At 35.4% G+C, this 144179-nt stretch overlaps 1 protein-coding gene and 1 pseudogene across 2 annotated transcripts; both read left to right on the top strand.

The window, feature by feature from the left end:
• The first annotated feature begins 3282 nt into the window (after positions 1–3282).
• AP1S3 (adaptor related protein complex 1 subunit sigma 3) lies at positions 3283–120588 on the top strand. 2 transcript variants are annotated; one of them, XM_051983454.1, is made up of 7 exons: positions 3283–4199; positions 14431–14609; positions 15904–16056; positions 102903–103081; positions 104808–104916; positions 113808–113945; positions 118782–120588. In XM_051983454.1, exons 3-7 carry the CDS (start codon positions 16000–16002, stop codon positions 118815–118817), a joined length of 519 nt encoding a protein of 172 aa, XP_051839414.1. In that variant the 5' UTR covers positions 3283–4199; positions 14431–14609; positions 15904–15999; the 3' UTR covers positions 118818–120588. The 2 variants fall into 2 exon arrangements, with proteins under 2 accessions (XP_051839414.1, XP_051839415.1); XM_051983455.1 differs by lacking the exons at positions 3283–4199; positions 14431–14609; positions 15904–16056 and adding an exon at positions 28667–30779.
• On the top strand, positions 91960–92095 carry LOC127558582 (uncharacterized; annotated as a pseudogene).
• Positions 120589–144179: the final 23591 nt, after the last annotated feature.

Consider the following 144179-nt stretch of genomic DNA (forward strand, 5'->3'; position numbering starts at 1 on the left):
TATTTTGTATATGGATGTCATATAAATTGTGTTTATATACATGTGTGTATATCTAAATTTATATTTGTGTTTGTGTGTGTGTATGTCTGTACCATGCTTTATTTACGTGATATTTGATTCTCAACAACTTGATGAAGGCATTCTAGTATTATCCCTGTTTTACAGATTGAAATCGGGCCGTTTGGTTGAGCTGTCAGCCCATTGTCACAGCTAATTAATAATCAAACCATGTCACATCTAACTCCAAATACAGCACTTTCCACTGCATCATGTTAACATACGGCAACTTAGTTTCCAGGATGGTTTCCCCACGTGGAAGCTGCCCTAGACTATATTCCATAACTTAAGAGAGCCTTCCCTTTCCCGCTTGACTTTCTTTTGCCAATGCAATTAGAACTTTATAATTTTCAAAGTTAAATTGAATCCTGTAATAGATGAATTTTTTTCTTCATGAGTTAAGTTGGCTAGAAACATGCCACCAAGTGTAATCTCAAGACAGATCTATTTATTGATAGATATTGATCTATGGACAAAGGAAATTCGGGGCTTGTTCCCAAAGTCAGTCCTGAGTTGTAAGTTTTTAATCCTTGATTCTGCTTGACAACAGGTGTTGTAGCTTAAGGCAAGTTGCTTACCACCTCTTAACTTCTGTTTCTTTATCAATTAAAATGGAGTTAGCCCTTGTACTGCTTGTCTCTCAGAGACTGTTTGGGAGAAGCTAAACCACCGAACTCTGCTTCTTGGAACCATTTGTCCGATCCTAATGTTCAGCCTGCCTTTCCATTCTCATCTTCACCTCTGGCATATATTGTCCCACTGCCTCTTTGTATATTCTCCACTCCTCCTTTCTATTGAAAACTGTAATGGAATCATCTTTTCCCTGCCTCTAGGAACCGTCTGCCCCATTATCCCACTCTCCATCTTTGTGACTTCACAGTGGCTTGAGCTCTGGCCCATATGTATTATTTGTACATATTAAAAAATCTGCACTGGGTATTTCCATAGATTGGACCCTGTTATCATATAACTTTGAATAGTATGAACTTAAATGGATCTAGTACCCTCGATCCATTATTCAAACTAATCAAGACCTCTTTGAAGGCAGGGACTCATGAATTGCTTCAACTCCCCTTTTGGGTCTTCTGTTTCTTATCCTTCACACTCTTCATAATTCTGTGTTGGCAATATGCTGCAGTCTACTTATACCCACCTTGTACCTCTCCATTGCTTTTTTGTGAGTCTTTTCATTTGATGATTTGAAGATTATGGTTTTCTGCAGCCCTATAGCATCACCAGAAGAATACTGATTTCAAAGGATAAAGTTATTTCTAAGAAAAGCTGGAAGGTCATTATGAGTTCTGTGAAATTTCTCAAAGGCATTCCAGCTCATTCATTAGCCTTCTCTTGCCTGCTTCTGGCCCCAGCTTATTGTTTATTCAGAGATTCTTCCTAAGGTCAATATACTAAAAAGACAACACTTTTTGTTGTCCATCCAGCCACCGTTGCTGCCTAGCCTTAATCACGGAATGGGCGTGACCTCAGTCAAATTGAGACCTGTTGAAGACCTTAGCATAAAAAGCCAAGTCTCTCACTGCATCCGGGGCCATGTCATCCTGATCTGTATCTGGCCACTGGATCCAGAGGGCTCTGGAGGGGAAGGTGAGGCAGGGGACCTTACCCAGCCTCCCTCACTGAAATCCAATTCACTTGATTGTCATGACTTCATCTCCTTAATGTCATGGTCCTTTTCAAGAATGAAGGATAAACAATAACAAACATGGTCTAAAACTGACATCCTTATAAAAAAAAGTATTAATAACTTACTTTTCCTAATATGTCTCTCCTCCCTCTCCCTTTGAGAGCCATCACTTAAAAGATTTTTTTTTTAAAAGGTGGAGTTTGTAAAAACAAACCAGTGCATCGACCAGACAACAATATAAGTAGTGTTCCATATCCATAGTTCCCTACCTCTGCAAGTAAAAGAAATGACCCTTATGCTCACTGAAAAAAAAATTAACAATGTAAAAGTATGGTGGATTTGGAATTTGAGTATCTGGTTTCTGCCACTTACTAGCTTTGCAATCTTATTTAACCTCTCTGTTTCCCAGTTTTTCTATTTATAAAACAGAGCTGGATCAGAAGGCCTCTAAGGTCCCTTCCAGCTTTAAATCAATGATGTCTCATTTAAATCAAAGGTCTCTCTTTTTTGGGTTCAGGCTTGGGCATTATTTCACATCATTGAATTTTCATTTGTCTTTGTTTCCATTCACATGGTTTTAGTCTTTGTATACATTGTTTTCCTGGTTCTGCTACTATGTCAGTTCCTGTAAATTCTCTTTATCACTTTCATCATTTCTGCCATTTCAGGAACATTCTATTCTCTTTATGTCAGTGGTCATTTACATTGTTTCTAGTTCTTTGCTTTTACAAAACGTGGTGTTATATAAATGTTTTGGTTTCTATGGGGCCTTACAATAGATATTTCTAATTTGATTTTTTCCTGTATGAATAATTAGGGAACTCTTCTAAATGAATATGGCTCCCACATAGGAAGCTTTGCAGTGTTCCAGCACTTGATCCAGTCAGCACAACGTCACATACAAACAGGAATGTTTAAAGGACCTCACCATCTAAAGGGAATCCACAATTGGACATCTTCCAATTCAGTAGCAAGAACCTTTGGCCAATTTACATCTGTTTCCATTTTATGCATCATAGAACATCAGTAATCAAAGGCCCCTGAACAAAGCTCTTTGTTACATTTTTTGACAACTCTTTTATAATTTTCATATCTACACAGGGGAAGCTTTGTTGAAGGAAAGTGACATTTTGTTCTACAGAGTCACATGCTTTAAAAAAAATTTACCAAAGAACAAGTGAATCAAATTTTCTGCACTTTTATCCCTTGTGTGACTATATAATATCTTTTGTGAAAGCCTGACTGACCCTTCTTATAGTTTTATCACTGATACCTTGCATGTGTGTTACATCAGTGTCAGGAAATTTTAATAGAAGCTGGAAAGTAGGAATATTGTATGTACATAGACACAGTGCATATACAATATATGTAATTGCATATATATGCATATACATGTGCTTGTAGTATATATATATATATGTAGATGCATGTATGTATTTTAATGTATATGTACACATGTATTTCAATGTACATTTATACCTACTTTTATATAACAACTGTATACACACACACACATATACACACATACATATATAAACACCATATACGTGTAAATATGTTTTATTGTTGAGTTATTTTAGTCATGAGAAACTATAACTCCATTTGGGTTTTTCTTGGCAAACTTACTAGAATAGTTTGTCATTTTCTTCTCCAGCTCATTTTATAGATGAGGAAACAGGCAGAGAAGGTCATACAACTAGTAAGTGTCTGAGGTCAGGTTTTAATTCAACTTCCTGACTCCAGACCTGGCACTCTTTCTACTATGTTGCCTAGTTGCCCATATGCATATGTGCATACAGATGTATATACATATGCACACACATAGCATTAAACCTAGAATTGGGAAGACTCATTCAAATCATACCTTGGAGACTTAATCTATTTGATTCCAGATTTCATCTGTCTTAGCCTCAGTTCCTTTATCTGCAACATAGGGATGATAACACTTAATTTCATAGGGTTGTCATGTAATAGAATATATGTAATGCTCTTTGCAAATCTTAAAGCTGTATATAAATGGTATAAATAAAGGTAGAATTATGCTATATCTGAAAATTCTTTCAAATTGTTTCTGTCTCCTCTCTTTCTCCCTCCATTTCTCCCTCTCTCTCTGTCTCTCCCCCTCCCTCGCTTCCTCCCTCTTTCTGTCTCCCTTTATCTGCTTCTCTCTGTCTCTCTTCCTCCCCTGTCTCTTTCTTTTTCTCTGTCTCTCTCTGTCTCTTTCTTTTACTGTCTTTCTTTTTAAAACTCTAAATTGCTAAACCTTTACTTTTCTCACAGGTACTATTTTTAGTAGAGATCTAGAGATGGACCAAAAGTCTTGTCATCTAAGGACTGGCTTGGCTAAGTTTGTGAAGGCCCAGTACCACAGGGTTGACTATCAAGTGATGGATTGTTTTTTTCAGTCACAATGCAGCAGAAATGCATTCTGGTCCAGAGAACTGAGCATCCATCCATCCATTCATCCATTCATCCATCCATGGATCCTTGGAGAATAGAAGTAAGTTTACCTTCTGTCCTCTGAATACTTTGCATATTATGGAACCTCCAAATCAGACTCTGGTACTACATTTAAAAAGGAAACATTGTCTAGAAGACTATTTCACATTAATAACTAAGTAAAAGAAATGATTTCTTCTCTCTAGGAACTTACATGTTAAATTTGTTATGCTCCTCTAGGCTATATTCTCTCTGATTGAATGGAATCAACTGAAAATTCTCATAAAATATAAACAGCCTGGCTTTGACTATGGTTCCTACTGCTTCATAGAGTTTCAGTTTTTTCTTAGTGCAGATAAAGTATTCTGCCCGTCTGTCTTTTAGGAAATGGACACAGAAATGTTTTCTTAGACCTAAGGTTCCAACCACTTTGGAGATATTGGACTTGAGATTCCTACAGGCCATCTGGATAGAGATGTCATTTGGTAATATGAGACTTGAAGCCTGTGGGCTTCAGCATAGAATCTGAGAATCATCTGCATTGAGATGATGATTAAACCCATGGAAATAGATGAGGTTGCCGTTAGAGTGTAGGAAAAGAAGAGAAGGAGCCCCTTCCCCTCAGAGTATTGCTAGGGAAGGAGATAGATGCAGATGAAGCCTAAGAAAATTCATTTAAGTGGATCCAGACTGGGAGAAGGCAGTTAAGACAGTCCTGGGTTGGAGAAGGGAACAGAGCAGGATCAAACACCAGACTTGAGTCAAAAACTAAATGAAACTAGATGGAGACTGAGGCTGAAGGTCAGAGAAGAAAAATAAAAGTTGCTGTGAAGTGAGATATCCATTGTAGATTAGGGAATGTGAATTGTAACAGACCTGGGTGGTGAAGTTCCATAATGTTCTCCTAGCATATTCAGAAGGCAGAAGGTAGAAATAACACGGGATTGGGGTTCAGCGAGGTGTGAATCAACAGGATTCTAGATTAGAGTTTACTATGGACTTATGCCCTCAGTCATCTCAAAGTCTACCTGAAGAACTTTGATATAGATTGTAGGACATGGAAGTCATTGCCACGAGATCGTCCATCATGGCAGCCTGAACCAAAGAAGGCACTGTGACCTCTGAGCACAACAGAAATGGGATAGCTCCAAAGAAACCTGAGGTGCACACATTGAGAGCTCCCTCCCTCCCAGCCAGTAATAGGGGTTATTGGTGCCCAACATGTGGCCACAGTTGCCATTTCACAGTTTCTCTTCTACCTTAATTCTAAAGCATGTAGTTGGACACGCTGTAGGTTAGCACCAAAGCCATGATGTCATCTCCATCCTTTTCCAGCACAAAGGACAGCTATCAACAACAAATAAAGGCTAGACAACCCACTTGTTGGGAATGCTTTAGGAGTCACTTATTGGTTTGTTGCAGGTCAGATTGGATGGGGGGGCACAGAAGAGGAGTGGTCTTTTCCAATTTTGTGACGTGAAATACTTTGCCAACTGACAAATATTTTAACTTTAGAGTGAACATTTTATGAAGCATCAGCAGAATTTTAACTTTTGTCCCGTCTTTTTGTTATTGACTGAAAATTTGTGCCTAGTCAGAGAATGACTTTTCTGTGTGAAGTTGGAAGACTTAGAGAGGTGGTTAAATGGCTCTGAGTTTCTTTTCAGATGTAAATAAATCATCTCTAAGATCTGCCCTTACCTCCTATATGGACTTTTGTTCTTCTTTCCTGTTTATGTGAAAGAAGAGTAGTACTGGTGAAACCAGATTTTTTTTTAAGAAGTGAGGGGGATGCTTTGGGCTTGGATGACTCCCTTGCCTGCTAGAAAAGAAGGGAAGTAATTAGTTAGTGAAGGAACCTAAATGGGAGCTAAAATAAGACCTAGCTTACATTTTTATAAACACCAAGGATATTTATTTTGTAAGAGTTCTTAAAACTCTTTCCTCTGATATTTTTAACTGCTTTTTTTTTTAATTTAATTTTATTTAATAATAACTTTGTATTGACAGAATCCATGCCAGGGTAATTTTTTACAACATTATCCCTTGCACTTGCTTATGTTTCGTTTTTTTCCCTCCCTCCTTCCACCCCCCCCCCCCAAGATGGCAAGCAGTCCTATATATTTTAACTGCTTTTTTTTTGGTGGTCATTAGTTGGGAAATACCCTTAGGGAACCTCAGAGGGTTTGCAGACATGCTTTAGAATTAAAGTAGAAGAGAAACTGTGAAATGACATTCACCTTCTGAGAAAGAAACTGGGTGAAATAATGAGTAATAGCAGCTAGAAGATAAGTCAATTGGTAAGTCAATACCTGGGGTCTACAGAAAGGGAAAAAGAATTATTTGACCTGAACAGGCCCCTGTCTGATAATTTATTCATGAGATAGCCCAACATATCAAAAGAACCTTTTAAACTTTGCAAATGCATTTTATTTTAGATATTTTCTAAGAAAAATAGATAATCTCCTATCAGATTTCCCCAAAATGTAATCCCAAGTGTGCCAGAATCTCAGATTTGGAAAAGATCCCCAAGGATCATTATATCTGAATGAGAACCTCCTCTAAAACATTCCTAAGAGTGGCCATCCAGTCTTTCCATGAGAGACCCCATTACCCAGTGGAGTAGCCCATTACATTTTGAATAGCCCTACTTTTTATGCTATTCCAGCCCATAAAATAATTTTGTGGAATTGGGAAGCACTAACAATTGTGTGTAAGGGACAATCACAAAAGGCCTCATATAGGACAGGGCACTTATTTTGAGCTTTGAAGGGAGTGAGGGAATCTTGGAGGGGAAAGTTACAAAAGTAGAGAGGAAGGAGATAGAAAGTTACTCATGTGAAAGAGCAAATAGGGGAATTTTGCTGGAGTGAAGACTTGAGAAGAAATTGTATGAAATCAGGCTTGAAAGACAGAATGGAACCAAAGGGCAAAGACCTTTTAATGCCAGAGTGATGAGGTTAGTGTAAGTGCAGAGAGTTGTGAGAATCCCCTCTGATTGACCCAGGTCCAATGTGAAAGAATTCACGAACCCGAAAAGTCTGACTGGCAAAAGGGCATTGAGTCGTGGTAGGCAGCTGTGCCAAGAGGAGAGGTCCCTTGGCAAAGCATAATTCCTACTTCAGATTTCTGCAAGGCTTTGATCTCCAGCTAAAGGACACCACTTAAGTTTGAGCTAAGTAGGGAGTAGTCCTGGGCTAGTCTTAATGAAACCACTTAACGGCCCTGAAGGGTGGGTCTCTGTCAGAGGAGAGTTTCAGAGCTCACCCCAAAAGTCAAGGAGGACAGTTTCAGGATTCATCCCTGTCAAAAGTATTTTATCCCAAGGGCAACTGAATAACAATTCAACACTTTGTCCCCCCACTATAATTTATCTTGAGCTGGTGAGTGGTTTCATTCCATCAGACTCGAGATTCAGAGACTTGGCTCAGGAAACATGAACAAGTAGAATGAAATAATGGTTTTAGGCTTATAGGACTAGAACTGGAAAGAACATAGGAAATTCTTAATAATGGTACCACTGCTTAGAATGGTAAAAGTAAGTGACTGCAAGCATATATAGTCTACTTAACTGATTGCAATTAGATCTAAATGTTTTGTTTTTCCTCTGCCTTTGGTTTTCATTCTATGAAAAAAAAAAAAAAGGATTCTGGCCAGAAGTTATTCAAAATGAACACAAGAGGGCTACAATACCGTACTTTGGTTGAATAAAATACAAAGCTTTTGCTCAAAAGTTCAATAATACCATCAGTAAGAATTTCCTATTTTCTATAAATAGGTAGGTTTAGTTGCAAGGAATCCAAAGGAAAGGAGAATATCCACAAGATACATAAAATCCTACTCTGTTCAGTAGATCTAGTTCTCAGAGACTAGATCAGAACTTGAAAGACCGATGTATCCACAGTGAGGGGACCCTGAAAAAATGTTACTAGCAAATGTCTAGGTAATGATAAAAATATATACTTTTGTCTGAAGCAAGGATGCCAAATTGTGAAGTTAATATTTAGGCCTTAAGTTTGTCGGTATTTTAGGTTTTGGTGATTTAAAATAGCACCTATTTGAATGACTATAACATGACAAAATGTTATTCCATGAAAGAACAACTTTGAATAAAAGTATCCAGTATTTCTCATGGAAATGGGAGCCACAAAGTTCCAGTTGATCAGCAGCTGCCCAAGATATAGGTTACAGCAATTAAAAGAAGATACAAGGAGATGACTGATCTGGAGAATGAAGAACTAGGGTCCTGTCAATGAATTATTTAGTCATAGTATCTAATGAGATTTTGATGCTATTTAAATAGTTTATTGCAAAACTCCTTCAATGTATTCCCTCCTTCAGTATATTCATGATAAAAGACACAATGGATGTGATACTTCAGGATGAGATAATTTACTGCTGGGATTTTCTTTTTATTTGTACTGCTGGGTCACTGCTTACTTATTAGAGAAAGAAGAGTATCACCTTCCTGTATTCTGGCTTGCTTTGAATCTGTGACTTTCCAGGTGAATAGATTCAGGAATTTACTTGTTGCTTCTTTGGGAAATATGTAAGTTGGAATATAACTAGTCTTAAATCAGGCAGTATTCATCTGTCAGAGGCAAAGAATTCAGGGCTTTATTCACAGAGTTCTTGCACTAGATTTCTGCATGTCTCCAAACATACTTCCTCCTTCCAATTTATCTCTATTTTGTTTCAGCAGAGTATTGGTCATAGCATGCACTCAGCTGCATTTCTGACTTTTTTTCCAATGATATTTTATTATTTTACACCTTTAATAAGATACTTATATGAGGTATAAATATCAAAGAGTTAACTTTTAACTTTTTTCTTTTTAAGTAATTTGTTGCAATAATATCTTCCATTTTAACAGTTATAGTCAAGCTACATTGCAGAATAAATATCGACCACCTTTCTGTCAAGATTTACAAGGCATGTTTTGTCATTAGTCTTCTGAAGTCATAAGTAGACATTGCATTGCTCAGAATTCTGAAGTCTTTTAATATTGTTTTCCTTTATATTCCTGTAGTCAGCCTGTAAATTGTTTCCCTAGTTCTACTTACTGCATGTTGCATCCATTCAGAAGCATCTCTCCAAGTGTCTCTGAATTTTTTATATTCCATAGTTTATAACACAACACACATTCTATTCCATTCGTGTACCATAAGTATCAAACTCCCAAAATGACAGATACCTACTTTTCTTCCTATTTGCTGCTACAAAAAATGATGTTATAAACATTTTTTGCATATATTAGATCTTTCTCGTCATCTCTAAACTCTTTGGGATTTATACCTCATATAAGTATCTTAGTAAAGATGTACAGATTATTAACAGTTTTTAAAATACATACTATATATATATATAAAATTCCATATTGTTTTCCAAAATGGTTGGATCAATCCATAGCTCCATTGACTATGTATTCATTTGCTTGAGGTAGCTGATGGCATGGTGGCCTGTAGGCAGAAAGGCCTGACTTCACATCTGCTCTCAGATACACTATCTCTGTGGCCTCTGTTTATCTCAGTTTCCTCATTTGTAAAACAGGGATGATAATAACAGCACCTATTTTGGAGGGTTGTTGTGAGGATCAAATCAGATATTTGTAAAAGCATTTCTCACAGTGCCTAATACTATATAGATTGGACATTTCCCATCCCATAGTGCTTCTACCACCCCCTGCCAGTGAGCCCTCCCTTGTAACATTTAAGCAAAACCAACGAGCACAATGATCCCATCTGATAGAACATACCACATTCCACCTCCATAGGCCTCCACATCCCTACTAAGAAAAAGGAGTGATATATGTTTCATTGTCAGTTGTATGGGACCAAGATTATTTAATAAAATTCATCAGAGTCTGATTGCTTTTTAGGGTTGCCTATATTATGACATTCTGTATTTTGTTCTCTTGGTTCTGTTTTTTTTTTTTTCCATTTTGCATTATTCATGAAACTTCACTTTTTAATTTTAATTTTTTTTTTTTTTTTTTTTTGCTGAGGCAATTGGGCTTAAGTGACTTGCCCACGGTCACACAGATAGGAAGTATTAAGTGTCTGAGGCCAAATTTGAACTCAGGTTCTTCTGACTTAGGGGCTGGTGCTCTAGCCATTGCATCAACTAGCTGCCCCATTCACATTCCTTATACATGTATCATAATTTCTTAAAGTATGCTAATATTCCATTATGTTTGTATATCTCAATTTAGTCAACAGTTTCCCAGTAAACAAGTACCATTTTCCTCCCTTTTTTTTCTTTATGTTTTTTTTTTTTTTTTTTTTCGGAGGTGGGGGGATTACAACAAGAGCATCACTATAAATACACAGTTTCTTATAAAATGACAGTAAGACTTTTAGGACATCCCTCATTATTTCATATACAGATGTTTTACTTCCTTGCACTCTTTAGATCACTGGGTCAAAGGATATGCACAAGTTAGTGACTTCTCATCAGCTACATTTCTGAGATTTAACTTTTTGAGTTCTTCCTCTCCATTGCTCCTCAGCGAATTGTCCTCATGGAGCTAAATTGAACCTTAGACTAGTGAGGGCTGAAATCCTGTAGAGTGTCTTAATGAAATGAATACCCAGAGCTTCTATGCCATTGACTTTCAGTGTTGTCAATTTGGAAAAATATAGAACACTGGAACATAAATGAAAATGCAAAGAATGGAGCAAAGCTTAGAAAGATAAAGTTTGGAGAAAAGACCATTGTAATGGGAAGCATGATTAAAGAGGAGTGAGATGGAGCATACATAAAATAATAGAGAAAGTGGCTTAGAAAAATGGATCAAGAGAAAGGTTAAGTGTAAAAAACAAAATCAAAAACAAAAAACTTCCAAATAGTCCATTGCTTTAAATCCTTGGCTACCATGCAATCAATCAAAATCTTGTTAAATTATAAAGAATGGAAAATAATTTCTTTTAAAGATAAAATTAATTGTTAAGAACTCATAACTAATATTCTTTTTCAAATGCTGCCTCATAATGGAAAAATAATAAGCCTATAACTAGGTATTTATAATGTCAAAATTTGCTGAGTATAGAATTTAGAAATGAAGGGAAAAAATCTGTCTCTTTAATCAGAGTTGGGGGCTAGGATAGGGAGAAAGATTGACTTATAAAGCCTAATGAACCCAGATTTAATAGTAAGACTGTGAATTAATGAAATAATATGAAGTTAAGGTGGGCAAGTAGGTAGCACAATGGATAGTGTTGGGCCTGAAGTCAATCTGGCCTCAAACACTTACTAGCTATGTGACCCTGGGCAAGTCCTTTAAGCCTGCTTGCTTCAGGTCTTGTATGTAAAATGAGCTCGAGAAGCAAATGGCATATCAGTCTAACATCTTTGCCAAGAATCCTCCTCCCCCTTAATCCCTCTCAAAAGCAGTCATGAGTTGGACATGACTGAAAAATGATCAAGCAACTGAATGCAATTAAAGTACTTTGAAATGATCTAATTAAAGGTATCATTCTAGCTTCTAGTTTATTATTATTATTACTCAGTTCTTATCCCCTAAAACGAACTTATTTGAATTTCACATGAAAGAAGAGTTTGAGTTTACTATTTCTGAATTTAAACGATGTAGCCACAAAGCTTTGCTAACAATAGGCTACTGTGCCATTCCATATGGCATATTAGCTTACTCTCTATTTTTGTCATATTTTTTAATAGAAGATGTTTAAACATGATTAGAAAAGGGTATCCTGGTATTTAACAGAGAGTCTTAGCACAGTGCCTAGCACATTTGGTTAATTGATTTTCTGTTGAGTGACTTGCTTAAAACTTACCTGTAGAATTAGCTCCAAAAACTCAGAAGTGACACTCTACATAGAAGCAAATCTACATAATTCATTTTCCTTTTTCCCATTCTCTACTCCAACTTTTTTCTTCAAAACAAATGTGGGCCAAGTTCTAGGCAAGGGTGAGCTGTTACTTAGGGAGCAGTTGCAGGATGTGCATGAAGAACACTTCAATATTTTGATGAATTTCTCATCTCACTGATGTGAGTATTCTCATCAATAGTACAGATAACCATCCATTTCTTCTCATTCTGTGGGATTTTTTGTCTTTGTTCTCTCCTCAAGCTTCTAAAGGGTATTTAACCAGGGTTAGGGGTGCCTTTCTCTAGATCCATTGACATTTTGTGAATACCTTGCAACAGGTAAACTGTCTCTCTCTTGCATTTCTGACTGGCCCACCTCCTCTTCCTCATTATCTTTCTCTCTCTGTTAATATCTTTTGTCCTCACAATTCAGTTTTTGGCAATAGGTTGCTCACCATGTGACTTTTCAGTTTCTTTTGGGTGACCCACAATTCTGATTCCTCTGAGACTATAGTATTATGTGGTTCAAAGTTCTATAACATGGGATTTGGTTTCAGGGAGAAATTCAAAGTCACCAAAAGATTTAATAGTAAAGTCTATGTAGTTTCCATAATCCAATCCAACTTGATTAATTCCTCCTATTCAATTCTGAGACCCATTTAGGGTCCATTTGCAGGCTTAAACCACAATTATACATATTAGAGTATCATAGGGCATTTTCTCTTCATAGAATCAACCCTTCAGTGCTCTCAAGATTTACTCATCTCCAGTATGGACTGCCTCTAAGTATAGTGGGTCTTGCCGAGGGGCTCCCATTTTTATTTCATTAGTACCATTTCTACTTGTTCATATAACACATCAAATAATGAGATATTAAGAGTACAAATCTGGAAGTTCTTTTATTGAAAAAGACAGTTTATTATAGAAATCCTGACATTTCATTTTTTCTCATATTTGTTATCTTTTAGATTTCATTCTTTAATTTCTTGAGATTACAGATTTAGAGCTGGGAGGAGTCATTAGAAGTCATCTAGACTAATTGAATTTTATGGATGAATAAACTGAGGACCAAGAAAGTAGACTGACAAATCCAAGGTCAAATGATTTGGTTTAATTGGATAACACACCAAGCTTTTTGTAGGTTTGTTTTTCTAAACCAGTCATCATCATTTTATGAGGCAATACTGCTTGCAATCTTCTAGCACTCTCCCTCGTGGCTGCCATATTTCTTTACCTGGCAAGGAGATAGATACTATTGGGCTGAGGTGACTTCTTATTATTGGGATGATTTTATATGATTTGACATCTTTTCCTTCATCTCCTTCCTACTTCTTGCCATCAGTAACTTGTTTAATTAGGTCATACTGAACTCTTTTGATTGATAACATGGCATAACTTCTAATTTCCCTTTTCTTTTTTGATCTTTGTCCTAACAAGTTGATGCCTATTTGTACAGAGTTAGTATATTTAAAGATGACTCTCACTTCAATAACTTGTCGTTTCTTGATGTCATTCATAGAGTTAACTTCATTTTTATGTGATGTAATTCAGTGCTTGCCATTTCTGAAGATTGAAAAAAAATATTCATTAAATTGAAGTATCTATCTAGCCTATAAGCCACTGGTCTCTCTTTTTTTTTTTTTAAATCCAGAATCATATTTTTTGTCTCTTACCTGTGCATCAAAATCACAGAGTGTCAAAAATATGCTGATTTAATTTGGAAGATATTATTGAGCTCTTTGTAGAATTTCTCTTCTTCCTCATTTCTCCGAAAATGAATATTAATATATATTGATTTTTGTTGTTTTTTGTTTGATCTTTTTACTTATGCCTATACTTAATGCTGCAAAGGAAGATGACCAAGTACCCAGTTAAATGTTTCATTTTGCCTTTAGACACAGAAGGGAACTAATTCTTTTCTTATTACTCTAAGGAGAATCTCTGAGCTATCCTTCTTTTTAGTTACAAATTCCTTATATTTCTTGGTTTCATTTAAATTGAGAAAAATAGATAGATAGATAGATAGATAGATAGAGCGAGAGAGAGAGGTAGGAAGAAAGGGAGGTTTCAATTTGTCCAATACTTTGTGGACTTGGGGTCACTCAGCAAGGATCTCATATTTAGAGTATTGTTATTACTATTATTATAATATTATATATTATTATGATTATAATGATAATAATACCTGTGCTATAAAGTAATTTATTTGTAGTATCTTATTTGAACCTCACAACAATCTAGGAGGGTTGTTATTATCTGTCTGCAGATGAGGAAATTAAGGTTAAGTGACTGCCCTTGGCCACAAAGCTGGAATGTGTTGGGGTGAAATGTGAACCAGGCCTTTCTTATTCTAAGTCCAGCATTCCATACATTTAATGTTTTAACTATGGTTAAATTATTATTCATAGATGGTCTAAAAACTGTGATTCTTAGTATCCTCTATGCTCTTTTCTACTTGCTGCAGAATTAAAATGTGGGACTGAGGACCATTTCCTTCCTTTCTTTATTTGATGCTTTGTTAAAGATGAAAAAAAAAAAAAATCCATCACCAAATTGCGGTTCTCCTGGCAACAACATTCTCCAGACTCTGGAATTAATTTTGAATCGTCTCAGGCAGTAACTAGCTGTGTAACTAACTATTGGGTAAGTTTCTTTCTTTCTACGTTTTCTTATCTAAAAAATGGGGATATAATCCCTACCTCCCCTTTATCTTTGATGTTTCACTGTGAAGGGGAGATGGCGAAGAACTTTTCTTTTTTCTTTTTTTTCTTTTTATTATTATAGCTTTTTATGTACAAACCATATACATGAGTAATTTTTCAGCATTGACCCTTGCACTCACTTCTGTTCCAACTTTTCCCCTCCTTCTTCCCCACCCCTTCCCCTAGATGGCAGGCAGTCCCATATATGTTAAATATGTTAAAGTATATGTTAAATACAATATATGTATACATATTTATACAATTATCTTGCTGCACAAGAAAGATCGGATTTAGAAAGAAGGTAAAAATAACCTGAGAAGAAAAAACAACAATGCAAGCAAACTATAACAGAAAGAGTGGAAATGTTACGTTGTGGTTCACACTCATTTCCCAGTGTTCTTTCTCTGGGTGTAGCTGGTTCTGTTCATTACAAATCCATTGGAACTGATTGGCCAAGAACTTTTCAAAGCCACTGTTTCTGGTGCTACCAAGGACTTTGGGTACAATCCTGGCAAAGTTTGCAAAGTGCTTTCCATGTTATTTCTTTGGATCCCAGCAAGATGAAATTCATTTGACCGCTACTTCCAAATGCTTGCATTTTTAATTCTAGAAATTGTGGCTCTTGACGGCATGTAAATATTGAGGCAGCTAAGTGGCTTAGTGGATAGAGCTTGGGGCCTCTAGTTGGACCCAATTGAATTACTGAACATCGTCAAAAGTATTGTAAAGTCCAATGAAAAAAAGCATTGACTCTGGAGTTCGAAGAGCTATGTTCTAATCCTACCTCAGAGGCTTAGTGCCTGTGTGTCTGTTAAGGCACTTAGTTAATCTCTTCAGGTCTTAACTTCCTGCTCTATAAAATGGGGGTGGAGGGAGAGGGGCAAGTGCAGCCCTAGCCACTGAGGTCCTTTCCAGTTCTAGATCTAGTTTCCTATGAGCACAAATTGCATATATTACTATAAAAACTCAGAGCCTCCTTAGGACAATCATAGGCAAATAAACTCCAAGATCTGAAGGTGTTCACATGCTTTGTTCTGATTCTCTACTTATTTGAATAGCTGACTAATATACTCACTTAACATTAGGAGGTTCAGGTCTTCCCCTAGGAGACTGCCAGCTCCTCAGGAGTCCCTACTGCTAACAGTCAGGTCCTCTGGTCCGTTTCCTTTAGCAAGTTACTCTCCTGAGATTTCTGCTCCAGGGACTCTTCTTAATCTCACTTGTTTGTTCTTTAGGGGCAGAAACCTGGCTCCCATTCAAGCTCCAGAATCTTTGCTGCCAGGATAAAGGACCTAAAAAAAAAAAGCTTAGTTAAAGGAAGTAAATTTCTGATGACACTAAGCTGGGGAAGAATTTTTCAAGGTTCTGTTTTGAGTTGCAAGGTCCTGGTGAGTAAAAAGCTATGAAAGTGATATTCATCATAGTGATAGTTATCATAGCCTGGCTGTGCTGGAGAAGGTGTGCAGAAAATCAGAGAAGTTAGCAGAATAGTCAGGGAGATAAGCTGATACAGGAAAGCATTCAGCAGCAGGGGAATTTTTAGAATGCGTGGTTTTGAGCAACGTGAGTTGTTGGGAAAATGGCAGTCGTGAAAAACTGCTGTGTGGCAATTAAAGATGGAGTGATTCCTTGTGAGAAAAGATGAAGTGGATGGGAAAGTTGGTCTAGGAGATGAAGTTAAAAACAATAACAACAGAACTGCAACAAATCAGAGAACAATTTGAATGTAAATGGGAATATGGGGAGGCACTGTCTGATTTATGACTAACCTGATAGCCAGCATACATTATCAATAGTACATTCTTCAAATGAAGCTATATCTTAAAGTCAGAACATGCTGTTGCAAGAACCCAAACCCCAGAAACTGGTTATTAACTTTGTCCTGCTGTATTTCCATATTCATTTCTCAAATATTTTCCTGACATATCTTAAATTGAAAACTAGAACTGGGTTTTACCAGCTGGAATTTAACAATGTGTTTGCTAGTGGAGCAACATTCAAAACTACCTACATCCCAGACCAGACTGAGTCTGTTACTTGTCAAGTACAATCATATTTTCTCATTGTCAACATAATTGCTGGCCTGTGTGGGGTATAGCTAATACTATTCTTTCCCTTCCCTTTTCCCTTTTTTCCCTTTTCCCTTTCCTTCCCTTTTTCTTTTCTCTTCCCATTTCCCTTTCCTTTCTTTTTTCCTTCCCTTCTTTTCCCTTCCCTTTTCCCTTCTCTTTCCCCCCTTCCCTTTCTTTTTCCTTTCCCTTCTCTTTTCTTTTCCCTTCCCTTCCCTTCCTTTTTCTCTTCTTTTCCTTTTCCCCTTCCCTTCCCTTTTCTCTTCCTTTCCCTTCCCTTCCCTTCCTTTTCCCCTCCCCTTCCCTTCTCTTTTCACTCCTTCTTTCCTTCCTTCCTTCCTTCCTGAAATGCAGATAATCATCAGCAATTTTTATTTATGTTATTTTCTGAATGATATGCAACAAGGGTTGTTCTTGCCAAACTTGACTTATCTCTAGTTTCTAGTTAATTTGTAACCAGACCTTTATTATTGGTAGTTTTTTGTCTTTTTTTTTTTTTTAATTTGAGAATCATTGACCTGAAAGATACTTTTTCTTTGCTTCTTGATGCAAAATCTTATTTACTGAAGCTAAGAGACCTAACTGCCAACCAGACTCCAGCCTGAAGGCTTCACCAGCCTGCTGGGTTGGTTTTGCACATTCCTCTAAAACCATTTTTATTTACCTTTACCAGTCTTTCGTTTCCTTTCTCAAAGACAGTGTACAGTTGAAGTGTGGTACACAAACTCTTAATGCTATTAATTCAGTTACCAGTTCAGTTGTTTTTTCAGTCATGTCTAACTCTTCCTGACCCCATTTGGGGTTTTCTTGGAAGTAGTTTGTTATTTCCTTCTCTAGGTCATTTTATAGATGAGGGACAAACAAAGTTAAATATTTGTCCAGTAAGAATCCAGGTACTTACATACAGCTAGTAAGTGTCTGAGGCCAAATTTGAACTCGTGAAGATGAATCATCTTCATTCCAAGCCCAGTGCTTAATTTACTCAGTTACCTAACTGCCCTAATACTATTAATCAGTTTCTATCATATTAGGGCATGAAGGTCTTGGAATCTCACTGTGTCTGAAGCAAGGATAAAAGCCTCCTGACTGAAAAGTTGGTATTTTGTGTGTGGTTTTGCCAAAGGATAAATTTTGCCAGCAACTTGACACTGCACTTACCATGTCTGTAAAACATTATTCTGGAGATTTATTTAATATCCTTTAAATCTTTACAAAGTAAAATTGGTAATATTTGGGAATATCTTTCAATATTCTTCAAGTATTTTAATTAGAAAGGGAATAATAAGTTCATCTAAAGTGATAAGTAGAGAGATGGAGTCAAAATGGTAGAGTGATAGAAAGCCATGTATTTGAGCTCCTGTTCACAAACTTTTCCAGATAGACTTAGAAAATGTATTAGTCCAAATTCTGTTGGAGAAATTCAGAAGAAAGTCAGTGAATTCTTTCTTTGACTCATATCTACATAGGGAGACAGGAAGATCTACCGACACTGGAAACTGAGTCCAGACAAAAACAAGCCGGTATGGAGAACATTCTAGCACTCAAAAAGAGGCTGAACATCAGGAAAAACAAGAAATTCCATTCCCAACTTGGTGCATCCTTATGCCCATGCTTGGATGGATGTCAACAGTTTTATTGCCTGCATTATTTAGTTCTGGGTCATTGATCTAGAGCATTCGGAAGGATACCCTGAATAGTGAATCAAGAAAAGGGGAAGTTCAGAAGCAAGCAGAGGCACTTTAGTTTAGACTCCAGGCGCAGAGCAGGATGACCCAGTCTGAGGAAGAAAAATCAGTTCAAAGGGGAAACTATAATTATGTCAATGCTGAATCAGCAAAACTTCCTAGTGGGCTGATAGGGGTTGAGTCCAGCAGCATTCTCTTATTGCTCTGATTGAAGCCTAAGTCAGGAACTTGTAGAACTCAGATGAGAGGAGTTAGGAATCAGACTTTATTTTGGATCAGGCCATTTAGGGGAACACTGAAATTGTGCAGATCCTCAGCCTGTCCCTAAGATCCTGGTACATAACACAGTGCTTGCTACTCCAAGTAAGTAGCAATAAGACCACTCCACGCCCTAATATCAAATCCAAAATATGAATTTGGAAGAATAAGCAAAATACCCAAATAAACAAAAATCTATGATAAAGAGCTATTATGACAGTAGAAAACTAGAAAGAAGACAGAAACCCTAAAGAAACCTCAGAGAAAAAAACACAGCTGGGATACAAACTTAACTAGAATTTCTCAAGGAGATGAATTAAGCATTTAAAATACTTTTTGTAAATGAAATAAGAGTGCTTGAAGAAAAGAATTTGAAAAAAAAATATTGAGCTATAGAAGAAAGAATTGGAAAGGGAATTTATAGCTTGGCATAAAAATAAGTTAGAATGGAGCAAACAGAAGCCAATAATGTCTTTTGAGACAAGAAGAAATAAGATGAAATCAAAAGGCAGAAAAAACAGTAGAAAAATTGAAGATATCTCATAGCAAAAAAACTTCTCTGGAAAACAGCTCATGGAAAAAAAAATTTAGGAATCACTGGACTTTTTATTTTGGGGGGGAGGCATTTGGGGTTAAATAACTTGCCTGGGCTCATACAGCTATCAAGTGTTAAGTGTTTGAGGCTGGATTTGGACTCCAGGACCAGTTCTCTTTCCAGTGTGCCATCTAATTGCCCCTAATCATTGGCCATTTTAAACACCAAGACCAAAAAAAGAAAAAAAGAACCTAGACCTTCTCTCTCTCTCTCTTTTTTATATATAGCTTTTTATTTACAAGTTATATGCATGGGTAATTTTACAGCATTGACAATTGCCAAACCTTTTGTTCCAATTTTTCCCCTCCTTCCTCCCACCCCCTCCCCCAGATGGCAGGTTGACCAATAGATGTTAAATATGTTAAAGTACAAATTAAATACAAATTAAGTATACATGTCCAAACAGTTATTTTGTCAAGCAATTTTCAAAGAAAACTCCCTAGATCTCTTAGAAATAGAGAGCGAAACAGAAATAGAAAGAATTCACTCACTGATCAGCCTCCTGAAAGAAATCTATAAGGAAAATTCTTTAGATTACCATATTTGAAATTCTGAACTTTCAGGTTAAAGAAAAAAAAAATCCTGCAAACATCCAGAAAGTATTTAAGTATCAAAATATCATAGTCAGGATCACACCTAACTTAATAGATATCATTGTAAAGGCGCAGACAACGTGGAATATGCTATTCCAGAAAACAGAGAATACAGTTCTATGGGATTTATCGTCAATAATAATTTACTCAACAAAACTGAATATGATGCCACAAAGGAAAAAAAATGGACCTTTCATGAAAGAGGACTTCCAGGCATTCCTGATGAAAAGAAAAGAGCAACAGAGAAACTCTGAAGTTAAAACAGTTAACAGAAGCATGAAAACTGCATATCCATCATGTCAAAAGAAGAAGAGAAAGATAAGCATTAAATATCACACTTTTATGGAACAGTGGAGCATGAATTATTTTGTTATCTAATTAGATAGCAAAACACTGTTTTTACTATGAAATTATGTCATATTTTTGCTAAATGAATACAATATACATAAATATTACTCATCACGATATTCTTAACTCACAGGAGAGCGACAGTCAGAAAATTTTTAAAAATATAAAACAGTATCTCATCACAGCAGGATTTCTTGACAAAAATAAAAAACAAAATGAAAATGAGGCTGCAACCAAAATATATTTCTGAGCAGCTCATTTGTTAGCCAAGCAAAGAAACCTGTTTACCAATGGTGAATTAATTAAATCTTATTTGATTGCAGTAGCTGAAGAAATGGGTCCAAAGAAAATAAACTTAATAAGACAGCCTTTAGGCTCAATTAAAATCATATGCTCATGGTCTGATATAATCAGTTGGCACTATTTGTCTTTGAGAAAAGATTTTAAAAGATGACACGTAAACTTTTATTATTTTTACTTATTCATTGTTTTATTTATTTTTATTATTACAAAATCAGATTTGATTTTGATGACAGGAAACCTTAATTTTTCTCTCAGTAATATCTTGTATATCCATCATGTCAAAAGAAGAAGAGAAAGGTAGGCATTAAATGTCACACTTTTATGGAACAGTGGAGCATGAATTATTTTGTTATCCATGTAAACATAGATTTCAACATTCATTTTTGCAAAATTTTGTATTCCATATTTATTCTTCCTTCTTCTCTTACCTCTCCCCTCTTCAAGAAAGCAAAAAGTCTAATATAGGAAACATAACTTTGAATCTCAATAAAATGATGTTACCTCCATTCCTTGAAACAATATTTCTTCTCATTAGTAGACCTGTTACAAAAAATGTATTCTATTATTATCAGTATAGTTTGAATTTCATCAGTTAAAGAATTTGTGGAGGGGAAATCATCAGAGACACAAGATAATCAGGAAGTCATGACAATTCTTATCTCACCTCTATTCTAGTCAAGACCTGCTCCAGGAAAAGGATTATGATGAATCTAAACCAAGTTAGTCTAAACCACAAATGACTAATCTTTCCTAGCTTTTGTTAGGGCTGTGTGTGTGCATCAACTTTTTTCAGAGTAAATTCTTCCTTCATTATAAAATGAGTAGTTTGGGGTGGATGATCCCCAAAATGCTTTGGAGCTCTAATTTATGATCTTCTTTCCCCTTTATACTTTGAGTAAAGTATTGAGCACTGAGTTACTTTAGCGTTTGCTCCTGTTGATTTTTTACTCAAAAGCCCTTAACTACTCCTAATTGTTTTCAGCAATGGTTCTCAAATTTTAGGTCACATGATTCCTGTACATTCTTTAAAGTATTGAAGACTTTTTCTGTCCAAAGAATTCTTGTTCAGCTGGGTTCTAACAATCAAGATGTACCATATTGGAAATTTAGCATCTAATATTTTTTTTTGAAAAGAGTTTGACCTCGTGGAACCCCTGAAAAGATCTTAGGGATCCCCAGGAATTCCCCGATAACACTTAGAAAATGACTAGTTAACAGAATGAAACAGAAATTCCTTCACCCAGAAGTCAGTGTTTCATAATTGCCACATTTCTCTAACAAATTACAGTTAAATCAGATGATTGACCATTCTGTGAACTTATTATATTTTCCCATCTTCATGACTTTATTCAACCAATCATCAAGCTTTAGTAAGGACTTGCTTTAATGAGATGTATGTGTTTAAGGGGAAAAGATGAGTTCTGTTTTGGGTATGTTGAGTTGGAGATGCTTATCCAGTCTGAAATGTCTAATGCCCAGTTAGTGATATAGGACTGTAGGTTAGGAAAAAGATTGGGGCTCAAAGTATGGAACTAGGAATTATCTGTCAACAGTTGAGACTCTAGTGGCATAGTGGGTAGAGCTGGACTTAACTCTATACCTGCTCTGCCTCAGAGAATTGCTTGGAGTTTTGAGAAGTTTGGTTTCTTGCTCCTGAGTCACATAGCTGATATGCTCAGTGATAGACTTGAATTCAGGTCTCCATGACATTCAGGTTGGCTTTATCCATTATAGTCCATCTTATTTTTCAGGATGGGGGAAAAATTACATCTTCATTAACCTATAACTGAAATGCAGCATTTTTTTTTAAATATATTTTTTTAATTGTGAAAAGGGTTATATAGATTTCACAAATTTGACAGAGGGACCATAACCCAAAAAAGATCAAGAGCCCTTCCATTACATCATGATGCCTCTCTCTTTTCAATTGATTATGGATAATATTATGGACAATCCATGTAACATTTTTTAATCCCGCTAGCTAAATAGGCTATGTATGCCTTTAAGTGAGAAATTCAAAATTCTAAATTTTGTGAATTTATTTTTATATTTATGTGTATAAGAACATAATATAACCCTTCTCTCTCCTTCTCTCTCTCTCTCTCTCTCTCTCTCTCTCTCTCTCTCACACACACACACACACACACACACACACACACACACACACAATGAGATTGCAGTTAAACAATAGAGATTTAAAATCTTTGCAGTTCTTCCTGGTTTTCTTTCAAGAGAATCACCTTAGATTTCCTTATTGCTTTCATAATTTATTTTTCTCCTTATGGCCCTTGTCCACTTGATCCCACCATCCCTGCCTTTCCTATGATAGCTCACTCTCTGCTGTGGTGACATTTCCATGAAATGGACTAAGGAATAAAACCAGACTTGGCCAACCAAATAAAAACAAGCTTCACTCTGAGCAAAAACTGGAAATATGTGTGGATGTACTCTCTCTCGTCCATAGGCTCAGGAAACAAAATATGGAACTAAGATAAAGAATATATTTGGCTCCAGAGAACCAGACAAGGTTTTGGGTTTGTGAAAGAAATAATAAGGGATTTAGCTTCTAGACTGTTTCAGTTCTTAAATCCTACTTAGTTCACTAACAGTTTAATGTAGCCATTCCAATTTAGCTAGGCTGTTGGCTTCTTGGACATTTTAGAGTATAATCAGGAAATATTTATGAAACCCTGTATAGAAAAAGGATATATCTTGTATTTTGGGGTTCTTAAAACTCATAGGAACTCTAAATATTATTTTGCAGGTTTTAAAAGTGTATATACTTTTAGTCTGGGATTGACTATAGCATATTTACAAAAGTATTTCCATGCCCTATCACCTCCAACCACATTTCTAGGCTAAGTACTAGTGAGGATAAGGTACCCATTGAACAAAACCATAAAGGAGAAAATTATTTTATTAGGAGTACTTCCTTGCATATGCCCTTCTGTCTTCCACTTCTTGTGACTACTCTGTGATTTCTCCTTCACTATGGAAAGGTGAAAATAGCTAATAAGGTTTAATATATTAAGCATAGAGTTTAATCTTATGGAAGGAACCTAGAAAATGATTTCATTCAACCCCTTCATTTTAGAGAGAAAGAAACTAAGACCAGGAAAAGGTAACTGAGTCCAAAGTCACAGAGGTAGTAAATAATAAACCCAGGATTTGAATTTAGGTCTTCTGACTCTCCCTTCCTTTCCCACTCTAACATGCTATCAAGGTGTAATTGAAATTTCAGGCACTATTCAACAAATTTTAGTAACTGCCCTGCAGAAAGGGAGGATGGATATTGTAATGTTCAGTACCTATGAATTTTCCACTTATGGAAGAGAGTATCTTCCTATATCTCTTTGGGGCTTTGCTTATTCTTTGTACTTTTTCAACATTCACTTTGATTTTTTTTTTTTTTTGGTAGTTCTTGTTCTTTTCTTTTTAGTCATTATGTATATTGTTTCCTGGCTCTTTTTACTTCACTATAGCAGATCATATAGGTCTCTCCATGCTTCTCTGTATTCATTATATTTGTTGTTTCTTGTAGCATAATATTTCATTATATTCATGTACCACAGTTTACTTGGCCATCTTCCAGTCAATGGACATCTAGTCTCCTCCTCAGTCCCCCAGTTCTTTGTTATTACACATTATAATAAATAAATATCATGAATATAAGGATACTATACATATTTTGGTTATATGAGGACTTTCTTCTTATCAATGACCTCTTAGGGTATAAGCCTAGTAGTGGAATCTCTAGGTCAAAGGGCATTTTAATCACTAACAAATTTCCTCATTTCTTTTTAGGGCACTGACTAGGAGAGACTCCTAGTGAGTCTCTTATTGACTTCATATTAAATTAGTTGCCAGTTCTTGGTGATTGTACTTCTTCAACATCTCTCATCTTACTCCTTCTTTCTACTTATAGTAAGTCAGGACTTCTTTTTATATAAACTATTATATAATCAACTAACTGGTTATTCAAACTGATTTCTCTATGGGCAAGTCATGGCTCTTAAACCTAACTGTGAATTCTTCCTATATTGGGAGTCTTTTGCAGAAGTACAGACAGAGGATACGGACCCAAGATAAGCTGAGTGTGAGAGTGGATTTTACAATTTCAGAGAGAATAGTCTGAGAAAGAGAAGCTCCTCCAGACCTTTTGCAGTATCATGTCAGAAAAAATTCTGGGTGTTGTAATATTGGTTCAAAATTATTCACATTCAAAAATGTCTGATTTTCACAGCTGAAGCTGTTGACCATTGTGCTTTTTAAGATGTACAAAAAGTAGATGAATGTTAAACTTTCCTTTATTTTTCCCACCTTTAGAAAGCAAAGAATTACTTCCCAATATTCTCCGTATTGTTAAGTGGTTTCATCTTTTTGACATTTTTCATATAAAACCACACACTGTCATTTATACTTTTGTGATTCACATCTACGTTTTTAATTGCTCACAGAGGGAGTTCAATGGAAGGAACTAGTGAATGGCTGCTAGTACACAACTTTAAATAAGATAGATGTTTGAAACTCAGGCTAAAATATCTAGGGTTTTAGCTTAGTGTGGAGCCTTTCAATTGCAAAGTGAAAGAATTTGATTTTAGCCTCATAACTCTGGATATATTTCTCCTTAGCTGAATTTACTGGATCAAGTCTTATGTCCCTTAAGTTGGTAGACAGCACAGTCCGATAAGAAGTGTGCTGGAGAACCAATCTGTATATACTCCTGTCTATATTCCCTCCATGTAATTCTTGTGAAGGGTGTTGACAGAACTGTAGCTCTTCACAGCTGGAGGGCAGAGGTGTGGTCTGGAGAAAATTCAATCTGTCCACATTCTTAAAGTAGGGGGCCAGAACAGTAAGTGCCTCCTTATGCTTTCCACTTATGTATCCAAATCTTGCCAGATAATGCCATCTACCTACTGATAACAGTCTCTTCCCTCTCTAATCCAACCTCCACATAGCTGCCATAATCTCTCTAAAATCATTTTTCTAGTATGTAAAATCTCCCATAATTTGGCTTTAACCCCAATTTTTTCTGACTTAATTCACATGCTTTCTTTTCACACACTCTTTCCAAATCAGCCTTTGTATGTTGACACAAGATATCCCTCATGTCTGAAAAATAAACCCATTTCACATCTGCAGAATTCTTATTTTCTTTCAAGGTTCTGGAGCCACCTTGTCCAGGAAGTCTTTCCAGAGCCTCCCTATTTTAGTTCTCACTCCTCTCATCAATTAGCTCCAAATTAACATTTTTAATTTTTTTGTACATGTTATAGCCCCAAGCAAAAGGCAAGTTTTTCTGAGGGCAAAAATGGTTTTATATTAGTCTTTGTAACTTTGTAGTCTCAGTCTTTTATACATAGTATCTCTCTACTTCATATGTGTTTGTTGAACTGAACTTGAATAGATGACACTGAATTAAGGTTTAAGGGTAAGAGGAGAAATAATATGTAATTTCAGTTGCAGAAATACCAATTTTCAACCCTGTTCATATCTGGAAATGTCAGTGAGTAAACATTGAATCATATTGTCCAGCACTAGCTAATGGCAACCCGTTTGTAACAGACTTTTTCCTACTTTTGAAACTGAATTGAGACACAGGGACAAAGAAAGAAAAAATCTTATCATTGGATAGATTCCTTATTTATTTAACACAGCCAGTAAATCCGTGGAGTAGGAGCTGGAATTAATTTTATTTTCTGTAAGAAATATTACATAAACACAGTAACAGTAATATTACTGTTCTTCAGACTTGCAGATCTGTGCCCTAGGTCAACATTACATGTGGGGAAAATGTCTGCAACTTAGGAAAATATTTTGAAGTAAAGAGACTTTTAAGACTTCTTCCTCACTCCATTTCAGTGGGAATGTAAGCCCTTCTTTCCTTTAAAACTCAATTTGAGTTTCTTCAAGAAGCCTTTCCTGGTCCCTCAAACTGCTACGTGGCTTGAGTTTAGTAAAGGAATGTTTTCCCCAAACTACATTTAATTTAGTTTATGCATGTGTATCCATACACACACATATACATGTTCTGTATCTACTTATATGTTGCGTGTTGGACCCAAGTTCCTTGAGGTCAGGGACTATTTTTGCTTTTATATTTGCATCTACAGTCCTTAGTATGGTGCCTGGTCTCATAATAGGCACTTAACAAATGCTAGTGTTAGGTCGATACAACAATCCTCACATAATTCCTTGTAAATTTAGGAGAAAATGAGAAACCAAAATGATCCAAGGAATTGCAGACTCTTATGTGTGTCCTCCACCAAAGTCCTACTCTGATGCCTCAGAGTTGGAGGGAGCTAAAATTCTTTCGTTCTCAGCTTTGACCCTGTCTCTACCAAGCCTCAGCCCTCGGCAAATCACTTAACCCTGTTTGCCTCAATTTCTTAATCTATAAAATGAGCCGAAGGATTACCAGAAGGAAATGGTAAACCGCTCTAGTATCTTTGCCAAGAAAACACAGACAGGTCACGAAAAGTCAGACATAATGAAAAACAGCTGAATGACTTTGGACTATATGTTTGCTGTCTGAATTCCTGCCCAAATGCAGAGAAAGAGATTTAGTACTAGATCATTCTCAGGATGATGAAATTTTCATCATAGCAATCTTTGAAGGGATTTTATTGAGTTAAGGGGTCTAAAGCTGAGGATCAAATAAGATAACGTTTTTTAATAAAGCTTTTTATTTTCAAAACATATCCACAGATAATTTGACAATATTGACCTTTGCATAGCCTTGTATTTCAGATTTTCTCCTTCCCTCTCTCCCCTCTCCTAGATGGCAATCAATCCAGTATATCTTAAACATGTTAAAATATATGTTAAATCCAATATGTATAAACATATTTATACAATTCTCTTGCTGCACAAGAAAAATCATATCAAAAAAAGAAAGTAAATGAGTAAGAAAAAAAATGCAAGTGAATAACAGCAAAAAGAGTGAGAATGTTATGTTGTGATCCACATTCAGTTCCCACAGTTCTCTCTCTGGGTGTAGATGGCTCTCTATATTGCAAGATCACTGGAACTGGCATCCACCATAAGATAACATTTTTAAAGTGCTTAGTACATAGTAGGTGATTAATTAATGCTGTTCCTTTCCTCATCTTCCCTGGAATATTAGGGGATTTTGTTAGATCATAGAAGGAGATTCCATTCAGATAAATTTAATCTTGAAGTACTGAAATATATTTGTTAAAACTTCTGGCCAGCAGTTGGATTAAACTATATGGAAATTTAGCAACAACAGTAATTATTCCTTAATTTTAAAAATCAGTATTATTGGAGGGAGTGTCCCTTTGAGAACTTAGTTACCAAAATTAGATTATGCCTATATTCTCTCGATTACAGACCTAGGGATCTGTGAATTTTTTAAAACAATAACTTAGAAACTATATTTCAAAATAATTGGTTTCCTTTGTAATCCTATGTATTTTATTTTATACATTTGCAAACCTTATTCTGAAAGGGGCTATATAGCCTTCACCAAAGGATCCTCACTAAAAAAGGTTAGCATGTTCTGAGCTATTAAAAGTATCCAAGGGAAACAAAATAAATGTGGGCACAATGGATCACTTTAAGCCTCCAGTTTTAGTTAAGTCTTGGCTATCTTTAAATATACAAATTGAGATCTGTTGATCAATTCATGCAGCCAGACACATCAAACACCCCCACATTTTTTGATTATTCAGAGATAAATCTTTTCCTTTTATCAGCTTCTCTCTGCAATATGTGACAGTTTTATTCTCTTTAGCAGGTCTCAGCAAGAGCTGAGAGAGCTCAGTGTCAAGGCTGTCAACTAAATGGCACTGAGGCCTGGCATTATCTCTATTTTTTGTATATGTGTGTGTGTTTGTGTGTGTGTGTGTGTTTCTTTTTACCTGTTGGAAACACAGATTATGCATTTTCCCTGTTACCCTTAAGTAAGTGAGGATTTCAGAAAAGTTTCTGAAGCCACTTTCATGACCTGTTTTAATTTGTGAAAGACCCTTGCAAATGTTAATTAATTATATTTTAAAAGAATAAAAGTAATGAAACATTTGTATATTTATATAGCAAAGTGTTTTTGGAAGAGCCTTCCTGTTTATTACTTTACTAGCTCTGAAGAGCCTTATAGCAACTGTGTGGGAGGCAGAAATGGTATTATTATCCTTAAGTAAGTCACCTGCCCATGCTTACACAATAGATAAACCGAAAATACAAGGGAGGCACCTTCATGGACCTTAATTTCAAGTTCTGCAAAGTGAGTGGATTAGACTAGATTCAGGAATTCTTTACCTAGGGTCCGTTGACCCCCAAAGCGTTTATAAACTTAGATAGGAAAAATTACATATTTATTTTCACTAACCTTTTAACTGAAATTTAGCATTTCCTTACATTATTTAAAAAAATGATTCATAGAAGGTTTCACTAGGCTGTGAAAGGGGTTAACACAAAAAAGTTAAGAATCCCTAAGAACATTACTATTTAGACCGATGAGACACTGAGACTTTCTAGTTGTGCTGCCCTGAATAAGACACAACTTTTTTCTGACTTAGTTTCCTTAGTTGTCAAGTATGGATAATATTCATAGCAGCACCCAACTCCCACTGTTGTGGGAATAAAATGAGATGATAAAAGTGTCCCAAAAGTCTTTGTGAAGTTTTAAATTTTATTAGCTCACCCTTCACTTTTGTAAATTGCTCTGCAAACCTTAAAGTAGCATATGCTAGCCCCAGTCCACTTTATTCCCAGCTCTGTGTGGGTGCCAAATTTGAAGTCACAGATACTGGGTTCCAATCTTATCACTTCTGTGACTTTAGGCAGGTCACTTAGCGTCTGCATTTTGGATGGTTCCTTTGTCCTATGACTTTAGTCTTTCATAATTCTTCCTCATCACTTCTCTACACCCAGGGACATCCTTCCATTCAGCTTTTTTCGGATTTTCAAACTCAGGCTGGCTTCAAGGTACTCACTGGGGAAATGAGGACAGGCAGGAATGTTTGGGGAAACCACCACATTTAATCTGGGCTGATAATCTATTTTTAAAATGAGCCGTAGAGCAAAATGACTTACAAATGTAAACAGTCATTCCATGTAATATCCTTGTTGTGAGTAGGCTGCAGTGTATTTGCGATGGCCTCATCTAACAAGTAGCATAACAGAAATCCTAGATGACATCTACTTTATTGCCTGGAGAAGGTGAGCCGGTCACGTGAGAGCTGGGGAATAACAAGATGGTGTTTTGCTAATCCCAGAAATATTCAAGGAGAGCTCTCTAGGACCCTCCTAAAGTCACTTCCATACCACCTTGGTGCAAAGCTTCGAATCATTCCCCACTCCAGTCTATCCCACGCTCAGCTGTCTAAGTGAATTTTATAAAGTATGATCTGACCAAGTTACCTTAATTTCAGTAAATTCCTGTGGTCCCTATTTAAATTGAAAACACTGTTTGACCTTTGAAGCCCTGCGCATCTAGGCTTCTTCCGACCTTCCCAGCCTCCTAAAGCTTTATTCCCCCTCACTTCCCCCCCTCTACCCCCCACCATCTTTGATCCAGACACAAAGACCTTATTTGCTTTCTCTAATACACACTCCATCCCATTCCCTCGCCTTTTCACTGGATTACACCTCCCACCCACACCCCCGCAAGCGGTCCCAGCGCTTTTCCTCCTCCTGGCTTCCCAGTCCTCCCACTGACCTACTTCTAGAGGTCTTTCCCCGTCTCCCCCGTCTTTTGGTCTTTCTTTTTGAAACTCCAGTGCACAGCACAGGGCCCGACACATAGTAAATGCTGGTTGATTGCTTCCCAGATGCAGGAGATCCCCCTTCGACCTCTCGGCCTTGGTACCCAGGAGGCCAAGAGCGTTCTCTCCTTACTCCACCCACCTGTTAGATTCCGCCCCAATCTGCAGTCCCAAGGGCTGGGCCGGCAGGTGCACCCCCCGCCTTCCCCCACTTCCAGCTTCGGATAGCCCAGGAACCTGAGTAGGGGGAACCTGCAGGGGCTGGGGCGTGGAGGTGGGGATGTTAGAGTGGGAGGAGGAGGAGAAAAAGGAGGCGGAGGAAGGGAAGAGGTAGCGCGGGGAGGAGTTTGCTAACTTTCAGTTTAAGGGCATTGTGGGAAACAACTATGGTCTGAGACGGCTTCACCTGTCACCTCGGCAGCTTGCTGCTCCTGGAGGGGCGGCGGCCGTCGGCGCGTCCGGCTTCTGGTCCGTCCTGTCCGGCAGCCCCGCAGGGAGGTGGGCGGCAGCTTTGGCCCCTGCCAACATGGTAAGGGACCGGGAGGCTCTGCCCGAGGGAAGGGGTGCGAGGAACGGAGCGGAGCGCGGCGGGAAGTGCCGCCTCCCTCCCCAGGCACCTGCTGCCTGCAGCCGGGGGACAGCGAGCGCAGCGCGGGGGGCGCGTCCAGGCGAGCGCGAGCGTCGGGCCCCTGCTCCGCGCACCTGCCGGGGGACTACCGGGCGGGGAGGCAGCTTGCGCTCCTGGGGTCCCTGGGGACTGGCGGGCGGGCGCGTGCGTTTCCCCCGGGCGGCCTCCCAGGGAGACCAGCCCCAGAAGGGAGTTTGGGAGCAGGGCCTGGCTACAAAAGTTGTGGGTTCCTCCGGAAGGGGGCTGAAAGTGGTGAGAAGGAGCCCAGAGGGTAAAGCAAAGAACACTACGCTTGGCGGCTACCGGTTCAAATTCTCCCTGACCCTTCCTACTTTGGTGACATTGCTAGTTATCAACTTCCTTGGACGGAGTTTCTCTATTTGTAATTTCAAAGTTGGACCGCATGGGTTCTGAGATTCCTTCCAGCTCTAGTTCTAGAATCTTACCCTGTGGAGAAAGGAAATTTGAGTGGGATGTCTGCCTAGCAACAGACTCACTTTCTCCATCTCTCCGTAAGCTTCCTGAAGAAGTAGTGAAGGTAGCGTGCCAAAGGAAGCCTGTTGAATTAAAATAGAAGTTGGGTAGGGGTGAATCTTGCTGGTAGAGGATATGGAAAGAATGTAAAGGCTCCCGGATTTTGCCAAAGAGACAACTGATTATAGATAAGGAAGATTTATCTGCCCCAAAGAAAATCACTTACTAGCTCAAGGCTTCATTATTTCTGGGCTCTATTCTGCTTTAGTAGCACAAACTTTGGGGTTTGAATTTGCTTTACCCCTGAGCCTTAGAATGTACATAATGAAGACTTTCCCCGTCTCCTGCTTAAATTTTCTTTGGAATTTGTGGTGAGGCGTTCTTTCCCTTTAGAGCTCGACTTTGAATTTTTGTTTATGTAAAGATGAACTTAATGCTGATTAGAAAAATAGATCAGCACCACTGAAGATCACCTGTCTTATTTGGTGTCCGTCTGAAATTGAAGATTAAAAGAGGATACTGAGTTCTAATTTGGCCTCTAAACACTCTCCACAGCTTTGTGACCCCAGGCAAGGCACTTTATCCCTGCCCTGTAAATATTAGGTGGTTCTGGAGATAAGTACTGTTCCGAAGTCTGGAAGTCCCGAGCTGAAATCCGGCCTATGATACTTACTAGCTCTGTGAGCCTGAGAACTCATTTAACCATTGTCTCAATCCACTGGAAAAAAGAAATGGCAAACCCTTCCACTATCTTTGCTAAGAAAACCCCATGCCCAATATTCCATGTTGTGGCCCACAAAGATTTGGATCCTCCTAAACAATAAAAGAAATAGGCCAAAAGTTGCCCAAGAAAGCCATCTGTTGCTAAAAAGGTCCTTCAATCCTAGGGAAATTATCCTAGTGGGCTGATGCCCTTTTATTCTCCTCTTTTTCCTGATTGTCTATTCCTGACTCAAAATTTTCAATTCCATCCCATTCCTTTTCTCTCTCATTTGGAGCATGTCAAACTGTTCTTTACATAGTTTCACATTTTTAAACAAAAGTTTGATCATTTGACTTCATGAACTCAGATTTCTAATGACTTGAATAGCTTGCAAACCTTAGTTATGTATATCTGGGTTCTGTAGATTGCAGCAAATTTGAAGCAAGCTTGAGCATTTCTGTAATTTTCAATGATAGGTTTTATTTGGACAGTCCCCCTAGTTTTGGGTTTTCCTGTCAAGTGCTTCAAGCCTTCCTGTAGATTTGCTTTTGATAGGTTGTTGAGGTGAAAACAAATCTTAGGGGTCATCTAATTCCTCATTTTACAGATGGGGAAACTGAAGCTTATGGAGATAAAGGTAATAAGTAGCAGAGCAGAAATTTGCACACAAACCTTCTGAATCCAAATATCTGACTCTCTTCACTACCACACTTTTCCCTAAGGAAACCCACAAGCTTTGGAAGCTAAGGTTTGACAGGTTTGGGCAATATTTTGTTGTTGCTCAGATGGTGTTCAACTCTTTTTGACTGCATTTGGGGTTTTCTTGGCAAAGATACTGGAATAGTTTGCCATTTCATTCTCCAGTTTATTTTACAGATGAGGAATTGAGGCAAATAGGTATAAGTGACTTGCCCAGGATTATCCTGCCATTAAATGTTCAAAGGCCAGAGTTGAACTTAAAAAAAAAAAAAAAAAAAAAAAAAAAAAAAAAAAAAAAAAAGATGAGTCTTCTAACTCCAGGCCTGATACTCTACACTGTGCCCTTAACACTTTTTAGCTGAGTGTATATTCAGTAAGTGCTTCTGAAAAATTTGAGGGAAAAATTAATTTAAAAAAAAATCATTGTATATAAACACAGAGAAATCAACTGGGAGTCCTTTTTAAAGTGAATACTTAAATCCTTTGGGTTTGGAAATTTAGTTTTCATATTGTATATGATTTATGGAAAGTAAGGTACCTGTGTGCTAAAAAGGAGAGGAAATTGTTTCTTTTAAGGCATTTAAAGTTTGAATCTAATGAAATATAAACCCTCATATTTAAACATGAGCACATTTATTTATAAGAGTCTTCCTGCACTGCTCTCTGGGTAATTTGTGGCTGTATTTCCCACCTTGATAATAATTCAGTTTTATTTCAAATATGTTTCTGAGGTAGGAAAATTACCACCTTCCATGAAAATGCAGTTATAGTTACCAGGAGAAAGCAGGACTCTCAGTCTGTTGATATTCTCTCTCTTCAATTTATTTTCAAAATCTTAACCATAATCTACATTACCAAAATGTTCAAGGTAGTTATTTTTACTTTTTTAGGGAAATGTGAAGTTTGATTGTAGTATATGGAATACTGAAGTGTTATTCTTCAAATGATTTTTTCATGTACAGATAACCTTGAATTATTCTGTCTGGCTGCCTTTTGAGTGTACCTGGAATGCTAATATATAGTAGTACCTATGTGGGACCATTTCTCTGAAATTTTCTTTAATGTTTATCAGCAAATATTTTCTGGCTTTCATTCATGGGATCCTGGAAGGTTAGTGGTCTAGTACTCTGTGATTTTATCCTCAGTCCAAATTTGGAGATCATGGTTTAAATTCAAGGTCAAGGCAGTATTAATCTAGTAAGTAGTTCCTTCTTTCTCTGATGTCAGGCAGGTACTGGCTGTTTGCCAGTAAACTCAGTGTGATACTGAAGCTGGGAGGCAGGGAAGGGAGCTGACCTCTGCTCTTGGTAGTATTCTACTGCCACTGACTTATGACAAGAGGGGAAGTCTGGTCTTTGGCATTCCTTTCCCACTAGTCTAAAAACATCAACACAGGAATGATTTGTGTACACCCTTCATTTTGATGTTATCAGATTACTATGTTCATTTCCATGTACAGAGCTGTGCAATGTTAACAATTTGTAATTTGTATGTGGTGTCTTAGTAACAGCTGGGCGCATTCTTGAGGGAATTCCTAGGAAATGTTCTAAAAATTGAATATTTGCCCAATTGTATTTGTGATGATCATTTTTGACTGACCACATAGAATGTTTTATTGAGAAATAAGTGGGAAAAAATGAACCTGATTACCTGTACCTTCCCATCAACAAATAAGAGAAATTCTTAGAATGTTACCAAGGACAGTATCTTTTGACATATTCCCATGTGCCAGTGTTTAAATTAAAAAAAAAAAGTGTTCCTACTATAGCAACAGGTTATCCCCAGAGACTCCCTAAACTTCCTTATAGGTTACATTTTCTCTTGGGCTAGGGTGTGTCTGGAAGGTTATGTGTGATATTCCTTTTGATGTTTTATTTCAAACCTCCTCTAGGATTTGTCTTTATGTCATAGTTATTCTTACTTTTCTAACCCCCTACCCATCTTCCATTAGGGGGAAGTAAAACAATTGAACAAAAATCATCCGATGTAGAATGTTGAAAGATTCTACATTGGATGATTTTTTAAATATAATGTATTATTACAATATAATTGTTATGCCGTGTATACATATCTATGTGAAATATTCTGTAATCTATCTACTTCTCTATCATGAGGGAGAAAGTGTAATTCTTTCTTTTTCAGGTTTTTGGTTTTTCCATTACTCTGAATTAACTTCTTTTTGGTGATATATTTCATTATTGTCAACCTGTTTATTGTTCTCTTGGTTCTGTTTCCTTAACTCTGTATTAGTTTATTGGATTTGCCTTATATTTTTCTAAATCCTTTACATTCATCATTAGTGCACAGTAGAAATATGTTTTTAAATTAGTTTTTTTTTTAGTGCTTCTTTAGTCAGTGGATACTCATGCTAGCTTTTGCCTATCAGAAAATGTTGCTTTGAATATTTTGGTGTATATATTAGATCTTTATTTCTGTCTTTGGTCTCATTGGGGTATGTATGGCCTGCTGTGTGATTATTGGGTCAAAAGATATGAATGATTTAGTTACTTTTATTGCAAAATAGAAAGTTGAAATTCAGATTGGTTTGCTGCTGCATCCACAAACTGTAAGTCTGTGCTTATCTTCCCATCGTCTTTTCAACAATGTCCATTTTCCTCTTTATTTTAATTTACAATGTTCTTTGTTTTTATGACTTGGAACTTTTTTTTCTTGATCTTTTATAATTGCAATTCATCCTTTGCATTTCTTTTTACCATTTATCTATTGAAGGCTGGCACTTGATGTTGTGCATTTGAATCAATTTCCTATGTATTTTAGATCAGTAGTTTTTAAGATATGGCCCAGGGACCCATGAGAGCCCTCAAGACCTTTTCATAGGGTCCACAAAGTCAAGTCAAAACTATTTTCATAATAAATAATGCTAAGATTCTTTGCCTATTAAAATACTCTTTTCCAATTCCTTGGATATGTGGATAGAATCAGGAAGATCTGAGTTCAAATTCAGCCTCAGATACTATTTGTTTCAGTTTCCTTATCTGTAAAAATGATTTGGAGAATGACAAACTACTCCAGCTTCTTTGCCCAAGAAAACCCCAAATGAGCTCATGAAGAATTGGGCACTACTGAAACAATTGAACAGCAACAATCTCTGTGAGGTCAGTTTTAAACCAAAATAACATTACAATAGATGAAATGCAAAAGTAGACATGAGAATCCATTTGTCTTCCATTAAGCTAGATATTTGTGGGATATGTAAAATTGTACCTCTGTTCTCATTAATTTTTTTGTTTTGGAATAATATAGTTATTTTTTAAAATAAAAAATAAAAAATTAGTTTATAATGAGTTTATTAATTTAAATAAATATTTAAAAAATTATTAGCTGTATTTCTTTTTTCTTTTTTTCTTTTCCTTTGTTTTCTTTTTTTGCTGAGGCAATTGGAGTTAAGTCACTTGTATAAAGTCACACAGCTAGGAAGTGTCAAGTGTCTGAGGCCAGATTTGAAATCAGGTATTCATGACTTCAAGGCTGGTGCTCTATCCACTGAACCCCCAGCTGCCCCTGTATTTCTAATATTATAAATAATGACAGACATCACCAAAAGAAAGAAAAGCTCCTTGAAGGGTCTCAACAAATTTTAGGAGAACAAAGGGATCCTGAGGCCAAAAATTTCCAAACCACTGTTTTAGATGTGAAACTTTTCAGTGATGTTAGTACTTTCCCTACTCTTTGGTTTTGCAGTAAAATCTCCTTTCATTTAGTTTATTCATGCAAAATCTTTTAGTTTATATATTCTAATTGTTTTATTCTTCTATTATCTATCCCCTATTAGATTTTTTCCCCTTAGCAATAATTGTAAAAGTTTTTGACATAATTTTCCATGATCCCTCATGGTTGACAGTATCAAAGGCTTTGGTCAGATCTACAAATGTGAACAAATCTCTGTTCTTCTGGCATTTCTCCCAGAGTTGTAGGGCAGCAAGCATTATATCGGTTTCACCCTTTCAGAAGCCATACTGGCTCTCAGGTAGATGAACATCTTCCAGGTGAAGGGTCAACCTATTAAGGAGGACTCTGGCCAGAATCTTGCCAAAAATGATTGAGAGAGACCCCACTGTGATTGTCACAGGACAATCTATTTCCTTTACCTTTATAGAGATCACAGTGGAGATATTCTTGAACTCCAGGGGGATAACCTCCTCTTACAATATAACCCAGGAAATTTCAGTCAGCTTTTGTATGAGCACTTCCCTCCCCCACTTTCCCTTGTAAATCTCAGCTGGAATAGAGTCAGTACCAGGTGCTTTGCTGCATGAAAAGGAGCCTAATGGCATTCTTTAGTTGGAACTTTAGCTATCAAGGGTTTGACTTTAACCTGATGTAAATGGTCAGTGGCTTCAGCATTCATTGATGTTGGGTCTGTTGCCTTGAAAATGAGGTTGACGTACCTATCTGGGGGTTTGGGAGGATCCAAAGGAAAACATGGGAGAGAAGAGATTAACTTCCAGACTGAAGGTCTACAAAGCTGTTGTGCTGACCTTGTTGTATCCCTGTGAAACCTGGACAGTCTAACAGTGCCGTGCTAGGAAACGGAATCACTTCTGTTTGAATTGTCTTAGGAAGATTTTGAAGATCACTTGGCAGGATAAGGGACTGGATACTGAGTTCCTTTCTAAAACTAAAGCATTGCCAAGCATTCAAACTCTATTGCAGAGAGCACAACTCTGATGGGCTGGTCACACTGAATGTTTGAATGCCAAATGTACAGTTGTCAAAAAGTCTATTTTATGGAGAATCCACACAGAGCAAACACAAGGTGGCCAGAAAAAGTGATACAAGGATACTCTTAGGTCTTTCCTATGAATTTTGAATTGATTGTGTGACATGAGAGACACTGGCACAGGACTACTCAGCATGATGTGCTCTCATCGGAGAAGGAACTGAGCTCTGAGCAAAGCAGAATTAAAATAGCTTATCAATTTGTGAGCTGTGCACATTTAAAGAATCCACCCTAAGTGTTCATATCACCTACTTGTGCCCAACCTATAGTAGAGCATTCAAGCTCCTATAGGTCTGATCAGCCACAGCCTGACACACTCTAATTCAACTCTAACATAATGATGTCATTTTAGTCCTCTGAAGTTATGAAAGTTACCTTAAATTTTCTTTTTCTAATTAAAAAAAAAAGTCTTGGCCTTTTACTCTTCAGGTTCAATGACTTTCTGTTGCCTTGAATATGAAATTTGCATTCTTCACCTTAATATTTATTTTTTAATAAAGCTTTTTATTTTCAAAACATATGCATGGATAATTTGATAACATTTACCCTTGCATAGCCTTGTGTTTCAGATTTTCTTCTCCTTCCCCCACCTCCTCCCCTAGATGGCAAGCAATCCAGTATATGTTAAACATGTTAAAATATATGTTAAATCCAATATATAGAAACATATACAATTCTCTTGCTGCACGAAAAAAATCAGATCAAAAAAAGAAAGTAAATGAGTAAGAAAAAAAATGCAAGTGAACAACAGCAAAAAGAATGAGAATGGTATATTGTGATCCACATTCATTTTTTTTTGCCATACTAATTTCCAATTTTTCCAGCAATTTTTGTCAAATAATGCGTTCTTATCCCAAAAATTGGAGTCTTTGGGTTTGTCAAACACTATTTTATTAAAGTTATTGGCTGTTTTGTCCTTTGAACCTAACCTATTCCATTGATCAACTAGTCTATTTTTTAGCCAATACCAGATGGTTTTAGTAACTGCTGCTTTGTAATATTATATTATAATATAATATTTTGTTAGATCTGGTACAGCTAGGCTACCTTCATTTGATTTTTTTTTTTTTTCATTAATTCCCTTGAAATTCTTGACCTTTTGTTTTTCCATAAGAACTTTGTTGTTATTTTTTCTAGGTCATCAAAGTAGTTTTTTGGGAGTCTGATTGGTATAGCGCTAAATAAATAGATTAGTTTAGGTAGTATTGTCATCTTTATTATATTTGCTTGCCCAATCCAAGAGCATTTAATATTTTTCCAGTTGGTTAGATGAGACTTAATTTGTGTGGAAAGTGGTTTGTAGTTTTGCTCATAAAGTTTCTGATTTTCCCTTGGCAGATAGATTCCTAAATATTTTATACAATCAGTAATTACTTTAAATGGAATTTCTTTTTGTAACTCTAACTGTTGGGTTTTGTTAGTGATATATAAAAATGCTGATGACTTATGTGGGTTTATTTTGTATCCTGCAACTTTGCTGAAGGTGTGGATTGTTTCTAATAACTTTTTAGTAGAGTCTCTGGGGTTCTCTAAGTATACCATCATATCATCAGTTAAGAGTGATAATTTGGTTTCCTCATTGCCTATTTTTATTCCTTTAATCTCTTTCTCAACTCTTATTGCCAAAGCTAGCATTTCTAATACAATACTAAAAAGTAACGATGATAGTGGGCAAGCTTGTTTCAATCCTGATCTTATTGGGAATGGTTGCAATTTGTCCCCATTACATATGATGCTTACTGCTGGTTTTAAATAGATGCTCCTGATTATTTTAAGGAAAAGTCCCTTTATTCCTATACTCTCAAAAGGTTTTAATAGGAATGGATGTTGGATTTTATCAAATGCTTTTTCTGCATCTATTGAGATGATCATATGGTTTTTGCTAATTTGATTATTAATATGGCCAATTATACTGATAGTTTTCCTAATATTGAACCAGCCCTGCATTCCTGGTATAAATTCTACTTGATCGTGGTGTATTATCCTGGGGATAATTTTCTGTAGTCTTTTTGCTAATATCTTATTTAAGATTTTAGCATCAATATTCATTAGGGAGATTGGTCTATAATTTTCTTTCTCTGTTTTCAGCCTACCTGGTTTAGGTATCAGTACCATGTCTGTGTCATAAAAGGAATTTGGTAGGACTCCTTCATTCCCTATTTTTTCAAATAGTTTATAAAGCATTGGGGCTAATTGTTCTTTGAATGTTTAGTAGAATTCACATGTAAATCCATCTGGTCCCGGGGATTTATTTTAGGGAGTTGATTAATAGCTTGTTCTATTTCTTTTTCTGAAATGGGACTATTTAAGCAATTTACTTCCTCCTCTGATAGTCTGGGAAGCCTATATTTTTGGAGATAGTCATTCATTTCGCTTAGGTTATCAAATTTATTGGCATAAAGTTGGGCAAAGTAACCCCTTATTATTTCTTTAATTTCCTCTTCATCAGTGGAAAGTTCTCCCTTTTCATTTTTAAGACTACTAATTTGATTTCCCTCTCTCCTTTTTCTAATCAGATTTACCAAAGGTTTATCAATTTTATTGGTTTTTTCACAAAACCAACTCTTAGTTTTATTTATTAGTTCAATAGTTTTTTTACTTTCTATATTATTAATTTCTCCTTTTAATTTTAGAATTTCAAGTTTAGTAATTGATTGGGGGTTTTTAATTTGGTCTTTTTCTAGCTTTTTAAGTTGCAGGCCCAATTCATTAATTTTCTCTTTTTCCATTTTATTCAAGTAAGCCTCTAAGGATATAAAATTTCCCCTTATTACTGCTTTGGCTGCATCCCATAAATTTTGATATGATGATCATTGTTGTCATTATCTTGAGTGAAATTATTAATTGTGTCTATAATTTGCTGTTTCACCCAATCATTCTTTAAGATGAGATTATTTAGTTTCCAATTACTTTTTGGTCTATTTACCCCTAACTTTTTGTTGAATGTAGTTTTAATTGCATCGTGATCTGACAAGAAAGCATTTACTATTTCTGCCTTCTTGCATTTAATTTTGAGGTCTTTATGTCCTAATATATGGTCAATTTTTGTAGGTTCCATGAACTGCTGAGAAGAAAGTATATTCCTTTTTGTCACCATTAAGTTTTCTCCAGAGATCTATTATACCTAATTTTTCTAATATTCTATTTACCTCTTTAATTTCTTTTCTTATTTGTTTTGTGATTTGATTTATCTAAATCTGAGAGTGCAAGATTGAGATCTCCCACTATTATAGTTTTGCTGTCTATTTCTTCTCGCAACTCTCTTAACTTCTTCTTCTTCTTCTTTTTTTTTTTTTAAATAACTTTTTATTGATAGAACCCATGTCAGGGTAATTTTTTACAGCATTATTCCTTGTACTCACTTCTGTTCCGATTTTTCCCCTCCCTCCCTCCACCCCTTCCCCCGGATGGCAAGAGTCCTTTACATGTTGAATAGGTTACAGTATATCCTAGACACAATATATGTGTGTGGAACCGAACATTTTTCTTGTTGCACAGGGAGAATTGGATTCAGAAGGTAGAAATAACCCGGGAAGAAAAACAAAAATGCAAGCAGTTTATATTCATTTCCCAGTGTTCTTTCTTTGGGTGTAGCTGCTTCTGTCCATCCTTGATCAATTGAAACTGAATTAGCTCTCTTTAACAAAGAGATCCACTTCCATCAGAATACATCCTCAAACAGAATCGTTGTTGAGGTATATAATGATCTCCTGGTTCTGCTCATTTCACTTAGCATCAGTTCATGTAAGTCTCGCCAGTCCTCTCTGTATTCATCCTGCTGGTCATTCCTTACAGAACAATAATATTCCATAACATTCATATACCACAATTTACTCAACCATTCTCCAATTGATGGGCATCCTTTCATTTTCCAGCTTCTAGCCACTACAAACAGGGCTGCCACAAACATTTTGACACATACAGGTCCCTTTCCCTTCTTTAGTATCTCTTTGGGGTATAAGCCCAGTAGAAACACTGCTGGATCAAAGGGTATGCACAGTTTGATAACTTTTTGAGCATAGTTCCAAATTGCTCTCCAGAATGGTTGGATTCATTCACAACTCCAGCAACAATGCATCAGTGTCCCTGTTTTCCCACATCCCCTCCAACATTTCACATTATTTTTCCCTGTTGCTCTAGCCAATCTGACAGGTGTGTAGTGGTATCTCAGAGTTGTCTTAATTTGCATTTCTCTGATTAGTAATGATTTGGAGCATATTTTCATGTCTACAAATAGTTTCAATTTCTTCATCTGAGAATTGTCTGTCAACTTCTCCTTTAGGAAGTTAGATGCTATACCATTTGGTGCATATATGTTTAATACTGATATTGCTTCATTGTCTATAGTACCCTTTAGCAAGATATAGTTGCCTTCCTTGTCTCTTTTAATTAGATCAATCTTTGCTTTTGCTTGATCTGAGATAAGGATGGCTACCCCTGCTTTTTTGACTTCGCCTGAAGCATAATAGATTCTGCTCCAGCCTTTTACCTTTACTCTGTATGTATCTTCCTGTTTTAAATGTGTTTCCTGTAAACAACAGATTGTAGGGTTCTGACTTTTGATCCAGTCTCATTTAAAAAAAAAATTTTAAATAACTTTTTTATTGACGGAATACATGCCAGGGTAATTTTTTTACAGCATTATCCCTTGCACTCCTGTTCCAATTTTTCCCCTCCCTCCCCCAGATGGCAAGCAGTCCTTTACATGTTAAATAGGTTACAGTATATCCTAGATACAATATATGTGTGCAGAACTGAACAGATCTCTTGTTGCACAGGGAGAATTGGATTCAGAATTGGATAAATAACCCAGGAAGAAAAACAAAAATGCAAGCAGTTGATATTCATTTCCCAGTGTTCTTTCTCTGGGTGTAGCTGCTTCTATCCATCTTTGATCAATTAAGGCTCTCTTTATCAAAGAGATCCACTTCCATCAGAATACATCCTCATACAGTATCATTATTGAAGTATATAATGATCTCCTGGTCCTGCTCATTTCACTTAGCATCAGTTCATGTAAGTCTCTCCAAATCTCTCTGTATTCATCCTGCTGGTCATTCCTTACAGAACAATAATATTCCATAACATTCATATACCACAGTTTACTCAACCATTCTCCAACTGATGGGCATCCATTCATTTTCCAGTTTCTGGCCACTACAAACAGGGCTGCCACAAACATTTTGACACATACAGGTCCCTTTCCCTTCTTTAGTATCTCTTTGGGGTATAAGCCCAGTAGTAACACTGCTGGATCAGAAGGTATGCACAGTTTGATAACTTTTTGAGCATAGTTCCAAATTGCTCTTCAGAATGGCTGGATGTGTTCACAATTCCACCAACAATGCCTCAGTGTCCCTGTTTTCCCACATCCCCTCCAACACTGTGATCCACATTCAGTTCCCACAGCCCCTCTCTGGGTGTAGATAGCTCTCTTCATCACAAGATCACTGGAGCATCAATCATCTCATTGTTGGAAAGAGTCATGCTCATCAGAATTGATCGTTGTATAATATTGATGTTGCCATGTACCACCTTAATATTTATCTCTAACACCTGATTGAATCATATCTATACCTAACTTATTTAATGTACTGTAACTTCTCTTCCCCTAGCACTGCACTGCCAACTTCTTTCTGTACAAGGTGGTACAGTGGATAGAGAGCTGGAAAACCTGAGTTCAAATACAGCTTCAGTGATGTATTAGCTGTGAGACCTTGAGCAAGCCACTTAACCTGTTTGCCTCAGTTTCCACAACTATAAAATGGGGATAATAAGAAAACCTGTCTCACAGGTTGTAGTAAGTATTAAATGAGATAATCTTTGTAAAAACACTTACCATGGAGTATCACATGTGGAAGATTAAAAATAAATTATAATTCTTTTCCTCCCTTCCCCTTCCTGCCTCCAGAGACCATTACCTCTTTACTCCTGCCTTTCAGAAAGAATTTTGTTTTGAAGTCTCAGCTCAGAGACTTCACTCCTGTGAAAACTTCTCTCATCTAGACTCCCTGCCATCTCCAGTCCAAAGTTGTCTTTCTCCCTCATTAAATTTGCCTACTACACTTTGTTTATTGCTCCTTTTCTCCCATCACACAAAACCATATGTTATACTTATTTGTGCATGTCATAGTCCCTCTGGTAGAAGTAAGCTCATGGAAGCCCAAAACTGTAGGATTATAATTTTAGTTAATAGATTTAGGGTTGGAAGGCTTTGAGAGATCATTTAATTCAGTTTGTCTATTATATAGATGAGAAAATAAAATTTTAAAATTTAGTGGCTTGCCTAAATTCACATAGGTAGTGAAGTAGTGAGACATGTTTGTTTTTAAAGTTCCTAACAATTCTGTTATCAAAGCAGATATTTAATAAACATTTGCTGAATTAAATATACCTTTTTTGTTGTTGAGTTGTTTTAGTCATACTCCATTCTTCCTGACCCCATTTTTATAGGGTTTTCTTGGCAGACACTGGAGTGGTTTTCCTTTTCTGAGGTCCCGATTTTACAGATGAAGAAACAAATATGCTTTTTAAAAAGCAACAAATTTAAATGTCATTGTTTCATAATTTAATTATACAAAAGAACTTTTCTGTGATTTCTCCCTCCCCGAAGTTATTTGATTAAACATATCCCAAGGCTAGTGAAATTACATTCTAATGTTCTTCTTTTGATAGGCTTTTATTTTTCTATTCTATCTCTGCATGTGAAGGTCACTCCAGAAAGACTTTTTTTTTTTGTTTGTTTTTCTACTTCCTTTATTTCTGTTTTGTTTTGGAATTAGGATGGGGAGAAGAGATAGTGATGAAAGTATTTCCATTCTTTTTACCCATTTCTTAAATCAAGGAAAAAATGAGGGAAACGGGCAGAAAAAAATTGAAAGTCTTCCTTATTCTTCTGGTTGAAACCAGCACTGGTAAGAAGGGTTGTAATGTTGTATTTTCTTCTGCATCAAATTTGTGAAAAGCTTTTTATTGGCTAAACAAAACAATATTTTAACAGATTAGCAATTATGTGATAGAATGATCATTCATACTTTTTGCTTCCCCAAATATTCTTAGAGCTTTTCTACTTTTGCGTTTTGAAGCTCTGATCTCATCATTATGTGTATGTAAGATCTACCCAGACCTCTTCATACCTGGTTTGATTTTATCCATTTCCTTCCATGAAGCCTTTACTAAAAACTTAGCATTTCAATGAATTTCGGCCTTGGAAGGGTTCTTAGTGACCATTCCATTGAAATACCTGAAAAAGGTATGCATGGTATTTCAGCCACACCTAAAGCAAATGAACTGTGGCCGGGTGACCAGGCGGTAGAGGATGTTGTGCTAGACTTGAAAGTCGGGAAGACCTGAATTAAAATCTTGTCTCAAATACCTATTAGCAGAATTGAGCAAGTCATTTGCTTAAGGTTCCTTATCTGTAAAATAAGAGGGTTGGGCTAAATGACCTTCGAGGTCCCTTTCTGCTCTGTATGCTCCTGTGAGGTCTAATAAGTAGTGATCCAACCTTAGCTTGAAGGCTTCAAGGAAGGAGTTCTGCACCTCCAGAGATGGCTTATTTCACTTGGGATAGCTCTAATTGCTTGGAAATTGTTGCTTGGATCAATTTTAAATTTGCTTCTGTAATTGCTCTTCATTCTTCCTTGTGCAGAAGAGAAAATTAAGTGAGTACCAGAACAACAGCACTATCCTTTACCATTGTTTGTCCCAGCTGACTTGAGGATAAGATTGGGAATGTCTTCTAGGGGCATAGGTTCATAGATATATAGCAAGAGAGGACTTAAAGGTCACCTTGTCCTAATCTCTCATTTTACAGAAGAGGAAACAAGGCTAGCCAGTTTAGGTGATTATAAGAAGTGAAGCAGCTTGCTGAAAATCCTACAGATAAGAAGTGGCAAAGCTGGGATTCTCATCAGTCAATTAGCAACCATTTGTGAAGCACCTATTCCACCTGCACATTCATTTTCAGGCCCAGATCTAACAAATTGGTCCCGTTGCTTCTTATAAGTGTAAATCATAAGTAATGATAGAGCCCCAGCACAGGACAAGAAAATCACCAATTTGAAAAAATATATAGCATTAGAATATTTTGTGAACTGGCCAACTCTGGTTCCAAGTTCCCTAGATTATTTGAAGGAAGTGCTTAAAATCCTAAATCCCCTGCTGTTGTCAGTTCTCTCTCTGGCAGGTTATTCTCATAAACATCAAATAGCCTCATGACTTTTTGAAATAATTTAATTTTCAGTTGAAGAGTAGATATAGCAGAAGTGCTGACAGAATCAGGAAATATGAGCCAAATTTTTCCTTTGTCAGATACAGTCACAGTCAGTAAAGATTTCTGATTTATATCTTGCCAACTGGTCCTAGATGACTCTGAAGGAGAAAGGAAAGCTAGTGACTTTGCACAGCCTTCCCTCACTTCAGTCCACTTCACTTGAAGTCATAGCATCACCTCCCAGATGTTGGGGCTCTCTTCAAGAAGGAAGGATAAACAACAACTTATTCCACATTCCCCTTTTTACCACTCACATGACCCCCCACCCTAGTTCAGACCCTTTTCTATCACCCCTAGGATTATTCTAGTGAGCTTCTAATTGACTTCTTCTTTGCTTGAGCTACATATATGTCCAGGTGATTTTCCATAATCAGAAATCTGTTTATACTTTTCTCCAACCTATGTAAATGTAAATATCAGACTATAACTCTGATAATATTATGCTCCGATTTGGGTGTCACATTTTTAGAAAGGATTTTGATAAGCTAGATCCAGAAGGCAATTAGGTTGGTTAAGAGCTTTGAGTTCATGTCATATGAAAGTCAGTAGAAAGACCATTATCCTGGAGCAGATATGACTTAGGAAGAATAAGATACTTTTCTTCTATTATTTGAAAGGCTACCATATGGGAGAAGGGTTAAATCTGATCTTTTAAAAAATTATTTTTTTTCTCAGTAACATTTTATTTTTTCAGTTATGTGTAAAGATAGTTTTCAACATTCATTTTTTTTTAGGATTGAATTCCCAATTTTTTTTCCCTCCTTACAATACTCCTTTCTAAGAGCAAGTGATCCTGATATAGGTTATATATGTACAATCATTTAAAAAATATTTCCATAAAAGTCATGTAATGAAAGAAAAATCAGAATAAAAGGGAAAAACACAAGACAGAAAAAAGCAAGCAAGAAAAAAATGGTGAAAATGCTGTGCTTCTATTCACATTCAGTTCTCCTTCAGTATGTAGATGGCATTATCTATCTCAGACTTGGTCTTTTTGACCCCCATGGGCTATTACCAGAAATGGTAGCTAGAAGCTGCAAAGAAGCAAGTGGAATAAATTCTGTCAAGAGGAAATAGGTTACTTTTTCTTGTAGGTAGACAAGTAAAAGTTCAAAAATTCCCACTTGTTGGGAATATTGTGGGAGGGATTCCTGTTTACTAGGTGTTTATTAGGACTAAGATATCCTTGATGAAATCTTGTGATCCAGTGTTAATTTGTCTTCTTTGACATTTGAATTCTTTGAATTCTTCAAATTCATAATTTTTTTGTACTGTGTTTAACATTTGATATATTACTGTTGATTCAATGACTGTAAGTAGTAGAAACATAGTTTTTAAGTTGTTAAAAATAGTGGTGTTATGCAAATTTTTATATAAATTTTTTCTTCACTCATCTGTAAGTTTCTGAGAAAGGAAAGATAAATCTCACAATAGGGATCACAGGGTCAAAGAGGATGAAGAATGCTGTAAATCTTATTGTATAGGTCTACATTGCTTATGAAGATGTTTAAACTATGAATTTTATGCTTTCTTTCCCATAGACTCAAGAATAAAGAATCATTCAGTCAGACAATCTTTGTCAGCTATAAGTAACCATATAGAGCATGGTCTGGGTGGAAGGTGAGAATCTCAGTGTTCTTTTAAGTTGAACTTCTCTTTCTCTGTTTTTTTTCTGTTTTCTCTCTTTTTTTTTCTTTTTGATAAATAATTGTTATTTGAAGCATTTTTAGATAATTTGGTACATTTCTTTTTTTGAAAACTTCCCACTCATAGCCAGTTGGGTCTTTTGAGCATTCTGCTTAACCCATTTGATTCTGTGACTAATAATCCTCTATTCCCATTCATTTCATTTTGGGTGGGGAGACTCAGGTCACTGAATAGCCTTAAGTTATAGATCTTGAACATAATGTGTGTAATAAATATTTATTGAATTAAGTGAATTGGGGAAAAACCACCTCAAGCAATGTTATTATCTAAGAAAAGATGTAAAATAGAATGATTAGGAAGCTAAGGGGATTGCGTGTCAATCACTCAATTGCATTAGGAAGACTCTTCCTGAGTTCAAATCTGAACTCTGACATTTATTAGCTGTGTGACCCTGGGCTAATCCCTTAGAACTTATTTGCCTCAGTTTCTTCCTCTGTAAAATGAGCTGTGGAAGGAAATGGCAAACCACACCAGCATTTTTTTGCTAAAAAACCCCAAATGTAGTCATAAAACATTGGACATGACTGAAACAAATTCACAAAAAGATATCACATTTGCACCCACAAAGTAGTTGAAGCCTGTTAAGGGATGGAAGAGGAGTATGTAAAGGACTGATATGCTTTCAAATACCTTAAGAGGACTCAAGGGCATAAGAACATGGCTCCTTAGCCACCTAGTCCATTTGTATATCTCTTCTCAGCAACAGTCTCCTTGCCTATTATGTAGATTGTAAGATCCCTAATCTGGAACTCTACCTTTTAATCTATTTCCCCAACACCTAGCACAGTACCTGACACAGAGTAGGGGCTTATTAAAGCTTGCTAAGTTAGATGATACTATGTCCTCATGTGCTGTTCTCCCCTTCCCTGGAAAAAAGCACTTAGGAGCATGAGCATGTTTCTAGGGAACGGGAGAGGACCTGTGTTCACTTCCTCATTTATAGGTACTAGTCTCCTAACTGCACCTTTAAAGTATCCTTGATATTAATAGGATGTTTGTACTGTTCCAGCTCACCTTCAATATCTTTATTAAGTCTTCAACCTAGTATTCTTGTATTTTGGGGCATATTTAGGCACTGTACACTTGGCTTGGGATTCTACCCAGAATCCTGGGAACAATTATGGACATCCCAGAGGGCAGGGATTGGTCTTCATGGATGTTCCACTAATTGAGGAAGTTAAGGAACACATTAATCATTTCTTGAGACTCTGTCCTAAAACTGGAATGAAAGTCTTAACAATCCATGCCCTCTAGAGACTTAGATTTTAATGAAAGAGATTATTTGTGCTCCTATGAGTGCAGAATGTATGGTAGGTAATTTGGGGAGGGATTGCCTTAGAATGATCAATTGTGACAGACTTGAATCTTTTCAACAATGAGGTGCTTCAAGGCAATTCCAATAAATTTGATGGAAAGTGTCATTTCCATCCAGAGAAAGAATTATGGAGTCTGAATGTAGATCAAAGCATAATATTTTCACCATTTTTTGTTGTTTGCTTTTTTCTCCCTTTTGATCTGATATTGTTGATATCAAATATTTGATAAATAAGGTATGGTAAGTATGGAAATAGATTTAGAAGAATTGCACATATTTAACCTAAAAAAAAAAAAAGAATATTGATGTTCTTGAAATTGATAGGGAAGTTTGGAAAAGAGGTGGGGGTGGGGGGAAGACCATTGTCTTGTTTAGGACGTGAGTTTGAGATGTCTCTGGGATAGCCACTTTAGAATTTTTAAAAACTAGTTTTATTGGAAGAACCAGTGAACATCAGAACTGCAAGGGATTCAGAAAAATTAAAAGTCCCAAAGATACTCTCTTTGGCAGTCTCATTGAACTCCCTGGTAGGAGATATGTTCCTGGGACCTTTGTGACATGATTAATGAAGTCAGCTTGACTTTCTGTCGCATGCTTCCCTCTTACCTACTGATCTACTATCTTTTTATTGGTAAACATGTTCTTCTAGTTAGTATCCTTTCTCTACGATTCAGTGCACCCACAACACTTTTGGGTACTCCCAGAACCTAATCAGAGAAGCCTGAATGCTCTTCATGTTTAGCTACAGACTGCTTTTTGGGAGCAAAGCTCCGATAGAGAAATCAAGAGATTTCTTTTCATTGAGGCTTATCTACTTTGAAAGCTAGGGTGTGTCTATGGAGGGGCAGGGTCTTTGGAGTCAAGAATTGAGTTCAACTATTGTCTGGTACTTACTAACTTTGAAACCACTAATAAATCACTTAAATTTAGTCACCTCAGGCAAAAGTTAGACTTGAGTTTATTGAATTGGTGTAGGAAGTACATACAGATGATTTTCATAGTTCTGGATCTTCCCCCAATTCCAATCTTCTCTAGTATTGATTTCTTTGCTTTTCCCTATATACACAAATTCTTTTGTCTATCCTAGACCAAGCAATGCATTCCTCATAGCATACCCGCTCAAGCTTAGTCCTCTTATCTTGTCACTGAATCCTGATCCTTTACTTTATTATTTAATTTTTTTTTCCAATTTCAATTCATTCAGTGTACCACCTAGTTGCTACTTAACAGACTTTACAATGATCTATTATTATCGTCTCTTTTATGGGGTGATACATGAACCCTAGATTTTTCATCATATTTCTCTATTCCCATATATTCATTTTAGGGGGTAGGATAGTTTGAGCTCAGCTTGCATAGTATTTGGTATTTCAGTATTTACTTTTTCCTTTGTTTAGCTACTACTACTACTACTACTACTACTACTACTACTACTACTACTACAACAACAACACTCATCTTTTCCAAATCTCTTTCATAAAGGTGTTTTCATCCTCATTTCATCAACATCCGCATTTGTTGATTTTCATTCAATTTCCATGCTTCTTTTTCTGGATGCAAATGGAATTTTCTGTCCAAAGTCTATTGGGATTGCCTTGAATCACTGAACTGCTGAGAAGAACCAAGTCTTTCATAGCTGATTACCTCAATTCTTGCTGTTATTGTGTATAATATTGAAATCATCTGTATGTACTTCCTACACCAATTCAATAAACTCAAGTCTAACTTTTGCCTGAGGTGACTAAATTTAAGTGATTTATTAGTGGTTTCAAAGTTAGTAAGTACCAGATAATAGTTGAACTCAATTCTTGACTCCAAAGACCCTGCCCCTCCATAGACACACCCTAGCTTTCAAAGTAGATAAGCCTCAATGAAAAGAAATCTCTTGATTTATTATCATCTTTGTTGCTATGAGTGATCTTGCTGACATTTCAGTCCCTCTAGATCTTCTTCTGCTTTCAAAGAGAAAATAAGCTTACAAGGATTATTATTCCAATACTGAGAACACCATTAATTGCAGTTTTGTGTTGTGTCTCCTAAAACTTTCTTATCTCTAAAATATGAGGGAATGAGTTATTTTTATCCTTGTATCTCATTTTTTTCTTTTATTTATTTTTAATAAAAATTGGTTTTTGAATAATGTTAGGAGAGAAAAATCAGAAAAGGGAAAACCCATGGGAAAGGGGGGAAAAAAAAAACCCTGAAAAAAAAAGTGAACATTGCATTTGTTGATTTTCATTCAATTTCCATGCTTCTTTTTCTGGATGCAAATGGAATTTTCTGTCCAAAGTCTATTGGGATTGCCTTGAATCACTGAACTGCTGAGAAGAACCAAGTCTTTCATAGCTGATTACCTCAATTCTTGCTGTTATTGTGTATAATATTGAACAAGATGAGATGAGATCTCTCAAGACAGTTGTGAAAATTAAGTAAGGCTTCATCTACTTCAGAATTGGAGTGGGCCTGAAGGTCCTTTAGCATCGATTCAAGGGCATACCTAAGTTCCCTTCATGCTACCCTCTCATGACATCATTTTCTCCCTACTTCAATCAAATAGGGGCAACTATGTACTTATTGGCGAAGTTCAATTTCTTGGGTAGTTCCCGAATTTAGAATGTAAGACTCTCAGCCAATGAGGATAATGGTCAGTTCTGGGAGAGGTGTTTGTGTTAGGGACTATTTAAAGTGTAAAACCTGTCCCAAAAGGTCCCTCCTCCTTTCGATTGCTTGCTTGATGGGAAGGAGCTTCTGTCCAGAACGTACAACAAACTTTTGCTTTGCTCCTAGAGATCTCTCCAGAACTTTATTAAATGGTGACCTCTCACTATTCTGAGTCACACAGTATATTTCTGGTTCTGCTTGTTTTGCTCAGCATCAATTCATGTAAATCTTTCCAAGCCTTTCTAAAATTAGCTTGTTCATTTTTTATAGAATAATAATATTCCATTATCTTCATATACCACAACTTATTCCCCAATTGATGGGCATCTATCCATTCTTTTTCCAAGTCTTTGCTACCACAAGAAGTGCTGTCACAAACATTTTTGCACATGTAGGTAATTTTCCCTCCCTTAGGATTTTCTTGGGATACAGACCCAGTAATGGCATTGCTGGGTCAAAGGGTATGCTTTCAATATAGTTCCAAATTGCTCTTCAGAATGGTTGGATCATTTCACAATTCCACCAGCAGTGTATCAGTGTCCCAGTTTTCCCACATCCCTTCCAACATTTATCTTTCTCTTTTCCTGTCATTTTAGCCAGTCTGAGAGGTGTGAGGTGGTACTTCAGAATTGCTTTTATTTGCATTTTTCTAATCAGTAGTGATTTAGAAGTTTCCTATGACTACAGATGGCTTTAATTTTGTTATCTGAAAATTGTTCATAGCCTTTCACCATTTATTAATTGAGGAATGACTTGTATTATACATTTGTATATTTTAGAAATGAAACCTTTATCAGAAATTCATAGCCTTGTATCTCTCAATGCTATCTTCCCCTTTCTTCTTAGTGTTTGGTTAAGTTCTATCTTTGGATTTAAAAAGAGGTTTAATTTAAAGATTATTCCTGAGTCCACACTCTTACCACAGATAGCCTAAGCATTCTTCCACTTGGAATCCTGTTACTATAAGCATTAAGGGAGAAGAAGCATGATGGAAATGAGGTCAAGTCAGGAAAGTTAATCGGTGGAGTACCAAAACACCCTTAATGATGCAGGGCTAGGGTCAGGAAGAGTTGAGTAAAAATGTACCCTCAGACATTTTATTAGCTGTATGACTCTGGGCAAGTCACTTCACCCTGTTTGCCTTAGTTTCCTCATCTGTAAAATGAGCTGGAGAAGGAAATGGCAAACCATTCCAGTATTTCTGCCAAGAAAATCCCATATTGGATACAACTGAAAAACAACCCAATCACAAGATATGGGGAACAAGTTCCCTCTCCTCCTCTTTTTCCAGATGTCAATCAGCATACTGAAGGAATGCTTCGATGGCAACCTCACTTGGTGTCCACTAAGACTGCGGTCCAGTTCAGTTAAATTTTCTTGATGTATTCCTTGGCAATAGTTTCTGTATTGTTTGCATTATATCAATCTCCTTTGGTGTTGCTATAGTGCAAAAATCAAATCTCCCTCATAACAATGGTATAAACTCAAATTTATTTGATGCTTTATGTTTCCCAAGGTACTTTTTCCCCAATAACTCTGTGAAGAAAGTATCTGTGAGCTACTTTCTAGGTCCTGTTTTTTGTTTTTGTTTTTTTGCTTTATTACAGTTTGCTTTGGCAATTTTGCTGTGATTTGGATTTTCTGTGCTAATTGGGGGTGTTCTCCATCTGCTTTTGGCTCTGCCACATTAATTCTCCTGATTATATACTATCAGCAGTTTTCATTCTTACAGCATTTCCCATTTGTACTCTTTAAATACTCGAGGCAACAAGGTGGTTTACTGGACCTGAAGTTAGGAAGATGAGTTCAAATTTTAACCTAGACACTTAGTAATTGTGTGATTGTGGTCAAATCATTTAACCTCTGTCTCAGTATTCTCAACTGTAAAGTAATAATAGTGATGATGATGATGATGATGATATTTATATAGTACTTATTATATACCAGACACTTTGTGAAATGCTTTACCATTATGTCATTTGATCCTCACAACAATCCTGGGAGGTAGGTGCTATAATTATTATCCCCATTTTACAGATGAGGATAAAATGGAGATAGTAATGCTTATCTTCCAGGATTGCTATGAGGATCAAAGGAAATAATATTTGTGAAGTAATTATCACAATGGCATAGGATAAGTGCTTAACAAATATTTGTTCCCTCTGCTTCCTCCAGGCTCCCCCAACTTACATTCATCCTGGCAGATTGGCTCTCCAGAGGGGTGATTACTATTCAGGATTCCAGAGGGTGACCCTGTAGGGCTTTGTCAAAAATAAGCTCCATGCATTTTTATCAGTTGTTTCCCATGCTACAAATGTTATCCCTCATCTCCAGCTCCTGGCCTCCAGAGGGAAGGTGGGGCAAGAGAAGCAGAGGTTCTCCTTTTTTTCTGTAGACCTCTTTGTCCTCAGTTTGTCTGTTCTTAGCTGGGTGCTTTGTCTCCTGCTGGTCTAGTTTCTTGAGGAATGTGATCAATGGGGGCAGAACGGGGAGGAGAGGAAAAAAAAAATCAAAATTTTCACTTCTCTCTCCAGTAATTCCTTTGAACTTTGAGTTCCTTCGTCAATAAGTTGGTCCAAGGCTCCACTGATTTACTGTTGAATTTAAATAATAAGATATATGAAGATGTTTTTTATGTCATCTGCTTTTCATCCAATGGCCTAGGTCTATGGTTCTTTCAAATTGATGCAAGTTTTGTTCACACATTGTGATGAGGTTATGGGAAAATTTCTTAATATCTACTTTCACTCTGTTGATTGGGTAGATAAGTGGTCCATCCGAAAGAGCACTGGGCTTGGAATCAGGAAAACTTATCTTTTTGAATTCAAATCCAACTTCAGGCATTTTTTTGTTGTGTGACCCTGGGCAAGCCACAGAAACCTGTTTGTTTCCTCATCTGTAAACTGAGCTGGAGAAGGAAATGGCAAAACCACGCCAATATCTTTGTCAAAAAAACCCCCAAAGAGATCATAAAGATTCAGACATGGCTGTAAAATAACTCAACAGTAAAAAAAAGAATATTATCAACATTTAAAATGCTATCAATATTATCAGTTGCTTATTTGAAATTCTCCAAAAGCTTTCAGATTCTGCTACTGTCAGTGTCTTTTCTAGATACCTGTTATAATTTTAAAATCGTATTTATATGTGTGTTTAAAATATTTTTTCTCCTTTGTTAAGCTTATCTTACTTGAATTTTCTCTTACTGTTAATGTTTCAGATGTTTGTATTTTTCTATTGTGGGCATAGGTAGGAAAAATTTTACAGCAAACTCCTACTCTACTTGTGATTGTAATTGTGGAAGTGAACTTTTAGTGTAAGTCTATATTAGTGGAGTTCATCAAGCAACAAAAATATTTATTTAAAAATTCAATTTTATTTTCATATCAGACCTTCCCTGACCTTGAATTGAGAAAAAAAAAAAAACAAACCTAAAAAAACATTAAAAACTCATTATAAACATGTATAGTCAAGCAAAACATTCTCACTTTAGCTATGTGCAAAAAAAATAAAATACTCAACAAATTAAATGCCTCAGTGCTTTCAGAGGATCTCACCTCTCTCTCTACTGTGAAGAATGCAGAAATTAAATCCCTACCCTGTTCCTTCTCTTAAGGATTTATAGAGAAAAACATACATATATAGAAATTAGACAAAATGCATACTAAGTAACATGATGACTTTTATCAGACTTATAAGAAGTGATACTTGAGTGGAATTTTGAAGGAAACCTGGGATTCTAGAGGGCAGCTAAGTTGCTTCATGGTACACAGAGTACTGAGGCTGCAGTTAGAAAGATTCTCTTTTTGAATTCAAATCTGACCTGAGACACGAGCTGTGTGACTCTGGGCAAGTCACTTAACCCTATTTGCCTCAGTTTTTTCATTTGTAAAATGAGCTAGAAAAGGAAATAGTAAACGATTCCAGTATCTTTTCCAAGAAAACTTCAAATGGGCTTATGACTGAAAAATAGCTCAACCACAAAGAGGGGTTCTAAGGGTCAGAGTTGAAGAGGGAGGGTGCAATCCGGGACATAACATATACAAAGACAAGAGGATGAGAAATGGAAAGCCATAGACATGATGTAGTATTGTATAAGGGACAGCAAGTTCCTGAAAGATCTTGGTTCCAAATATGGGCCAGGTGATGTATTATGCATCTAAAGCTGAAATTAGTTAAATTCTAAGAAAGTCATCACCAGGAAGTGGACAACTATGTAGTTATTATTATTATTATTATATTTAGCATAATTTTTAGTATTAGTATTTTTAGTATTATTATTATTGTTAGTAGTAGTGGTATTTTTAATATTATTATTATTATTAGTAGTAGTATTTTTAGTAAAAATATTATTTTTAGTATGTTCTACCAAAGTACAGAGGGATGGAAGCCTGAATTTGTGGAGGTACATCTACGTTCTCCTTCCCTCTCCTCCTCCCCATGCCCCATGAAATCCTTGATCTTTGAAGTATTAAAGTGAGCATGAAATAGGCAGTTTGAGTAGTGAATCACTTTCCCTTCTTCTGGAAGTTTAGGTAGTGATTTTTTTTTTTTAATTTGTTTTATTTGTGGATTATTTTCACCATTGCTCTCCATCAGAGTAAATGCTTGAAAATAAACTCAACTGTGACTCATCAATTATTTCATTTGCCCTTTTAAAAAAAAAATCTTCTCTTTGTTCCCAAAATATAGAATATTTGAAGTTTTAAGAAAAAGAAGAAAATATTGGAGTAATTTTGGTTCACAGATAAAAGATTACTGTATAATTCCAAGTACCAAAACAATGCATCTTAACTTAGGGGAAGGAGCCCAATTTTTGAGAAATATAACTACCCCTTTTCAGCAATTTTCCATGGATTTTTCCCCCACTCTATTTTAATTGTAATTGGTCCTTGTGGAGAAATCTTTTTTTTTTTTTTTTTTAAAGCTTTGTTTTTATATGCTTTGTTTTTAGTGTGTTTTATAGAAATTAAATGCATTAGCTTTGGGTCTGTGAACTTTTAAAAAATATTTTGATTATTATATTTCAATATAACTAGTTTTTTTAAACCTGATTAATTTGTTCATTTAAAACCATTATTCTGAGCAGTGCTTAGGTTTCACTGGACTGGTGCAGTTTAGTGAAATATATTTCTGTACCCATCTCTATGTATGTATATTCTCACCTCCCTTTGACTAGATAGAATGAGGTACAAGTGTCATGTTCTTCACTTACTCTTTTTTCCTTGTTTGTATAAATATCTATTTATATATTCAATTATGTGAGATAATTTCCTCAAATCTTTCTTTCCCTCTTCACCTCTCTTTCAATATATATATATTTTTCTCCCTTTCAAGATCATTGAGTATAACAGAACCCAAACCAGGCTTTCTAGCTTATTAGACTATCACCATTAATGATGACAAGAGTTCTGAAGGGATATATTTATTATCTTCCTAGAATTTAAATACTTTATTTTTGTTTAGTGCCTTTGTTTCTTTGACTTCTGTGTTTATACTTCAAAGTTTCTGTGCAGCTCTGGCATTTTCAGTGGGAATATTTGATTGGAAGTCAAATATTTACAGATGCCCATCTTTCCTTCAAGCTAAACATATCCACTTTTTCTTTCTTCAGTATTTTAAGAAAAGAAGAGGTTTTCTTTGATATAATATATTAAGAATGTTTAACAAGGATATAATGGCACTTAGTTTCTCTGGACACAGGTATCTTCTTGTCTCCTCAGGCACTTGCCAAATCTGAGACCCAAACTCCAAATGAATAGGACTTTTTATGTCCTAAACTTTTATTTTCCACATCCTTCATCCTTTGTATGTTCCTTTTTTTCTTTCCATTCTTTAAAGGAACATATCCTAATTCCCGTATCACTTTGGGTACCTTCTTTTTGAATCTTCCAGTTGGTTAATGTCTTACATTAGTAAGTTTACAAATGTAGTTTACAGACTTGGAAGCAGTTAAATGGCCCAGGGCTGGAGTCAAGACTCATTTTCTTGAGTTCAAATATGGCCTCAAATACTTCGTAGCTGTATGACCCCAGGCAAATCACTTAAAGCTATTTGCCTCAGTTTCTTCATTCTTCATCTATAAAATGAGCTAGAGAAGGAGATGGCAAACCACCCCAGTATCTTTGCCAAGAAAATTCCAAATGGGTCATGAAAAGTCAGACATGACTGAAAACAACTGAAGAATAAGAAGTTTTGAGAACTAGATGAATATGACTTTAGATGTCATGTAACCAGGGAGGGGAATCCAGCAGTTCTATCATTTACCTAATTCTGGACACTCAACTTCTTTGTATTGTTATTATTTGGCAGTTTCATGCTAGACTTCTCATTACATATAGTCCACTGAAATCTTTTACATATGAAATGTTTTCTAACCACTTATATGGTTAGAAATAATGTATTTGTATCTTATCTTATATATAGTATTATTATATAATATAATATTATGATATCATACTTATATAAATATAAAATAATATAATGGTTATGTTATAACTATTTCTAACTATTCTAACTAAAAAGCCATATGACTTTTGCTTTGTACCTGTGAGGTCTTTGCAAACTCCAATGTGGGAATTCTCACTAATTCCTATTAGAATTATTTCATCTTGTTACATTTGTTCTACCCATCCTTCCAGAGCCTGATGGACTCTTGGATCCTCTTTATATTATATGTTGTCTATTCCCCCATTATCCCTCACAAATTAGATCAGCATTCCTTTCTGTCTTTTGACCAAGCCATTGATAATTATTTTGAGAGAGAGCCCTGTGAAATTCTTCTATTAACTTTTTTTCAGGTTAATGATTCACTAAGTATCACTTTTGGAATCTGGTATGTTACCTTGTTCCAAATTTATCTTTTATCATCTTGTCTTGTGTTCTTGATTTTATTCTCTGCCTCTGTGGGGTTTTGTTTCTTCAATATCACCTTTCTTTACCCAATCTTCAACATTTCTCTTTCCAGTCACAATTACCTACAAATGTACTTATGTTTTCATGCCTTTCAAACTTTTTAATTTCCCTAGATTCTTGCAAATAATCTTTTTTCCTTTCTTTACTTTGCTGCCATACTTCCAAAAGAATAATTTATTTTGGAGATTGGAGACCATGTTTTAGGCATCTTTGCATTCCTACTGTATCTTACACCGAGTAAGAACTCAAATAATATTTGTCAAATAAATATATTTTCCATTTTTATAAAATGAAAAATGAAGATGGCAAAAATTTTGTGAAGATTTAAAAAGACCTTACCAATGGATCATGGAAATTTATGTAGGACAGCAGATATGTGGCCTGAAAGAAATGATCAGACATAGAAGAAAGGAGGCAGGTTTCTTTTAAAGATAAAAACATGACCTGTATTATTTTGACTTTGATAACTATGAGACAAGCAGTGATGGAGAACTTCCTTTCTGGCTCTTATCATGCACCTTATAGAATGATTGGCTGGCCATTGCCTTTGATCCTTTGATCTTTTTGCCCTATGTCAGATATCCCATTGGCACTGTACCTCTAGTAGCACTGCTTGAACATAGACAAGACGTCATGAAAATGCTTAGGGATAATTGTAGGTGAAGAAGGGGCTTTTTCCTTTTGATTATCCTTTTGTGCAGTTACTCTGTGACTTCTGTTGCCTTCCTAATATTCTGAGCTCCTATGTGATCCATTTAATAGTTGTGCAAATAACCTGGATTCTGGCCTAACACACAGAGTGATTGCGAATCTTCTTGATTTCATGGTTTTGTACTTGCTTAGGTAGGGGTTGTCTTAAAAGGCTAGCTAAAATATTAGATCAAATATTAGCCCTATATCTATACATGGAAGAGCCATTACAATACATGCATTATAGAGAAAATTGCTCTCTTTTTAATGTGGTATTAGTCTGCCACTTTAAAATCAAAGTTTTAGTGGGATTCCCTATCTAAATATAAGTATCCTAGTTCAAATTATGTACTATACTCACTGTACTGATACTGTGGCATTCTCCTGCTCTTTTCCTTGAATTCTCAGTTCAGATATGTTGGAATGAATTTTAAAAAACTTAAGAATCCCTTACTGAGTGCCAAGCACTGTGTTAAATTCTGGGGCTATAGATAGGAAAGGGGAGTAATTCCTGTCCTCGAGGAATTCACAATTCTAATTAGGAGAGACAACATATATAGCAAGATTTTGCTGTCTGGAAATCACAAAGGTACAAGAGAGAGGATGAATATTTAGTGTTTTTTTTTTTTTCTTAATTAAACATATTCTTCCTTGGAGGCATTGATCAAGTAATATGCAAAAGTATTTAACAATATTTTGTACTCCATTTGGACACCTTGTAGTATATAATAGCAGACATTATGAGAGTGACCCAGCAATATTCAGATGTATTTAATTAATTTTTTACTCATTTGGCTATCTTATGGCATATAATAGCAAGCATTATAATAACTATTATTTTAATAAGTGCTTTAAATTTTGCAAATATGACCTTGTATTATACCCACAATTACTCTGGAAGGTAGTGCTGTTTTACAAATGAGTAATGAGGCTGAAGAAAATTAAGTGACTTACCAGGGTCACACAGCTAATAAGTGTCTGAAGCTGGATTTGAACTCATATCTTTTTGATTCCAAGTCCACTTAGCTGCCTCTCATATATATAATTTTAATAGGAAAAAAGTCATTGGTTAAATGAGATCTTAGGAATAAATGTTTATTTTGTAAATTTTTATTGAAACAGGGTGTGATGCTGAAATTATTTCAAAATGAATGGAATCCTGTATCTGTAAGATCAGATTGAGATATGTTTGTTCAGATCTTCCTGTTGGAAATATGAACATTCTTTAGCATATATATTGTCTCTATAGTTTTACATCAAAGTACACTTGTAAAAGTTACTTGTTAAAAAAAAAAAAAAGCTATATTATCTTGTCAGGGTGGAACATTTGTTAAGTACATCTCCTATGCAGATTATGGGTATAAAAAAAATCAGTGACATCTTGGATAAGGAAAGGGATTGTTTGATCACTCAATCAGTTTGTTGAGGGTGACAGGTTTCTGTCAGAACTTTCAAAATCATCTCTGTGTAGACATTGTGAATAACCTCACTGATACCTTGTTGTAATGACCAGAGACCTCTCTCACTTAGGTGTCAGTCACATAGGCTACTCCCAAAATAATTAGTTGGTTTGGAATATCTTCTTAGAGATTGGCTTTCTGTACTGGGGGTGTCCTAAAAAATCAATCAATTGCCTTATACTTTAGTGGGAGGAACTATCCATTACCAAAATGATCAGACAGAACTATTCATATCTCTTTTTTTTTTGCCTTCTCCTTTATTCTGGAGAGATCTTGAGGGTAAAGTAGCCATCCATTACCAAAATGATCAGACAGAACTATTCATATCTTTTTTTGCCTTCTCCTTTCTTCTGGAGAGATCTTGAGGGTACAGTAATTTCCATTCCTCTTTCCACAATGCATCATTTTCTTAGAATAGACATATACTTGCCTACATGCCCTGAGAAGGAATTCTTAGACAATGTACTCCCCCAACTCTAGCTTTCTGATTTAAAGATGGAGGGGTTTCCTAGATAACTGTAGCCTTTGGATTTAAGGGAAACAGTCCCTCTTGCAGTGGACAGTTATCAGGCCAATTTGACAGGAATGTGATGGGAAATAATATGAAATGGCAGAAGAAAGGATTCATGTTTTATACCAAAGCGCTTTAAAGACCAAGCTGAGAATTCTGTATTTTGTCCTAGAGTTATTAGGAACCACTGAAGAATTTTGATGGAGGAGTTTATCATGTTAAATGTAAGAAGTGGAGATCATCTAATTCCACCTCCATTTTACAGATGAGGAAACTGAGACCTAACTTGTTCAGAATAGTGAATGGCAGTGTTTTAAGCAGTATCAGTGATATTTGGAAAACAAGTTGGAAAGGAGAGATAAAAGAAAGTGGAATGTCCTTTGATTATCTTTTACTCTTACAACATTATAATCCCATATCCTATTTTGATTACATACCTTTCTGATGGCCTACATTGTAACATTTCCTTTTTGGAAGGAATATATCACATCTATTTAAATTTACTTTGTATTTTTACAATGATTTTTGGGTGACTAAACCCTTGATTTTTAGTGGACTTTGTTATTCTCTGAATCACAGTCAAAGGCCATAACAGGAAGAATACTAATTTTTAAAAGATAGAGTTTTGGTTCAGGGACCTACTTTGAGTCATTGAAAGAATTCCAACTTTTCTCAAAGATAATATCCTAATCCTATTCAAAGCAATAGAGTGAAATGTTGATTAAAAATGATTGCCCAAGCTACAAATCCTAATGGACCAGATATACAGGTTATTCATCCAAGCTGTACATAGCTGTACAACAGCTTTCTTCTTTCACTTGCTATATTTTTGCCCCAGGGAAAACCATCACAATGATTTTTTTTGAATAGGAATTAATTTTAGAAGCTCTAGAATATTGGGGGGCTCACAAGATCAATAAAATGTGACTCTACTGCCATAAAAAAAGCAGAAAAACCATTAGGATGCTCTTGGTTAATGGTTTTCAAAGTAAGTCCAGTACCCTGAGCATCATGATAGTTTTATCTGAGGGCTTTGGCCTGACCTTACTAGATAAACCAATTAGAGGGTGATGAAAGAAATTGTATCTGCAGTACCCAGTTGTGGTTCATCATAGTGTAGTGGATAGAAAACTCCTAGATTCAAGTTTCAGGACGTCTCCAGCATATATGTGGCTTAGGTGACCACAACAATTTTCCTAAGACTACAGATTATGAGCTCTGCACTAGTAAATGGAGTTTCTTTAAGGGGAATCCAACGATCTCAGATATGGTGTTACTCAACTTTTCCATTCTTCCCTATCCTTCCCCCAAAATCACCACCAAAGTAGTTGTACAATTCAATTCAATTTAATGAGTATTTACTAAACTTACCATGTGCCGGGACCTAAACTACACAGAAGACAAACATGAGAAGTGGGATGTGGTGGTGGGGGGATTACCTTCTACTTGAATATTTTAAAAGTCCCTGCCTTTTCTCTTCTCTTATTTGTCAGTTGCCCAGTGGTTCTTTTGAGATACACACACTGACAACAGAAAATGATACAATATTTTAAAATCGTAGCAGGGTTAGGCTGGAATCTCCCTCGATCTTGTATATACAATTTGTAGCCAACATTAAAGCAGATGTGTTCTGTGAAGTCAAATACTTACCACGGTCCTTAGTCACATCATGTTGAAGCAGTAGGAAGAAGGCCTGCCAGACAAGGCTGAAAGCACGATATAGCTTGAAAGGGTAGTTACTTTCCTCCTTCAGGGTGTCCTGAAAAAGACAGGAGAGGAAATGGGAGCTCTCCCAATTATTGATGCCCTCCTGAGATTTAATCACATTAGGCAAACTCAGGACTAATTTAAGTATATTGCTACGCTTTATCTTGGAAGATGGAGGGATCTTAACAGAGCCTTTGGAATCCCTTGCTCTAACAAGATTCAGAAAGTGTCATCTCCCTTGATTCTCTCCTTCAATTTTTATTATTAATTTTTTTTTGCTCCTTCCCAGAGAAAAATTACTTCAGATTTAATTTGTTTATAAATCCTATATAATTCTCAATATAAATCGATTTTTCCTTCCTTCCAGTAGGATGTGATATTATCTGCCTGGATATACCTGTTGCTGTCATTGGGGGAACACACCTTTTCTACCCATTATATGATTTTGAAGTGTTTCTATGGCTGAAAATTCAATTTCCTTTCAAAAAGCATTGGAAATAGCTCCTGTCAAGTACTGTATTAACTAGTATAGTAAGTATAGCACTACTCTTGATGTCTGGAAGACCTGAATTCAAATGCTATCTTAGAATAAATAGCTGTGTTGAATTTCAGCTTGAAATAATAACTATACTTACCTTTAAGTTATTCTGAGGATCAGTGAGATGATTTATGTAAAATGCTTTGTAAAGCACTATTTAATTGCTAGCTCTTATTATTTGTAGATTCTAGGATACAGAGGAAAACAAGAGTCCTTCCTTGCATGTAGCTTATGATATGCTATTGAAGTGTGTATGGTGGTGAGGAACAATATGTACACACAGATGTAAAAAAGATGGGATTTTAAAAAACCCATAAATTTAAATTAATGTAAATTAAAGTATATTTTATATTACAAAATCACAAAAAACCATTTGTAAGAATAAATTTAAATAAACATAAATATAAATTTTGACAGGATACGGTAATTAGGACATTGTATGATCCTGGGCAAGTTCCTTAATTATGTTTGTCTTAATTTTCTCATTGGTAAAGTGAACTAGAGAAGGAAATGGCAAAACACTGTAACATCTTTGTCAAGAAAACCCCAAATGGGCTCAAGAAGGATCAGACATGACTGAAAAATGATTGAACAAAGAGAAAATTAGGAAAAGCTTCATATAAGAGATGACATTGGAGGTGTCTTGAAGAGACCTAGGAAATGATGAGAAGTGACAGATTGCTTTCCTGTATCAAGGAGGGGAGGCTGGAAATGAAGAGGTGGGTATAATCAATCTAGAAAGGTAGGCTGTTGGGAGGGGTTGTAAATGCCAAACAGAAGACTTCATTTTATCCTAGAGGCCACAGGAAGCCTCTAAAGTATCTTGAATGGGAGAGGAAAAGGGAGTCAATCGTCTGATTTGTTTCTTAGCATATCAGGTGTGGCAGCTATGTGGAGGAGGAACAGGAAAGAGCAAAGGTTGGATGCTGGAAAATAGATTACAGTGGGAGGTAATGATGGCCTGAAGAAGGGTGGAGAATTCATCATTATGAGACTCTCTTTAAGAGATTTAGGCTGGTCCTTGGCCCTCTGTCCATCACTGTCTCATACTTGAAATCTTTTCAGCTTTGCAGGATGTGCTACAGTTTGTTATTTCCTGGGAAAACCTTCTGCAACCCAGGATTTTTTAATTTACCCAAAGAGTGTTTTGGTGGAAGTATAAAATGAATGCATTTTAAAAAGTTTAAAAAGAAAAAGTTTAGTATTTCATAACTTGGAAAAAATCTGTGACTACCCCTGTAGATATAAACTTGACCTCTCTGGTCTGGAAAAAAGACTTAGTTTATATTTACAATAAGAATTTCATTCAAATACAGTGCCTAGCTGAAGAACACTGAGTATTAGAGTTACATGACTTCTGAGAAACAGTACATCTCATTTTGCCTTTTATTCCTTTAGCAAGCCTTTAAGACCCAGAACAATGTTGAAAAATATCTTTACATGCAATTGGAAAAATAAAATAGTATTGAATGAAAAAAAAAAAAAAGACAAGTGTATCTTTTTCACCTGGGACTTTTCCTGTTTCCCTTAGTAACTAATGCCCCAACCCATGAAATAATTTTCTGTTTATTTTTCACATGGCCTATATTTACTTATCTCAGAACATGTATCAATCGTAACCCTTTTGAAAGCAGGTATTGTCTTACTAGCATTGTGTTTGAATGTTTGTTGAGTTTTTAAAACACTTTTTAAAAAATTTAATTTTTTGGTTACATTTTAAATTCTGAATTGTTTCCCTCATTCTCCCTCCATTCCACACTAGAGAAGGCCACCATTTGATTTGTAAATATATGTAAAACCATACTATGCATACTTCTATTTATTACTGTGATCTATCATTTTTAATCCTTTTATTGAACCCTATTTACTAAATATAACATAGTGATAACCTTGATTGGTGGCCAATGATAGACTCATGATATGAATTGTTATGGTAGAGGATAGAATCCTAAAACTCCTCTTAAAGTTTTTCTTTATGGAGGGCTCACAAGTTTTCTAATAACTTCATTTTCACCAGTTTTTACTCTGATGTAAGCTCCTTGAGGTAGACTGCCCCTTTTCTTAGCCCTTAGCATGTATAATATGCACTTATTAAGTGTTTATTGAATTTAATTTAATTAGATAAACAATAACACAAAGCACAAAAGCACCTATTTCTAGTAGGGCAATGTGTAGTTATAACATTTCATCTTCTTGAATAAATACTAGACTATAAACCTTCAAGAAGCATTTGAAAACCTCACTGGCCCCTTCCCCTCCAAGATTACTTTCCATCCAATCTTCTTGTATGTATGTACATTCTCATAGGCAGCTTAGTGGCACAGTGGATAGAATGTTGGACCTGGAGTCAGGAAGACTCATCTTCATGAACTCAAATCCAGCTTCAGACACTTCCTCTCTGTGTGACCAAGTCACTTAATCCTCTTTGCCTCAGTTTCCTCATCTGTACAATGAGCTGGAAAAGGAAATGACCAACCTCTCCAGTATCTTTGCCAAGAAAACCTCAAATGAGGGGACATAAAGTTAGACATGTCTCAAAGCAAGTGAACAAATGTAGCTGGTGGCTTTTATCTCCTGCATTAAAATGTGAATTCTCATTTTCAGGAAATATGTTTTTTTTCTTTCTTTGTCACACTGTTGCTTGGCGCCATGCCCAATATAACAGTAAAAGTTTTCTTGATTGATTGATACAACAAAGAACAGCAAATGATAGGCACTGTAAAGTTATAACATGACACACATTAGTTTCATAAAATCGTGGATATTGAAATAAACGGACTATCCTAGATGACCCTGGAGGTTACCTGATCCAGTTTTACACAGGAGGAATTTTAGATTTGAACCCAGAACCTTTGAATCAGTATATACTGTTTCTACGGCACTTTGAAGTATAAAGTGTAAAAGTATAAAAATTTTGTTAGTTGTTTTTGCTAAAATGCAGGTCTTCTTTATATCCCACTTTTGATCCCTTCTTTGTGTTTAAATCTGCTTGTAACACTATTTGTGTAATTTTGGGTGGGTCCTGTACCATCCTTGGGCTTCAATTTCTTCAAATGCTAAATAAGAAGGCTGAGGTAGATGGCCCCTGGGGTCCATTCCAGCATTAAATTTAAGATCCTGTGTTTCCAAACTTCAATAATATTATACTTTAGTTAAGGAAATACTTTATTAAAGTCCTACTTAATATCTATTTAGTGTAAGTGTAAGTGTGTAAGTGACACTAGGTCTTCTGAAGTTTCTCCCATCAAGATATAATAAGCTTTAGCAGGCCCTACTAATCTGGGAAGGAAAGGAATAGCAAACCAGCCTGTTGACAGGCTTACTTTTGTCCAAACATTCATGTAGGTAAATATGGAAAAATAGGCTGGATAAGCAGAAGATTTTTCTGATATGAGATAAATTTCTTTGTGCATGGTGATTGACTATAGGATCGAAGGGTTATTATCATAACCGCTCTGTGATCTACTAAGGCATAGAGATTATCAAATATAAGTGAAAGCATACATCTTTTTATATTTAAGGACAAAATAGGATAATAGTTCTCATTTTATAGATGAGGAAACTAAAGTCCAGAGAGATTAGTTAAATGAAAGAGAATGTCTCTGTATGTAGAAGGTACTTTTGTAATTTCTCAAGGTAAAAATGTTTTAAGAATATTGACCCAGTAAGGAAATTCTTATTATATTTTAGACTAAAATTTAAAATAAAAAAGTATAACAAAAAGAAGTTGCATATTATATGTATATACATGCACAAGTACACACGTACATGTATGTATATGTGTGTGTGTAGATAGGTAAATAGATATGCTTCAGATAGATATACTTTGAAATCTTAGAGCAGGAATATACCTCAAAAGTCATCTAATCCATGCCCTCCTCTTAACGTATCTAGAAACAGATCTATAGATAGAAGTTGAGATCAATCTGATACAGTGAATGGAAAGTTCAATCTGGAATCTCATCTCTGCCACTTTTTCCATGTCTGAGCTTGGCCAGATGAGTGTCTTCTATTGATTTCAACTGTCTGTATTTTTAAACAGGAGGGTTGCAAAGCAAGGGATTTCCAAAATCTCCTCAATTCCAACATCTTAGGATTCTAAGTGATTCATTCATCCAAGCTAATATAGATAGTGGCAGCCACAAAGTCTGTTTCACCCACCATCTTCTTGAGAGGTTGTGTATAAATTTAATGGTTATAAATAGAATTGAAGAGCCATGTTACACAGTGTATAGAGTGATGGCCTTGGAACTAGGAAGGTGTGTAATCAGATATTGTTCTTTTCAAATGCTAATTGTGACCACAGGAAAGTCATATAACCACTCAGTGCCCCTATATAATTCTCTAAAACTACAAATCACTGAGAAGTAATTGATCTACATTATGGAAGGGGTTTCTAGACATTTAGCATAGTACATGGCACATGGTAGCTACTAAATGAAATGTTTATTGCTTAAATGAAATCACAGATCTGGATCCAAAAAATATTTCTTGTTTGAGTGGATCAGGAGAAGCCACTATTTGAAGGAATGCTGTGGGAAATTATGAAGAATTCTAATTTTAGTTTCTTTTTAAATGAGTGATATATTAAATGTCTACTATCCACAGAAGGTATGCTCTATATTTTGAATTTTTAAGTAGAGCTTATGTACACATAGATCTTATTTTCATATGATTTTTTAAAATAAAAAAGTAATGCATTGATTTTAGTCTAGATAAAAGGATTGAAACTATATTTCCCCCCCACTTAATGACATTTTATTTTTTCCAATTACATGTAAAGGTAATTTTCAATATTTATTTTTGTAAGATTTTGGGAAAACTATGTTTTTACTTTTAGAAAAAAAAACTCACTGATGAACTGGATCTCCTTTAACTCTTTGTTTCTACAGAAAGTTACATAGCTGTTTTTCTATTAATCAGAGTTTATTTGATTTATTACTATTCATTGTATATGCAAGTTCTAAAACGGAACTCCAATTATTTCACCCTCCCATCCTTTTATCCCTCCTGTGGCAACTTTGTCTCTTTAAAAGTTAAAGTAGAAAGAAAATTTTTCAAGAGCAATCATTTGTCTGTAATATAATCAGCAAGAAGAAATGGAATGCCAAAAATGTAGAAGGGAGGGGGAGACCATCAGATAAACACATTAGATTTCCCTTAGATCTGCCTTGAGAGGAATGCTGTCTGCAGCTTTTGAAAGCATTTCAGTTTTAGAAGGTGCTCTGTAAATAGCAACCATATTATTATCTGTATTACTTAAGATAGTGGTGATGGTGATAGTAGTGGTGATTTCCTAATAGTATGCCACCAGAATCTTGATCTCAGGACCCAATCTGCAGGTTCTAAATGGATGTTATTATTAACTCTGTGAGCTGAAGCCATTGTCTCTTAACCTTTTGCAACTGTCAGATTTTAGGTTGGGTTCCCCTCCTCCCCCCAGCATGATTAATAGATCATCAGATCATCATCAGACAAGCCTTTATTAAGCTCTTACAAGCCAGTTATCTCTCTAGGTGGGCATATAAATACAGTGGATAAAATAATCTGTTCAAGCCTCTTTTAATTTATTTAGCTGAAAACAAGCATAGGCACTCTGACCTCCCTGTCTCAAAGTAAAGCCTTCTACATCTCTCCCTTAAGTAGGCTCTAGGTAGATCCTGAGGGTTTAAAGGTGTTTTTTCCCCTTAATGCTGTTGACTTGAGTCCTAATTCTCAGGTGGTTTCCCTCCTGTTAACTTTAAGGAATCTAGTGCCTCAGTTCCATTTAAACAACTTTTGCAGAGGGATATTTATTTTCAAGATAAAGCAAGGACAGACACACATATATTCCCCAACACTTTGGGGTCACATTCTTTTCCTCAGCCACTTTGATCTCTAGGGAAAATAGGCTCAGACTTACAGTAGTTTCTACAGCGGTAGTCCTACCAAGTTCATGTCCAGGGAAGCATCATTACTGGATGATCCCCTGTTTGACCTGCTGCTGGATGAGAAAGGAGGCAGAGGAGAGGAGGTTAAAAGCATTTATTAAAAGTCAAGGACTGTGCTAAGTGGTTTACAAATATCTCATGTCATCCTTGAAACAATCCTGAGAGATGATACTGTCATTATCCCCATTTTACAGTGGAGGAAACTGAGGCAGATGGATTAAGTGACTTATCCTGGATCACACAGCTAAATAAATAGCCCAGTCTGGATTTGAACTCAAAATTAACTGATTCCAGCCTTATTGGGCCGAGCCCCAAAAGTGGTCACTGCAAAACATATTATAGACTTGACTTGTGGACCTACTGATAATTTGATCTGTTTTAGCACATTGACTAACATATAATATAATAATTGTTTATTTTATTTTATTTTTTGTAAATTCTATTTATTTATTTTTATTTTTATTTTATTTAATAATAACTTTATATTGACAGAATCCATGCCAGGGTAATTTTTTTACATTATCCCTTGCACTCGCTTCTGTTCCGATTTTTCCCCTCCCCTAGATGGCAAGCAGTCCTATATATGTTAGATATGTTGCAGTATATCCTAGATACAATATATGTTTGCAGAACCGAACAGTTCTCTTGTTGCACAGGGAGAATTGCATTCAGAAGGTAAAAATAAGCCGGGAAGAAAAACAAAAATGCAAATAGTTCACATTCGTTTCCCAGTGTTCTTACTTTGGGTGTAGCTGCTTCTGTCCATCATTTATCAATTGAAACTCAGTTAGGTCTCTTTGTCAAGAAATCCACTTCCATCAGAATACATCCTCATACAACATCATTGTTGAAGTATATAAGGATCTCCTGGTTCTGCTCATTTCACTGAGCATCAGTTCATGTAAGTCTCGCCAGACCTCTCTGTATTCATCCTGCTGGTCATTTCTTACAGAACAATAATATTCCATAACATTCATATACCACAATTTACCCAACCATTCTCCAGTTGATGGGCATCCATTCATTTTCCAGTTTCTGGCCACTACAAACAGGGCTGCCACAAACATTTTGGCACATATAGGTCCCTTTCCCTTCTTTAGTATCTCTTGGGGGTATAAGCCCAATAGTAGCACTGCTGGATTAAAGGGTATGCACAGTTTGATAATTTTTTGGGCATAATTCCAGATCGCTCTCCAGAATGGTTGGGTTCGTTCACAACTCCACCAACAATGCATCAGTGTCCCAGTTTTCCCGCATTCCCTCCAACATTCATCATTATTTTTTCCTGTCATCTTAGCCAATCTGACAGGTGTGTAGTGGTATCTCAGAGTTGTCTTCATTTGCATTTCTCTGATCAATAATGATTTGGAACACTCTTTCATATGAGTGGTAATAGTTTCAATTTCATCATCTGAAAATTGTCTGTTCATATCCTTTGACCATTTATCAATTGGAGAATGGCTTGATTTCTTATAAATTAGAGTCAGTTCTCTATATATTTTGGAAATGAGGCCTTTATCAGAACCTTTAACTGTGAAGATGTTTTCCCAGTTTGTTGCTTCCCTTCTAATCTTGTTTGCATTAGTTTTGTTTGTACAAAGGCTTTTTAATTTGATGTAATCAAAATTTTCTATTTTGTGATCAATAATGATCTCTGGTTCTTCTTTGGTCACAAATTTCTTTCTCCTCCACAAGTCTGAGAGATAAACTATCTTATGTTCCGCTAATTTATTTATAATCTCATTCTTTATGCCTAGGTCATGGACCCATTTTGATTTTATCTTGTTATATGGTGTTAAGTGTGGGTCCATGCCTAATAATTGTTTATTTTTGAATATCTTTTGAAAGTCACGAGGTAATGAGGTCTGCATCCGCAGGCTTGGAATGTACCTCATTTGGGGAGGACTAAGGATTCTCTCCTTAGGGCATTATCTGCTCTCACTGGGATACCAAACAGCAGAATGGAAAGAGGGCTCTAGACAGCTCTGGACAACTGGTGCCTTTTGGATTTCTCTCACATGACTAAGACAGCTCATCGCCCTATGGTTAGAAAGTTGGTACCAGTTACAAAATGTTTACCCGTGCTTTATCTACAATATGATAAGCATTATGCTAGCTAGGTGATGGAATTTCAAGATAAAAATGAAATAGTCCCTTCACACATAGTGTTTACATTTTATTGGGTGTAAAAAAATCAAGTATATAGAAAATTAAATTTGTAACCACCTGTCCAAATCAATCATCTTTTGCAAATCCCTTTTCCTGTTCTCATGGAATTGATAATCTCTAGTATGATATGATCAGAACACAAATAACTGTAATAGAAGTACAATATACTAGTAGGAAGCCAGGAACTAAGATAAGCATTTGAGGGAAGGAGAATTTTTTAAAATCTAGGTTTATGTAGTTAGACATTACGAGAAATCAAACAATATTTTAAAAATACTATGCAATGTTATAAAATAAAATGTAAATGTATTAAAACAACTATTCCCACGTTTTGATATTTTGTTATCTTGACAGTAACTAAAGATTTTGCATTATAAAGAATTTGAAAACATTATGATCTTCCTTTGATTAAGTGATCTTCCTTTTCTTCATTCATAAAAAGTTCTAATATCAAACTGCATGAGTAACCTATTGTTTTGAAGTCATTTAAAAATCACTTGCTGTTGCCCTATAAATTGATCCAAAATAGCAAAATTAATCTCTTTTTTGTAAATTTTCCTACTGTGCTTCACAAACACCTTTCTTTCATGACTTTTTGATTTCCTGGATGCCATCAGTGAATTGTTAATTAATGAGCCACAGATTCTGGAAGTAACATTTAGCAACTGACATTGTCATATGATCATAGACTTGGGATTAAGAAGGGATCTTGAAGATCATCTAGCCTAATGAGGTCAAACTCATAGAAATGGAAGTCATTAAACTATATATAAGGATCTCTGGGATCGCATATTTATTAAATATTTCCCAATTATATTTTATCTAGTCTCTGCCATGTTTGACCTCTTGATCAGTGTCATCCACTTTTTTTTTTTTTAGCCTGTTAAGAAACTAAAAAAGGGATTCTAATTTGAATGATTGGACATACTTGTTTAGAGTAATTGAAAGAAAGGCACAGGGTGATTCTGAATTGAGACATTCCCATTTTTTAACATGTATATTAGTTCTCATTTCAAGTACATTCTAGCAATACCATCTTCTCTCAAAATATTGCCAAAGTGAAGACCTGCTTCACTCAGCTGATAAATCATTTTAAATTGATTAAAATTATCAGCACCACTGTTTCATATACCATAAAAGCTATTGTTTGGATAGCTTTCTCTTAGTAATCTTCTTTATGCTCTTGATTTACTCTCATAACAAACCATTTCTTCAAAAATCACAAAGTCTACACCCAGTCTACACTGGGAAACGAATGTGAACTATTTGCATTTTTGTTTTTCTTCCCGGGTTATTTTTACCTTCTGAATCCAATTCTCCCTGTGCAACAAGAGAACTGTTTGGTTCTGCAAACATATATTGTATCTAGGATATACTGCAACATATCTAACATATATAGGACTGCTTGCCGTCTAGGGGAGCAGGTGGAGGGAGGGAGGGGAAAAATCGGAACAGAAGCGAGTGCAAGGGATAATGTTATAAAAAAAAATTACGCTGGCATGGATTCTGTCAATATAAAATTATTATTAAAAAAAAGTGATGGCAGAAATGCTAAACAAACAAAAAAAATCACAAAGTAATTTTCATTGTAGCTTCAAAAGAATTCTGAGTAACTGGGTTAAAAACTAATGTATTCTTATTATATTTAAGAAGATAGAATCCTGGATTTAGAGCTGAAAGGAACTAGTCAGATCCCCTCCTCCATTTTGTAAATGAGGAAATTGAGCTCCAGCAAAGGTCACAGATTTTAAGTAACAGGATAAAGAATTTAAATATAGATTCCCTTAACACCAAATTCAATCTCTTCTCCACTCTACAGGATAGTATTGTGTACTTATTGGCCATAAGAGTTAATACATTTTCCAAAGGTTCCTAACTTTATTTATTTATTTTTGTCAATTCAATGTTTTATTTTTAATATCCTTAATCTTTTGATGAAATTTTCTTTGTTGAAACCCCCCCCCAAAAAAAAACTTTATTTACAATAAAAACAACATCAAGCTAATTATTTCAAGTGCAGGAACAATTATACAACTAATCTGCATACACAGCTAAAAAAATGGCTCTGTGGTACAGTACCTGGCACATGATGGGAATTTGGTGAATGTCAAACCAGAAAAATTAAGGGAAAATGTATTTGATATGATTTCCAACAGTATAAGAATAGTATTTCCTGCTTAACTGTAAATTCTAGTTATTTCCCCCTTAACTTTAAGAAACTAAAACTGACTTACAGACTCAAAACACTTAAATTTAAAAAAAATTTTTTTTACTTTTTTCCCCTTAATATCACCAATTTTCCTATTATTCTTCTCTTTCTTTCCTCTGAGAGAGTCATCTCATATAATAAATAATACTTTTAAATAGAATAATTTTTTTAAAAAGCAAAAAAGGGAAAAGACCAAAAAAAAAAAAAAAAAAAAAAGCAAAGCCAATCAACACATTAGGAAAAAAGTCTAAAAATATATGCCAGTGAATCTCCCAATTCTGCAAAGGAGTGGAGATAGAAAGATATCTTCTTAGATCTCTTCTTTGAAACCATATTTGTTCTTTGCAATTTTGCTCCATTCTCTTTTGATTATTTTGTCAAGTTTTTCCATTTACATTGTATTCATTGAGTGCATTGTTTTTTAGTCTTTGCTTACTTCATTCTGTATTCATCATGTAAATATTTTCATCTCATTTCATTCCTTATATTTGTGTTTGGTATTCACATTTGTATTTCTTGTTCATTTGTTCAGTTGTGTCTGGTTCTCTGTGACTCTATGGACCATCTTTTATCCTCCACTATCTTTTAAAGGTCTGTCCTAGCTTATATTCCTTGTCATCTCATCCTCTGCAATCAATCCTCTTCTCCTTTTGCCTTCAATCTTTCCCAATACCAGTTTTTCCTAGTGATTCCTATTTTTTCATTATGTGGGCAAAGTATATAAGCTTCAGTATTTGACATTCCAATGAATAGCTGAATTAATTTCTTTATGTATTGACTGATTTGATCTCCTTGCTGTGCAAAGGGCTCTCAAAAGTCTTCTATAGTGTCACAATTCAAAAACATCGATTCTGTGACAGCTTTCGTTATAGTCCAGTTCTGACAACCATAAATTGCTAACTGGAAAATCCAAAGCTTTCATTCTCTGGACCTTTGTTGGCAAGGTGATGTCTTTGCTTCTTAGTATGCTGTCAAGATTTGCAATAGCTTTCCTTCCAAGGAATAAGCGTCTTTTAATTTCATGGTTGCAGTCCTTGTCTGCAGCAATCTTTGAGCCCAATGATATAAGATCTGACGTTTTTATCAGAAAAAGTATGGTGAGTATTTTTATGGTTAATATACAGAAAAGGCTGCTGTGAATATTTTGAGGCATATGAGGACTTATCAATGATTCTTTGAATTAATAGTGGAAGTTCTAGGTCAAAGGGTATGGTTTATTTTAATTATTTTTTTTTTGCATAATTCTAAGTTGCTTTCCACAATGGTTTCATTAAGGAATGATAATAGGAAAAATAGGAATACATTTTTGGGCTTGCTTATTCTCACCCATCTTGCCCTACTTTGATTGTGAAAGAATACTTTTCTAGATGTTTTTGTTGCTCATTCTGCCTAGTTTAAGAACTTGGTGCTGGGAGGATCATTTAGTGTCCTTTTTTGAGACAGATATCCCAATTTAGGTAAAGAGAGCCAGCTTACAAGATTCTTTAAAACAGTGTAATCTTAATTCTTTTTTAGTCTTCTTTCTCTGAAGAATGTTGAAGTTTCTTTCTTGAAGGTACTTTAATTTGTAAAAAGGAAACAGCCAAATCAAACCGGTTATTGTTAGAATCACACTCATGATTGAATCTTGGAAGTTATTTCATGTGGTCTGGTGGAAAGAGGACTAAATTTTGAAATAGAGAGCCTGCCTAGATTCAGAGATGCTGATCATCTTCATGACACTGAGTAAGCACACTTTGCCTCTCTTTGAGCCTGTTTCCTCATCTGCCAATAAGGTGGTTGGAACAAATGATCTCTAAGATCTTTTTCCAGTTCAGAATTCTGATTCTACTTCAAGTCCCTATTGCATATAAGTACATCTACAAAATCCCTGATATGTGGTCATTTAGCTTTTTTTTTTTTTTAATAATAACTTTTTATTTTTCAAACCATATGCAAAGATAGTTTTCAACATTTACCCTTGCAAAACCTTGTGCTCCATATTTTTCTCTTTCCCTCTCTCCCCTCTCCGTTAGACAGCAAATAATCCACTATAGGTTAAATGTGTGCACTTATTTTAGAATAAACTTATTTCCACATTTATCATGCTGCACAAGAAAAATCAAATCAAAAAAGAAAAAGAGAGAGAAAAAACAAGCAAGTAAATAATAATTTAAAAAATGAAAATACTATTTTGTGATCCATAGTCAATCCCCATAGTCTTCTCTCTGGATGCAGATGGCTCTCTCCATCACAAGTCTATTGGAATGATCATCTAGTTTTTTGAATATGTTCAATGATCATCAGCTTCCCACTCTATGAGGAAACCCTTTCTAATTTTGGACAGTTTATTGAATTTTCTGTACAGATCCAAATCTCTTCCTGTATTTCTATGCATTGGTTCTCTTACAGCTCTCTGGAGCTGCACAGAACAAGCAAGGTTGGGTAAAATATGAACTCTGAGAACCCTTGCCCCATAGCAGTTCTGTAGCTTAGAGGAATAACCAAGGAAAATCTAAGGGAAACAAAGTTATTGCATAAAGAGGGCTAAATTCCTGAAGGCTAAGGTGGACCCATCTCCCCTATTCTCCAAGGTGGATCTGTTTTAAAAACCTGGCATCTCCTATTAAAAGGTGGCAGTGGTTCCTGGCATTGTTTCTGGCTTCATTCAAGCCCCTGCCTTGCTATCTTAAGTTTTCCAGTTAGGAGCCGGTCCATAGACCATTTGTACCTCTTGGCATCCATCCTTGGCTGACTCATATATCAATCTCTTTCCACATCTAGATTGCCTACTCCTGGGAAAAGTGTCACTGTCCCAGTTCTTGAGCAATTTTCAGCCCATCTTTGACTCTCAGAATTAATTGTCAACTGTTCCAAGTCTTTCCAGCCCTGTCTCTGTTAATTATTTCTCACTTCTCCCTCTTTGCTTCATTTCAGCATAACCATTACCATCATCTGACAGCTAGATAACACTTACCCCCCACCTGAATAGGAAAGTCTGAATACTAGCCTTGTGATCTTGGGCAATTTACCTGACCTTTGAAGCCTTTGTTTCCTCAATGCTGGAATGTGGATAAAAATACTTGTAGCTTGGTGACCCACAGGGTTCTTATTAGAGGCTCCAAAGAGATGATGATGATGGTGTGTGTGTGTGTGTATATGTGTGTGTGTGTGTGTGTGTGTGTACACATATATATGTGTATATATATATTTTTTCAATATTAGCAAATTAGGAAATTTTTGCAAATTTTAAAATGCTCTCAGCATTTAGATTGTTATCATTATTATTTATCATTATTACTGAACATTGTAGGTTTCATTGTAGAGAGCGTGGCAGGTTCCTACCTTTTTTGAATACCTTCTTACCTCCTTTATCTCAGGGGTTTTAATCAGCTATACTCTATGACAGTAATTTGCTTTTTTTTTTTTTTTTTTAAAGCTTAGGGGACAATTTAATGATCCCATAGGTTATCACAGACTTCCTTTCTGTAGCTTAATGGAGTCTATACTAAGCAAAGGATTACTTGCTATCTAAAGGAGGAGGGAGGGAGAAGAATTTGTATCACAAGGTTTTGTAAAATTGAATATGGAAAACTATCTTTGCATTTATTTTGAAAAATAAAAAGCTATTATTATTCTAAAAAGTTAGGAGTAACACTGGAATAGTTTAAAGCCTCCAATTAGGAAAATTCCTAATATTTGTGTAGAGGCTTAGTTGTCTTGTCCCCATTTAAATTGATATTTATCATTAGCTAATCTTTGGCCTCTTTATAGGTGAAACAATTTTAGTTTACTGTAAATATTGAGGTAAAGAAGTAAATAGAGTATGTGTCTATAAATGAACCAGAAGGAGAGGTTGGGAAAACAGCAGACTTTTTTTTTTTTTTTTTTTTTTTAAATTTTCTTCAGACTTTGAAGATATGATTGGTACAATTGGTAGCTTCAGCCTGAATCTTCTGCTTTAAAATGCTTGAAGGGACTAAAGAGCCTCCTTAATATCCCTCTTTTCTGCTCTACCTTATTCCTATTTTTTCTTTAACTTTTTACCCTCCCCTCTCCACCCCCATTAGGATTCTTATTTTTCAGGTCTTAGTTTTTAACTCTAGGAGATGGCTCAATTCTGCCTTCTGGCTCATAGGATCTTGATAATCCCAAATTTCTCAGGGTTGACAGAGAATGTATATTCCTTTGAACCACAAACACCAGAACAGTAGTTTCTGTTCCTCATTATAGTATTATGATGATATTAATATGAACCATCAGCTTTAGAAGAGAATATAATAGATGTGTGCCCAACATTTGGATGTAAATTAAAATTTGACCGAAATAATAAAATTATTTGATTGAAATATTCAATTTTTATTTGACTATTATTGTTGAAGCTGATTTATTTTCAGCAAGAGTGGACAGAGCCTTAGGGCAATCCTGGGAGATTGACAGAGTTGGAAGAAACACATTTCAGGAGCCAAGAGAGGATTGAGATTCCTCCTAAGAATTGGCCAAAGGATCTAAATTCCTACTCTTATGGTGCCTGCTTGATTTTTAATCTTTACTAAAGTAGTTTCCCCTCTGACAGTTCCAACCAGTACTGGAAAGGTTTTGAATAGAAGGCAATTTGAATGATATTGCCATTTTAGGTGCTATTTTACCTAGTGGTACCATTCTAGGTTAATTGAGAGATTTTTATCACCATTTGGACCTAATTTCCATTCACGATGACTCTTGACCAACTGGTACTTCTTACTATTGCTCATCAATAGTTTCATTCATCCATTCATCTTTTTTTCTTTGCCTTGGCGTAGATTGTCCCCATGACTGGAATACTGGACTTCCTCATTTTCTTTTTGAGTCCATAGTTTTCATCCACTTCCCACTTTTTCTGATCTCTTCCCTCACCTCCCTTATCTTATCTCAAAAATATTTACATCTGTTTTGTCTACATTATTGTTGTTTTCAAAGTGACATCACTGTTAGAGTTGAATTATTGTTTAACTGTGACTGATCAGACCAATACAAGCTTGAAATACTCTGCCACAGGTCAGATGCAGATAGTCCCTATGAACATTTGGGGTGGATTCTCTAATTTTGTGTATTTTGCATTTCCTTTGGGCTAATTCATTCCTGATTTGTTCATAGAACCCAGCACCCTCTCTGATGAGGGCACGCCATGTCATACATGGTGTCATACAATGTCATACATGTCATACAATCGATTCTTAAATTTTAAAAACATACTTTGAGAGTGTCCTTGTATATGGTTTTTCTGACCACCTTGAGTTCTCCATAAAATAATTATATTGGCAAGTGTACACTTGGCATTTGAATAATATAATATGGCCAGCCCACTGGAGTTGATGCTCTTTGTGATAGTTTAATTCAAGAAAGAGGACCTCAGTGTTGGTATTTTATCCTGCCAAATGATCTTTAAAATCTTCCTAAGATAATTCAAATGGGAGCAATTCAGTTTCCTAGAATGGCATCAGTATATTGTCCAGGTTTCTATAGATCTGGAAGAACAGCTCTTGTGAGAGAACTCAACTGGTATTGCATCCAAATAGCATCTCTGAGCGAAATGAGGCTGGCAAATGAAGCCCAGCTTACTGAAGTTTTTCTGGAGTGACTGCAGTGAAAGGGAGCACCGTGAAGCTGGTGTAGCTTTTGCAGTCAAAGCTAATCTATTAAACAAGCTCACTTGCCTTCCAAAAGGAGTGAATGTGATTGCCACTTGCAGAATAATGCCATGCCCTCATCATGAGTGACTATGCTCCCACCATGACGAACTCTGATAAGGTAAAAAAAAAAAAATTATGAAGGCCTGGAAACTCTTATCATCCACGTGCCAAAAAAGAACAAGCTTGCAATTCTGGGTGACTTTAATGCTAAGAGTAGGCTCAGACTACAAATATGGAAGGGAATCCTTAGGAGGAATGGAGTTGGAAATAACAACAGCAGTGGTCACTTACTGCTGAAGAACTGTGCATCTCATGACCTTCTCATCACCAACCTAAACGCAATAAAACTTCATGGATGCACCCTTACAGCAAACATTGGTACTTAATAGACTATGTGATTGTAAGAAGATGTGAGAGTGATGAAGGCAATGTGATCATAGACTTATCCTCTCCAAGCTGAATATTAACATTCCACAAAAGTGTCAGCTCCAAGGCAAAAAGACTCTTAGAAGAATTAATATCTCTGAGAGAGAACAGTATTTTTTGCCAACTTGGATAGTAAGAGGAGGCAACATACAGTTGGCAACAGTGAAGCAGAAAAGTACTGCATTTGCTCATCGGGTCAGAACACTCGCAAATATCAAGATTGGTTTGATGCAAATGATGGAGAAATTCAGAAGGTGCTAAATGAAAAATGAGAACTCCATAGGCTGTACCAGCAGGATGCTTCATCCACCTCTAAGAAGGCAGCATTCAATTCCATCAAAAATACAATCGAAACTTAAAAGAGATGCAGGATTCTTGGCTCAGTAAAAAGGTAGATGAAATTCAGTCTTATGCTGATAGTAACAATTCAAAGTGTTTTTCTGATGCACTGAAGGCTATTAATGGGCCAAAGATTTACATAAACATATATATGTATGTTGTCTCCTCTGGTCAGAGGACTGACTTAACTTTTGCCTTTTAATATCCATTCCTGATAGATAGTAGTTGCTTATAAATGCTTATTAATTGTTGACTGACTAACTAAAATCTATGTAAGGCATCGAAGAGGAATAGTTATATTCATTAAAGAGTTTTCCTTTGAAAGAATCCTTTCATAAATTGCTAAATCTTTCATAGCTTTTATCTGATCCTTTGGTAAATTTGAACTTCCATTTTTTTTTTTTTTTGTTTCTTTTTGTTTTTTGTTTTTTTGCCTTAAAGCGAAAATTTAAAGTTAAGTATATTTGGATCAAATTTCTAGACAATCCCTGTCCTCAAAGGGAGAGTAAATAACTACATGTATACTGAAAAAATTGATACCAAATATATAGGAAAAAAAAAATTCAAACTCATTTGCTTAGGGGTGAAGATGGGGGAGAGGAAAACTACTACTTGAGAGAATACTGAAAGACTCTTGCCAAAGGCATTACTTGAGTTGAGCCTTGAAAAGAATACCAATATAGAGAACAGGGATACTATTTCATATACTGGAGAACAGTTTATGTAAAGGCAGAGACAGGATGCAATGTAGTGTGCTAGGAATAATAAGTAAACCCATTTGGTTGGATTATGGAACTTGAATGGATATAATGAGAAATTAGTCTGGAAAGAGAGTTTGTGAAGAGCTTTTAATGGCAAACGAATGAGTCTGTATTTTTGCCTAACAGCATGGCGGAACCACTGTGGCTTCTTGAGAAGGGGAGTGCTATGTACAGATTTATGCTTTAGAAAAAATATGATTTTGGCAGCTGTGAACAAGATGAGTGAGAATGTGGAGAGACAGGATGCAGGTTGACTAGTAAGGAGGCTATATATTTGGTCTAGAGGTGATGAGGGTGTTAATTAAAGTAGTTGTTTATGAAAGTAAAGAGAATTTGAGAGATGTGGAAGTAAAATCCTTGTTTATAGAGATTTTAATTGGGATTATGTTCTTTGTAATGGTATTTGAATAGTGGTGAAACTTTAACTTCATTTAAGTATGTGGGTGTGGTTGGAGTATGTGTAAATATGCTTATGATATTTAGCTATATTTTGTAATTCCCCTGATGAAATCCCCTGGAATAAACATTCCCAGTTTAGTGTTTAACTTTTATGATTTGTTATGCCATTTGCCAGTTTAAAAGCATCCCATGTTGGTAGGCCCCCTTTTAAATACAGTCCCACTTTGTTTTATTGAGCATTCATTATGCTAATTGCATATGTTGCAATGCTAACTATAGTTAAATAATATGAGACAACCCAAACTACCTGTGGTTGCTGTTTTTCATTTTCTTTAACTGAACTGGCTGGGGTTGGGACATGTGTATGTGGGGGGTGGATGGGAGGGCAGGTTTTCAACATAATTTTACATTAGTACATTTTAATACCAAGCCTACACAATTCCATTTTGAAATTTATGTTTTATTTCTCAACGTTGTTGACATGTTTATTAATTACATGCCAGCTTTGAGGTAGGTAGCTTTGCCTTCCAAAAGATAGTTGCCACTATTTAATGTGTTGAATGACAGAGTTGGTGTAGAATTAATTACATTTTCAGTGTATATATTAGCTGGCCAAATGATATACTTTGTAGCTAACTCTACTATTGCAGTTGTCATTCGTTTGTGAATTATTTGGGAACCTTGTTTCTCTCCCCATTAACCCTCTCCCACTTTAATTATCTTCCAACTTTTAAAATATTTACTAATGGATAGTTAATCTAGTTATAATAGTTATCTCATATTATGCATACTTGGAAAGAAATGGGCAAACCATAGACTCGGGTGGCTATTTGATATGAGCTATTTATACAGTGAAAAGATGAAGCTATTAGTTAACTGAGAATTTTGAATTATATATGGATTTTAATTGGAAAAGCAATCTGGTGTAATGGCAGGAGCACTAGTCCTGGGGTCAGGCTAACTTGGATTAAAATCTCTCCTGTGACCCACACTTTCTCTATGATCCCCTGTAAGTCTTTAACACTATAATTTGCATAATAGTAATGGATCTGGAAGGGAAGAGGAGAATTCTCACTGAGGAAGTGCTTTCATGATTTTTAGGAAGTTAAATGGTATAGGGGCTAAGAGTGCCTTACTCACACTCAGCATGACCCGAATTCGAATCCTGATTCAGATGCTTATCTTGTGAGCAAACAATTTATTCCTCTGAGCATCATTCCTCACCTGGAACAGTGGAGGTAATAATTGGGTTGTTTTTAAGATCAAATGAAATAATATAAAGTGCTTTGTAAACTTTAAAGTTCTATTAATAATAGGAAGAATAGTAAAAATAATGATAATTGTATTTATAAAGTGCTATAATTTTGCACAGAGCTTTACAAATATTATCTTCGTTTACAGCAACTTGGGAGCTAGGTTCTCCTTATCACAGTTTTGCAAATGAGGAAATTTGAGGCAGAGATTAAATGATTTGTCCAGGTTACATAACTAGTAAGGGAATGAGCCTGGATTTCAACTCAAGTTTTTCAAATTTCAAGTTCTATCCATGGTGCCACCCAACTGCCTATGTAAATGCTATCACTTATTTTTTTAAATTAAATTATTCAGTCATATAACTTGTTATCCCTGCCCTTAATTTTTTCTATTATTATGCTAATAATGTCAATTGAGTGTTAATGTTAATAAGAGTGAAAAAATTGCAAATTTCAAAAAATTGAGGAAGAGCAGGTTGCGGATGTTTCATTTATCCAATTATTAAAATTCATCAAGACAGTGGAATGTTGGATAAGAGTGTTACCTCAGAAATATACTAGCTGTGTTGATGTTAGCTGGTTAACCTCCTTAAGTCTCCATTTTCTTGTCTTTAAAATGGAACCTACCTTACCTAGTTGTAAGTCAAATGAGATGAATAAATGTAAAATATTTGGAAAATTTTAACATGCTGTAAAAATGTGAGTTTTCTTTATTAGAACACATACATATATAACTATTTTCTAGAGTCATCACTCAATGGAAACTTATCTCCAGTTACCAAATTAACCTCTTAATTGCCAAATCTGATGGATTTTTGTCAGTCCTGATTTTTTTTACACCTCTCTCCCATGTTTTGATTCTGTTGACCATTGTTTCCTGCTGGGTATTATCTCCTCCATGTGTTTTTTCTGACATTACTGTCTCTAGGTACCCCTGTTTGACAGCTTTTCCAATTCTTGCTGACTCATCATCCACATCATGCCCCCTGACTGTGAATATTGCCCATGGTTCTTTCCAATGTTCTTTCTGGAACTCATCATTTCCTGTGGGTTTAACACTATCATCTTTTATGCATATGATTGAGAGTAGCCCCAGGCTTTCTCTGCCCCCATCTCTAACTCTCAACCTCCTTCCTGCACAAGGATATACATTATTATTGACAGAATTTTTTCCCTTTTCATTTCCTGACTTCCTTTAATTACCAACTTCAGTAAAAGCTCTTTTCCAATCTTCTGTACAACGATGTCTCCTTACTATGATTTATCTCATATATATCTTTTTTGTATTTATCTTATCTCCACCATTAAACTGTGAGTTCTTTGAGAGCGGCATAGATGGTCTTCCCCCCCCCCTTTTTTGGTGCCATTCTGTGTGTATTGTTGTCATACCAGTGTCTGGATTATAGTGGAGTGCTTACTAAATGCTTGTTGACTTGTATCATATTATTTGATTTTTTTGGTATTTGATATTTAAAACTGGATCTCTCAAAGACATCTTAAACTTACCATATATTATCAGAATTAGTTGATTACTTTTATTATCTTTTATATTTATTACTAGGTTGAGTGGCTTGCTTCTGGGGTAAAGGAGGGAGGAATGACATATTTAGAAATGATGTGATATAAACCCAAAATATAGCAATTATAATTTTTAATTAACTAGATGTTATTAGTAAGCATCTTAGAAAATAATTCTTTCCTTTAATTCTCCAAAATCATAATGCATACTGTGAACAGAGCAGCTTGTTTTACCTCTAGGAATACAAAGAATCAGGAAAGAGTAGTGAGAGTAGTTACAAAAATGATCTGAGGCTAGAAAGATTGCCATTGAAAGATGGATTAAAAAGACTGGGATGTTTCAATTTTCTTTCCCTCTAAACCTCCCCTTCCTTCTCCTTTTGAGGGCAACACCATGGTCCCAGACCTCCAGACTTACAACCAAGAAGTCATTTTGCATTCCTCACTCTGTCACCTTCCTTCCTACCCGCCTCCCCCAATATTCAAACTATTATCACGGCCTGCCAATTTCATCTTTGCAATATCTTTCTAATAGAACCTCTTTTTTCCTCTGACCCCATCACTACTTTAGTGGAGACTCATATCTTTTTCCACTTTGATTATTGCAGTAGCTTGCTGATGGGTCTCTCCCCATTTTAATTAATCCATTCTTCATCAGCCACCAAAGGGATTTCCTAAAGCACATATCCAATTAAAACACCCTACTATTTCAACAAACTCTAGTGGCTTAGCCTTCTTACACCATACTTTCTGCCATGTATTCTTTGACCCAGTCACCCTGGATTCTTGGTTGTTCCAAGAATAAGGTACTCCAACTCCTCCCTTCAGAAATTCTGACTTGTGACCATGTCTGGAACACTTTCTCTTCTTTCTGACTCCTCAACTGCTTGGTTTTCTTTAAGTTTCAACTAAAATTTTACTTTCTACAGGAAGACTTTCCTAACTTCTTTTACTTCAGGTGTCTTACCTCTGTCCACGATTTTCTATTTATTCTGTATATGGTTTGCTTCATATATATTTACTTGCATGTTACTTTACCCATTAGATCATAAGCTCCTTAAGGACAAGGACTATTTTTTGCCTCTTTTTTAAATTTTTTATTTTAAAATCCTTAGCACTTCGCAAAGTGCCTGGCACATAGTAAGAGTTTACTATTTATTGATTTATGTTGATTGATAATTGAAATCAAATGAAATATGAAGTCTGTGGGTAGGGAGAAAATAGATATTTGTAAAATCACCAGATCCTAGCCATTAGCAGTATACCTTGAAATATAAGATATAAAATTGAGACAGGATTTTAAAACAATTTTTTTTCTGAAGCTATTGATGAATGTTTTCTTTCAGGTCTTTTGTATCTTCCTCTTCCTCAAGGGACATAAATCATCTTAAACTCTTGAAGAAAGACAAGTTTTGACAGATCCTGGTTAGCTTAGAAAGATTCAATTATAGGCCCTACAATGGTCTGCATAGTTTTTTTGAGGACCAACCAGCAATGCAGGGAAATTCACCTACCAGAATGTTGGCCACAAAATGATGACATTTGGTTTTGAGTTAAGAGAGATACTCAGAACAAAAGCATAAAATGGCCCCCAGTCCTTTATGACAATCTGGCAGACTTTTGCAGGTGATGTTCAGAAAGACAACATAACCTTCCCATAATACATATTTTGGTGCCACTATTGGAGACAGACTCCTGGACTGGATGTACTATGGTCATTCTTTTGATAGTATGGAAAATCTTAGAATTGATTGATTGTACTGAGAAGGCAGTAGTATAAGGAGCTGTGTGTGACCATTTAACTTTAAAGGAAAAAAAAGATAAAAGAATTAATTTCATTTATAGTAAGTGTCCTTTGTTTTACAGAATTGAAATGGAATTAAGTCATCAGTCTATCCAACTTCTACTTTAAAGGAATTCCCCATTATAACACTGGATAAAAGATTGCCCAGGTCCTGCTTGGCTTGGTCTATTATATTATACCTGGGCACAGCTTAAATTGTTAAGTGGTTTTTTTTTTCCTTCTGACCTCTATTGTAAATTTTTACTTCTTTCACAATTTTTACCCATTGTTCCTGATTACCATTGTCATAATGTCATAATTAGTTCATAATTGGAGGTGATAGATTGTACCATAGAAAACCTGAGTTCAGTGAACAATGGAAATCAGTGAGACAAAATTAGTATTGCCTCTGAATATTACAAATGAATTTACTTTATGTTTACCCTGTGGATCACTGCTTAAAGTCATTTAAACTGTCTGAAGAGTTTTGTTTCATTTATTTATTTGTTTATGTGCATATTTTGGGTTGTGCTTTCGATTTTATTGGGAAATGTCCAATGGGGAAATTTGTCATCAATGCAAATTTGTAACTTAGAATTTTAGAGATTTGTCTGGGTTATTTAGAAATTTAAGAATTTGTCCAAGATATCTCTCTCTCTCTCTTTCTCTCTTTCTCTTTCTTTCTTTCTCTATTTCTCTCTCTCTCTCTCTCTCTCTCTCTCTCTCACACACACACACACACACACACACACACACACAATCAGAAGCAAGGATATCTATGCCTTGATTGCCATGCTAATTTTATAGTTCTTATGCTTCATGATAGGCAAGGATGTATATTGTCAATTTAGGATTGCTGAATATCCCTGATGTTTATAAAGATCCCCAGGGATATATCAGGGAATTTGTCTATGGTAGTTTAAGGGGCTTGTCCACAAACAACACTAGTACTAAAGTACTAATAGAGGCCAAGATGTAGCTTTCACAGACAATGTGTGATTCCTTAAGATCTGTCATTTTTAAATTTTTTACTAGACCCTTCTATTATATGAGATATTGTAAGGGAAAGGATGCTCTATGTCCCTTCTATTATATGAGATGTTGTAGGGAAAAAGATGACCAGTGTTTTTCTTGGTTAATGGTAATGGTCAATAGATTCCTAGAATGTTACATTGAAGAGTACCAGAGTTCTTCCTTTTTTAGGTCTGTTAAGAAAGTTAAAATGATTTAGATTCTAATGCATCCTTGTCTCTGTTCACTTCTGAAAACTCCTAGAATGAACTTTGGTTACAACTGATAGTGGAGGGATCAAAGAAGGTGAGGATATCATATAAGTTGATTGAATCTCAGATACTGTACAATGAGCTGTTTAAATGTGGACTTAAGTCAGAAGATCCTGACTTAAGTATCTATTATATATGCATCCTTCTAACTCTCTGAACCTCAGTTTCCTGATCTTTAAACTCAAGATAGAGTAGTAGTGTGACATTGGGTATAGAGGCTTGCTGTTGAGTCATTTTTTTTTTTTTTAACTGTGTCCAACTATTTGTGATCCCCTTTGGGGGTTGTTTTTTGGCAAAGGTACTAGTTTGCCATTTCCTTCTCTAACTTATTTTACAGATGAGCAAACTGAGGCAAAAAAGGTTAAGTGACCAGGATCACATAGTAAGCGTCTGAGGCTGGATTTGAAGGGGGAGGATGAGTCTCCCTTACTCCAAATCTGGCACTCTATCTAACTCAGCTGCTCATGGGATGAGGCTAAAATTTGAAATTGAGGAAGGCTTAGGTTGTCAAGTCCTATCTCTGACCCATATCAGCTATGTAATAATGGATGTCATAGTAACCTCTCAAGGCCTTAAGCAACTATTTGAGGGTATAAATTGCCATCTCTGAGATTACCGATGAGTACTTTCATATTATTTTAAATTTTTTTTTTTATTTTTACATTTTACATTGCTTTACATGTCAGTAAAAGTGACCCACTAGATGTTTCCTATACATGCCAGACTATCATCCCCAAAAATTCTTCTGGAGTTTTGCACAAGCATCTTTCCTGTGTGGGATGTATTCCCTCCTTATCTCCAATTCATCAAATTCTTATTTTCCTTCAGAGCTTCCTCTGGTGTCCCTCACTACCCCAAGAGGCCTTTCTCCAGAATTCCATTAATTAATAATTTAATATTTATTTATTCAATACCTTGAATATTCAGTCTACTTTGTAGTTCCTTCATTGTGCAAATGTAATCAATCCCTCCCTTTCCCCTCTCCCCAGTAGAAGTAAACTCTTTGAGGGCAGGGATCGTTTCATTTTTTTTCCTTTTTTTGGTCTTTAAATCTCCTAGCCTAATATCCTACCATAATACTTCATGCCTATAGAGTTAATAATAACTAGCATTTACACTGAAGGTTTGCCAAACACTTTATCAATATTCTCAGTTTATCCTCATAAAACAAACCCTGGGAAATGGGAAGGAGGCATAATTATCATTATTATGTTTTTGTTGTTGTTATTTTCACTATCATCTTCATTTTATATATGAGGAATTGGACTAACTTGCCAAGGTTTATACAACTATTAAGTGTCTGAGATTGTATTGAATGTCTACTAGGCAGCTGGGTGCTGCCATAGAGCATAGAGTACACAGAATGCGTGGCCTGAAACTGGGAAAACTTGTCTTCCTCAGTTCAAATCTGGCCCTAGAGAATTACTAGCCATGTGATCCTAGACAAGTCCCTAAACTCTATTAGCCTCAGTTTCCTTATCTGTAAAATGGCCTAGAGAAAGAAATGGCAAACATTCCAGTATCTCTGTCAAGAAAAACCCAGAATGTTTGAATATGCACATACCCCATAGAATGGCATTGCATCTGAACCCACAAAGTGGTGGAAGTCTGCTAAAAAGTTATGAAAGAATGTAAAGTACTGATATGTCTAAAAATACCTTAAGAGGAGGAAAAAAAAAACAGGTGAACAAAACAGTAGGTGCCTACTATGTGCCAGGTACTGGGTGGAGTGCTGGGTTTTCACAAAAAAGATAAAAGGCAATTCTTGTCCTGTAAGAACTCATAACCTAATGGAGGAGATAATAAGCAAACAAATTTAAGTGCAAACAAGCTATGTAGAAGATAAATAGGGGGAAATTGAAGAGAGAAGGCAGTAGGATTAAGAGAGAAGATGGAGGCTTAGCTAGGATTTGAAGGTTAATAGGATGCAGAATGAAGAACGAGAATGTTTCAGGCATGGGGGACAACTAGAGAAAATGGGGGAGGAAAGAAGGAGAAAGACAGAAGGAGAAAGAGACAGAGACAGAGTGAGAGGACAAATAGGGACAGAGAGACAGCAAATATGCTCCTTAAGGAAAATATATTTTAATGAAGGAGAAAATAGAAAATGGGGAACATATAAAGTGTATACAGATGGAGTTCCTGATACAGATGGAATCCTTTTCTGGTTGCCTGAGAAGTCTGGAATGACCCGATCTGCCTATTTTACAGGCTTGTCAAAAGCATCAGGGTGTGACCCTGGGTATAGAAGGACTTTGTCTTGTAGACAACCCTCTCATTTTGAAAGATAAGAAAACCGAGTCCAGAGAAGTTAGATGATTTGCCCAAACTCAATTTGCAAATGAGATAGTGAACAAGAAAATAATTTGGAAACCCTCAAAATGTAACATAACTATAATGAGGCTTTACCAGTTAAATAGGTATCTTCTTGGACAGAGCAGCTTTTTGAGTTGTATCCCAGTTAATGCTGAATTTTTCTCTGGCAATTCCAACCCCTCACGCGTGACCCACTCCAGTCCTGCTCTGGGCTAAGTCCTGTACCATGTAAGACAAAACTTCCTGATACCAATCACTCCCTGAGAGATTAAACATTAACACTAAATACAATGTGACTGATCTCTGAATTACCTGTTATTATTTTCCTTTTTGCTTATATTGACTAACCAGGGTTTAAGCTTTTCCTGGCTTGATAGCTATTGTCTTGATGGGGATTCACCTGTATTCCAGTTAATTAAACTGTAACAGAACTCTTGAGTGATAGCCAGGATTCTTATCATATTTAAAATTTCTGGTTATATAGCTGCTCAAAAAAAGTGGGTTTGTGTGTGTTCCTATGGGGAAGAGAACAGGCAAATAGAGTCTTTTGTGGCAGCATTTGTTTATTTATTTGGCAAATATTATTGATTACCCACTATGCGAAAACCCTTTTCTAAATGTCAATAACACATTTTTTTCTTATGGAAGACAGTCAGTCAAAAAAAATTTATTAAATGCAAGTTATGTGCCATATACTGGGCCTGGAGTCAGGAATTCTCATCTTCTTGAGTTTAAATCTGGCCTCAGAAACTTATTAGCCATTTAACTCTGCCTCAGTTTCCTCATCTGTAAAATGAGCCGGAGAAGGAAATGTCAAATGCTCCAATATCTCTACCAAGAAAACTCCAAATAAGATCATGAAGAATTGGACATGACTGAAACAATTGAACCACTACAAGAACTGCCTAAGGGCTGGGAACATGACTAGGACAAATTAGGACTCTGGTTTCCTCACGTGTGAATTAAGACAATGGAGCTGGATGTTTTTATAGTCCTGCTAAAAATTCCCTGAGTTCTAGAGCATGGTAGTTCTAAGGTTTTTAGTTTTGTAGACCTCATTGAAAGTCTGGTGACGCCTTCTTACAGTAATGTTGGTTGTCTACATTCATCAATAAAGGGAGTTGAATAATTGTCTATGCATATGTTTTGAAAAACGAGAGCTTTAATAAAGGGGAACAAAGAAAATATATTAAAACATTTAAAAAATTAAAGAAGAAAGAAAGAGAGAGTGAAAGAAAGAAAAGAAAAGAAGAAAGGAAAGGAAGGAGGGAAATGCCATGTTTCAGTTATAGGTTAGTGAAAAGAAAGTTATATTTTTAGCCATATTTAAGTTCGTGGACTCCCCGAAATCTAAGAGGGCATCCCAGATAGTGTTCAAAAAAGATAGGAAAGTGAGTGGCAAGTTACTAAGGAAACTAAAATAAAAACTGATAGATGAGAACAGGAACCCTAGTTCTAGGAGCCATAGCATTCATATTAACATGACATTAACATGTCAAAGATATTGTTTAGTTATTTTCTAGTTATGTCCAACTCTTTGTGATTCCATTTGGGGTTTTCTTGGCAAAGATACTGCAGTGGTTTGCTATTTCCTCCTCTAGTCCATTTTACTGATGAGGAAACCGAGGCAAAGAGGGTTAACTTACTTGCCCAGTGTCACACAGCTAATAAGTATCTGAGGTCAGAACTCAGGTTTTCTTGACTCTATTTCTATCTTTACTATCTGCTCCTATTAAAACAAACCAACAAACTAACAACAACAGTACACTTCAAATAAAGGAAAAATATCTTTAAATTGTCAGTTTCTATTCAGAAAAATTCACATTTATCTATTTCATATTATTTTATTCTAAATACATTTTATACATAAGATAACTTATTTAGAGCTTTGATAAATCTTAACTAATAACCTGTAATCTTCTATTTAAGAAATATTCAGGTTAGAGTATACACTGTGAGAATATACTGACTGGAAAATTCTATTCGATGTTACAGTCCAAAATCCCTCCCCAAAGAAATGGATAGGTAGATGAGGTTTAGGAGATGGGCTTATAAAATCAAATGATTTTCTAGCCCCACCTTGTTTCCACATTCATATTCTTCCCCTGCCTCCAACTTTAAGAAATTAAAAGAGGAGGCTTTTATTCTGATGTTGAAAATATCTCATTTTTGTGGCCAAATCTAAGATTGTGGTTCAGAACCACGCTGAACAGGATTCAGCCAATCATACTAAATATAGTGTTAATGGGACCAGAACTGAGAACAACAACTCATCAGGGAGGTATGAACAAATAACCCTTCCACTCTCTCAATAGTGGAAATGTTTTCACCTTGTATTGGCCAATCAGAACAAAGGTCTTACTTTTAACCTTGATAAATTGACCATTTTCCACTTACTCATACCACCTCCATGCACATACATATTCTTATAAATCAAAAGTGACAGAGAGCTAATGGGATACTCCCAAATTGGGAATTTTATAAGGAAACATTAATTTTCAGGCAACAATACTGCTAGCATTCATTATGATGGGGAATGGAGCAAACAACAATACCCTCTTTGTTAAAAGTTTAACTTCATGCAATGGAAAGATTTTTTCCTAGAAAATATATATCTTTGATATTTAAATTAGAAGTAAATTATAATAATCGCTTCTCGGCCTTTTGGCTAAGATCAAGTGTAGAAGTAAATTATAAAATGGGATTGTGTTTACAGAAATTAATTCAATAGTCATTGTTATGGGATGCTATCTATTGCCAGACATTTGGATAATATCAACTTTCCAGAGCCCCACTTGGGGTTTTTTTATGGTTTTCCACTTATGGTTCTTATGGTTCTCCAGCTCGTTTTACAGATAGGGAAACTGAGGCAAACAGTGTTAAGTGAGTTATGCAGGGTAACATAAGTGTTAACTCTAAGTGTCTGAGGCTGGCTTTGAACTCAAGTTTTCCTGATTCTAGATTGGGTATTTTATTCACTGCACCACCCAGCTGCTCCATTCTCACTTATATATGTGCCTTTGCTGAAAGTGCTCATTTCTCATAGGAAACCCTGTTCCTTTTTTTCTTTTGCTTTTTCTAGTCCTTTAAGGCAGAGCTTAACTTACCTCTAAAATTCAGGACAGATATTAGTTTCTCTGCTAGAGAGCTATGTGATATTGGAAAAGTCATTTAATCTTGTGCATCATTCTTTATCTTTGTAAAGGAGGCATGGGGCTGAAAAAAAGAGTTCTGGGTTTTAAAAACCTATCTATGATTCTGCCATGAATCCTTTCTTTATTGTTTTAGCACAAATCTCTCTACTTTTTTTGAGCTCAAAGCACTTGAATCCTTAAAAGTACCATTCATTTGGCACTTAGAGCATCTCATATTTTAAACTTGTCTGATTCTTTACCATTTTTCTGTTTATCTTTTTCCATTTACTGCAGTGCAAATTCTTGAATGTAGGTTAATTTCTTTTATCTCCTTCCACATCTAGGTCATAGAAAACATGCATACACATGTATATATTATTATGTATTTTATTTTATTTTTTGAGGCAATTGGGATTAAGTGACTTGCCCAGGGTCACACAGCTAGGAAGTGTTAGGTGTTTGAAGTCAGATTTGAACTCAGTCCTCCTGAATTTAGGGCCAGCAGTATATTGATTAGAGATAGGTAAATGTCAATAGATTCCTTATTCTGACTCGCATTCATAAAGATCATTTTGGGGTTCAATCTTCTGTAGGTGTAGTCCAGTATCAAAATCAGTTAAATTCAGTAATTTCTTGAATTGCTATTCAATTCTTTGCATTCTAAAGGTTAACTTAGTTTCTATTTTAATATCTTAGGGTCCAGATTGGTATTGATCTAGCCTGTGGCTTTCCTGAAAGTTCATTTCTGTCCATAGTGGCCATAAAGTTGATGTTCTAGAAAAAGACTTAATCCCGAGGGTCTCAGAAATAGTATTGATTCTGAGCCACTATTGTGCAACCAGGATTGGGGTCTAATTTGGATCAGGAACTTATGGAAATACTCAAAACCCAAACAATCTTAATATACCATCCTTGAGGGTACTTAGGATGATAGATCATTTTAAAAATTTCACCTGTATCTTTGCAAGTTGTTGATAATAGGAATGGCTTCCTCTGGAGATGATTTGATTCAACCATATACCTAAATAAATTTGGGCAGAACTACACTGATCTAAGGAGTATTTTGTCTAATTAATGCACTAGATATTATAACCCATAACGATATTTATTATCTTTTGTAAAGGGATTTCTTGAAGTTTTTTTTGGAATAATTTCTGTAAGTTAAAAAGAATTTATTTTTATCATTAGTGTGAATTTAACCTCATTTAAAAAATGTTAAATCAACTATAATTTAAAAAGAACTTAAGTTTTTTCGAGAGGAAAAAAACCTCTCATTTTTAATTACTTCAGTAGAGAACTGCAAGCTGTGACTGCATAAGTTTTTGTGCTTCCTCCCATAATGTTGATCAAATCATCTTTTTGTCTGTATCTTAATATGTGGTCTTTTGAGTTGCTATTTGCCAAAAAGAATAAATTATCACTGAACGGGGAGGATTCTGGGAAGATGCCAGAATAGGTCAGTAAATTTTAAGCTCTCCAGATTTCCTCCACAAACAGAACAAATTTGTGCCTCAGGGTGAACATAGACTGGTGAAACATAAAGAAGTCTTGGAGCAGAACAGGGGACCTCCTGGCACAACCCAAGAAGCTGGGTTCCAGGTTGGGGATTAACTCATCTGAAGTACAGACACCTCTGGGCTAGTTCTGTAGAAACACCCTGGGGCTAGCTGGGTTTGGCTGGAGCCTGAGCTAGAACCACAGAACCTTTGACCTCCCACATAGTGTGGAGTCAGAGTCTAAGTCCAGGAAGACTAAGAGAACCTTGGCTGATTAGGAATTCCAGGCCCAGAGAAATGACACTGGGAGGGAAGGAATCAGCACGATTAATAATACTTACACTAATACTTCTCATTAAAAAAAAAATGACCACCCCTGGCAAAGAAGAAAACACCTAAACACAGAAACTTACCATGGGAGCAAGAAAAATCAGGGTTCATTTTCAGAGGAGGATAGTGAAGTACAAAGAGCTACTTCTAATGTTAAATGAGTCCCTTCCCAGAGAGAATTTCTAAAAGGACTCATTTCTAGAAGTACTCAAAAAAGAATTCAAAAATCAAATGAGAGATATTGAGATTTTTAAAAAAAATTTTTCCTCAAACAAGAAGATTATGGGGGAAAAATATCAACTAGAAAAGGAGATAGAGAATCTTAAAGAAGAAAATAATTCTTTGAAAATTAGAATTGGGTAAAGGGCACCCAATGAAAAAATAGCATGACAATATAAAGAATGAAGAAAATAGAACAGAATGTGAAACAGTTCTGGAGAACAGATCAAGAAGATAAAATATAAGAATAATTGGACTACCTGAAAGCTGTGATCAAAAAAAGAACCTCAATACAATAATGCAAGAAATAATCAAAGAAAGTAGTACAAGATAATTGTCCTGGAGTAATGGAACATAAGGGGAAAGTAGAAATAGAAAAAGGTTACTGATCATCACCTCAAAGATGGACATTCATGAATATAATTCCTTCTACTATTATGTATCTTTTCTTAAACTGGAAATTTTTTGTTATGTATTTTGAATCCTCCCTGATGTTCTGCTGGGCACATGACAATATTTTGTTTTGTTTTGTTTTCATTTTCTGTCTTTATTTTTTTAATAAAAAATTGAAAAACAATTGTTACTGATAGTTTGAGTACCCAAAGAGTTGAAACAAAGTCATTGCCTGTTAATTGAAGGAATGTCTAAATGGATCTTGATACCTGAATGTAATGGAACATTACTCTGCTGTCATAATTGACTAGTTACCTGGAGAGACTTACATGAACTGATGCTGAGTGAAATGAGCAGGACCATACTTCAACAACAATACAATATGATGATCAATTCTGATGGAATTCTTCAACAATGAGATGAACCAAATCAGTTCCAATAGAGCAGTAATGAATTGAACCAACTACACCCAGAGAAAGAACTCTGGGAGATGACTATGAACCATTACATAGAATTCCCATCCCTATATTTTTGTCCGCCTGCATTTTTGATTTCCTTCAGGCTAATAGTACATTATTTCAAACTCTATTCTTTTTGTACAGCAAAATAACTGCTAGGACATGTATGCTTATATTGTATTTAATTTATACTTTAACATACTTAACATGTATTGGTCAACCTGCCATCTGGGGGAGGGGGTGGGGGGAAAGAGGGGAAAAATTGGAACAAAAGGTCTGGCAATTGTCAATGCTGTAAAATTATCCATGCATATAACTTGTAAATAAAAAGCTATAATAATAAAAATGAATAAATTAATAAAAATATTGTAATAAAAAATAATTGACTAGTTATTCTGAGCAGCATGGAAAAACTTAGACTGATACAGAGAAAATGAAGTAAGGCTATTATCAGAAAAAAAGTTATTTAATGTGAATGTATGCTTATTTGTAATAATATAGTTCCTGATACATATTAGACTCTATATGAATGCTTATTCCTTTCTCATTTTCCACTAAATGGAAAGGCCCCCAAAAAGGAAAATTGAATTGTTGTCAGGTTGGTCATGGATAAGAGTTGATAAAAATGTACACTTTTTCCTTTCTGGAGATTCAGTATTTTAAGGTGAAGTACAAGGAAAAATGGACCATCACAAGCTAGAAGGAAGTAATGAGGAAAGAGAAAATAAAGCAAGCCAGTCTCTGGGAAGGGAAATTTTAAGATAATCAGGGAGGATGAGATAAGGTGAGGTCAATTGAGAGATCATTGGAAGTGGGGTAGGGTAGTAAAGAGAATATGGAAGAGGAGAATCAAGAGACTAGATTTTCTTAGTAGGATTCTTCTTTGTGTCAAGCAGAACCAGGCATGAGGGGCTGGAATGGAGAACAGAGCAGGGAACCAGCAGCAGATTGTACAAGGTCCAAATTTTGAGACTAGTGTGATTCATGCTGAAGAAAATCCGTGGAGAATTGGCCTCTGGCTAGCTGATACTCAAAGGCAGGAAGAGCTGACTTTGGGCTATTGCTGCAGGCCTTCAGGAAGGTAACTCCATAGATTTGAGATTTTATAGAAGCTTTCTTCTGCAAAATAAGGAGGCTATTGAGATACTGAATAGTGTTGAATATGTTGATTATATTGTTACTGCTATGTGCAAACTGTCTGGTAGCAGGGCAGGCTTAGCTGCTCATGCGATATTGCCCCGTCCTAGACATGGGTAAGCCTTTTTATGCCTTGATATTCAAAGTTTGACTCCTTAGTTTGAGAGGTTTTGCCAAGGTTATCCAAAAGTAGCATGGATGTCAAAATAAAATTTTTTGATAAAAATGACTTGAGAAATTTTTGTGCCAGAACAGGTTGAACAAGATGACCCCTTGAGATCTTGCAATTCTGTGATTCTTAGTGGAAATATTTTGATCAAGTTTTGGAAAGTTTGGGAAATATACTAACAAATTATAGAAGGAAGTGACTTAGAATATTTCTTTTTCTTCTTACATATCGTTATTCAGTTTTTACTTCTGTATATTTAAGATTTCTCTTCTCAAGTTGTGAAATAGTTCAACTGTTCTGGAGAACAGTTTAGAAACAAGGCCAAAGGCCTATTGTTCATACTCTTGGATCCAGCAATACTAATACTCAGTTTTTATTCCAGCAAGATCAAAGAAAAGGGAAAAGGATTTTTAATACAAATGCTTATAGTAGCTCTTTTAGTAGTGGTAAAGAATTGCAAATTGATGGGATGCTCTTTAGTTGGGCATTAGCTGAACAAGTTGGGATGGAATACTTTTGTGTTATAAAAAGTGATTAGCATAATGGTTTCAGAAAAACTTACAAAGCATATGAACTGATACAAAGTGAAATGAGTAGAACCAGGACACTATTATACACAGTAACAGCAATGTTGTAAGAATGATTAATTGTGAAAGACTTAGCCACTCTCAAGACAATGATCCAAGATGATTACAAAGAAACCCTTGATGAAAAATGTTATCCATCTCAAGAGAGAGAAAAAATCAGCTTTGAATGTAGGACAAAACATATTTTTCAAAGAAATTTTATTTTTTCTTTTTTTTTCCTTCCTTCCTTCCTTCCTTCCCCCTCCCTTTCTCCTCCCTATCTCCCTTCCTCTCTTCTCTCCTTCCCTCCCTTCCTTCCCTCCCTCTTTTCCTTCCCTCTTCTCTCTCCCTCCCACCTTCCCTCTCTTCTTCCCTCCCTCCTTTCCTTTTCCTCCCTTCCTCCCTTCCTCCCTTCCTCCCTCCCTTCCTCCCTTCCTTCCTTCTTTCCTTCTTTCCTTCCTTCCTTCCTTTTTTCCTTCCCCCTCCCTCCCTTTCTCTTCTCTCTCTCCCTCTCTCTCTTCCTCCCTCTTTTCCTTCTTTCCTTTTCCCTTCCTCCCTTCCTCCCTCCCTCCCTTCCTCCCGTCTTTTCTCTCCCTTCCTTTCTGTCTTGTTTTCTATTGCAGCATAACTAATATAGAGATATATTTTGCATGACTTCACATGTATAATTGGTATTCTATTGCTTAATTTCTCAAGGGCTGGGGGAGGGGTTGAGGTGAGAAGGAAAGAATTTGGAACTCAACATTTTAAAAAATGAATGTTAAAAATTTTTTTTACATGTAATTGAAAAATATTTAACACATTTAAAAAAAGATTTCTTTCCCCAGCTAGATTATCAGAGAGGCAGTATGAGTCTGTATATCAGATTTCCTTTTATTCTCTGATAGAATTGATGAATATGTTTTCAGTAAGCTAGGGTCCATTTTACTAATGAGCTTTCAGTTGAGTTAGTAGAATTCTAATTGTCTGAAGAATTTACAGATTTCAGAAAAGTTCACCTTTATTTTTTCCTTTGGACCAGAGTGCATGCCCAGAATTCTATTTTATAGCAATATAATCTATAAAATAAATAGCAAGCACATTTAAATATGGAACAAATTTTTCTTTTTTTCTTCCCCTTATAATTTACAGTTTGCATATATGTACTACTGTTTTCTAATCATTCTTTTAAAATAAATTTTGGTTAGGATAAATATTTCTGTTAATGTTCCAAACCATGTGTAAGAATTAGTTAAAAATGGTTTGCTTCTTATTATACAATATTTTAAAAGTACCAAAGATTTGCAGAGGGTCCAGAGAAGAGCCACCATGAGGTAAGATTGCAAGAACTGGTATGATTTCATCTAAAAGAGAAAATTGAGGGCAGACTTATTTGTGTCTCCCTTTTCTATAGTAAAATGAGTGGAAAATTATTTTTTTTATATTTCCAGAGGACAAAATCCAGGGAAATAAATTGAAACTGCATCATGAGAGATTTAGCTGAGCAATGTGGAAGATTTCCAACTAATAAAACATGAGATTGGCTATTAACTGAAGTTGTAGAATCTGTTTTTATGGCACAGACCTGACTGGCCTTTAAAAGAGTAAAAAACTGTTAAGTTCTAAATAGATATCATTAATTCCCCTTTTCCTCTCCATGGCCAAGTCTTAGAGCGTGGTTTTAGGGCCTTGGACTTTTGCTTTTATATATTATCTGGTCCAATTTCTTCATTTTATGAATAAGATACTCAATGCCTAGAGGTGAAATGATTTGTCTAAAATCAAACAAATATTCAATAGAATACAGCATTTTAGCATCAATTTAATAATTAACAAGAGGACAATACTGTCTTTATTTCCAATGTTACAAAATGGATGCCTTACAATCTTTTCCTCTATACTCTTTTTAGAGCTGGGGTTCTTTGGAACCTGGGTTTTATGAACTTCAAAAAGAAATAGTTCAGTAACTATATTTTAATATGATTGATTTTTTTTGCAATCCTATTTTATGTATTTTAAAACATTATTCTAGGGAGTCCCATTGGTTTCACCCAGCTACCAAAGGGATCCAAGAAAGAAAATGTTCAGAATTTCTAAAACAAGAGAATGAATGAATATAACTTTCCATCTCCAATATCTTGCTATCTCTAGACATTTCTACTAGACCTTAAATGCCTCGGTAGAAATGTTTCCTGTAGAATACTATCTCTTCCTAAATATAACTCACTCAGAGTTTCCCTAAAGTTTTGATTGCTTTAATAAGCCTTTTCATTTTTTTTAAATAATAGGTTTTCATTTTCAAAATACATACAAAAATAGTTTTCAACATTCACTCTTGCAAAACCTTGTGTTCCAAATTTTTCTCCCTCCCTCCACTTCCCTCCTCCAGACAGCAAGCAATGCAATACAGACTAAACATGTATAATCCTTCCAAACATATTTCCACATATATCATGTTACATAAGAAAAATCTGATCAAAAGGGGGGAAAAAAGCAAGCAAAAACAATAACAAAAGAGGAAATTCTATGTTGTGATCCATATTTAGTTCCCACAGGCTTTTCTCTGAGTGCAGATGGCTCTCTCCATCCCAAGTCCACTGAAATTGGCCTGAATCATCTCATTATTGAAAAGAACCAAGTCCATCACAGTTGATCATCATACAATCTTGTTGCTGTGAATAATGTTCTTTTGATTCTTCACTCAGCATCAGTTCATGAAAGTCTCTCCTGGCCCTTCTGAAATCATCTTACTGATTGTAATAGAATATTATTGTTTTATAAGAAACATTCATATACCTGTTCAGTCATTCCCCAGTTGATGGGTATCCACTCAGTTTCCAGTTCTTTGTCACAACAAAAAGGGCTGCTACAAACATTTTTGCACATGTGGGTCCTTTTTCCTTTTTTATGATCTCTTTAGGATACAGACCCAGTAGAGACACTGCTGGATAAAAAGAGTATGCACAATTTGATAGCCTTTTGGGCATAATTCCAAATTGCTCTTCAAGCTTTTTCATTTTACAGGTGATGATAACAAAATAATTGAGTAAATTAAAATTCAGTTAATTAAAAATTTTAAATAAAAATACAAATGAAATGCAAGAATTTGTTGCCAGAATTCAATCTTGCTATGGGGTAAATTCTGTGTGATTTCCTTTGAGCATATAATCATATAGAGAAAAAGCCTATATTTGTAGTCTTTTCCCTTAAATTGAGGAATCTCCTTTAAATCCTTTAGTGAACAATATGCAGATTTTTTTTTTGACTTTACTAAGAGCTGGCAGGGTTTGAAAGGTCCAACTACCTCATTTTAAAGATAAAGAATCTAATCTCTGAAGTCGATTTAAACGTATGTCAAAATTCAGTGATAAGGTAAGAAACTAGTATACAATAAAAAGTCCATCTTGTTGTTCAATCATTTCAGTCCTGTCAGACTCTTTGTGATCCTCTTTAGTGTTTTCTTGATAGAGATACTGTAGTGGTTTGCCATTTTCTAAAATTGAAAACTTTGGGTTTATATCCCTCTTAAGCAGAGTTATTGTTATTTATTCCTGTTCTCAAAGAGGACCATCACATTAGGGACAATAGTACCATGATATGCAAATAAGGCCAGAAATTGGGAGATTTGGGCCTTTTTAAACTAAGGTCTTTTTTGGATTTCAGCTTAACTGAAGCTCTGCCCAATCAATAATTTTGTCTAGGTAAGAAATAAGGCAGAAAATGGTCTCTTTTACCTAGTTTAAAAAAAAAAAAACAGCCAAGCTGGAAGGAAAAGGTCATCAAAAGAGAAACAGTTGCTATTTACATTTATTCTGAACTAATGAGGGGAAACAATGACCAAACTGACCTATTGTTGGTCAGTTGTTTGGTGGGTTTAATAACTATCCCATCATCTTCAAAGGTTTCATAAGAATAATTAAAGAAATAGTATTCTAAAAAGACTTCTTTACTAGATTGCTAAAGAAATCAACACAAAAAAGAATAAAAACACATTTTCTTTTTTCTTTTTGCTTTCTTAGAGCACATTTTCAAAAACAAATCTATAGACTTTAAAAAATCCCTTAAGAATAGGGAGAGAGAAGGACCCATTAAAAAAACCCTCTTTTAAAAATAAACTACCATATTTTAAAGCTCACTGTTATTCCATTTCTACTTCTATTGTTTTAAAATTATAAAAAAACAAATTACAATATGATATTGTAATTGAACTTGAGGCTTAATAGCCCAAATAAAGACTAGGATGTCATCTGCAATTAACATATAAGGCCTTTTTTCCTCTCCTTTTTTTTTTATGTTTGATTTCTTCTCTACCTTTCTCTCCTTTTCTTTCCTCTACATCTTTTTATATCCTGCCTTCTTTTCTTGTCACTCTCAAGATATGAAACTTAAGCAATAATTTTTCTGTTAGTTGCTGAATTATAATTTGTAATTCTAATTTTAAAAACATGAGTTGAACATTATATATTTCTTTCTTGAAAACATACTATGGACAACTCTGAGATACCACTATACACCTGTCAGATTGGCTAAGATGACAGGAAAAAATAATGATGAATGTTGGAGGGGATGCAGGAAAACTGGGACACTGATGCATTGTTGGTGGAGTTGTGAACGAATCCAACTGTTCTGGAGAGCAATCTGGAATTATGTCCAAAAAGCTATCAAAATATACATACCCTTTGATCCAGCAGTGCTACTACTGGGCTTATACCCCAAAGAGATACTAAAGAAGGGAAAGGGACCTGTATGTGCCAAAATGTTTGTGGCAGCCCTGTTTGTAGTGGCTAGAAACTGGAAAATGAATGGATGCCCATCAATTAGAGAATGGCTGGGTAAATTGTGGTATATGAATGTTATGGAATATTATTGTTCTGTAAGGAATGACCAGCAGGATGAATACAGAGAGGCCTGGAGAGACTTACAGGAACTGATGCTAAGTGAAATGAGCAGAACCAGGAGATCATTATATACTTTGACAACGATATTGTATGAGGATGTGTTCTGATGGAAGTGGATTTCTTTGACAAAGAGACCTAACAGTTTCAATGGATAAATGATGGACAGAAGCAGCTACACCCAAAGAAAGAACACTGGGAAACGAATATGAACTATTTGCATTTTTGATTTTCTTCCCGAGTTATTTTAACCTTCTGAATCCAATTCTCCCTGTGCAACAAGAGAACTGTTCGGTTCTGCAAACATATATTGTATCTAGGATATACTGCAACATATCTAACATATATAGGACTGCCTGCCATCTAGGGGAGGGGAAAAATCGAAACAGAACCAAGTGCAAGGGATAATGTTGTCAAAAATTACCCTGGCATGAATTCTGTCAATATAAAATTATTATTAAATAAAATAAAATTAAAAAAAAAAAAGAAAACATACTATGAGGGAAGTACTTTTTATTTGTGTATTGCTTTAGTGAACATGTTTCCCCTAGTGGGTCAGTAGGTTCTTAACCTGAAACAAACACTGCTACTCTTGCCACGGATAAATACCTTGGAATTTTATTTATTTTTATTTTTTACATATATTTTAATATATATATGAAATATTTTTAAGTGAGTTTCTATGCTGAACTGACAAGATAAACAATGTTTTTCTCAGTTTTTTGATTATTAGAAGAATTTCATGTGAATTCTACTTTCTGTAGTTTGACTGCTGTTGAGAATTTGGTATTACCCATATGTGTTATTTTTTCTAGATCCATTTCATATTGCTGTTCAGTCGACAAGGGAAATTAAGGCTGCAGAAATGGTATACCACACTCCCTGATAAAGAGAGAAAAAAGATCATCCGAGAAATCGTACAGATGATTCTGTCTCGTGGTCAAAGAACGAGCAGTTTTGTTGACTGGAAGGATCTAAAAGTTGTTTATAAAAGGTGTGAGTAACTTAATGAGAATTTTTGGGTTTTGTTCATGTTTAATGATTTGTTCTAAACTTGAAATTTACTTGGTTTTCCAAACCAATCCTACTTTTTGTTTAAAAACAGGAGTCAGATAGTTAAGCCATGGATAGAGTTGTAGAATTTAAAGTTAGAAAGAATGCTAAAGACTATTTAGTTAGAGAACTCCATTTTGCAGATGAAAAAATTGAGGACAAAGAAGTTAAGTTGCTCTAGGTAGCAGAGCTAGACAATGGAAGAACTAAGATTCACACATAATATTTCCAATCTCCCAGTTCAGTGCTGTTTCCCTTAGACTAACACAGACCTTTTTTCTATCTTAAGAAGGAATGGTAGTCTAATTATTTGCAAATAACCTTGAAAAAAATCTAAAATATGGAGGGGTGAAGGTGTTTGAGATGCTTGAGGGGAGATAGAGTAGGTGAGTTAACTCCAGCAGATTAATGAGTAGATAATCAGGTAAGCTGAAAGACTTGCACTTGAAAGAATTCTAAAATCTCAGAGACTATTAAAAGAATTTATAGGGCATGTAGTACAGCCAACACCTGAATAGAAATTGGCATTAGAACATATTCAACATATTGACCACTTAATAGTTGTATGGCAAATCATTTAACCCCTGTTGGTCCTTCCTTATCTCTAAAATAATGGAGTTGTATTAGATGGTCTCTAACATTCCATGACAATGTTGAAATCCTTCAGAATTTCCACTGCTGTTTTACACAATAGTATCCATCACAAAGTAAACCCCAAAGGGGTTATCTAGCCTTTTCTTGAAGAACTGGATAACCCATTATCTATTAAGATAGCCTATTCCACTTTAGAGAATTGTTACTTTCCTCACGTGCTCCTTTGCAAATTTTTGCCCATTTTAAAAGAAAACACTGTCAAACAGAACTTGACTTTCCAGTTTTCCATAGTTGACTCATTAAGGTCAGGTTGATAAACCATTGGTTCTTCCTCAGGGTCTCATGGGGTGGGTGGGGGGGGGAGGGAGATAAAAGAATAAATCACATTTCATTTTTCTGCTTCTCTTCCTTGTTACCTAGTAAAAAGTAGCATAGTACCTATCTATAATCCCCAAAGAAGATATTAGCTCCAATAGAGTTTTATATTCTATAAGCCAAACTAGTAGAACAACCTTAAACTATGGGTACTGGGTGGGACTTTGGAGCATATTTAAGTTGGACTGCTTTATTTTTACAGATAAGACACATATGACATACAAAGGTTAAGCTTAGGTTATGTACTGCTGGAATCAAATCACGTTCAGCATTTTAGTGCATGATGAATTTGAATGTATTGTAGTTTCTTGGAGCAAAAAATATCCCCAAAAGAATGCTTTCCAGAAGGAAATTTGCTTCATCTAGCTAGCTTCCCTAAAACTTTGGGGTTTTTTGGGTTTAAAACTTTGGTCAAGCCAGGATTTGAAATCACATATCCACCATGACACCTACCTACATGGTTGCAATTTTGCTCTATCTGAATTTGAACTCAAGTATTATATCCACTCTGATACCTTACATACATGATTGAAATTTTGCTGGAAGGGTAGCAGGTGAGTAAACAGTTCTTTGATTATGAGGGAAAGTTCCTTGGAAAGGAAGTTTAAAATATATGACCTTCCAGATTTTATTGGGAAAAAAATTTCTTCAAGTTGTTCAAAATTTCAATGAATTCTAATTTTCTTTCTTTATTCTAGATATGCTAGCTTATATTTTTGCTGTGCGGTAGAAAATCAGGACAATGAACTGTTGACACTAGAAATTGTACATCGCTATGTGGAATTACTAGATAAGTATTTTGGAAATGTAAGTTTTACTTTGGTATATTTGTGAAAATTAGCAGAATCTGTCAAGCAAAATTTATTTCCTTCTATTTTTGTCCTTATTTCCTCATCTTTGAATCTATCTATGAAAATGTCAAGCCCAGGAGTCATACATTCTAATTTACATTTAAGCCATGATTGTTGTTCAGTCATGTCCGACTCTTACCCCATTTAGGATTTTCTTAGAAATAATACTGAAGTGCTATGCTATTTCCTTTTCCAGCTCATTTTACAGATGGGGAAACTGAGGCAAACAGGGTCACACAACTAGGCCAGTACTACTTTGATACCATCTAGCTGAGTATTTTGTAACTTGATAGTTTTCCCCTAAATCCATTTCTTTTCCTAACTTCACTATTATTATTTAGGGCTTTGCCTTCCTTCAGTTACCCACAATTACATCCTCAGTTTTCCCAGCCCCTCATTCTCATTGCAAATATCCAATCAGTTGCCATAATAATGATAGTTAACATTTATTTAGTACTTACTATGTGCCAGGCACTATACTAAGCAGTTTACAATTATTTGATCCTTACAATGTTAATCCTGGAATGTAGATACTGTTCTTATTTGAGAGTAACCATAGCATAAGCTTTAGGTTAGTGGCAGAAAATGGCCATAGAATCTCTGTATATGTTTGCCAAAAGAAAGTGCTATCCAAATAAAGATTATCTCCTTCCTGTCAATCACAAAGCAAAACTTTAGATTTATTACTAGAAATACTTGAAAGGAAAGGACTATCATTTGTTTTTCCTGTTTCTGAGCCTACTATTTTAAGCTGTTATCTGTATCTGTCACATAATAGGAGTTAACTATTGCTGTGGTTAGTGATAGGATAAGATTGTCTCCTATAGATCTATGTTTTCGCACACTTGTATAACTCAATGATTATGCATTGTCTCATAATTTATGCCTGAAAAGTTCAGTATCACAATACACCCCCCCCCCCAAAAAAAGAAATAAGAAAGAAAAAAAGAAACCCTTGAAAATAATGCTGTATGAAAAAAGGCTAAATTTAAAATATAGCTTATTCAGAGTCATAGGTTATGCTAAATTATTTTCCCATCTAATATAAAGTAAGCTTCATATTGCTTCCCTGTTCTTCTTTTGTTCCTTTGAAGGACTGGGGAATAATGTAAGACAGATCTCTATTTATATAATTGCATTGATTGTCTCTTGTAACTCTAGTTAAAAGATATGGGAGAAAGCTTATAGTATGTATAACATAATTAGATTCCATCTTCACTTGGAAATAGAGGATTTCATATCATTAACACATCCCTTCTCCCATTTCCCTTTATGTTCACAGACTTGGACTATCTCTCATCCTTCCTCAAATATCACTAAAATAGTGCTTGTCTTTGTTGTCTATCTTCATAATATTGAAATTATATCACAATATAAATCACATCTGATTGAAAAAAATGAAGACATTTTAAGATTCAACTGATTCAACTGAGCTTACTCTTTGTTAACTATAAGTAAAAATAACTTACATTTACATAGTTATTGACATATATTATTTCATTTGATCCTCAAAACTGTCCTGTGAGCTCATTGATGTGATCCTCCATCCAGTGATATAGAGATCATCCCTTCTATACATTCTTACCCTATAGTGTGCTTCTTAATGTTTTTCCATATATCCTCCATGGGAAGGCCATCCAGGATGTTCAGAATTTTCTATGTTGACATTGGTTCCTACCAATGATCTCTCCATCACTTATCACTCACTCTTGCAATTTACCAGCCTTTCTCCTTTTCCAGTCATACAACTCTTATATGATATTCTATATGCGTATTCTTCTTTATAATTCTTTCTGGGTCATATATTGCTGGGTTTTTATGTCCACCACATACTTCCTCATTCCCTTTTCCATTGATTTGCAACTTTAATTTCTAAAAGACTTGAAGCCTCACTAAATAAATATTGATGTTGAAAAGATTGGCCTTGTTTTCAAGAGGAGGCTGGGATCATTAAAAATTCTGTAGTTTCTAAAAGATAATTCATCCTTCCTTTCCCTCCTGTTTTATTCATCTTCAATGATCATTGTATAGTCCAAAATAGACTGAGACTATGGACTGTCTCCTTAACCTCATGTCTGAACAAAAGATAATTTTCCTAAATTTGTTTTTTTTTTTTTTTTCCTATTGTGGATTGTTAGAACAGCAATATTCTATTATACTTTTTTATTTACAAGATATATGAATGGGTAATTTTTCAGCATTGACAATTGCAAAACCTTTTGTTCCAATTTTTCCCCTCCTTTCCCCCACCCTCTCCCCCAGATGGCAGGTAGACATGTTAAATATGTTAAAGTATAAATTAAATATAAGTATACATGTCCATACAGTTATTTTGCTGCACAAAAAGAATCGGACTTTGAAACAGTATACAATTAACCTGTGAAGGAAATTAAAAATGCATGCAGAGAAAAATAGAGGGATTGGGAATTCTATGTAGTGGTTCACACTCATTTCCCTGAGTTCTTTCGTGACCAGCAATATTCTAGAGTCTGTTACAATCAATCCTTTGTTTTCTCAGAATGGAAGACCCCTTCATTTGGGGTTTAGATGGGACTTTCCTTTATAGCTGTGGCAAACACCTTTAAATATCCTCCCTGTTTTACGCCTTGCTTGATGTTGCTAACCACAATTGAACAATTCTCTTAGTTAACATTTTTTTCAAGACATCTTATAGATTTTTGACATTCATAATATTCTAAGTAAAGGTTATTGTTATTGGTGATATCGATGGTTTTCAGCTCTTTGTAACCCATTTAGTGTTTACTTGACCAAGATGCTGGAGTGGTTTACCATTTTCTTCTCCAGTTAATTTTAGATGTGGGGAAACTGAGCAAAGAGAGTTAAGTGACTTTCTCAGGTTCATTCAGTTTGTAAATGTCTAAGGCCAGACACTTAACTAAGTACTTCTTTTAAAAAATAAGAATTTAATTGGGAACCAATTACTTTAAAATTCTTTCTTCCTTCCTACTCAAAATTCTTATATATTTTTACAATTAAAATACTGATGCATTTGCATTAGTTTGTGTGTGTGTGTGTGTGTGTGTGTGTGTGTGTGTGTGTGTGTTGAATCTAATTACAATGTACTCAAACAAAAATTTCCAAAAAAAAAAAAAAATTATAGTTGTTGGTCAGAGAACTATTGAGAATTATAAATGGAGTCTTTAGGAGCATGTATTAAAGTGAAATTCATGAACTTTACAAAAATTCTTTTGATAACTATATTTCAATATAATTGGTTTTCTTTATAATACGATGTATCTTGCATTTGAATGAATCTTATTCACTGAGAATCATTATTCTGAAAAAGAATGCATAGATTTTACAAGACTACTTTAAAAGAATTTATGATACAAAAATGGGTAAGAACCCTCACTCTAGATTTTGAAACATGACTCATCAGACATTTTCCCTTGCTTTTCCCAACAAGGTAAAAATTTATTAGATTCTTTACTTGTGGGGAGGTGGGGTGTTATTTTATGTCATTTCTCTTCCTCAAATCCTCAAATACCAACATTTTGATATTTTCACTGACTGATCTATAGATATTTTATATATAGATTTAATTGTGCTATTTTTGGACTATTGTTTAAAACTTTTTGGGCCTATTCCCAGTTATTCTTTTTTATCTCCATCTTTTGGTCAGCACTTCATTTCTGGGCATATTTGTCAAACACTTAGTAATTGCTTATTGTGTGTAGACTATTGCTAGATACTGGGTGACAGACAGCTAAAACAAACTTCAGGCTCCCAAGGGATTCATTCATAATCCTCAACACTTTCTTTACAAAAGAAGTGCAAATGTTTTAGGAAAGTTAATTTGATTTTAACTGGATTAAGAGTCTGCCTTTGTGGAGTTTATAGTCTAGGAAGAGCATAAAATTTCAGAATAGATTAGTTTCCTATACTAGGTATCTTCATTCTCCTTCCAAGATAAGCTTATTATCAGAGATTGAGATTTCTTCAGCCTTGATATTCACATCTTATCAATATCCTCACTTGCCTGTATTATTGTATTTTTTTTTTTTTTGGTTTACCTAGAAGGACCATGATATCAGGGAGGGGATGCCATGACATGCAAGTGAGTTGAATTTCAAAGGGTAGTCCTGTGCAAAGTCACCTGCCTCACTCACCTTCAAAGCTATCTGGGTACAATGGCAAATTATTAATCAGGAGCACTGGAGACAGTCCTCTAGGCTGAAGGCAGATCAGAAACAAAAACAAAAGGTGGTGGACTCCCAAATCCTTTTAAATTGGGTTCAGAAGCTCAGCCAGCTCTTCCTTTCAGTTCAGCTGCAGTGATTTGTTTTGACTTCACAAACATTGCTTGATCACTGAGTGCAATCCTGTGGTGCAATTTCCTTTTGTGTATTGTCTTTCTACATTACATTGTAAGCTCTATGACAACAGGGACTGTCTTTTTTTTTTTCTTATTTATATTTATAGAGATCATATTTATAATAGTACAGTTATTGGCACATAGTAGATACTTAATAAATGTTTGTTATAACTGAAAACATAAATAATATGAAATTATATATCCATTAGATAGGTGAAAAATGCAGTTTAGTTTTGCAGGAACACAGAATACAGCAAACTTGGAGAAAGTTTAAAAATTGTCATCTTTTCTCTATCTTGTTTTTGTCATATTACTTTGTCCCAAATTGACCTCGCTGTGCTAAATGTGAACTAGAATTGACTTTTAGTCTCTGCTTATCTGGAAAGATTTGAGTCAGAGTCCTCAAGACAATATGCTGGTTCTCAAGAGAACCTGACTCACTCTTTTTAACAGTAATGAATGTGAAAGCGCTAGAAGGGTCAGAAAAAAATGAACTCTTCTCTTGCTTTAATCTTCCATTTTATCTCCAAAGAATTCTAGCACTTTTTTTTTCTTTTTTCTTTTTCTTTGTTTTGCTGAGCCAGAATTCAGGATAATAGTGTATTGGTGATTAAAGCCTGATCTAAAACTGCTTAATTTGATGCCTTATGACCCTCAGATGTTCATTAATATTGTTGATGATGAGTAAAAGCTTCTGGCATTTCTCAGTATTGCTCTATGTCTGTAAAAATAAATTCCTTTTTTGTAGCTTTTTTCTCTGAAGGTTTCCTTTGAAACATTTCCTCCTTGTTCCCAAGAAAAAACTTTGCAGAAGCTGTTGGGACTTTTAAAAGCCTCGGAAATCTGTTGATAAAATTAAATTATTAAGAATTAATAAAGAGTAAAAAATCAGCACCTTTCTCTGGAGGGAGGGGAACTTTTTTTAATATAAATTATCAATATAGAGTATAAGCATTCTAAGCAATTCTATAAAAATTCAATTATTCTATCTTTATTAGGTAGTGAGGAAGTAAATTCTGTCCCCCTTTTGTAGAGGTTAAAATAATAAAATGTCTTAAAGTCATGAAGAAAGTGGAGGTTAGAACAGGGAAGAAGATTAGAGAGTTAGAGCACCTGAAATGAATCTCAATTGTATCATTTAGTGCTTATATGCATGTAGCAAGTTTACTTAATCTCTCTGGGCCTCCATTTCCTCACTTTTAAATTTAGGGAGTTGGATTAAATAGTCTAATTCTGCATATTTGATACTCTGGAATCTCAGGAGACTGAGCTTTTAAGCTATACATTTAGATATATCAAAGGTCTATGATTATGCATATAAGAGTTCAAAAATATTTTGGGGAATTTACCTTCTAGCTTCAGTTCTGTCATATTACTGTTGTATTCAACTACCACAGTATTGATTCTATACATTGAACTTCTGTTATTATATACTATTTGCTGAAGGAACACATCTAGTCTTACTTTTCCTGCCGTCTTCCAGATGCAGAATCCAAAGCTGAGGGGTCATAATGATTGCTTTAAAGTCCTAAGGGAATGAGCCAGAATTCTAATCCAGACCATCTAACTGCAAGTCTGAACTCTTTTCCCTTCCTCCATGATGGTTATCTCCTTATTTGCCCAATCTCATTTTTTAGCTCTTTTGGCTTCTGGTGATTGCAAATTTCTCAATCTTTTTTTTTTTTTTTCCTTTTTCTTTTTTCTAGTCTTTTGTTCTGCATATCTGTCTTGGTTTTAGATTCTTAGATGCTCTGATTTCTATAAAGTGAGTTCATTAATTCATTTAAGAAATATTTATTAGGAACCTCCCTATGATGAGCTCAAAAGATTCCTATTCCTGAGTTCAAATCCAGCCTCAGCCACTTAATTAGCTGTATGACCTAGGCAGTCACTTCATCTTGTTTGCCTCGGTTTCCTCATCTGTCAAATGAGCTGGAGAAGCATGACTGAACAACACCAACAAGTTCAAGATGTCCCAATTTCAGAGAAAAGATTTTAGCTTTTATTTGTTTTCTGTACTATGGTTTTGCTTTAAGGACAGCCAAGTAACTGTTAATACAATTTGTAGTCTCAAGACTTGCCTGGGGCTTTGAGTAGCTGAGTGACCTTATTGCCTGGGGGCAGTCTGCCTTTGCAGGTGGAGATCCAGAGTAAATAAAATAGTCCCTACCCAGGAGGAGTGTATATACTGTGTTGGTGCCATTTGCTTTTTACCTTAGCTATCTATGAGCACTGACAGCTCACAGTTCTGTTTCTGGCTCTCTTCACCCTAGAATGTAGTAGAGACCCCAGTCCTGCCCCTGCCCAACCATCCTGTGTCAGAGGGCTACACTGCCCTAGTCAGAAAGCAGGTGGACAGCATCCCATGGCAGCTGAAAGAGCTGGATTTGGGATTCAGAGGGTTTTATTTCCATCACTACCTGTGCCCAGTTTCCTCATCTATAACATGTGGGACCAGATGATCTCTTAAGGTCTCTGCTTCGGCTCTAAATCTAGAATCCTGATTGATGATTCATCTGGCGGATGATAATGAAACAAGGAGCCTCAGAATGAGGATATTGCAGCCCCACTTAATCTTGTGGGTTAGAAGCATGCTTCCATTAAAAAAACCCTTGGTAAATGGAAAAATGCTATGGAAATATGAGGTGTCATTAAAATAGTAATTGTCAGTGACAAGCAGGTGACCTAGCAGATAGAGGGCCGGTCTTAGAATAAAGCCTAGCTGAGTCCAGTTGCTGCTTATCACACATTAATTCTGTGACCATGAGCAAAACATTTAATTTGTCATTGCCCAAAGCAAATCAATTGCTAATCTATATCAAGGGAAAGGATTTTCCATACCAGGATTCCCATGGCTGATGAAAATAAAGGGGTGGGGAGAGAGAGAGGAGAAAGAAAGGGGGGGAATACAGAGAGAAAGAAAGGGAGGAAGAAAGAAGAGGGGGGAACATAGAGAGAGAGAGAGAGAGAGAAATGGGAGGGAGGAAGGGTAGGAGAGAGGGGAAAAAACACAGAGACAGAGAGGAAAGGAGAGAGAAGAAAAGGTGAGGGAGAGGGAAGGAGGAATAGAGGAAAAACAGAGAGGAAAGAAGAGAGGGAGAAGAAAAGGGGGAGGAGGAGGGAGGGAGGGGAATGAGAGAGAGAGAGAGAGGCAAGGAGGGGAGATGGAGAGAGAGTGAGAGAAGGGAAGAAAGAGAAAGTGAGAAGGAAGGAAGGAAAGAAAAGAGGAAGAAAGGAACAAACAAGCCCCAAACAACTTTGAAAATAAATTTCCTATAGTTAAATAATGGGTCCTTACATTCCTCTTGAGCCTCTGTCAACTTGTTTCATTATATTTATGGTACATTCTATTCCCCATTGTTGTGAGGATCTTGGGTAGGAAGAATATTTTAAATATTTGTGGGCAGGCAGAGAGTCCCTGCACATTACACAAGCCTCCTCCTGTCAGTGATGAATAAAGAGGCAATAATACCAGCAACCAAGTTTTGCTGAAATGGCTGTTTGTTGTCATGGCCTTCTGTTAATTTTTTTAGATGCTCTTTGATTCAATTGAATCTGTCAATGAAAAACAATTTCCTCCTGGAGCCTCTAAATTTATGGACTCAAATCTTTAAAATATTGAGCCATTTGCGGAAATATCTGTATCTAGTAATGCAACTTAATATGCTTTAGGAACCAGGAAACCATTTTTCTTGGAAACCATTTATTCTCTGTTACTGTGTAGATTTTGTTTCACTTATGTGGGCTTAGATGCCTGATGTCTGTGAAAATTTTCTGTCTGATAGAATTTTAAATGAGAAGAATTGATAGAGGAAATGACCCTACCTGCCAGTGCTATACTTTAGCAAGGAATTATGTCAGCCTTTTCAAGTGAATCCAAGTTTGCTTCAGCCCATTAGAGGACATAAGAAAAAAATAGTAATATGGGAATGACCTACTTCTGAAAGAAAATCAGGATTCTTTTTCTTACCTATTTGACCTTAGGCAAATCCCAGAACCTGCCCTCTTCCCTAATGAAGATTAGGTGGCCTCTAGGGTCCCTTTCTGGCTCTGAATTTGTGCTCTTGAGACAGGAGAGCAGAAAATATCAATCTAGGAAATAAGTTGAGACAAGTTGATTCCCAGAGGAGAAATGAAAATTTTTTTGATCAAAAAAGTTCTTTAAATGTATTGGAAATGGTTTCAGTGGCAGTTTGTACCATGTCAGGAAGATGTCTGAGATGACAAAACCTGTATAATTTGTGATTTCCTGAGGGAGTGTAAAAGAATAGCATAACCCCTAAATGGGAGCTGCTGTAGAATTTTTTTTTTTTTTTTTTTTTGCATCCATCCAAGACCTGAAAGGCTGAAGGCCTGCGTTTGACTGTTCATGGAATGCTGTATTATTTTATAACCTTAATCTGCCACAAGGGTGCATCCGTTGAATAGGTTTGGTATTTGGATGCGTGCTAACATGTGAATGTTGATGATGTTACTGCAGGTTTGTTTTATGTTTGTTTTCATTCCACCAGGTCTGTGAGCTGGATATTATATTTAATTTCGAAAAGGCATATTTTATCCTTGATGAGTTTATAATGGGTGGAGAAATCCAGGAAACCTCAAAGAAAACTGCTGTCAAGGCTATAGAAGACTCTGATATGTTGCAAGAGGTATGTAAGGGCATAGAAACATGAAAAGCTTTCCTAATGTTGAGGAGGAATGGGGAAAAGAGAAAAGAAGCTTAATTATCTCAGATTCTGTTGTTTAAAGACAGGTTTTTGTTTGTGAATAAGGAGGCCATGTAAAGCAGGGGAAAATGCTGTCAAAGGTATAGCAGTTCTTTGGTGCTATTTTTAATAAAACCTATTTTAACAGCTTGAAAAATTAATCTTGGAAAAATGTCTTCTGCCCTGGGGAAAGAGAGTCATCATAAATCACCATGCCGTTTGTCAGAGGTATTAGGGCTTTATTATTAAAGGTGGAGTTTATCATTTTAATTAAAAATTTTCAGCACCTCCTGGAGAGAGCCAGTATGATTGTTCCTATTTTCATAAATAAATTGGGAACCGAGTGGCTTAAGTGCCAAGGTATAAATAAACAGGGATCTGCACCTAGGCTTCTATTTCTACTCCTGTGGCTGGCTCCACAGTGGTTCAGATGGAATATAGTGAAACTGATTTTAGAAGCTTGATGGGAAATACTCAAGTTCCTGACATTTCACAATCTCAAGGCAGAGATGGCCAGAAGATAATGCCTTCTTTGGTGATTTACTTTTGGAGACAACTAGTGCCTATTAAAACATCTTCCTGGGGTAGCTCTACACTGTAGAGCATGGGTCCTGAAGTCAGGGGGACCTGAGTTCAAATGTGGTCTCAGACACTTAATATTTACCAGTTGTGTGACTATGGGCAAGGCATTTAACCTCAATTGCCTTGCCCCCCAAAAAAGTACCTTCCCACATATTTCTGTGCCAGGCTGTTTTTTCAACCTTCTCCCTACCAGAACTTTGGACTCCTCACCTTGAACTACCCTGGGCTCAATTAGATCAATTTTGTCCTTAATTCTGCCAGATCCACTTAAAGTGCTATTTCTAGCTTCCAGCTCCCCTTTAGATCTAATCCCCCATTAGAAGGTAAGCTTCTCATGGGCAAGGACTGTCTCAATTGTTTGTATTTAATTGTATCCTCAGTATTTAGCTTAACAGTAGGAGGGGACTGCTAAATATTGAATTTATATCCTCCCAGCCTGGCACAGTGACTGGAACATAGTGGGTTCTTAAGAAATTGATTTGGAGCAGAAAACCAATTTAGTTAATTGTCTCTTGAGAACGATGAGAAAAGAACCATTATTAGGCCAGGTCTTCCTAGGAAACAAATTTATAAATCACTGAGCTGATGATCGGTGATTTTCTGTCTCTTTAGTGTATCTATCCCAGGGTATCGTTATATCTAACCTAGTTATATCTAGGGTTAGTATATCTAACTTAGAGAAGATTACTAAGTTGTAAGTGCCCTGAAAGGATTGTTATGTTCTCTAAAGAGACAGTATAAAATATGCCTGATTTAGGTTTAGACCTAAGAGTTCTAACTCTTTCACTGACTAGTTCTGTGACCTTGGATTTCATTTGATTTGTTATCCCCTTAAGTAAAATGGCAGTAATAATATCTGTATTACTTAATTTATAGAACCATTGTGAATGTCAGATGAGATAATGAATAAAGGTAAAATGCTTTGAAAACCTTAAAGTGGCTGGTATACATGCTACTTTGTTGTTTTTTTCTCCCTACAAATGATTTCTAGAAACCTTAGCAAATGGTTTAAAACATATCTTCTTTGTATTTATGCATGTGCCATAAGAAAATAATTTTAAAGGATGTTTCATGAACCAATGATTTGGAAATCCATTGAATGTAGCCTTCCCTGAAACATGATGCTCTTGGGGTCCATTCTGTAGTATTTTTAAAAGATGAGATGAGCTTATTGAGGTGAATTGAGCCTTGGATGAGATTGAGCCAGTTTTTTTCTGAGTGGTGCCCTGTAGGAAAAAAATAACTTTGTAGGATATTTGATAGTTTCACTTCCAGGTTAAAGTTAAAAATGAATTATTTTGAGAGGTTACTTTTTTCTTTCTTTCTTTCTTTCTTTCTTTCTTTCTTTTTTTTTTTTAAAGAGGTTACTTTCAAAGTTTTGTATTCAGGTTCCTAATCAAAATCCTATGTCTAGCCAACATTTGTTAGAGTCAGTAACAGTTTTCTAGGATTTTTTTCTTTTCCTTTTCTCTGTCCTTGCTCTTGGAAGAAAGAGTCAGTGAATTCATGCATTGACCTAAAAGGACTGACTTTTCTTCAAACATGTGGACCCATGGAAAATATCTGCCTTGGGAGTTGAAAGAACTATGAGGAGGATGGAGATGGGATTTTTGATAAATGGGACAGTGAAGGAAGCCATAGCAGAAAGATGAGTAATTAAAAGTGGCTGAGGCACATGGGGCAATAGCAATTTGATGGTAACCAAGAACCAAAATAAAGGTCTACGATGAACTGGTCTTTGGACTCACCCTGCCAATGCCTCTATGCTCTTGGGACTTCACTTATTGCTGTCACATCTTATGGCAAGATTGTGATCTGAACCCACTGGCTCATTTGTGAATCTACTACCTGTACTTCTTTCCTTTTCTATTTCTTAGGGATTTTGCAATAAAGTAAATGAAACTGTTTAGATAATTGATGATTTCAGAACATGAGCCAAATTCAGGTTTTAGAGGTGACTTCTGGAGTAGTAGAGGGTAATATTTATTAAGGAATATTTAAGATTGAACTTCAATCTGTGGGTCAGTTTCTCCCTCCCCACCCCAATTTGTGTCATGAGGCAATATACATTTAATTGTAATCAAATGTAATCTAATACACTTAAATTTCAAAATTAGTAAGTTTGAAGGAACTCATGTAAGGGTAAAAGAAACCTTTGAGCTGCCCTATCCCCCCCAAAAAAAAGAAAGGGCCTCAAAAGAACCGTCAATGGTAATAAAATCAGTATAGTGAAGGAACATTGGCTATGGAGATGGAGGAGCTGAGTTAATCATATAAATTTGTCCTTCCCCCAACTTCTCTTTCTCTCTTTTCTCTGTCTCTGTCTCTGTCTATCTCTCTTTCTCTGTCTCTTTCTCTCTCTCTGTCTGTCTATGTCTGTTTCTGTCTGTCTCTCTCTCATTGTCTCATTTCTGTTTCTCTCTCTTTCCCATATCTTTTTTCCTTCCAATTCTGAGTCTGTTATTTTTTTTTTTTTTGCACATATATTAAAAGATCATTGTAGAACCACAGGCTGCTTGAACATACTACTTTACTCTATTAATAGGCAACTGTAAGTTTAATTCAGAGGAAGCAGAGTTAATATCAGAGAATATTTTTGTCACTTTTTTTTACCACTTGTCCCCTTAACCACAGCTCAAATCCTAAGTTGATTCAATCTGTGGATCAAGATATTAGTCAAAATATAAAATGTTATTATAAAAGTTAAGCATTAAGGAGAATTTGGAGAAAATTGTGACCCATTTCAGCAGAATTCTGATGTCCTGAAAATAGGAGTGATGTTGATGAAGATTAGTAGTCCCTAGATTTTGGAGTAAGCTCTCCTCCAAAATTTTAGCATAAATTCTTAACATAGATCTTTTTTTTTCACACTTTTTGAGCAAGCTCTGAAAATGAGATGGAAGTATGGGTACAGACCAACAAGAAACTGTTGGTGATGCACAAGACCTAGATGCCATTTGAAGAATACTGACAAAATAGAGGACTCTGATTATAGCAACAAAGATAACAGTTTTTTGAGGGTGGAAAAAAATTCCCTGGAAGAAGTCTTCTTCAGCCTTTGCTTTACTCCTTGGTTATGTAGTTAAGGAAACTGTGGCCTACAACCCAGAAGTCAGGAAGCTGAAGATGCTTTATTTCAACTCAATTAAAAAAAATAAAAGCAAAAACAAAACCCCAACAACTTCAGTATAACTCCAGGAACTTTTTCAAGGCTTCAAGTTCTAGGAATGTTGCTGGGGTCAGTATCCATTCAGACTTATGTTCCATGTCATTCATGTTTTTATCTACATCTATAGTCACAATTTCAACCCTTCACAATCTTTGTGAAGAGGAAGATTCAAAAATAAAATTAAAGTATGTTCAGTATTTGCCATTTAAAGAAGGAAAAGAAGAATATCACACCTTTTCAAAGTTTGGCATGGTGGTGGGAAGTAGAGAGAGCTGAAAGTTTTGCCATTTTTAAAGAGCCCTCAGTGATCTGCCAGTTCTGGAGGTGTTTGAATAGCGAAGGTTTTACTATTTCAAAGTCCCTTGTTTGGATATGTCAGACTGTTGCCATGATGCAGGGCTGTTGGTTGAATGTAGTTTATAGCAAAGTCCACCTACTCCTGGTCTTCCTCTTAAATCCCCTTCTTGGCTTTGCACTTTATCGCCATTATATACATTCTGAGATCTGAATGATGGGAGAAAAAGTCAGGGTGTAATATCCTGAATGGTAGCAGGAATATCATTTTCATTAGAAACTTGCACTAGATGGTCTGTTATATATAGGTGATGACAGTTGTATGACTACCTTTGCGGCCTTCCTATTCAATATTCTTGAATGGGTCCCTCAAGAACATCTTAGATGAGATGATGGTAATAACATTACTACTGAAATTGATGTTGTAGTCCACACATTGCTCATTAGTTGCTTATTTCTTGACTGTATTCAGAATGTATGATTTGGGAACATTATAGTTACTAATAAACTATTTCACCTCACATTTTTACATCCTTTTCCGTGTGTGTGTGTGTGTGTGTGTGTGTGTGTGTGTGTGTAACTTAAATTTACAAACATGTCATCTCTTTATTTGAATAGAATGTTATCTTTTAAAATAGCAAGTTACCTTTAGAATATTTATTTTTTGTAGTGCAAATTGAACCGAAACTTGTGATTTTTCTGAGTAATTTTGTTGACTTCATTTTCTTTTTCAGACAATGGAAGAATACATGAGCAAGCCTGCGTTTTAACTGAAAAATCTACTTGACAACCCCATAATGCTGCATGTCATAATCTACAAAACTTCAGCTGGATGTGGTTATTTTCTTATGTGCCAGAGCCTTATGCCAAAAATAACTTAAATGGATTGTGTGTGAAACTTCTTGGATACTTTGGGATACTGTGCTCAGCTAGCAAGACTTAAAAATATAGTATACTTGTAACAGGTGCATATTTCTATTTTTCTCTGTATATGGATTCTCTCAACTGTGGAACTTAAAACAACCATCATTCAGTAGACTTACATATTTTGTTTGTACAATGATCTTTACCAGCAAAGCAATAATTTTAAAATATTTTTGAGAAATGAGCTGTGCTGTATTTTTGCTAGTATTGTCAAAGAACAAGTTGGCAACTATTTTGTAAAAATATTATGAATGTACTGCCTATTTTGGACTAATATAATACTTTTTTCTCCTAACTACATAGTTCTTTTTTAAAATTATGATTTCATAATATGTCAAAGTAATAGAAAAGGACAGTCATTAGACAACTGTAGGTATATTATAGATATGTATGTGGGGTATATAACACATACATGTATAGATCCCCTCCCCCCATGTATGTATGTATGTATAGATATATTTATATGTAAGATTTCAGCAAATTTTCAGCCCCTTATAGCAGCAAACTTGACTATCTTATCCTGAATTTTTTTTTTTTTGGACTTAACTTTGGGGAAATAAAAGCAAAAAAGCACAACTACCTATCATTAAAAACAGAAATGAAAATCTTCAGGAGCAGCTGTCTAGGATAAAATTATTCTAATAAAATTGTGACAATCAGAATTGTAAAATATATGAAGTATCCCAATTTGTATTTTCATAAAAATCACAGAATTTCAGATTAGGAAGGAATTAGCTGACCATTTAGTCCCACCTATACTCCAAACTTACCCATTTATAAAAATGTTTTTTATAGCTTATTTTTTAATTATTCAAATCATTTATGTGACAGTGTCTATGACTTCTCTTGAGATGTGATAAGGTGATTGAGCTAGCTTCCCTAATGCACACAGTATAATACCCTGGGACTCCAATCAATTCTTGCTGTTGACTGTGGTGTCAAGACTTGTCTCTTTGGATGCATAGAGAATTCATGTCCATCAAAATGAGACACTTGCATACCCAAGGGTAGGAAAAGCCTCTAGTTAGTAAATATTTTGTAATTTTCAATCACAGTTTTCTAACATCTTAGGACATTTCTGCCTTTTAATTTGTACCAAGTGTTTTCCTTAATACCTGGACAGTGTTAGTCTGGAGGTCTAAGTTCACTCATATTGCAGTGATAAGAGGGACAATCATGGTCAGTTTTCCTGGGAGATGAATCTGCCTACTATGTGGGTATCTTAGGAAATTTTGGATGGGATGACTTCTAAAAGAATTTACTAACACTACAAATTATTTTTTGTCTGCCTTAGACAAGCACACACATTTATTAAACAAATTCCTGGTTGATAAAACAAAAACATAGTTGGTAACGTAAATTAATAGTTTGTTTCCCCTTTGCCCCCAAATTAATACCATTTATAAATAATAGCTCTAGAAATGCTTACTGATTTTCATATATTTCCTTGAGTCATCACTTAACCTCAATCAACGTATCAAGCTGAGATTTTGCTTGATCTGTTTTTCGTCACTTGTTGTACTTGGAGTATTTGTTGTTCAGTTTTATAGTAAAAAAAAAAAAAATCATCATCCAGGGTTTTACTATTTAAAGAAAATAAAGGTGAAATTTTGCAAAGATGGTCTCTGTGTAAATCCTTTATCTAACACAACTTTCCAGATTCCTGAGGAGGGAAAGAGGAAGAGAGAGAGAGAGAGAGAGAGAGAGAGAGAGAGAGAGAAAGAGAGAGAGAGAGAGAAGAAAACAGTAAACATTTATTAACTATCTTTTATGAACAAGTATAGAACAGTATGCAGATAAGTAACTTTGAGGAGAGAAAGCTTATTAGCAATCAGAGCAATTAGGGAATGCTTTGCAAAGAAGTTAGGTCTTGAGTTTAATGAACAAAATATGTTAAATTTCTTTTAAAGGAAAAGTAGCCTGGAAAAAACAATTCCTGCCCTCATAATAAAAAAAAAGTTTTTGTTAAATCACTATAAAACTAAGTGTTTAAAACAAAGAATTGAGAGTGCTATAATAACTCTGCAATGGCCAGGCCAAAACTGGAATGGTGAGTTTGATTCTATGAATAGTATTTAAGAGGCACATTGACAAACCAGAGCAGGCTCAAAGTAGATGACCAGAATTGGGAAGAGTTGGAATCAATGTCATATAAGGAAAGATCGAAGGAATTTGGAATGTTTAGTCTGGGAAAGGGAAGACTTCAGGGGAATGAGATAGCACTTTTTAAATATTTAAAGGATTGTCAAATGGAAGAGGAATGAAATTCACTTAATCTCTCAGTAACATAATTTTCTGACCATCCCAAGGGCCAATCTGTTTCTGTTGTGCTATGGCTATAGAAATATAAGATGACTCCACTTCAGCAAGGAGAATGGAAAGATACCTATTGCATCTTTTCTTTGTTGTTCTGGTGAGTGTAGACAAAAGCACTGTCACCTTATGAACGAAAAATACCTTTTCCTATAGTTAATCACCATATCTGCTCTTGGACCTTTATGACACAAATATGGCTGCACTATTTTTGTTATAATAGCTCGAGATGTCCCTTGTTCTACTCTTTTTTTCAGCAAAAACCTGTAAAAATAAACTGAGGAACAACTTTAATACATTCTTGCTTGTGCTCTGTGCAAATGAGGGGCATACCAACTGACTACTGATTTGCGCTTAGTATAGCTAAGTTTATATGAAGATGACCCAGACAGCATTTATTTATCTATCTATCTATCTATCTATCTATCTATCTATCTATCTATCTATCTATTTATTTATTTATCTATCTAGTTATTTATTTATTTGTTTGTTTGTTTGTTTGTTTGTTTGCAGTGCTGATTCCTTTTGCAATTACAATGGAAAGAATAGTTCCAGAATCAGAGGACCTGGGCTCAAATTCTACTTCTAATGCTTTGTTGTTTCCACATGCCTGAATTCTTTCTGTCTTTATATTTGCTTCCCGGCTTCTGTCTTCTGCATAATGTCTTTTTTCATTCCATTCTTTTCTTTTTTTTGGGGGGGGGGGAGATTTTTTATTGATATCTTCCATTTCCTACATTATCATCACCAGTATCTTTCCTCTTACCTTCCCAAAGAGATGTATCAAGTATTTTTTAAAAAGAGAGGGAAAAAAAGTCAGCACAACTAATCAATACATTGAAAAGATCTGAAAGCAAGTGCAATGTATAACATTTGTTGACCTCCTACCCCTATGAAAGGGTGTATTGGAGATTTCTATTTATCTTTCTTCATTTGAGTATTAACTAATCTTTGCAATTTTGTTATATTTACTATTTTTTTTGTCAGATGGTTTTTTTTACATTTACATTGTAATTATTATGTATATTATGTAATTCTTTTCTGTTTATTATACTTTGTGTCAGTTCATGTAGCTCTTTCCATGCTTTTCTCTATTCATCACATATACCATTTACAATACAGTAATAGTTCATTACTTTCATTTGTCAGTTTTCCCCCAATTGATGGGGATCTATCTTGCTATTATAAAACATTTTGCTATAAATATATTTATGTAGATGGGAACTTTCTCTTATTGATGGCTTCCTTGGGGTATCATCGTAGAAACAGTCTCTGGTTCAAAGGATACGAACTTTTTAGTTAATTTATTTATATAATTCCAAATTGATTTCCAAAATGATTATACTATTTCACAACTCCACCAACAATATTAGTGTGCTTATCATTCCACAACTCCAACATTGACTATTGCCATTTTTGTCATCTTTTATCAATCAAGAATGGGAGGTGATATCTCAGAATTATTTTAATTTGCATTTCTCTTATTACTAGTGATTTAGAGAAATGCTGTTAAATAGTAACAGGGACCACTAACTTGTATATAAGGATTCTAGTAGGCCTCATATTGATGTAAGAAACCACATTATCTATCTTCTATTGCACCTAAATAATTTTGTTAAATATTTTCCAATGACAGTTTAATCTGATTCATATTGCTCTGCTGGGTAATATATCTGACACCTCTGATTTAGAACATTCTTGCATGTGATTGTGAATACTTTATAATTTTTTTTAGATCTGTTGATAACCTTTGACTTTTTATCTATTGGGGAATGGCTCTCATCTTTTGCAGTGCTGTTATTATATGAATTGTTGTCCTGATTCTGCTTACATTGCTTTGCATCAGGTTATGTAATTTAAGATTTCTCTCAGATCATTTCTTTAATTTTTTTTAATGACAAAGCAGCATTTCATCACATTAATTTGCCAAAATTTGTTCAACCATTTCCCAATTGATAGGTGCCCCCTTAGTTTCCAGTTCCTTACTGTAATAAAAAGAACTGCTGAACATTTTTCACATATATGGGCATTTCTCTTCTTTGATAGCTTTGATGTATAGAACAAAATTAGAATTGAGCCTTTTATGTAGGACTCAGGGTAATTTTAGTCTTCAGACTAGGCCAGTAGTCTAAGTCATAAATCATGGAATCATAAATTCCCAAAGTTGGAAGGTGTGTCTAACATGACCTATAATGCAATCCATAGCTATATAAAAAACCTTTCCTATTACCGCCCCATAAAAATGGCCATTCAGTCTTTCAGTGATAGAGCATTAATAACCTTCCAAAGATGTTCTTTGAAATTTTGGACATCTCTAAATCTTAGGAATTTATTATTTACTAAAATCTGCCTCCTTGCTAGCTCATTGGTCCTAGTTCTTCCTTCTGGTCAAGAAGAATAATACAAATTTAAAAAATAAAAACAACTTTAATATTTGAAGTCAATGATAGTCTTCCTTCTCCTCTTGCAAGTCTTGTTTTGTCAACTTTTCTTTAATTGTCCTCATATTAATTTTGAGTTCCCTCAGCATCTTGATCACCTTCCTCTGGAGTCATAACAGTCTGTCAATATCTCTTTTATAGCATAGGCCAAATGTGGCTGATCAGGAAAGAGTATAGTGGGATAATGTGTGCCAGTCAGTCACAAACATTTATTAAGTATCTATTGTGTACTGTGCAAAGTGTGGTGGATAGACATAGGAAAAAGAAAGGTAGTTTTTGTCCTCAACCTAATGGAGGAAAACAGTACAGAAAAGGAAACTAAAAAACTGGGGAGGGGGAGGCCTGGGTACTTGATGATGGATACTTTTTACAAAAGTTAAAGAAGTCTGAAAGTAATGTGGCCAGGTGAGAAATGAAATGTTTTGAGAACTGAGCTGCTTCCTTTAAGGTGGCCCATGATTTCATACTCCAATTACTGAGTGGGAGGGTAGTATTGAGATGATGTACTAAGATGGATAGCATCTTACAGCATAGTAAGAGTTTCCCAATGGGAGGAGAGCAAAAGAAGAGATGGAATTAGTGCCCTGAAGTTGGGAATTACCTTAGCCGCATTTTTAAAAGTTAGTTATTAAGAGTTCATTATGGGAGGAACACTTGATACATAGATTTGTTGCTTCAGTCAAATTGAAGAAAAGAAAGGTAGTTTTTGCCCTCAACCTAATGAGAGAAAACAATATAGAAAAGAAAACAAAAAAGTCTTCCCTCACTTAAATCCAATTCGTTTGCATGCCATGGAATCATTTCCCTGATGTTATGGTCTTTTTAAAGAATGAAGAATCACAAACTGTAGTGGTCAATAACAGAATGATTAGGACAGAACTCAATAGGTACTTATCATTATGGTTATGACTTATATAGTACAACTAATATTTATGGTTACAATCAAGTTAGGAGGCTATATTCTATGGGATCATAGACTTAGATCTGGAGGAACCTTAAAGACTATCTAGTTCAACCCCATTATTACAGATGAGGAAATTGAGATAGATGCCTGAGATCACACAGTAAGTGTCTTCTGCAGGATTTGGATTCAAATCCTTCCTGATTTAAAATCCAAAACTTTATCTATTTAACCTAGCTGCCTCATCAGAGCATTAAGTCAACAAGTCAAGCCAACAAGCATTTATTAAGTGCGCCAGATATTGCCAGACACTGTAAATAGAAAAAAAAAAAAGACAGTCCCTGCTTTTGAGGAGCATGTAGTCTAATGGGAGAATGAAAACTAAAAGAGAATCTGAAAAATGTAGGGGAGATACTAATAATTTTTACTTTCTGTTATTTGGAATTTGACAAGCACCAAAAAATCCATTTCCATACAAAGAACAGAACAATTATATATGAAACTGTGAATCAATGTTATGCATAGGATGCTTTCCTCTTCAAAATAGTCACCTTGGGAAACTTGGAGCTTATTCTCATGATGTTGCCGTTGATTAAAACACAACATAGCCTTCTCTTTTGGAATTGATTTCAGAGACTATAGCATTGTCTTTTGATCATTCTCATTGATAGCAAATCTTGGTCTTTTGTGCATGAGTTTGATTTTTATAAATAGCTCCAAATGACTTGGACTGTAATAGCACTTTTTTTTTTTAAAGGTGTGATTGTATTGTGACTTTGTGTGTCTCATGGCAGTTTTGTAGAGAAGAGTGTGAAAAAATATTGGGGGCTACTTAGAAAAACTTGCCACTTATAAATCCAAGCCTAAATATAAAAAGATTTAATGGGGAAAACCAATAAAATTTCAACTATCTTTTTTAAAAGGATGGATGGATTGAGTTCTCTTTTGTTTAAATCTTAAATTTAGAAAAAGCAAGCCAAAACAAACATTTCCAAGCAGAGTCACTGATTTCTCAACTAATTATAGAATGGTAGAACTAAGGAATTTTGATGGCCATTTAATTCCATCTGCTCATGTTTCAGAAAAAGAAAACAAAGCTCATGGAGGTAAAGTTACTTATCCAAGGTGACATAATAAATTAATGACTAGAGTCCCATTTTCAAGCCCAGTCCAGAACTCATTTCACTATACATCTATTATCATGGATGCTTGTGTGAATGGAACTGAGCTGATTTGCCACAGTCAGGTGCTTTTCTCTAGCTTAAATATCTGATAGTAAGAAAATAATTAGATGAAGGGTGGTGAGGGGGTAAGTGACAAGAGAATGAAGGAAGTTTGCCAAACAAACAGCTGGGGAGAAATATGGATTCTTTACTCATCATGTCTTTGCAAAGTAGGTTCCTATGTAGACATGATGTTCAGAGCCTGGCAAAGAAAATGCTAAAACTCGGGTATGGAGAAGCGAGCAAGAAGAAGGAATGCAAGAAAGGGAATCCTTATTGCTGATCTAAATTAATTCCAATATCAAGAATAGGTTTGAATGAATTAAGGGGGTGATAGGTCTGATTGGGCAACCAAGGGCAGATGGGTGGATAAGAAGGACTTAGATTTTTCACTATTATTGAGTGTCCTGTATCAAATTTCTTTATGAATTTATTGTTAGTCAGGGAACATCACAATTTCCAAAGAACTGAATACTAGTATCACCTCTGAGGACATTGGAAAGCTGCATTGTGAGTATAATTAAACTGCAACAATCAACAAATAAATAGCTAAGAAGAAGCACTGAAGTGAAGGCCATCATTAAAGAAGTGTATGATTTGGTTAAAAAAAAAAAAAGAGACAGGTTGGACATGTAGAATGAGGAAAGGATAAGCAATGAACAATCAGTATGGATCACTGATATCTTCTCTGTATTAGAAGGCAAGGAAGGCTGGCAGTGTTCAAGGTGGACTCTTGTAGTGAATTTATGTGAAGATCATAGATTTACAGCTGGCATGGATTTCTGGGTCCAGCTAGTCCAAAGCCTCCATTTTACAAATCAGGATACAAGGTTAGGAAAATTAAATGGCTTGACTAAAGTCATACAGATAGTATCAACGGTAGTATTTGGACCCACATCCTTCAGTGGGCTTTTCATTGTACCACAATGAGTCACCCAGGATGAGCAAGCAGGTCTGGGTGGGTTGCAACTTGTATGACTAGAGGAATCATTTACAGCAATGAAATTAAAGATCTATTCAAATTTTTGAGTACTTGGAGAGATCTAGCTCAAAACTTTCTTAGAACAATATGATGCTGGAACTGAAGGAGACTTTATAATCAGATTCAACACAGACCATTTGCTTTATACAAAGTACTGCTCAATCCCCTTATTTTACAGGAAGTAGAGACATGGAAAGTGATGATCCAGGCCACAAAGCATTTTGATGACAAAGTAAGCATTAGTTTCCTGACTCGCAGATCAGTGTTGAATTTTTTACACCATGTGCAAATTAGCATTTTCTGTTAAACAAAGACAGCCTTCTGCAATGAGGAAAATAAATAGTTTATTTTTGGTTCTATGTCTTTACCATTTTCAAATTTTTTTTTTTTTTTTTTTTTGGTGTTCTTCCTTTTGGGTCTATAGGTCCTGCCTTCCTCCATGGTGCTACATGTTCCTATTTTTTTCCATCTGTCCACTCCTGAGCAAAACTTACCTGATTCTGAGTCTCATTAATAGTTAATTTTCTAATGTGATAATGGATATTCTTGTGATAGTTGATGCTAAATATAACATGATTTTGGAAATAGTGTCTTATTTCAATCAGGAATGAATTTTGTGATGAAAATTTTAGGCATATTGATAGATCAAAAGGGGAGATATTTGGGGGGAATCCCTCAAATCATACCACTTAAATCAATGGCTATTTCACTTAAATGCAAAACTGATTATAGGAGGGAACTCTGAGAGGGAGTGTCTGTGGTTGTTGCCAAACACAATTTACCAACCTCCGAGGAAACAAAATTATAATGATACTATCTGGAATTTATTTGGAATTTTACAGTTACATACCTTATCTCATTTATTCCATACAATAACCCCATAAGGTAGATAGAACAAATATTATTATACCCAAAGAAAGATACAGTACTACTATTTAAATTCTAAGAACAATGGTCATTTGGTTGTTCCCATGTTCAGTTTCATGTGGGTATAAGTTATCACTGGGCTTTTGTTTTTGGGCCCGATATTTCAATGACTCATTATGGCAAGGTGTCACACCTTCATTTTCTGAGGAGAGCCCATGTAAAGTTTGAGAAGTTAATAACTATTTCCTTGTAGGGAATCTCTCTCTAGATGAATGGTAAATAGATGGTTGGGCAATTGGCCCAACCATGTCCTTTCTTGTGATAAAGTGGGAAGAGCATTTTAAAGTCAGAAGACTTGAGGCTGAGTCATGTTTTGCAGCTGTGTGAACAAGGACAAATCACTTTTCTGGGGCCTTTATTTGCTCACCTATAAAATGAATATAATACTAATACTACTTATGTCACAGGAATGTAAGGAGTAAATTAGATAGTATATGTAAAGAACTCTGAGGTTGTAAAATTCCAAATAAATTCCAGATAACATCATTATTATTTTCTTTTCTTAGTGTTAGATCTAGAGTCAAGGAAACTCAGTTGACATTCTGAGTCTTTCTGTTACTACTTATATAATCCTGGGCATTTAACTTTCTGGGTCTCAGTTTTCCCATTTATAAAATATTAGAAAACTTAAAAAAAAAAAAAAAACTAGATTTGATCTAGATGACCCATGGTCTTTAGACCCTTTGAAAGATTTTAGAAAGAAAAAAGGAAAGAAATAAGACATTGAGAGAAGAACAAGATGGGGCATTTATAGTCTTCAGATTTGTTCATTCATACGACAAGCATTTATTATTAAAAATCTCCAATGTGCAAGGCATTTTGTTAGCCTTAGAGATGAAAAGACAAAAATGAAACAATCCTAACTTTCAAAGAATATATATTTTATTGGGAGAAATCACTTTTATGTAGAAAATTAAATATCATCCTTAGTTTAAATGCCAACCATAATTTGTAGGGGAGCATTAACTGTTTTGAGCATCAGAATAAGGTTCCTGTAGGAAATGACACTTGCGTTTTGAAAGTAGGCAACAATTCTGAGAAACTGCAGTGAGAATTCCATGCATTCTAGGCATGGAGAGAGGGCCAGCCTGGGCAAAGATAGAGATGGAAAATGGAATATGCAAGATGGCTAGTTTACTGGACTAGGGTTTTGTGCAACAAAGCTGGAAAGATGAAGTCAGATTGTGAATGGTGGTTAGAAGCTAAACAAAGGAGTTACTTTTTTTCCCTAGATGCATGAAGGATCCTATCAGGACAATTCCTCCCATTCTATCTTTGCTTATAATCCTATATTTCATATGGCAAACTCCTAAAAGGCAAGGACTTGTTTAACATCTTTGTTTCTACAGTACTTAGCATCTTCACTATAGATTATAGTTTTGGATTAAATGTTTATTGAATTCAAGATGCAATGAAAATGATCAGTAAACTATTGCCAAAAAAAAAAAAAAAAAAAAAAAGCCACAGCACATACTGTTGTGTTGCAACCTATCTTTTCGATTGCCAGGAACTTCCTGCAATTCTAATTGGCTTTTTGCTTCCCACTTGCTGGCTTCCAAATTTGTTCTGTAGTCATTCCATCTGAATTTTGGCCTACCTACCTGTCAGAACCCAGTTTTCTTGCCATTGGCTCCTGTCTGTTTCCTTGGTTCCAGTGTCTGGCCCATCCCCTTCCCCAATAGATTCCCTGGTTACAGGCAGAGGGCTATACTGACCTTGCCTACTGGTCACAGCAGCTGGTAACAGTTAATCTGTCCCTTTCTCTGCACAGCAGAGGAGCTTGACAACAAGGACTAGATGGGAAGATCCATCTGGACTCATCATAAAATAATTCTAAATTTGAAACCTCAGGCAAGACGCTAGTTCACTTAAAGCAGATTCTTGCTTATTTATCTGATGTATTTATTCAGTACAATTTGGTCCTTTAAGTTGGATAACAGGACAAAGGATGAAAGGGGGAATTTCCACCAATAGCCTGCCTCTTTGCAAATAGAGTCTCTGACCATCATTCTAAAGAAAGAAACAAACAAACAAATCACTGAAGAGAAAAAGACTAAAAAGAAAAAAAAGGAAAAAAAAGTGATTTAACCAACTTACTAATTTCCTTTATATTTATTTTGTGAAGTAAATGGTTTAAGTGACTTGCCTAGGGTCACCTAGCTAGTATGTGTCAAATGTCTAAAATGGAATCTGAAGTTGGATCCTCTGATTCCAGGACAGGTGCTCTATCCACTGTGCCAGCTAACTGCCCTGCTACTTTTATTTGTGTAAGGTTTATTTCAGGAAAGAAGGAAATCTAGTTTTAGGAAACTTAACTGTCTTTTTTAGAAAATGGTTTAAACTATCCTATGAGAGTGACTTCTATAGGTAAAATGTGATTGATGTGTATATTGTAAGGGAAAGCCCCTCAAAAACCAGAAGGTTATATATTGGATGTCATCTTACACCATTTTTTTTTTGTATTTTTAATAAGAATTTGAAGATTCTCATCAGTATTCAGAGCTACTGGACCTTGTTCTAGATCTGGGGCAGGGATCTTTAATACGGGGTCCACAAATCTCTTAAAATTCTATGGATAGATTTTAGGAAGGTTGTAAACTTAATGGGAAAAAAATTACATCATTATTTTCACTGACTTCTAACTGAAAATTATTATTTCCTACAATTATAAATAATAATAAAAAAAGATATTCTGAGAAGTCCAAAGGCTTTAGCAGATTGCCAAAATGACTATGACATATAAAGGGTTAAGAGTCTTTGACCAAAGGTTTGCCTTCTGTTCTATATCAAGTTTTCATTTCAGTCAATTCCTATTGTGCTTGCTTCTCTGAGCAGGCTTTATCTGACTGAACCAGGAACAAGAAACATTTTATTCAAGATTTTCTTGTTTCAGATAAAATACTTCACCTGTGACGTTGTATGCCTCCAGCAAATTCAAAGAAAGATCTTTTCAGTCTTTTTAAAATGGAAAATGTGCCTCATTAGCAGTGGGGGAGGAGAATATTCTCTATGACCCACGGCGCAGTAATTAAATCTACTAATAATATGATAGAACTGTTGCTAGGTCTTCCGTTTTCAAAAAAAGATCCTTTGTCATGCTAAATTGGAAATTTTTCCCCTCTGGAATCTAAAAGTCTTGTGGACCTGACTTGCTAAAGTCACAGTCAATAATTCATCCTGAGAGAGTTTTTTCTTTTCTTTTTTGGCATGCTAGCTTTTGTTCTGAGGGGGAATTGATATAGGGAAGGTCAATAAATCAAGTACATCTGAAACCTTGACCCTCAACAATCATACTGGTTTTAGGGAATCCAGTAAGAAGCAGGGTGGATCAGTAGTCATACAATGAAGTGACCATAATTCTGACTTGGTGTGTCAGACTGACTGGATCAGTTACATTTTTCCACTTTTAGTTTTTCAACCACTAAAATAAGTTTGATAGGAATGCTGCAGGTAGTAGAAGAGAAAACTAATGGAAAGTGAATAAACAATCATGCAACTCCTTGCAGATAAGGATCAGTAACCTGGGTAGCCTATTTCTTAAATATTTTACTAAAAATTTAACATTGAACATAAATTCAAGCAACTAAACATTTTCAGAAGCTATTAACATAGAAGTAAATCAACACATAATATCCTGAAAATTTTCAATTACTCTCTCTAGTTTCCATCAGGATTCATGGTCTATCCATTTTCTTATGCTCTACATGGTGCATACTTTGCATTTTCCCCTCCATTTGACTTGGGAGGAGTGAAGCTAAAAGTCCATTTTATTATACAACTGGAGTAGCAGTATCCTAATAGAATAGGCACATTTGAAATCAATAGATATGTCTTTTCATACTCTGTCACCTGCATACAAATGTCTCCCCTGATTCCCCCTTGATTAGATACTGAAGAAGTTATAACCTCCCCCCCACCTGAGAATGACTCCCCACCTCTGTTTGCATCTCCCATTGATGTTCACCTTATTTGGAGGTAGTTTAGTTCTTCCCCTGATTCTCTATTGGTTAGCTATTACAAAGATTACAGCCTAATACAAAGTAACTAATTCTCCCATATGAATCTCCACTCCTTATTACATCATTACATCTTCCTCCAATAGCTCCACCTCTGATTATATCTTCTCACCTGAATTCTTAATTACATCTTCACTGAGTCTCCATCCTAATTACATTTTCTCTTTATTTGTAAGTCTGAGTCTCTACCCCCATTACATTTTATAATCTGTTTCTTCTTTTAATTTATGGCTTCCCTCCATAAGTTTTTGTTTTCCCCTATTGACCTAATATTTAGATTTCTTTTATTAGGGTTTCAATTTCATTTTTTTCTGATTTAAGTTTAATTTACCTAATTTAAGTTTTGTAACTCTGGAAACTAAATCCTCATCCAATTCTCACAATATGCATATGGTCAGACTAGACATTTATCCCATCTCACTTAAAGTGTTTTAGATACTTTAACTTAATCTATGAGAGAACACATCTTAATTGTAAATTTACTTGGAAGCTCAGATACCTCAACTAATTCATTTGATCAATTTATCGTAGTAGGCTAAATGCAAAAAAAAAAAAAAATCCTTGATCAATTTAGATGTCTGAAATTTATTGAATGAATTGGAGTAATGTTGGATAGGAAGTGTTAAGGTTGTTTGGTCCTGCTGTGGGGGCCCTGCATAAAGTAGCAAGACACTTATGAATGGAGAGATTCAAATAAATGATGAGCTGGGAAAGAGAAGTTCTTATTAAGCACCTGAGAAGGAACTATTTTGGTTTAGGGATAAGCCCTTGACTCATTCTCTTCTCTCTATCCCACTGAGCAGAGAAGGGGCTTGTGACCTTCAGAGGACAAGAAAATTTGGGCTTTTTCATTGACATCCTAATTTCTTCAGTACACAAAGATTGATGGCATTTTCTGCCCTGAGAGTTACAATCCGGAAAAGCACTCAGTTTCTACCAGGAACTTAGTGGAAAAGAAAAAGTCCAATTTAATATTTAAGGCAAACTTTTTGCGGACTCTAGCAGACATTCTCACTTTGTAAACAAGGAGGTAAAGGACTTACTTAAGGCCACACAAGTAAGACCTGAGTTTCAACCCCAGGTCTTTCAATCAATGTTTTTTCCATTATATTATGCACAGGTGAGTACTGAGTAAATAACACCAAATGGTGTAGTTTGCCAGACATTGTGGTTCATGTGAACATTGCCAGAATGTCCAGTCCAGCAGATATATATATATTCTGATCTCAAAGTTGACCTAAGGCTCTTGAGACTGCTTTAGGATTATGGCTTCAAATTAACATGACTCCATACAATTCAGAAATAACCTCTGTGAGTTAAACCTTCAAGTTAGTGAATCATTTAGAAGACCAACTTATTGTTTCTGTTCCTTTAGACAAATTCCTATGAGGTCTAAGTAAATGTAATTATGAAATAGTTGTAATAGTACAGTCATGGTCCCATTTGGTGATAGATGTCAACAGGAAACTATATCAAACTACACAGTTCTCTCTTCTCTTATTTGTTTCTTACAAAATGGCAAGGAGATATTAAAAAGAATTTTGATGATCTGGTATTATTTTCAGAGCAGAAATGGACACCAAAGCCCCCCAAACATGTCAAGGACTTTCTCTTTCTGTTGAATCATTGAAGAGGAGTAGTAGGAGGAACTCATGTCCAATATGCTCTGGGATTCCTACTTCTCTTCTCACTGGCTAGCAGTAATATAACAAATAATTTAAATTGTCTTCTGCTGGTCTGAAAAGAAAATATGTTCTTTTTCTTTCTTACTCTGCAGGGCTTTTAGAAGGTGAAAATGAGGGCCTCAGACTATAGTGTTTGATATGATTGTAGCCAAGTGAGTCTGGGAGGGATTCTAATTAGTAGCTACCCCTTAAGTTCAGAAAAAATTTTCTGATTCTCCTCTGCTACTCATAAATACAGACTTAACCAAGAATGTTAGCTTTTTTAGAACTTAGAAAGTGAAGCCATTTTTCCTTACATTCATGTTTAAAATATCCCTAGAAAGAAAAACACATAAGTGCAGTTAAAGCTCTACTGTATTCAGCTTAGCACTGGCAACCATTGTTCTCCATTTGGCAAATACATCAGATCTTTATCAACCAAGGTGTTTTCTAGGTTCTTTTGGTAGTTTTGTCGTAGCAATTAGTTTATAATGGCTTAATTTGTAGATGAAATTCTTATGGTTGATGTCAAGATCATTTCAGTTGTATATTTTCCATTTTTGATTTTTATTAGCTTGTTTGGTTTAAGTTTAATTCTCAGCTACACACCATATATTTTCTTATTAATTATGATTGATAAATTGTGATGATTTTCTGAACTTGATTCTGATATGTTGATAATTTTACCTCATCAGACAGTTGATTCAGGAATAACTCCCATGACCATAAAAAAAGATCTGCTAAAATGTAGTTTTCTTCTTTTTAGTATCTTCTTCTCTTTTCCCATCATTCTGCTAAAAGTGGAAGGATGTGGTATAGGACTAAGAGCCATTTGATCTTTTCCTATAATTCATGGATTGCCATGTCCAAAAAAATGTCAACAACATAATGATGATGTGCCTCTCCATAATTAGTGGGACTGTTTCTTAGAAAATAGACTTGGCCTGTTCCTGGTCCATGCTACAGAAGTATATATGAAATAGATATAAAGAAAAAATAAATACATAGATCACTATAAAGATATTAAAAAATGTGTTCTTTCTACCAGTTTCTCTTATAAATGTTCTTGGAATAATTTGACTTAGTTGGCTCAATGCAAGCTCTTCACAGGCTTATTTCCCCCTCAAATGTTTTTCAGTGTTGTGTGATGTGATATTATAGCAATCATTTTTCATTTTCTTCCTTTATGCTTTAAAAACAGTTTACATATTTCTCTGTTTAGCAAACAGATACAATTTTTGCTGGTTAGGGTAGTTTTCTAACTCTTTCATCTGACTCATGAAAGCTATTTTGAATCTACTAGAATATTCTAGAGAGGATACAAATACTTAGAAAAATTAATGGATTTTATTATTACAAAAAAATGCTGGTAGGTTTTCCAACAAATATTAACCCAAATGTTGGATTTCCAATTTCTGGAAAAATCTTACAAGAATATTATACATAAATATTGATGAAAGCCCGGTAACAGGAAAGGTAGTTTCTGCAAGTGATATTTTATGGCAGACCATATTTTTATACTTACACAAATAAGTCAAAAGTATGAAGGATACAAAATCCCATTGTGATTTTATTCCATAAAATCTTATTCTGATGCTTTATCTTGATGAAGTCAGAAGTATGAGTTTAAAAGACAGAAATAAAAGGATGGTGAGGAAATGGAGGCAATGAGCGCAGACAAATATTTTATAGGAGTTTGGCCACAAAAAGGAAGAATGATATAATGCAATAGCTAAAGAATATGGCATGGTCAAGTAAAGGTTTTTTAAGGATAGAAGAAACTCAGGGATGTTTGTAGGCAGCAAGGGAGCCAATGGTAGAACGGGAATGAAACAACATGAAAAGAAATGAATGATTTCTAGGGAAAACTCTTAGCAGAAATGGTAGGAGTTGGAAACAACAGTGAAAATAGGGAATTTAGTTTTGATAAGGAGAAGGGCTACCTCTTCCTCAAAGACTTGAACAAAGAAGAGAATGAGTGAACATATGTCAAGATTGTGAATGCAGGAAAAAAGGTCAAAGCAGTAATGAAAGATTTAAAATACAGGGGAAAAGGAAGAGACTAGAGGTCACAGTGAGAATGAAGCACAGGTTTAGAAGGAATGAAGTAGACAGTGGAAAGACAGGATCAAAAAGAATTTCACAGAAACCTAAGAAGAGGTATTGTTAAGCATGATCCAATGGATGATCATCCTTATTGAGTAGAGAGAAGTGAAGATTAGATAATTAGAGATACATAGAGATATGTGTATATATTTATTTTGTAAGTTGAGATTCATGATGTTCAAGGGGTTATCAGCATGTATATTGAAGATTTCTAGTTTGAGGACAGGAATAAACATAGAGAGTTAAACTGAGTCAGGTACTGACAATGAAGGGAAAGTGATCTAGATGCTGGTATATTTTGATAACATTTTACTATCTATTAAGATACTATCTTCTAAGGTCTCAGTCACATAGGCTGGACTAGCTTTTCCTAAGATTCTCTACTATGCAGGCCAGGTTTAGTTTTCTGTAAAAGGTATTGAAATTATCCCTAATTAATTGGTCCAGAAGATTAGGTCTTGAACTATTGATATAATTTCTTAATGTCTTGAGTACAAAAGGCAGCACATAAGAAATCAGAGACTCCTCATTGAGACTGTACACAGACTTCTGACCAGTGTGACAACATTACTAACTTCAAGGCAGAGAAACTTTGGCCAACTGAATCAATGCTGTGTCATTGCTAAATATCCTTCCTATGCTATTGTTGAATAAACTTCTTTTAATTAACTTTTAGATGATTTTTGAGCATGTCAATTCATGATTCATAGATCTAGAGAACCTCAGAGATCAGCTAGTCTAACTGACTAATTTTAATAATATTAAGAAAATAAAAGTCTAGGGAAATTTAGTGGCTTGTTTGAGGACATACAGGACATAAGCACCAATAGGGGCATGTAATCTTAGTTTCTTTGACTTCAAAGCTATTGCATTCTCATAACAGCCTAAGTCAGATGTATAATAAAAGATGCAAAAAAATCAGCTTTATTACAAAAGAAATGATATAGGCAAATGGAGAGAACTTTGAAGGAGGAAAGGATGTGAAGTTGTAAGCCCAATTCATTGATCTTCTCTTTCTCTATTTTATGCAAGTAAGCATCTAGAGATATAAAATTTACCCTAATAACTGCTTTGGCTGCATCCCACAAATTTTAGTATGTTGTCTCATTATTGTCATTCTCTTGGATGAAGTTATTGATTGTGTCTATGATTTGTTGTTTCACCCATTCATTCCTTAGGGTTAGATTATTTAATTTTCAATTAATTTTTGCTCTATTTTCTCCTGGCCTTATATTGCATGTGATTTTTATTATATCAGGACTTGAAAAAATGCATTTACTATTTCTGCCTTTCTACATTTGATTTTGAGGTTTTTATGCCCCAATACATAGTCAGTTTTTGAGTTGGTTCCTTGAGCCGCCAAGAAAAAAATAAACTCCTTTCTGTCAAGGATGTGGAGTGATGCTGGCAGAGAGAAGGTCTGGACAGGATGGTTTCTCCGCCTGGTATATTGAGGAGCATAAAAAGAGAAGATAGCCAAATATTTTCTGGAGAGTACTGGATCAAAAGTAGTGTGAAAAACAGTTTCTTAATAATAGATCAGGAGTCATGTAGGACACAATGGAATAGAGTGTGGAATAGAGGAAATCATGAACTTTGGAAGATACAGTTGAAGGAAATAAAGATGAGAGGGATGGAAAGAGATAGCAGGAAGATTTCTGACTCAGCATGTAGTGATTTTGAATCATAGGTTTCATGCTAGTATATAATAAATACTTTCTTTGGAGAGAATCAGAAGGTACTGGAAATATTGAACAGGAAACAATATCACAAACTGGCTTTAAGAGCAGGCAGGAAATGATTATTTACAGACAGTATTAGCTGCTTGAGTGCAGATTATCAATTGATTAGTAAAGGTAAAAAATCAATACTGAATTAGGAGAAAAAGGAAAATAATGAGAAGAAAATACTATAATTACAGCAGTTCCAACTCAATTTATTTAAACAAGCTTTTGCTTTTAAAAAATGAGAAATGGGCACAGGTAAATGTCCCACATAATCAAATTAATTTGTTTGATATTGTGATTGCCATGGGATTTAAATAAAGGAGAAACAGATAGAAATTGTAGTCAGTGATCAGAGTCTTGAGGTGGATCAGTCAGTCAACAAGCATTTATTAATCTCTTATTTTGTTCCAAGCTCTTTGCTAATAGTTGAAAATATAGTAGGAATAAATTAGTCCCTACCTTAAAAGAGTTTACATTCTAAAAGGGGCTAGGAGGAAAATATTTAAATGACTAAACACAGATAAGATATATAAGGGAAGGTGGAAGATGATCTCAGAGAGAAGCACAATAGCAATTGGGGAAGTTCAGAAAGGATGCCTCCAGAAGATGGGTGAAGTGATCCCCCACCCAAGGGTCCCTCCCTTATCTTCTTCCTTCACTCTTTGTTTTCCCATCTGCTCCCCTTATTTCTTTCTAGATTTTGGTCTCTTATAGCTTCACTGGCTTCCCCATGCCCAATTCTAATTTTCAAAAAATTATTTCAATCTTTGAGACTCTGTACCTTCTTTTCTAGTTGGTTAATTTTTTTTTTATAAGCTTCTTGTTTTTCATGGATAGTCTTTATTTATTTATTTATTTGTTTGTTTGTTTATAAAGTTTTCCCTCAATGTCTCTCATTTGATTTTTAAAATTCTTTTTTGAGTTTTTCTATAAATTTTCTCTGGGAAGGAATCCATTTTACATTACATTTTGGGGTAAAGTGTTTTTTTTTTTTTTTTAAACTAAAGTGTCTTCCTCTGAAGATGAATCCTGGTCTTCCCTGTTCCCATATTATGTTTCAATGATGGGGGTTCTTTCTTCTTTGCTGGTTCATAATAAAAGGTATTAATGTAAAAACCTCTGATCTTAGGATGGGGGTGGTGGTGTCTCAAGCTTCCCTTTAGCTGTCCTCTCTGACCAGGGACCCCAAATCAAATGTTCCATCTCCTTCAAGTGCCCACAGCCAGCAGTGCCCTACTGCCTCTGCACTCATCAAGTGCTGGTTCTTTCTGGCCGACCACTGCATCTCAGCAGCACAGCTGGGCCCACAGTTCCCAATCAGCCAAGATCACTCTGTCTTCCCAGACTCAGACTCCAACTCAACAAACAGTCTAGGAGGCAGAAGTTTCTGTGGTTCCTTTTGAGGCTCCAGACCTATCCAACTAGCCTGAGAGGTGCCCACTAGATGTTTCTGTGGAGCTAGCCTAGAGGTGTTTGCACTCCAGACAGGTTAATCCCCAATCTGGGGTCTTTCCTTAGATCTTCTTGGATTATTTTAGGGGGACCCTCATTCTGCCCCAAGTTGATTTTTCACCAGTTTATGTTTGCCCTGAGGTGCGAATTTGTTCTATTTTTGTGTGGGGAAATCTGGAGAGCTTGAAATTTACCAACTTACTCTGCTATCATTCCAGAATCCTTCTCATCAAACATTTATTGAGGACCCATTATGGAAGCAAAGACTTTCTTTATCATCAATCAATGAAACAAGATTTAATAAAGTCCTACTATGTGTCAGGATATCTAGCCATCTATCTATCAATTCATCTATCTATTCTGACATCAAAGTGACACTCCATGTATAGCAAAGCCTACTGCTTTTTCCCGGATGTGGTAGTCAATTATAATTTCTTAAAACTAGGCATTCCAAAACAATAAATCAAGCCTTACTTTGAAGTGACTGTAGATTTCTGAGGTATAAATGCTCACACTGAAAATTTAATAATTCACTATCACAATTAGAACTGGCTGTAGCACATCTCTGTTCTAGAAGCAGTAGGAAGCCACTAGAGTTTATTGATTAGGGAAGTGTCATGAAAGCTTCTTACCCAATTAGTTTATAATCTTGATAGTCTTGCCTTCTTTCTGTTGGCAGCCTTGGTTATTAGAATCCCTTCTCTCCTTCTTCCTTAAATACTAAGTTAGCGTGCTTAACTGTCTCTTTTAATCCATGATACTTACTCTGAACCCTGACATCATGATATATTTACTATGGATACTTGGAAAGCAATACAAATAATTATGAATATCAGCAGGTTGGTAAATAACTTGGTTATTCTAAGGATAGGACTATAAAATGAAAGATAATCTTTTTTAGTCTAATGCTTAAGTCCCAAAATTAATTCTACTGTTTACAAGTTTATGATACTAAAAGAAAACCATACCTAAACATGGTAAATGATAAACTTTGGTTTCCTTCCTTATGCCACTTTCCTGCACATGATGACCTCAAAGGTCTCAAATAATAACACAAAAAATGGAATTTTATATTGGATTCCATCAAATCCATTCATCACAGTTTCACTAAATGTTCCATACAGAAGAAACAGTTGTCAGGAGACTTGGGATCTAATCTTTGTTCTGCTACTAAGTCAGAAATTCTTTACCATTTTTGTCTTTAAGATCCCTTTGGTGGTTTGGTGAAGTGTCTGGATTCATTCTTAAAGTAATGCTTTTTTTAATGTAGAGGATAAAACACATAGGATTACAATAGAAACCAAATCTATTGAAATACAGTTATTAAAATATTTTTATGTAAAAAACCTAAATTGAGAATTTTCATATATTGTAAAAATCTTTCCTTTTAACAAACATTTTTTAAATGATGAAATTTACTAATTTTTGTGATAGTGATAGTCATAGTGCAGTCTCCTAAATTGTTCTTCTGGTTCTGGTGATTTTACTCTGTATAAGTTCATACAAATCTTCCCAGATTTCTCTGAAAATGTCCCCTCATTTCTTATGTCACAACACTAATACATCACATTCATATATTATAATTTGTCTAATCATTCCCCAATTTTTGAGCATCTCTTCAGTTTCCAGGTCTTTGCTGCCACAAAAAGTCTTGTATATATAGGATATTTTTCTTTTTCATGAATTTCTTTGGATTATAGGTATCATAGTGATGCCCAGTTTAGTAACTTTAAAGGGCATTATTCCAAAAAGCTTTGCCTAAAGATTGGAACCGTTTACAATGGGAACTGTGTGTTAGTGTGTCCTTCCACCATTTATCATTTTCTTTCCTTTTTGAAAAGCTTTGCCATTCTGATGGATGTGAGATGGAACCTCAGAGTTGCTTTGATTTGCATTTCTCTAATTATTAATGATTTGAACTATTCTAAAAAACAGGATTACAGATACCTTACATTTTTTCCTTGAGAAATCTCTATATATTTAGAACATTTATCAATTAGAGAATTGCTCTTATAAATTTGAATAAGTTCCTTATATGTCTTATAATATGTCTTTTATCAGAGAAATTTAACTACAAAGTTCTCCCCCCCCCTTAACTGTTTCCACTTCAGATCTTAGCTATATTGGATTTCTTTGTGCAAAGTCTTTTAATTTTTTATAATATGAATTGTCCATTTTATCTTCGGTGATCCTCTATATCCAAAAAGGAATATGAATTGTTGATCAGGAACTCTTCCTCATTTGTAGATTGAAAAAGTAAAATTTTTTTTTGCCTCTAATGTTTTAATGATGTGCCTTTTATTTTTAGGTTATAAACCCATTTGAAGTTTATTTTGGTATAAGATGTGAGAGGTTGGTTTAAGCCTAATTTTTGCTATGATGCTATCTAGTCTTCACAATAGTTTTTATAAAATCATAAGCACTTACCCCACTAATAGAAGTAAGAGTTTATTGTATACCAGTCTATTAGGTTAATGTTTGTTTATATTTTGTACCTAATCTGATTCATTAATTTACCTCCCTTTTTAGCTAGTACCAAATTATTTTGAGAATTGTTGCTGTGTAGTATAATTTTGAGATATGTTATTGCTAGGCCTTCTTCCTTCTCATTTTTTATATTATTTCTCCTGAGATTTTTGACATTTTGTGACTCCAGATGAATTTTATTATATCCTCTAGTTCTATGAAGTAATCCTTTAGGAGTTTGATTGGTATGTCATTGAATAAGTACATTAGTTTAAGTAGCATTGCCATTTTTATTATGCTGGTTCAGCCTATTGATGCTTATAACTAATCTCTCCCTGAATCTACTCTTTTTTATTCCCATTTTTCTTCTTTCTGTTCCCTCCTATATTCTATTGAGTAGACTGTACTTTTAAAATCAAATTCTTTGGGTGTATATTTGTGGGTATATATTCTTACTTCTTTTGATGAGTTTGCATGAAAGTGAGGTTCACTTTTATCCCTTCTACATTTGTATAAATTTCTACCTGTTTCTGTATCTGATAAATGAGATAGTAATTTTCTTTGTCCTGCCCCTTTCTTTCCTTTAGTGTATACTCCCTTCTCCCCTTACCTTTTCTTTCTTCTTCCAACAACATAAAAATACAGTAAAGCTTCTGACTCATTTGATTTCTTTCATGACTCCTGATGATATTAGTTTTTTGAAAGGACCCCCTGTATCATGTTTCCTTCCTCCATCCATTAGAATGTAAACAATATATCTATATAGAGTTTATTCTATTATCTTTTAATGTTTCTCTTGACTCCTATACTTGTATTTCAAAGTTTCTAGTCAGCTCTTGTCTTTTCATCAGGAATACATGAAAGTTCTTTATATCATTGAAGATCCATTTTTCCTTTTCTAAAGAAATATACTCAGTTGCTTAGGGTAAATTATTTTTGGTTATGGCCTAGATCTTTTGCTTTTTGGAATATTGCATCCTATGCTTTTTATTTCTTTAGAGTAGTAATTGCTAAATTTTGTATGATCCTTATTGTGTTTCCTCTGTTCTTTCCCCCTGACCCCCTGACATGCTGTTTGTATTATTATTTATTTTTCTTAGATTTGCCTGCTCTGGATTTTAGCAGTGACGTTCTTAGAAATTTTTATTCTGGGGTTTCTTCCAGTAGGTAATTGGTGTTTTTTTTTTCCCCTATTTTCTCAATGACCTCTTATTTTAACATATCTAGCCACTTTTATTTTGTTTCCTTGAAATATTATCTCCAGGTTGTATGTATTTTTGTTTTGGTCATTGCTTACAGGCAGTCCAAAAGATTTTTAAGTTACCTCTCCTTATTCTGTTTTTCTAGATCAGTTTTTTTTAAAAATCTGAAATGCCTATTTTCTTTTATTTTCTTAATATTTTGATTTTGTTTGAATATCTCTCATTGTCTATTGCAGTTATTAACTCCTATTTAGCTCATTCTAATTTTTAAGGAGTTTGTTTCTTGGTTAAAGTTTTGTGTCTGTTATGGTAAGTTGTTAATTCTCTTTTCAAATCTCTTCTTAATAGGTTTTATTTCTTTTACAATTGTTTTCTCAATTGCTTTTCTTTAACTTATATTATCAATTTAAATTCCATTTTAAACTCCAATCATTTCTTCTAGGAATTCAAACTTACCTTGTGGGCAAATTGCTTTTCTTTCAGATTTTGCCTATGATATTTTAAAGTTATTCTCTTCTTGTGAGTTTGTATCTTGTGTATTCCTGGCTTCATAATGTATCTTCTCCTTTAAAAAAAAAAGTCTCATTTTTGATATTGATTGGTATCTTCTGGGAGTCCAATGACTCCCTCTTGCCAATAGGATCAAAAAAAAAATTCTCTGGCTTTTAAAATTCTTCATATTCCAGACTCCTTCCTATCAATCCAGTGTTCTTACATTTTAATTCACTGCCTATCTTCTGTGACCCCATTGATACTAGACTCCTTGCTGTATTACACACATGTGGTAATCCATCTTCCTGGCCTAGGCATTTTTACTGACTGTGTCCATTCCTGAAATTCTCTCCTTCCTTCTCTCTACTTCTTTGCTTCCCTGGATTCCTGGAGACTTATGCAAAGTCTCACTTTCTACAAAAATCGTTCCCTATTCCTCTTTAATATTAATGCCTTTTTTCTAAGATTATATGCAATTTAGCCTGTGTATGTCATTTATTAATGGTTACTTGAATATTGTCTTTTCCATTAGACTATAAATTTCTTGAAAGAAGGGAATTTTTGTTTGTTTGTTTTTTGTTTTTTAATGTCCTAAGTGCTTAGCATAGTGCCAGGTACTTATTAGGCACTTGGCTTAACTAAGTGTAACTAAGCTAATACCCCCTTATAGCTACCAAATTGATGTTTCTAAAGCCCAGTCTCACCATATTACTTATGAAACTCCTTACTCTTTATGAGATTGAATGCAAACTCCTTTGGGGCATTTAAAGTCCTTCCCAGTCTGGTTTCAGCCCGACTTCCTCCCATTTATTGTTTGTCAGAGCCATGCTGATTTATTTGGTGTCCATCATGCATAACATTCTGTCCCATATATTTATGCCTTTTAGTGGCTGTCTTTCTTGTATTTCTTTATCACTCTTCCTCCCAGAATTTTTATCTTCTTTCAAAGCTAGAATGAAACTTAGCTACCATTCAGTCTAATTTTATAGAATTTATAATTTATTCTACCTCTCATTTTATAAATTAGGAAACTGAGACCCAGAGAGATAAAATAATTTGATTAAGGCCAAAGAATGAGTAAATGTCAGAATCAAGATTTGAACCCAGGCCTTTGGGGATCTAAAGCTCATACTTTTTTGACTTCATTATCCGGCTGGACACCAACACTTGATCTAGGGTCATTTTTTGGCAGAATCAAAGGCTGTCTTTTGTGGCAGAAAGAAAAATTCAAATTGTTGGTTTGCTAGTCAATCAGCCAGCTAAATGTTAGTTTTTGCAGTGAAAATTTCTTTGTGT

Source organism: Antechinus flavipes, chromosome 3, assembly GCF_016432865.1.
Source record: "Antechinus flavipes isolate AdamAnt ecotype Samford, QLD, Australia chromosome 3, AdamAnt_v2, whole genome shotgun sequence".
Classification (NCBI taxonomy): domain Eukaryota; kingdom Metazoa; phylum Chordata; class Mammalia; order Dasyuromorphia; family Dasyuridae; genus Antechinus; species Antechinus flavipes.

Coding starts and splice junctions, on each gene's coding strand:
- AP1S3 (XM_051983454.1), top strand. CDS start 16,000: ATGACACTAAGCTGGGGAAGAATTTTTCAAGGTTCTGTTTTGAGTTGC. Junction 103,082..104,807: donor CTAAAAGTTGTTTATAAAAG/GTGTGAGTAACT, acceptor TCTTTATTCTAG/ATATGCTAGCTTATATTTTT. Junction 113,946..118,781: donor ACTCTGATATGTTGCAAGAG/GTATGTAAGGGC, acceptor TTTCTTTTTCAG/ACAATGGAAGAATACATGAG.